The 144,179-nt window shown below is 42.6% G+C and overlaps 1 protein-coding gene across 1 annotated transcript; it reads right to left on the bottom strand.

Moving 5' to 3' along the window:
• Window positions 1–11,397: 11,397 nt before the first annotated feature.
• LOC126188788 (uncharacterized) lies at window positions 11,398–112,442 on the bottom strand. The gene is made up of 4 exons (XM_049930401.1): window positions 112,320–112,442; window positions 56,028–56,210; window positions 55,122–55,295; window positions 11,398–11,594 (listed from the first exon to the last, which is right to left on the bottom strand). The coding sequence occupies exons 1-4, from the start codon at window positions 112,429–112,431 to the stop codon at window positions 11,398–11,400; spliced, it is 666 nt and encodes a 221-aa protein (XP_049786358.1). The 5' UTR covers window positions 112,432–112,442.
• Window positions 112,443–144,179: the final 31,737 nt, after the last annotated feature.

Here is a 144,179-nt window from a genome sequence, read left to right on the forward strand (position 1 = left end):
ACAGAGAAAACGGCACTTATCAGATCAAACAAAATAAGCAATCGATTCAAACCAGACGAAGCACGTGAAAAAGGAAGGGTACCCGTATAAATACGGACGGAGCGCCTGACGCTTAGCAATGGCTACCTGGTAAAGCTTACGACTCGAACCAAACTACTGTAGGTGTATCGTCATTCATTCGACCTAAATTGTGTCTCGTATTACAATGGACCAACTTTGTTTCGATTGGAGGTGCGGCCTAAAACTTTTCTCTCCCCTTGAATTTCGAGTCTCAAATTTCAAGTGCGGCTTAGATTCGGGAAATCTTTTTTTCCTTTGTTTCGAGTCTCATTTTTCATGTGCAGCTTAGATTCGAGTGCGGCTTAGATTCGGGTAAATACGGTAATTCATTTTTACACATCTTAGTTGCAAATCCATCATTCATTCTGTCTCCTTTATGTGCCATACATGCTGCACTCAACAAGTGCTATGCCACTTTTCAATACATCATTACTGCTCCCTCTTTCAGAAATGCTGCTAGTCAGTTTTGCCCAAGCAAGCAATTACCATACATGATGGTATTAATTAGTTCATCTGCTAGATTTATTTAATGCTCCATATTGGAGACACTAAGCTAAGCTATCAGTAGCAATGAATATTCACAGAAAGAGTACCTATGTCGACAACATGTAGTGTCTGTAGCCAAAATTACACTGAAACATACAGGGTGTCCAGAGAAGGAGCTCCCAATTTAAAAATGAAATATCTCCAAAACTAAGAACAACAGATGAGTGCGCCGGCCGAAGTGGCCGCGCGGTTAAAGGCGCTGCAGTCTGGAACCGCAAGACCGCTACGGTCGCAGGTTCGAATCCTGCCTCGGGCATGGATGTTTGTGATGTCCTTAGGTTAGTTAGGTTTAACTAGTTCTAAGTTCTAGGGGACTAATGACCTCAGAAGTTGAGTCCCATAGTGCTCAGAGCCAGCCAACAGATGAGTGCAAAAAACAGAATGTTGATTGCGAAAGCTGTGAGAATTTTATACAGGTGTTATGCATAAGTTTTGAAATAGTTCATAAGTTACTAACAGTTGGCACTGTAATCACAATATGTAATGCCTGTAAATAGTGTGCTGCAGCTCAGAGCGATCAGTTTCACCATTGAAACATGAAAGGAGATTAGCCCACCAAAGAAGGAGATCAAAAGCATGTATTCCACTGACCAATGTGTTTTTCTGGTGCTGGAATACCACAGAATACAACACAGTCATATGTCGACAAGGCACAGTTTTCAAACATGATTTAATGTTCCAAAAGGATCCAGTGTGAAAACCATTAACAAGCTCTTCGCCAAATTCCAATGACTGATGTTCTAGTGGGGAATGCTGGCCTCAGGCAAACTGTAGTTACTGCTGAAAAGTCACCGCAGTTTGTGGAACTATTCAGCAAAATCCAAGGAAATCCATCTGAAGAATTGCAGCAGAGACTGGTTTTAAGCATTCCAGCCTGCAAAGGATACTGAGGCAGAGCCTACCCATGTTGCCATCCAAAATCCAAAGCCATCAGTCCTTCTCTCTATGAGCTGTGTGACAGAGGGTTGATTTTAAAACCAGATTCTCACGACGATTGATAATGAAAGATTTGATATTGGCTGCATCTGGTTCACAGCTGAGGCACACTTACATCTGAAGTGGGTCATGAATAAACAAAACTGGCAATTTTGGAGCTCTGAAAATGTCTATTTGTGTGAAGTGAAAGCAATGTATTCTTCCAAAGTTATTGTTTTGCCTACGGTATGCAGCAAACACAGTATTGGCCCAATTTTCAAGTGATAAACGATCACTAGTGAACATTATGTTGAAATTCTGGAACAATTTGTCACATTGTAGGATTGACCAGGTGCTAAGTAATTCATGCCAGATGGGGCCAGACCCCATCACATCAAACAGGTGTTGTGCTTTCTTGATGAAAACTTTGGGACTAGAATCATTGCATTGGATTACTGTAAATTTTCCAGTTGGCCCCCATGCTCACCTGCTCTGACCCCTTGGGACTACTACTTGTGTGGCACGTTGAAAGACACTGTCTACGAGAACCATCCCTCAATGAGCTTGGATTAGGATTTTGTGTGGCATCTGAATCAATTTCTGGTGAGACACTACAAGATGTGACAGCAAATATCACTGTTTGTTTGCACCACTTCCATACTGCCATTGGTGGACATTTCAAAAAGATTCTGATGCAATTAAAAAGTCTGTTTGCAGAAGACAAGTTTAATTATGCACACTAATGCTGTTCGAGCTCCTCAGTGCCACCTCTTAGCAGCTTTCTGAGCTATTTCAAAACTTTTGTACAACTTCAGTATAAAATTGTTACAGCTTGCGCAATAAACATACCAGTTGTTGCACTCATCTAATGAGCTTAATTTTCAAGATATTTAATTTTGATATCAGGGACTTCTTCACTAGATCCCCTGTAATAGGATAAACATGTTGCTTTTTTATCTCACAGGTTTAGTTGCACCCTCCCCTGCAGCATCTTTCCAGCACCCTACAAATGATCTTGAGGACAAGTGCTTGTTTCTTCTCCTTCTTCTTCTCCTCTCTTGCTGTGTTATTTCCTTGTCACTCTGTCCACCTAAATGGCATTCACATTTATTTTACTTTTTTGAGTCTGTTATTGCTGACAGTGTGAATATTTGTCCTATCTTGTACATTACATAGTGCTAGAACCTTCATGAACTTCGTGGTGAATGTGCACTTTCAAAGTAGGAAATTGTATTGTATAGTATGTTAACCGGGAACATAGAAACGATGGAGAGACTCCGTCCCCACTGCAGCTGCAGTGGTCCACAACCCCACGACAACTACCGCAGCCCACTTCACCCCTCCGCCGCCCAACACCGAACCCAGGGTTATTGTGCAGTTCGACCCCCGGTGGAACCCCCCAGGGAACATCTCACACCAGACAAGTGTCGTCGTAGTGCCGTGTGCTGTGCAGCGAGCTACCATAATTTAAGTATTAACTGTATTTTTCTTACTTGTCACTTCTTCTTCCGTGTGTATTTGCTTTTAAGAAGCTTTAATTGTCGGGTGCTATTAATAGTGTTCCATAGATTTCATGTTTGTTTTGAATACAGAATCCCTTTAGTCAACCATAGTGCCAGTAGTGCTAGTGTTTGTTTTCAATACAGTCCAGAGACAGGTAGTGCTATTTTCATTGTTTTCTACAAGAAGTGGCAAGCAACCACAGGTTAGTGAATAAACAGCCGCCTTTAGTGAATTAGCAGTCTAGTTAAAGGTTGATTAACTCTCTTCAGTAAATTCATTCCTTAGGATGGATAGGATGTATGACTGCTGTGTACAGACGCAGGAGGAGCTGGCCACTGTTCGCGAACATGAGCGTGTTGATGGCTGCGGTCAGCCGTCTTCAGGCTGCTGCCTCGGAGTGTAGTGGCAGTGGGGAGTCTGGTGCGTCGCAAGGTACACCCCAGGTGTTACATGCTTCACCCACTGTCCCTGCTGTCGAGACATCTTCGCGGGTACCGGGTGCGGTTGGGCCATCCTCTCCCCAAGCGGAGTGGCGGGTTCAGCGGCGTTCGCGGCGCACGAGGCGGAGGGTCAATGTGGAGGCTGGCCGTGTGGCATCGCCCGCTCTGCCTGTGAGTGGACATGTGGCTGCTCCTTCAGCAAGGTCCGAGCAGGCACACGGGGGGAGGGGTTTATTAGTTATTGGGAGCTCCAACGTTAGGCGGGTGATGGAGCCCCTTAGGGAAATAGCGGGATGGTCGGGGAAGAAGGCCAGTGTTCACTCTGTCTGCTTGCCGGGGGGTCTCATCCGAGATGTGGAGGAGGCCCTACCGGCGGCGATAGAGAGCACTGGGTGCACCCGACTGCAAATTGTTGCTCATGTCGGCACCAATCACTCCTGCCGTCTGGGTTCAGAGGTCATCCTCAGTTCGTACAGGCGGTTGGCGGAATTGGTGAAGACGGAAAGCCTCGCTCGCGGGGTAGAATCAGAGATAACTATTTGTAGTATCGTTCCCAGAACCGATCGTGGTCCTCTAGTGTGGAGCTGAGTGGAAGGCTTAAACCAGAGGCTCAGACGATTCTGCGGAGATCTGGGGGTGCAAATTTCTCGACCTCCGCTATCGGGTGGAGAAATGTAGGGTCCCCCTGAATAGGTCAGGCGTGCACTACATGCCGGAAGTGGCTACAAGGGTAGCGGAGTATGTGTGGAGTGCACATGGGGGTTTTTTAGGTTAGAGAATCCCCTCCCTAGGCCCGACAAGACGCCTCCTGAGACGCGGCAAGGTAGGAGTAGGCAAAATGCAACAGGGAATAACAATATTAATGTGCTAATAGTAAACTGCAGGAGCGTCTATAGAAAGGTCCCAGAACTGCTCTCATTAATAAACGGTCACAACGCCCATATAGTACTAGGGACAGAAAGTTGGCTGAAACCAGACGTAAACAGTAATGAAATCCTAAACTCAGATTGGAATGTATACCTCAGAGACAGGCTGGACAGTGAAGGGGGAGGCGTGTTTATAGCGATAAGAAGTGCAATAGTATCAAAGGAAATTGACGGAGATCCGAAATGTGAAATGATTTGGGTGAAGGTCATGGTTAAAGCAGGCTCAGACATGGAAATTGGATGTCTCTATAGGCCCCCTTGCTCAGCAGCTGTTGTGGCTTAGCACCTGAAGGATAATTTGGAAAATATTTCGAGTAGATTTCCCCACCATGTTATAGTTCTGGGTGGAATTTTAATTTGCCGGATATAGACTGGGAGACTCAAACGTTCATAACGGGTGGCAGGGACAAAGAATCCAGTGAAATTTTTTTAAGTGCTTTATCTGAAAACTACCTTGAGCAGTTAAACAGAGAACCAACTCGTGGCGATAACATATTAGACCTTCTGGTGACAAACAGACCCGAACTATTTGAAAAACAGGGAATCAGCGATCATAAAGCGGTTACGGCATCAATGATTTCAGCCGTAAATAGGAATATTAAAAAGGGTAGGAAGATTTTTCTGTTTAGAAAAAGTGACAAAAAGCAGATTTCAGAGTACCTGTTGGGTCAACACAAAAGTTTTGTCTCAAGTACAAATAGTTTTGAGGATCAGTGGACAAAGTTCAAAACCGTCGTATATTATGCGTTAGATGAGTATGTGCCAAGCAAGATCGTAAGAGATGGAAAAGAGCCACCGTGGTACAACAACCGAGTTAGAAAACTGCTGCGGAAGAAAAGGGAACTTCACAGCAAACATAAACATAGCCAAAGCCTTGCAGACAAACAAAAATTATGCGAAGCGAAATGTAGTGTGAGGAGGGCTATGCGAGAGGCGTTCAATGAATTCGAAAGTAAAGTTCTATGTACTGACTTGGCAGAAAATCCTAAGAAATTTTGGTCTTATGTCAAAGCGGTAGGTGGATCAAAACAAAATGTCCAGACACTCTGTGACCAAAATGGTACTGAAACAGAGGATGACAGACTAAAGGCTGAAATACTAAATGTCTTTTTCCAAAGTTGTTTCACAGAGGAAGATTGCACTGTAGTTCCTTCTCTAGATTGTCGCACAGATGACAAAATGGTAGATATCGAAATAGATGACAGAGGGATAGAGAAACAATTAAAATCGCTCAAAAGAGGAAAGGCCTCTGGACCTGATGGGATACCAGTTCAATTTTACACAGAGTATGCGAATGAACTTGCCCCCCTTCTTGCAGCAGTGTACCGTAGGTCTCTAGAAGAGCATAGCATTCCAAAGGATTGGAAAAGGGCACAGGTCATCCCCGTTTTCAAGAAGGGACGTCGAACAGATGTGCAGAACTATAGACCTATATCTCTAACGTCGATCAGTTGTAGAATTTTGGAACACGTATTGTGTTCGAGTATAATGACTTTTCTGGAGACTGCAAATCTACTCTGTAGGAATCAGCATGGGTTTCGGAAAAGACGATCGTGTGAAACCCAGCTCGCGCTATTCGTTCATGAGACTCAGAGGGCCACAGACACGACCCAGGTAGATGCCGTGTTTCTTGACTTCCGCAAGGCGTTAGATACAGTTCCCCACAGTCGTTTAATGAACAAAGTAAGAGCATATGGACTATCAGACCAATTGCGTGATTGGATTGAGGAGTTCCTAGATAACAGGACGCAGCATGTCATTCTCAATGGAGAGAAGTCCTCCGAAGTAAGAGTGATTTCAGGTGTGCCGCAGGGGAGTGTCATAGGACCATTGCTATTCACAATATACATAAATGACCTGGTGGATGACATTGGAAGTTCACTGAGGCTTTTTGCAGATGATGCTGTGGTGTATCGAGAGGTTGTAACAATGGAAAATTGTACTGAAATGCAGGAGCATCTGCAGCGAATTGACGCATGGTGCAGGGAATGTCAATTGAACCTCAATGTAGACAAGTGTAATGTGCTGCGAATACACAGAAAGATAGATCCTTTATCATTTAGCTACAAAATAGCAGGTCAGCAACTGGAAGCAGTTAATACCATAAATTATCTGGGAGTACGCATTAGGAGTGATTTAAAAATGGAATGATCATATAATGTTGATCGTCGATAAAGCAGATGCCAGACTGAGATTCATTGGTTTTATCCTAAGGAAATGCAATCCGAAAACAAAGGAAGTAGGTTACAGTACGCTTGTTTGCCCACTGCTTGAATACTGCTCAGCAGTGTGGGATCCGCACCAGATAGGATTGATAGAAGATATAGAGAAGATCCAACGGAGAGCAGCGCGCTTCGTTACAGGATCATTTAGTAATCGCGAAAGCATTACGGAGATGATAGATAAACTCCAGTGGAAGACTCTACAGGAGAGACGCTCAGTAGCTCGGTACGGGCTTTTGTCAAAGTTTCGAGAACATACCTTCACCGAAGAGTCAAGCAGTATATTGCTCCCTCCTACGTATATCTCGCGAAGAGACCATGAGGATAAAATCAGAGAGATTAGAGCCCACACAGAGGCATACTGACAATCCTTCTTTCCACGAACAATACGAGACTGGAATAGAAGGGAGAACCGATAGAGGTACTCAAGGTACCCTCCGCCACACACTGTCAGGTGGCTTGCGGAGTGTGGATGTAGATGTAGATGTAGACGAGTGTAACCCCTATGTTTGCGTGGTAGAGTAATGGTGGTGTACGCATACGTGGAGAACTTGTTTGCACAGCAATCGTGCAATCGCCAACATAGTGTAGCTGAGGCGGAATAAGGGGAACCAGCCCAAATTCATCGAGGCAGATGGAAAACCACCTAAAAACCATCCACAGACTGGCTGGCTCACTGGACCTTCACACAAGTGCGCCGAGCGGATTCGTGCCAGGAACCAGGTGCTCCTTCCCACTCCGGAAAGAAAGTAGGTAATACTAATAGCAGCTTTTGGAACCTGTACATTCCTCCTTTGAAAAGGTTGGAGGGATTGGTTGTGGAAATTTTGAAAGGTAGGAGGGAAACAAAGATGCAGATCCCTTATGCCTACCGAGCGAGGTGGCGCAGTGGTTAGCACACTGGACTCGCATTCGGGAGGACGACGGTTCAATCCCGTCTCTGGCCATCCTGATTTAGGTTTTCCGTGATTTTCCTAAATAGTTTCAGGCAAATGCCGGGATGGTTCCTTTGAAAGGGCACGGCTGATTTCCTTCCCAATCCTTCCCTAACCCGAGCTTGCGCTCCGTCTCTAATGACCTCGTTGTCGACAGGACGTTAAACACTAACCACCACCACCTTATGACACCAGAGTCCTGAAAACTAAGATTAGTGTTTTTTTAATTATTCTATCAGCACTAATTGAACTTTCTTCTACTCACGGTAAATAGTAGAGTGTAATTTTGTTCCTTGTAATGTTAATAGCTTCCTCAGTAGAATTATGCCTTTTGCCTTTATACAATTAATACTCCCCTGCCGTCTCAATGAATCATGGATCTTGCCATTAGTGGGGAGGCTTGCATGTCTCAGCAATACAGGTAGCCATACCATACGTGGAACCACAATGGATGGGTATCTGTTGAAAGGCCAAACAAATGTGTGGTTCCTGAAGTGGGGCAGCAGCCTTTTCAGTAGTTGCAGGGGCAATAGTCTGGATGATTGACTGATCTGCTTTGTAACATTAAACAAAACTGCCTTGCTATGCTGGTACTGCGAACAGCTGAAAGTGAGTGGAAACTACAGCTGTAATTTTTCCCGAGGGCAAGCAGCTTTACTGTATGGTTAAATGATGATGGCATCCTCTTGGGTAAAATAATCTAGAGGTAAAATAGTCCCCCATTTGGATCTCCATGCAAGGACTATTCAGGAGGATGTCGTTATCTGGAGAAAGAAAACTGGTGTTCTACAGATTGGAGCATGGAATGTCAGATCCCATTTTCGGGCAGGTAGGCTGGAGAATTGAAAAAGGGAAATGGATAGGTTAATGGTAGATATAGTGGGAATTAATGAAGTTTGATGGCAGGAGGAACAAGACTTCTGGTCAGGTGAATAAAGGGTTATAAATACAAAATCAAATAGGGGTAAAGCAGGAGTAGGTTTAATAATGAATAAAAAAATATGAGTGCACATAAGCTACCACAAACAGCATAGTGAATGCATTATTGTTGCCAACATAGACACGAAGCCTATGCCTACCACAGTAGTATGAGTTTATATGCCAACTAGCTCCACAGATGATGAAGAGATTGAAGAAGTGTATGGTGCAATAAAAGAAATTATTCAGGTAGTTAATGGAGATGAAAATTTAATAGTCATGGGGGACTGGCATTCAATAGTAGGGAAAGGAAGAGAAGGAAAAGTAGTAGGTGAATATGGACTCGAAGTAAGGAATGGAAGAGGAAGCTGCCTCGTACAATTTTGTGCAGAGCATAACTTAATTGTAGCTTGGTTTAAGAGTCATGAAAGAAGGTTGTATATGTGGAAGAGTCCTGGAGGCACTGGAAGATTTCAGATGGATTATATAATGGTAAGGTAGAGATTTAGGAACCAGGTTTTAAATTGTAAGACATTTCCAGGGGCAGATGTGGGCTCTGACCACAATTTATTGGTTATGAACTGTAAACTAAAACTGAAGAAACTGCAAAAAGGTAGAAATTTAAGAAGATGGGACCTGGATAAATTGAAAGAACCAGAAGCTGTAGAGAGTTTCAGAGAGAGCATTAGGGAACAATTGACAAATGCAAGGGAAAGAAATACAGTAGAAGAAGAACAGGTAGCTTTGAGAGATGAAGTGGTGAAGCCAGCTGAGGATCAAGTAGGTAAAAAGATGATGGCTAGTAGAAATCCTTGGGTAACAGAAGAGATACTGATTTTAATTGATGAAAGGAGAAATAATAAAAATGCAGTAAATGAAGCAGATGAAAAGGAATACAAACATCTCAAAAATGAGATTGACAGGAAGTGCAAAATGGCTAAGCAAAGGTAGCTAGAGGACAAATGTAAGCATGTAGAGGCATATATCACTAGGGGTAAGACAGATACTGCCTACAGGAAAATTAAAGATACCTTTGGAGAAAAGAGAACCACCTGTATGAATATCAAGAGCACAGATGGAAAACCAGTACTAAACAAAGAAGGGAAACAGGAAGGTGGAAGGAGTATATAGAGTGTCTATACAAGGGCAATGTACTTGAGGACAATATTATGGAATTGGAAGAGGGTGTAGATGAAGATGAAATGGCAGATATGATACAACATGAAGAATTTGACAGAACATTGAAAGACCTAAGTCAGAAAAAGAGCCCAGGAGTAGCCAACATTCCATTAGAACTACTGATAGCCTTGGGAGAGCCAGCCATGACAAAACTCTACCATCTGGTGAGCAAGATGTATGAGACAGGTGAAATACCCTCAGATTTCAAGAAGAATATAATAATTCCAGTCCCAAAGAAAGCAAGTGTCAACAGGTGTGGAAATGACCTTTCAGTTAAATAAGTCATGGCTGCAAAATACTAACACAAATTCTTTACAGACAAATGGAAAAACTGGTAAAATCTGACATTGGGGAAGATCAGTTTGGATTCCATAGAAATGTTGGAACCTGCGAGGCAATACTTACCTTATGACTTATCTTAGAAGATAGATTAAGGAAAGGCAAACCTATGTTTCTATCATTGTAGACTTGGAGAAAGCTTCTGACAATGTTGACTGGAATACTCTCTTTCAAATTCTGAAGGTAGCAGGGGTAAAATACAGGGAGTGAAAGGCTACTTACAACTTGTACAGAAACCAGATGGCAGTTATAAGAGTTGAGGGGTATGAAAGGGAAACAGTGGGTGGGAAGAGAGTAAGACAGAGTTGTGCCATCCCCGATGTTATTCAATCTGTATATTGAGCAAACAGTAAAGGAAACAAAAGAAAAATTTGGAGTAGGAATTAAAATCCATGGAGAAGAAATAAAAACTTTGAGGTTTGCCAATGACATTGTAATTGTGTCAGAGACAGCAAAGGACCTGGAAGTGCAGTTGAACAGAATGGACAGTGCCTTGAAAGGAGGACATAAGATGAACATCAACAAATGCAAAATGAGGATAATGGAATGTAGTCGAATTAAATCAGGTGATGCTGAGGGAGTTAGTTTAGCAAATGAGGCACTCAAGGTACTAGATGAGTATTGCTGTCTGGGGAGCAAAATAACTGACGATGGTCAAAATAGAGAGGATATAAAATGTAGACTGGCTCTGGCAAGGAAAGCATTTCTGAAGAAGAGAAATCTGTTAACATCAAGATTTAAGTGTCAGGAAGTCTTTTCTGAAAGTATTTGTATGGAGTGTGGCCATGTAGGGAAGCAAAACATGGACGAAAAGTAGTTTAATCAAGAAAAGAAGAGAAGCTTTTGAAATGTGGTGCTTCTGAGAAATGCTGAAGATTAGATGGGTATATCATGTAACTAATGAGGAGGTGCTGAAGAGAACTGGGGAAAAGAGGAATTTGTGGCACAACCTGACTAAAAGAAGGGATCAGTTGGTGAGGCATTAAGGGACCACCAATTTAGTACTGGAGGGAAGTGTGGAGGGTAAAAATTGTAGAGGGAGGCCAAGAGATGAATACACTAAGCAGATTCAGAAGGATGTAGGTTGCAGTAGTTACTTGGAGATGAAGAAGCTTGCACAGGATAAAGTAGTATGGAGAGCTGCGTCAAACCAGTCTCTGGACTGAAGACCACAACAACAGCAATTAACTGTCTCTCCTACTTTTAACTTCAAGCAATGACAAGGCATATTTGATGTTTGATATTGCCTGTCCTCCAATATTGTGTATTACTGTCAATTGTTGCTGTTCCTTCAGTGGTTAGTTATTGGATGGGCTTGTCAGTAAGGGGCAAAGTGTATTCTTCATTTACAACCTATTTCTTTTTTATAACTTAGTAGTAATGTATATAGAAATATTATTCATTTTGCAATAATTTACTGTACCTGCATGACTGAAGCAACCAGTGGAAGAATGGACTTTTTAGGCTGACGACATACTTTGGTTCCTCTCTCTTGACAACACAGGTTAGGAAAGCAATCCAGTACAGTCTGACATGGCCTAGGTGGCAGATTAAATAACAGCCGTTGTGGTGGTGGTGAGCATTGCAGGTAGCTCACCATGTTCATTAAAGCTGATGCAAGGAGAAATAAATGATTATTATGTGAACAACTTTAGTTCTTATTTAACAATTCACAGCAGGTATTACAAAAGCAACATACAAAGTTAATGAAGAACATAGAACCATTTATGTTATGACCATAAAAGTGCAGAAAAATAATTATCAATAGCATTAGTCAATGATTTCTACTATTAACAATATTTTAACAAGTTGTAAGTAACACACTTTCGCCTCTAAATTAAAAATCATTATTAATACAACATTTTATTATATCAGCATGTAATCAAACATTTCCAACTACACAGAACACCACATATAATTAGCCACTTATAGGTCTGAAATTACCTTAACATAGACAATAGAAAACAATACATTTTGCAGAAAAAAAAGGAGCTTAAATTTGCTTAGAAAACAGCGATGTGTTGATTAGAGCTTATTGATGTATTGATCACAGCCCAGTTGTTTTCATGGTTCAGCATCTCAGTTTTCCACCAACACTGACCTCAGCTCTCATAGAGCTTAGCTTACATCTGCCCGCCAGGCTTTTAGTTTTGCTACTGTATAACAAATAAGCATCACTATTTTGCACGACTCTTTTGAATGGTGACAGTTCAAATACCTGGCCAGCCATTCAGAATCCAGAGACTGATGGCTCCTTTCAATAGAACCCCCTTCCCTCCCCCAATCCCCATTTCCTTCCCCATCCTGAGCTTGTGCTCCCTCACTAATTACTGTGTCATTGTTGAGACTTTAAAACCTGATCTTCCTTCTCCAAGGCATGTGAATCACAAAAGTGAATTGTTACTACTGAGATGTTTGTCCCTTTGTATCAGAGTACATGGTACTACAGTCTTAAAATAGTATACATGACTATTGCAGATTATCACTTCTATCGTGAATTGTTAGCTGGTTCATGTATGTTCTACGAATTTCATCTGGATTTGGCATCATATCTATTACTATAAATAATGACTATACTTGGGGTGACTGATTTACCATTCACCATTCCACAACAGAACAAACTGTACAAGTGTATCCCATCCACTCACCATACATATAAATAAGAGGTTAGGGTGGCCATTCAATCCACACTATAGCTCCTGTTTCCAAGCAATCATAAGTAGTGGCCATGCAATATAGATATCTCTTGCATGAATTCTAATTTCCCCGCATGACTTAAAAGGCAAACATATTGATTTAAGATGGTATCCTGATATCTTTGAACGCATTGTGCTCTAATTCCAAACTCTAGGGTGGACACTTGTGGATCGAACATCCACTGCCATAAGACAACTATGTCCATAATGGTCCCTTCTGTGATGTTGGTTATCAATAAACAGATTATCTTTGGATTAAAATGTGCAACAGTCACCACAGAAACTATGTCAGGATTCTTCTCGAATAGAAATTAGGCTCAACTGAGCAATCAACTTCTTCTTTGCATGATTTTGTTAGTATTATTAGTAGTAGTTAGCAGAATACATGTTGTAAGCCTCCACTATGTGTCCCCTTATTTACGTAAATATCACACATATTTTTACTATTAATCTTTTTCCTTTGAGTCGTAGCAAAGTCTTATGCTTCCTGTACATCTCTTACATTGCTCCATACATCTTTCAATTAGAAATGCAGACATAAATATTTTACTTGAAAATTAAAGACATTACATGAGAATATAAATTACTTATATTATAACATGTGATCAGAACTTACAAAGAGAAGAATAAAAAAGAAAATAGAAAAAAAGAGTTAAAATGTATGTTAGAAATATTGAGAGGAAATTTTTGTGAACATATACCCTGTGATAATATTAGAAAAGGAAAGCTGCTACTCACTATATAGTAGAGATGCCGAATCGCAGGTATGCATAAAAAAAGACTGTCACAAATAAGCTTTTGTCCAGTGAGGCCTTCATCAAAAATACACACACACACACACACACACACACACACACACACACACACACACACACGACTGCAGTCTCTGGCACCAAGTTGTCAGAGACAGGTACTTGGCATCTGTAATATCCATTTTGGCTGGTGTAAAGTATACACATTAAATATTACACTAACAAGTGACTGTGAGAGTTTTTCTGAGTACATAATTTTTCTATGGAATACCATAAGCAGAAACTGTGGCTCAGTGTGGTGTCTACACCAATGTTGTCAGTTATTGAAGTAAGCAATGGCTGCAGTGTGTGGCATGGGACAAATGCAAGGAACACACTAGCAATGCTGCAAAGCATCCCCCATCTCTCTACCCCCTAAATACATCATGTACCCATCTTCTTACTCGCTCGTAACCATAAAAATGAGTAACTAAAACAAAATCAGCCCACCTTCAGGTTGTATGTAGCCAGTAGAGATCTCTTTATATATGCCAGAACAATCTATTATACGAACAAAAAATTCTCTTCAGTGCATTGCCAGATAAGATCAAAAGAATACCAAACTTTAATACATTTAAAAACTCTACTGCTATTCCACAGCTTTTGTAGCTATAATTGATATTTGGAATACTGCTAGGATCTGTAGTTTCTGTCTCATAATCTCTCTACTTGGCAATTTATAATTATCAAAATATTTTTAGATAAAACTAGAGACCTTTTACAAATATTCTCTTGTTAATGTGTGTAGTTATGTGTATTTTGTGACCTTTTATGTGGATGTGAAATTCTATTTTCTTATATATATTTAACTAGAATATTGCAATACGAGAGAAGGAAAGTTGCTACTCACCATATAGTGGAGGTGCTGAGTCACGATAGGCAAAAGATTCACACGTGTAGTTTCAGCTCTCTGAGACTGCTTTTGTGTGTGTGTGTGTGTGTGTGTGTGTGTGTGTGTGTGTGTGTGTGTGTGTGCGCGCGCGCGTCTGTGCGTAAGCTCTGATTGTGTGAATCTTTTTATTGTGCCTATCACGACTCAGCACCTGCGCTATATGGTGAGTAGCAACTTTCCTTCTCTTGTATTGTTATATTTCATCCTGGATTTTCCATTGTTTGATTAACTAGAATATTGCTTTCTTTAGTACAGCCAGCTAAGATGTGTCAATAACTTTTCAGCTGTATGTCTTTTGTGTCTATATGTGTGTACACAAATTTCTGTTTTCTTATATGTAATAAAGTACAATATTGATTATTATTATGATGAACCAAAATGTGTTAATAAGAAAGCTACCAGTCCAGATGTTAAATTATGACTTATATTTGCCTATATTTTGTACATACATATACCTAAAGTTTTTTACTGTCTTGTATTTTGATAAGTCCTGTATCATGAATGTGATAAAATGGGCCTTAAATAAGTAAGGGATAATGTGATCATTTTTGGTAAAATACTTCACATAGGAATTTATGATAAGGTCAAGGTGCTGGCAGCTATTCCTGTTTCAATCTTCTTGTATGTCATTACAATTACAGATGTGGGCAAAACAAGAAACAAGAACCATTTTCTTTTTGATGCATCTGGAGAAAAGTTTCAAATGAGTGAACATTCTCTGTTCCAATTATGTTACTGTTTTGTTAATTCCAGTTACAAATTTCACATGCTTAGTGCATCACCACACTGAACAATAAGGAAATAATTAACAGCTCAAACACATAAACCTAACAAGCAGCGCCATCTAATATGCTAAAAGAAGAGTAAATCTGAAAAAAAATTAGACCTTACTTGGTTAAAATGCTGAAAGTGTTAGGTATGGGCCCAGTCATCATATAAAAGGGTTGTGAATAACACCCTTGGTATTAACTAAAAGTTAACACAGGGGAAACTTGAAAAGAGGTAAAAAAGATAAACAGCAAAAACACTGTTAATATCAAATTAGGAAGGAGGGGGGGGGGGGAGGAAGGGGGATGAATAAAATGTGAAAGTAATAAAAAGAGAAGAGGTAATGTAATTAAAACTCAGCATAACAGAAGGAAGAGCTGGTGCAGTGGTAGGTACATGTTTCCAACCACCAAATTGAATGGGGTGGAACCCCACCATCTGTAAACATGGAAGTTGTACACCAAGGCTAAGGACAGGGAACTTCTCAAGTTGCGGAACAACCATAGGGTGACACTGGAGTAACAATAATGTAAATGATATACGTGGGAATGGGGAGGGGGTGGGGGGAGGGAAAAGGAGAGGAGGTTGAATATATGGGAAACCTTATATATTTACGTGAAAGAATAGGAAACAAAGGGGGATAAAAGAGGAAATAGTGTGACATGAGGTTCATGTAGGATGGAGCATAATGTTGTGATAACTCTTCTGTGTTTACAGTCAGCGAGGGCACTGCAGTTCCACCTCATTCAGTTTAACGGTTGTAAAAGTATATATACCACTGCACCAGAACTTTCTTTTACTATGGTGAATTTTAATTACATGGCATCCTCTCTTTTTTATTACTTTTATATTTTATTTGTCCTTTCCCACCACTCTCCTTCCCTACTTTGCTATCCACAATGTTTTTGCTGTTTATCTTTTTTACATTTTCATAGGGTTCCCTTACATTAACTTTTAGTTTATGACAAGGGTATTTTCTACTATCCTTTTACATGACAGCTAGACCCCATACCGAATGCCTTCAGCATTTTAACCAAGTAAGTTCTAAAGTTTTCCACATTTACTCTCATTTTAGAAATATTAGATGGTGCTGCTCATCTGTAATTATTTACTTATTGTTCTAGTCTGATGATCTAACCACATAAAATGTGTAACTGGAATTAAAGAATATGTAATTGCAGTGCAGACTGTTCACTCATTTGAATCATTTATCTGCTATTGCTGCACCTGCAATTATGGAATGGAATGGAATATACAGAAGAAAGATTTTTGCACTTTTGTAAAACATAGAATGATACATCTACCTCCCAAGAACAGATCTCAAACTGAGTAACAGAAAGGGATATCTATATTATTTGTTTACTTGTTTGTTTGCAAGATGCTCCATGCTCCATTCCGGTAATTATAGTACTATATGTATGTACTCTGTGTGTGTGTGTGTGTGTGTGTGAGAGAGAGAGAGAGAGAGAGAGAGAGAGAGAGAGAGAGAGAGAGCGCACCAAGGGAAATGTCATGCTCAATGTCCCCATCTGTTGGACAGATCACTGTCAACAGTGTCACATGCCCTCAATTCATGACATGCTGTGGAGAGGTTTTGTATTTAAACCAAGACATTGGAGCAAAGTCTGGTGATCAGGAACTTTACAACACCACCTCTCCTCCCCCTGTGGCCAAACACTAGCAGTGAAAAGTTTTTCCACCATCAGGATTTGAACCCCGGCTTACCACTGGGTCGAGTGCCATTACACGAGTTTGTGTTAGTGACCTCAGTCATGGAGGCAGGTATTTATGTCATTTAGAAAGGATTCACTCATAACTGGACTGGTGAGCTGCTGAACTGTGAGTATTTCTTGCTGTTGAATAAATTTCAGCTTAGTTCCTGTTTTCTGTAGCCCTCTTGAAGAGCTTTGTTGATGGAGTTTATAGCTGCCATTAGATTTTATAGTGGGGCATTCAGAAACAATTACAGATTGTTCACATATTAATAGTAGTTACAGTGTGTCCCCTTGTAAGAGATTTCAATAATATATAGGAAACATAACAGTGCTCATAACACACAGAAACAAATGATCTTTGCTTTGCACATGCTGTGTTCTTTTCATTAAGCACTTTAGCATCCTGTACATACAATTCAAATCATTTCTGAGCCATGACAAAGAACCACAAGTGACTCATTTTTGTGATTACTTTGTCAAAATGTACTGGATATAAAAACCACTGAATACATTTAGTTTTTCAATAGACATGCATTATCTACTGTGAGCAAACACTTTTCTTTTCCAAGTACATCTTTTTTCCCAGACAACTCCCAATATAACATTGTTTATGGAGTTTCAACAAATGTACCAAAGCCTGACATTTCACATTGTCTAAAGTGGCCCTTGTGTCAATATGTTTCACCTAAGGATGGCCCAACTGCATAGTGCAATATTTACATCTGGGAAGTAACAGTTAGAACTCTGCATTCGTAGAGGACATGTTTCACTCGACAATACGGAACTCACACATATTGCAATCTAGTTTCTTGCCTTGAAAACACAATCAGAAATTGTGCAGGATGGACAAAATAAATCTGAAAATTTTCCAGTTCAAAGGACCACAAGATCACTCACAGCAGAATAGATTAGCAAACCACAATGAAAACTAATCACAAATTAAACAAGTGAACTGTGTAATTTATCGTGTACATATGCTGTTTTCTATGTATTTCACTAATGTACTGTTGCAAACCAAATAAAATAATTAAGCTTACATGATGATAAGTCTGTGCTGAGGCAACTAGTGCAAGAAGAATTATGCTGATTGGAAGCTTACATGATGTTAAGTCTGTGCTCTGGCAACTAATGCAAGAGGAATAAACACATACACTCACTGGACAGCCAACCTGACCTCACTTGTCACTTCTGGGAAGTGCTACAAGCAACATGAACACTGTCTTGACAGTACAATCATGTTTCCTCTGCTATTGTACAGAAGGAGATATCTGGCATCTCCTGATCAATGAGGAATGTTATTTCTCAAAGTGTAACGAACGATGTGTTCATGCACACCTTCTGGCCCTCTTCCTTTTTCATTTACTTTTTCAGTAATTTGCACAAATTTTTTTACAGAGAACTGAGCTTCTCTTTGTCTCAGCAACAACTGCCATTGTGTAATACTAACCTAACATGGTACAACGTATTGCAGAATATACTGGGCGTACGTCAAAATTTTCAAAGCTCTGCAGTCTTCTTCAGTATACTGTGCGAATCATCATTACCAATCTGAGATGGTCAGTATTATTGCTTGGTACTCAGTAATGTACAGTAAACAATGTGTGTGTGAGGACCCCTTGAATCAATTTTATAAAAGTCAATATAAGTTTAAATTTTTGGAGTAATCATTCATCTGTAGTTGAAAAAATTATATTGTTATCAAACAGACTAAATGTAAAGATCTCTTCTCCTCATATAACCACTTCTGGATCAAAATCATCAATCAGTATTTGTCTGTTCGGTTTGTGATGCAATGGTTCAGGATGACATAAACAGCCTAAGAACTCCACTATAGTGACATTCTGGTTCCTGCAATCCAAGTCATCCTTGTATTTTGCATAGTGCCACTTTCTACTCTAGGAAAAAGAGAGAGCTTCAGTTGGACCAGGGTTCACTGCCTTCAAAAATCACAGAAAATCTAAAGCTGGACAGCCATAAGGAGAATCGCACTAGAGTCTTCCCAAAAATGAGTCAGTTGTCTTACCATTGCCTTAGCGACTTCACCAGCAGCAACACTAGGACAGTCCATAGTGGGTGTGGCATTTAGCATGTCTGAGAGCCTATTTGTTCAATTCTCCACTTTTCAGTGCTTTCTGTTCGGAAAGTGAGGCCATCACCAACTATGCTATGTGAACGAATCAGTCAATCCATCAAAGTGATTCTAAGTTCATTTGCCACCTGTGCAATTGGTATGTGCACCCTATCAGCCAACATCCATTATTTACCATATAAGTGTGTACAAATTTACAGCTATTATCAGATGCCTAGTTTATTTGTTTATTTATTTAGCATCCAATAGATCACACATGTGATATAGGATTTGTCATTTGATTACACGTAACACATAACAACACATACACATAATAAATGGGCAAACATATACAAATGATTGAAGCGATTTCATAAATTCACTGTAGCTCCATTCATTGACATATGGTCATGACACACTACAGATACGTAGAAAAACTCATAAAGTTTTGTTCGGCCGCAGCCGCACTTCAGGTTTCTGCCATCAGAGCGCTCGAGAGCGCAGTGAGACAAAATGGCGACAGGAGCCGAAAAAGCGTATGTCGTGCTTGAAATGCACTCACATCAGTCAGTCATAACAGTGCAACGACACTTCAGGATGAAGTTCAACAAAGAGCCACCAACTGCTAACTCCATTCGGCAATGGTATGCGCAGTTTAAAGATTCTGGATGCCTCTGTAAGGGGAAATCAATGGGTCGGCCTGCAGTGAGCGAAGAAACGGTTGAAGGCGTGCGGGCAAGTTTCACGCGTAGCCCGCGGAAAATTGGCTCATGCCACAACTGGAGACTGACAGCGCCGACTTCATCTTTCAACAGGATGGTGCTCCACCGCACTTCCATCATGATGTTCGGCATTTCTTAAACAGGAGATTGGAAAACCGATGGATCGGTTGTGGTGGAGATCATGATCAGCAATTCATGTCATGGCCTCCATGCTCTCCCTACTTAACCCCATGTGATTTCTTTCTGTGGAGTTATGTGAAAGATTCAGTGTTTAAACCTCCTCTACCAAGAAACATGCCAGAACTGCGAGCTCGCATCAACGATGCTTTCGAACTCATTGATGGGGACATGCTGCGCCGAGTGTGGGAGAAACTTGATTATCGGCTTGATGTCTGCCGAATCACTAAAGGGGCACATATCGAACATTTGTGAATGCCTAAAAAAACTTTTTGAGTTTTTGTATGTGTGTGCAAAGGATTTTGAAAATATCTCAAATAATAAAGTTATTGTAGAGCTGTGAAATCGCTTCAATCATTTCTAATAACCCTGTACAAACAGCAAAACAAATTACATACACATAGAACATAAGTAGTGTACAAGATTGGTTGGTTGGTTTGGGGAAGGAGACCAGACAGCGTGGTCATCGGTCTCATCAGATTAGGGAAGGACTGGGAAGGAAGTCGGCCGTGCCCTTTCAGAGGAACCATCCTGGCATTTGCCTGGAATGATTTAGGGAAATCACGGAAAACCTAAATCAGGATGGCCGGACGCGGGATTGAACTGTCGTCCGTCGTCCTCCCAAATGCGAGTCCAGTGTCTAACCACTGCACCACCCCACTCGGTAGTGTACAAGAACTTATTACACAAAAAGAAAAGTATGTGCTCATGATAAACAATTATAGATCATGAACTACGCCTTATACACAAAACGTATTACAGATATTTAACAGATTTTTCATATGTACCATAATTACGAAGTTGAGAACATAATTAAATTAGTTGAATTTAAAAAAAAAATAAGTACAGGTTTCAATCCACAGTCTGAGACAGGTATTCATTTACACTGTAGTAGCATTTTTCCATCAAGTATTTTTTTACTTCACGCTTGAAATTATTTTTGCCTTTCAATTCTTCAATTTGAGATTGAAGTGCATTTAAAAGCTTTATTCCTAAGTGGCTTACATGTTTCTGACTTCTAGTTTTTGCTACATAGGGAATGTGGAAGTCTTTACAATGCCTTGTATTGTGATCATGGTAGCTTGAGTTGGTTTGGAGATAGCAGTTATTTTTACTGATCATTTCCGGGCATTTAAAAATATGTATTGATGGTATTGTCAGTATCTTTAGTTGTCTGAATAAGGGTCTACAGTGAGTTTGTGGTGGGCTGTGTGTCATGATATGAATAGCTCTTTTTTGCATAATAAAAGTAGCATTTAGTCTTGACCTGGTTTTTCCCCAAAACTTATGCCATAGCTTGCAACTGATTTAAAATAACTAAAGTACACTGCTCTAATACATTCCTTGCTACATACCTTGTATATTATTCTTAAGGCAAAACATGCTGAGCTAAGTTTCTGAGTAAGATATACACTGTGCTCATTCCAGTTTAAATCTTAGTAAATTCGCATTCCCAGAAACTTTGTGGTGCACACTTTTTCTATTTGTTTGCTATCCAGCATAAGGCACACATTTTACCCTTGACACTTGCTTCCATACTGTATAAAGTTTGTTTTCTTTGAATTTAATGTCAGCTTATTTGAATAAAACCATAACTACATGTATGAGAGCATTTTTTCTGCTGTAGTACACAATGATTGTTTTATATCACTAAATATGATACTCCTGTCATCTGCAAATAGTAGAATTTTGGCTGAGCTGTCTGGAGCCTGTATATCATTGATATAAATTAGAAATAACAATTGGCCCAGAATGCTGCCCTGTGGAACATCTATTTCAATTTGTTTTGGTTCAGATATGAGTTTAAAATTGTGAAGATTGTTGGATGACCTCAGCTCAACAATTTGTGACCTGTAATTTGCTTCTCTTAGTATAGTACATTCCTCAGACCTTGTCAGACCAGATAACCATACCTGCAAACCATTCACTCTTGCAAAGCATGTCTTCAAATGACTTGCAGTACTCCAGCCTTTGATCCACATCATTTCCATTCATAGTGTGTAGAGATCTTGGCGTGTACACTTCCACTTTGTAACCTTCAGAATTCGTCACACACTTGACTGGCTTATGCCACTTTCAGGTACACCCTGCTTCACAGATTTTTGAGGTGATCTAGTAAATGGTTGCAACACAGCAGCACTGAAAGCTAGACTTATTAATGTTTTTGGTCAGCCACACCTTTCCTTATCCACATCCTGAACAGTACCATTGATTTATAATTTACCCCAATATGATAAATTGTCATACATGTTGGTGGCTGAGTTCTGTAGACATTACACTGTTGCTGTTGTACTTCCATCATGTTTTCATACTTCCAGTACCACTTCAATATGTCTTGCATTGCTCAAACAACAACTTTACTTTGTTTGTTGCTACACTGTCATCAGATAGACAATGCACACTGAGATCTGTTGAGGAAACAATAGACTATGCTACCACACAAATTTGCAGTGATATGTCATTTTGTTTCAAATATATTAACTGGATTCCTCTGTATATAACCAAATTTCTGAGAATAGACTTTTAAAAGCAACACAGATTCGCTTTCATAAAGGCAATATTTGATCTCATGAAATCAGTTCTTGTACACTCTGTTGACATTTTCTCTGGGCTTCCCAAGTCCTTCCACTCCGTATACAACAAAATTGTACAAGGCAATTAGAAAAGGTATAGCCTTAGAGGCATTCCTATTGCATAAATGGAGTACTAGCTTATCAACAGAAAAAAAGAGGGTTACAGCTGGTTCACAGCACACAGTTTAACCCTTAATCTTACAAAGACTCATAGTATGCACTTCAGTAACATGATTTGCAGGTGACAGAAGCAGACATGAATGGGCACACACTCGACAAGACTTCATGTGTGAATTTAATAGTTATACAGATGGATAATAAACCAAGAATGGACCAACATGTGGAAAAGTCAGCAAAAAAAAGCTAAGTTCTGCCTCTTTGCACTTAGAAATCTCTCCCACTGTGTTTATCAGCAGAAGAGATAGCTAGTATACTTTACACATTTTCACTTAATACTGTACTGTGGCATAATATTTTGGGGAAGTGCAGCTACGGTCAAAAAACTGTTTATTGCACAGCAGTATGCAGTTAAAGGGCTGTGTCAAGTTGATAACCAAACATGTGGATAGTGGTCTGTGTAAAATTAAATTAATATGTTGTTTGTAGTATCAGATTAAAATGACAGCTGATTGTACAAAAGGAAGAGCAGTGGTTTTATTTCAACTCAGCAATTTTCTGTCTGTGGTTTTGGGGAGTTTTTGGCACAGATTGACATGATGGACATATTTGGAAGTGTTGTGTGGCTTGCAAAATGGAAGCAATTCATATAGCAGATGTAGATGTGACTTTTTATTGTTCATTTTGTGTATCAAGCTGAGCAAATTACTTTCAAATATATCATCTATAAATGACTCCTTGTAAAAATCTACAACTTATTAGGTAATATACAAAAAATTAATGGTGCACTGTTTCAGTGACTTATATTTCTAACACCGCTATGCATTGTTATGATCATTCTATCATCTTCAGGTGGATTATGAGACATTTACAATGCCTAATTTTGCTGCCATAGAACGTCACAAGTTTCTCACTACACCCTTTTCAGTGTTACAATATTGTGCAAATCTTGCCAAGGCAGCCCACTGACATAACACAGATGTGCAGTGTATGACAGTACTCCATTTCTAAGACTACTGACATAACACAGATGTGTAGAGGATGACAGTACACCATTTCTAAGACTACTGGAGTGCATGCTGTCACAGCCTCCCCTCCATGTTTCAGGGATAAACATGATGGTGCTGCCATCTGTCCAGGTCATCAATTCACATAGCTAGGTAATAACCATTATTCTGTGATTAAACAATCATGAAGTCATAGACCCACCTCTTTACTGTCATCATTCTCAAAAGTAGTAGAAACCATAAAGAAAAACAGACTCATGGGGTACTTAACAAAGTATGGTCTTCTGTGTAAAGAACAGTCTGTCGCAGGTCTGGTAAAAGCACAGGATCAGCCATAACTCAGTTTACAAATATTGTTCTGAAAGTACTAGACAAAGGAGGTTGTATAACAGGAATCTTGCTTGGCCTTACCAAAGCCTTCAATACAGAAGGCTACAAAATTCTGCTAAATAAATTGGATGCACTAGGTATAAGGAGGGTAGCAAGTAAGTGGTTTCATTCATGTCTGAAAAATGGAGCACAGTACATGAAGGTCTCTCAAACTAACTTCAGTTGTACCATAAACACCTTTTAAACCCAGAATACAGCACAACACTATTGGAGCCCCCAAGGAAGTGAGCTTGGTGCAATACTGTTCTTGATATATACCAAAAATTTTGTCAGTGTGGTAAGAAAGGATTACCAACTGATGACAGTAACATTTTAATCAGTGAAGAGTTGCAAAGTGTACAGAAACAAAAAAGGCAAAAAACCCTTCAGTAATTCTATAAAACTGAAAGATAAGTCAATTGCATGTGTACTGAGAACAAAACTTTTAGGGATGCATGTTGACACCAAACTAAAATGTACTGATCACATAATTGCCTTCAGGGAGTGAATCGGTTCAGCATTCTATGCACTTAGAATAACAAATTCAGTGTGTAGTAACTCAGGCACTAGAATAATGTACAGGATGAGCACAAAGTCTTACCCTGATTATAAAAATTTATAACAGAATAACCGTTTGGCATAATAAGTTACATTTGGTTCCATTACATAGGTTAGTGTTACTAGCTGTTGTGACCAATAGTTGGTGCTAGTGCTCCACAACACCAACGCAATCTGTTAGGTCACGTTAGTTGCTGGCGAAATGGGATTGAAGCAGGAGAAAGCGCAATGTGTGCTTTGGTTTCACAAAACGAAATCAACCATCAGTGTTCAGCGTAAATTTTGGGCTTCTTATGGACGCAGCCCTTGTGATGTTAAATCAATAAAGCAATGGTATGCAAAGTTTAACAAAACAGAGAGTGTTGAAGATCATCCTTGAAGTGCCAGGCCTCATGTGAGTGATGCAACTGTTGATTGTATTCGGCAATCATTTCAACAGAGTCCATCTAAATCAACTCGTCAAGCATCATGTGAATTTCAAATACCGCAAGCAAGTGTGGTGATGATTCTTCATGAAAGGCTTAGGTTGCATGCTTACAAGGTGCCAATTGTGCAGGTCTTGCAACCCAATGATTTGCTGACACATGCTGAATTTGCAACTGAGATTCTCAACAGGATTGATGGCGCTATTGATTACTTAAATTGCATATGCTTTACCAATGAATCCACCACCCATGTTATTGGAATGGTAAATAGGCATAATGTCTGCATATGGGGTTCACAGTCTCCACATGCTACAATACAGTTACAGCGGGGCAGTGAAAAAGTGAATGTTTGGTGTGGTCTCATGCATAACAAGGTTTTTGGACCATTTTTCTGTGTGGAAAAATCCATTACTGCTAACATTTACTTATACGTTTTGCAACAGTTCATTGCCCCACAGTTAGAAGAATATCAACCATGGATAATTTTCCGGAGCACCCCTCCCACTCCTGCTCCCCCCACTGGGCTTTGATAGTGCGGCGTGATTTCCTGGATGGAACATTTCCAAATCGGTGGATTGGAAGGAATGGTCCAACACCCTGGCCACCCCGCTCTCAGACATTACGCCCCTTGACTTTTTTTTTCTGGGACTGGGACTATATGAAGGACTGTGTCTTCATCACATCAGCTGATGATGTCAATGAACTGAAGGCTAGGATACAAGCTGCTGTGGGTACTGTGACAGAACACATGTTACGAAACACCGGGGGGAACTGGAATGCTGCCTCGACATTCTCCAAGTTACCAAGGGAGCACATGGTGAGGTTTACTAATGTAAGTGGGCTTAAAAAAAAAAAAAAAAAAAAAAAAAAAAAAAAAAAAAAAAAAAAAAAAAAACTAGCAGCACTAACATATGTATCATAATCAAATGTAAATTATTATGTCAAGCGGTTATTTTGTAATAAATTGTTATAATCAAGGCAAGACTTTGTGCTCACCCTGTATTTAATCTGTTCATTAAATAATTAGTTATGCTATAACTTTCTGAGGGAAAAAATGAACAGAATATGTAAACAATCTTTTAGTTTTGTTGAAGAGGGTTGGGTTGGGTTGGGTTATGGAGGAGACCAAACAATGAGGTCATCGGTCTCACCAGATTAGGGAAGGAAGTCAGCTGTGCCCTTTTAAAGGAACCATCCCTGTATTTGCCTGGAGTGATTTAGGGAAATATCATGGAAAACCTAAATCAGGATGGCCGGACACGGGATTGAACCATTGTCCTCCCGAAGAGGGGTATATAAAGTATAACAAAAGCAGCAAGAGAATTCTCTGCATCGAGATGTTTAAATTTGTGGGAAGCTTGTCTGTTCTGTGTGAATACATTTTGTGAACAGTAATTTACATAAAGACCTGTACCCAAACAGCAGGTCTCTACATGAACATGAGACCAGATGCAGCAATTACTTACAGCTCAACACAAAAAATAAAACAGAAACCGAAATTAGTGTACTATGTAATGGAAATAAATGATATAACAAACTTCACAAGTGATCAAAGACAAAACTAAAATACAGGCCCTCAGGAATATCCTACAAAATTATTTAATAGAAAAGCATTTAACCTGTTGATAAGTGGGTTGCATTCGGCATTTTTTCAGCTTAAATTACACATCACATCATTTTCACAGTGAGTTAAACACATCTCACTCCACTGACTGGGCTGGGGTAGGCTTCTGTCTAGCAAGGTGATGCTCGTGTAGGCATCCTGTGATGCTGACAACATGCCAGAGGTTGCCCAGGAGCCTTGGTAGTCCACAGCCGCAATGCCAGTGGCGCTGCTCATAGTGCTGTGATGGCATTACTCTGGGAGGGGGGTCTTTCTTCATGACTCGGCCCTGGTCACATTTACTGCAGCAGCGCACAGAGACTGCTATGTGCAGGACACAGCTTGCCACCTTCCTGTGGGAGTCAGACTGTGGGCAGCTTGGATGGCAGGCCAGTGGTGTGAGGCACAGAGTCCCACGAGGAACTGGGTGTTTGCTGCTACTGGTGACACACAGTCTTCTCGTCATCCAGTGTGGCCCTGGTACTGTGGTGGTACTGTCAGACTCCCAAATTCTCTGCTCCTAAGTACAGATCTATTTTTATGGCTCTGGCATGCATTTGTTACACAAAAACCTGGCACCCAGTCATGTAGCCTGTAACAAAAGTATTCCCCCAGTGTGGTGACATTGATCCATTGTAAGGGATCCGTGATCCCACAAACATAGATATTAGTATCCGACACCCAGGTCGATAGCAGACAGGAGTTGATTGTCGAGCACTGCAGGAGGCAGTGAGATTAGTGTCGAGTGAAAGCAGTACTGGGAAGACATGCAAAAAAGAAAAAATGGCAGTTGAGCTGGGTACGGTGTCAATGGCAGATGTGCCAAGTGAGGAGTAAATTGTAATTCACTGGAGTGTGACAAATGAGCACTTCCCATTATCATCGTGGGGTTGATCCTCATCAATACTGATTCACAAGTGATATAAAACTAAAATTGACAAGTACCGAATTATGTGTTTCATGTCAACTGCATCGGCTAGCAACAACCATGGAGTGCCGTGAGGATTGTTGTGAATGTTAACCATCATCATTGCATGTAACAAAGTACTTAAAATCAGCAACGAATAAAAGATATAACCATAATTAAACATGTAAGGCGAAGGTAGCAACTGCCTCAGAATTTGTGTGTTAATAGAAAATACATATCAGTTTGTATATCGCAACCTTTGTGGTCTTTAATAATAGAAAAATTTTCAATCATTAACTATTCTGTCTCAGAACAGCTGCACTCTGTTAAAATACCTTCAAAACCACAGCAGAAAAACTGATGGCCTTTCATCCGTTAAGTACATGGTCATATATTCATAATAATTAACTGTTTTGCAGCTTCAGTAAATCACACAAAACCCTATAAAGGACATAATGTGGGTGTTTCACCATTCACTATGGCTATTACTGCTGTGCAGTGCAGTTTTTCACTGAGTGCAGCTAGCCCATCCCGCCAACCTTCTACAAGCATGTTATACTGACCCATGTGTCACTGCAATGTTGCTGTCAGCCTGTGGCTGCCACAAGAGTAGTTCATGATGGCTTTCTTACCACTTCATATTAATTTTACTTGAAGCTTGGTAGTGACACCACACTGTGCCCCTCCATGGAGAAGACCCGGCCCCCTCAGGCCTTGTTCTCTATTGTAACTACTTCTATTGTTAATCTGTAGGACAAATAATCACTAATTGACTGGCTATTCTTAAACGCTACACAGTTACTACCCTAACCTTAAAAACTCCAGAATCTTCTTTGTCATCTCTTGCCCATACTTTTCAATATTGTAACATCTCTCAAGAGTCCTTTGCCCTAACCATTAACTTGAATATTACAAAGGTATTTCACTGCTAGGTCTCTAGCCATTCTTATGCACACAACTTTTAACTCTCCATTCCACACTTAGAAAAAAATGATACTCTTTCTTTATTTATGTATTACCCTTAACATATCAGCTTCAGCAAAACATGATGTGGTTCTATTAAACTCTTATGCTTGGTATCCCATCTGTCTATCCATTCGTTTTTTAACACTTTCATTTTAGAACAACACTTGGAATTTTGTCCTTGTAACAACAATTCTCCCTATGCATTCCCATAAAACATACTCCCAAAACTATCCACACAAGGAAACCACTTACAGCACTACCATTCACCAAAATTTGACAGGTAGTCCCACTTAGTCCTCCGACTGAATTTCCCTGAAATGTTTGGTTTTCTGGTCCTCCTCCTCACTCAAAACACCTTCCTGGTGCCCAGTGGCACTATGCCGTGTGAATTACTCCTTAATGTGTTTGTCCACAGTTTAACTGGTTTATATTGCAAAACAGATGCATTTTGTGACAGCTCTACACTGGCAACAGTTTTCTGTGGCCAAAGGTTAACTTTGGAATGAAGTTTGTATTTGTATATTTATTGATCCACCCAGTCATTCAATGTAGAGAAGTGTACAACATGAATGGAACAAGTCAAACAAATGATATGAGAACATATATAGACATAGCACTGTTTCTTATTGTGTACATCTCACTGAAGATCTATTAAGCATTCATTAATAATAATACCAGAGTAAGAAGATGTTAAAATAATAATGCTGGTCATAATCAAACAGCAAACGTTCATTAATGGACGATAGGTTATTTCTAATGAAACAGTTTTATTTTGAAACATGATGAAAATATATAATTTAATTTATGATAGATCAGATTCAAGAAAGTCTTGTATGCTGTAAAAGGAATGCTTTGTTAGGAAGGTCTTAAGGTTTTTCTTTCTTTTTTTTTTTTTAATGTTGTTGATTCTTGAATACTTTCTACTCCTTTCAGGACATGGTTGTAGAGTTGGTTCTCATAAACTTAACGCTATTGATATACAGTTTAGTAAAATGAGGAACTACTCTTAACAATTTTTTGAGCTTATGTCATAATAGTGACTGTCCAGACTCCTGTGCAATCTATTGATGTTTTGTTTAATAAAACAGATGAGTTCAAATATATATTGGCTAGGGAAAGGCAGTATGTTTAATTTTTTAAACAGCATTTTACATGTTTCTCTTTGCTTTTTGTTCAGGATTATGATGATTGCTTTTAAGTAAACAATTGCTTTTTTGCAGTATAAATAATTTCCTTGATTCAGTACTGTGACACAAAAAATAATTCCATAGCATAGTACTGAATGGAAAAGAGCATAATACATGCTGAGCCATGCTGTGGCTCGCATTGGTGCTGTTTGTAGGTTTCTGCCCTCTCTTGAAGGCCAGACAGTATCGTTTAGTTGGCATGGTTGTGGTTGTTTGTCTTGTCTCATGTTGACTGGTGCCACTCGGTTTTGCAAGCGTGTCCTGTCCACTAGTGGCTGCAGTGGCAGTTATCGGTATGTTGTAACTGTTGCCCTATCTTTGGGCTGACGTAATCATTTTTCTGGGTTGTGTGATTGGGCCAGTTCGGTTGGGGACTCAGGAGGAGCCAGGTCTGCACAGTGCCAGAACACGCTGGGACCACTGGCGGCACACATGGACTGCCGGATGGAAGGGCTGTGGTCACGAGGGTGTACGACCTCATTGTAAACCGGATCCAGCAAGCTTTAAGATGAGTGCATTTCAATCCAAGTAGAGAAATCTCCACCATTGTGATGTTTTGCGATTCTCCAGTGATTTGGGTTCGAGTTGCTGCTCGTAGAGTCACCGAGGCAAAGAGCAGCGAGTGGAGTTCTTGGGGAAGGTGGATCTGATTAGCTTTCCTTGACTTCTTATTACTGTTTACAGCGTTCAACTTGTTACAATTTGTTAAGTTCAACCAGCTGTAATTTTTCTTGCCTCATGGCTGGTAATGCCCCACTTTACCTTCTCTGGGGGTTAGTGTATGTAACGGCAGTGTACGTTTCCCCGCCTTGCCGCTGCTGTCCAGTAAGGCATGTAGCTTTTTAAATTAAACTTTGATATTGTATTTTCTGTTTTATAGCAGGTTTCTAAATTTTTTATATTATTACTGTTCCTAGTGTGTAAGGCCTTCAGCCATGATTGTGGTCATTTGTCTTAAAATTCCAACTTGGTATTTGTATTTTAGCAGTAAGCCCTAAAACCTTGTATACTGTTATTCCTGGTGTCTGATGCCTTCTACTGTGTTTGTGGTGACTTGCATTAATATTTCAATACCTGTAATTTGCAAGTTGCAGCGAGTTTTAAACAATTCTTAATTTATTACCATTCCTGGCATGTAAGGCCTTCTGCCCAGATCACAATGGCTTGCTTGTAAGACATTATCTGCTGTATCTGTACTTAATGGTGATTTGCTAAATTATAACTCACTGAAAACACTATTATTTACACAGTTGTCTATTCCTTCATTAATGATGTGTGATATTTTTATTTATTGTTGAGTCTGGAATTACTGGTTTAAAATAAATTGTGTGTAACTGTAAAAGGCAACCAATAGTAACTGATTACGGCCCTGTCCACAATTGTACCGAATCCTGTCTTTCCTTGACTACCAGGTTTCACATGCATGTCAATGTGCTGGCATTTAGCTTGTCCCTCACTAAGTGGAGCATAAAACAAATTTTGCTTAGTCTGGAACTAATCATGTCAGTGTGGCTTTTCCATGTGAATGTGATCATTGTGATTTCAATCCCTAAGAATTTTGTTTCATTGACAAATTTTTCATTGCTGTCACTTAATGTTACTGTTGGGATGTGAGGAATTCTGTTCTGAATGGTGTGGAAGGTTAGGTATACTGTCTTTTTTGGATTTAGGACTAGTCTATTTGATGCAAGCCATGAGTCTAGCTGGGTTGTATTTCTATTAACTGCTGACTGAAGAGATTCACCTGCATTTGCTATAAGGATATTAGTATCATCAGCAAAGAGAAATGCCTTGCTAGTGGGTAGGGTGGGAGGGGGGTCGTTTACACAAAGTAGAAATAACAAGGGACCTAGAATAGAGCCCTATAGCACATCATTTTTTTTATAACTTGTGTAGATGAGTGCATTCCATTTAGGATCCCTGATTGATTGACCCTATTTATATGAACATTCTATGCTTGGTCTTTCACATAGCTGCTGATCCAGCCATGGGTAGTTCCCCTTATCCCGTAAGAATCCAAATTGTGATTTACCATGTCAAAAACCTTTGTGAGGTCAAGACAGACACCTATAGCTGGGAATTTCTTGTCAACTAGATGTAGAGTAGCATCAAGAAATTCACATATGGCATCAGTAGTGGTTTTATTTTCTTGGAAACCATACTGAGCAGAAGAAAGAATTCCCCCCCACCCCCTCCTCCCAAGGAGGCATTGTGGTTCGCTGAACACTGACATGGGAGGTGGGGCACTTCTTCGTCCACTGTTGTCAACCGTTGTGTGGGTGACACTGGTCATTCATGTTCTGTTGTCATGTGCAGCGATGACGAAAATGGTGTGGAGTTGGTAGAGAGACCTTCCAGCATCCACACAGGCTTCAGATGGCTGATGGCCACCATTGTCAGTTTGCTGGTAACGTCAATTCAGGAGGTGTTGTTGCTGCAGCTGATGACTTGGTATGGGCCCTTTTAAGGGGGTGAGAGTGCAGGTTGAACTGTGTCATCATAATGCTTCAGCGAGGCCTCAGACTGTCGTCCTTGGTCCATCTTTATTGTAATTGGGCAGCTGAATTGGGCAATCTATGTATGCACAAATGCCATAGTTTTGGCTTCCACCATCATGTGAGTCTTCAGTCTCACTTCAACCATTGTGTCACACAAACAATCACAGAGAGGATCTACTTTTGTCCTGATGATTCTGGTAAAGGGCTGATGAGGTACAAATGAATGTGACAAAATTGTCCACACAGAATTGCAAAATGGTCTAGTGGCAGTTGCGTGCCATGACCAACTTTGCTTTGTTGACAGGCAGTGCATGTGTGTCTCGATACTTTGCAGTGTCTTTTAACATTTGGTCATACACGAAATGGTCAGTGATCAGCTTCATTGAGGGTCATATTCCTAGATGGGAGAGATTGTGCAACAACTGAAAAATGGCTTCATGAAAGGGTGCTGAAACCATTGGCTGTCATCCTCCAAGCAAAGTATCACAGAGTAGAACTGTGTCCATCTCTGGTAGCTGACATTGTTCAATCTTCAGATGGGTGGCTGGATCAGAAGAGAGTGTAATTGATGGATCCAACATCTGTTCCCATGCCATTTGGTGATGCTCCAGTTGAAGTGATATGGTATTGATCCCTGAAAGGTAGTCCGCCAGAGTGTCATCCATTCCCCATAAGTAGTGGATGTCCATAGTAAATTGAGAAATATGATCCAAGTATCTAAATTGTCAGATGTCAAATCATGTCCATGACTGGTTTATGGTCTGTATAAATCACAACCGCTTGTCCATCAATATCTTCATTGAAATAGTGGACAGCTTGTAGAGTGCTGAAAGTTCCAGTCACATGTGGAACACTGCAACGGGGCTTTTGACAGCTTTTTGGAGAAAAACCAGGGTGGTTGAACTTGCTCATTGATGATTTGTTGGAGTACTGCCCCTCTTCCTACCTCACTGGCGTCAGTGACGAGATACTGCCGGAGGACGTGGAATGTTTTTGGTCATGGAAGATCTCATACGAGTACCAACTGGTCATCCAGCAGATGTATTCCTGAAGCAGAGATGGTGTATCCTAGAAATGTGATTTGTTTCTGGTGAAGCTGTAATTTGTCCTTGTTGATTTTGACCCCTGCTTCGTCTAACGCACCAAGAACTTGTTTTCGCATGGCGTTTTTGAGTCCGTATGGCATTACCTAGAACTTGAATGAATCAAAAGGCATGATGATGGATGGTTTTTGAATAATGTCATGGTGCATGAGCATCTGTTAGTATGCTTTCTTGCAATTAACAATGGAGTAGGTCCTGCTAGTTTGTGGGTAGTCTTGAATTTTTAGTCCTGGTTAGGAATCATTCACAGTTCTAGAATTCAGTGTAAAATAATCACCACACATGCAGACTGATCTGTCTTTCTTTGGAACCAATTTTACCTGCAAGGGCCCTGGGCTGTCAGGTTGTCGAAGCACACCACACAACATTGACTGCTTCTTTTGCAGCATTGAGTTTTTGAGGATCTAGACTATGTGCCTTGCGTCGTGCTACGGATCCTGGTATAGCAATAATCCTATGGGCCATTATGTTCTGTATGACACACAAATACAGTGTTGATGGGACACTGACATGGGCTGGGCAGGCAGACAAGGTAGAGCACAAAAGTACATACCAATGTTGACTTGTCTGCCCAGGTTGGCTGTGAGCGTGGTTCTGGTAGGGCTGAGGCACAACCAGTAGTTTTCTTTGCATGCATCCAGAAGCTGTGTGTGGTATGCTTAGTGAACTTGTTCAGTGCAGCGAAGGTTTGTTGCATTAGGTGTTGCATTAGGCATAGGACCATTGGTGGCACATCCCGATGTTATAGTATTGGTGTGTGTGTGTGTGTGTGGTCTTTTTTTTTTTTTTTTTTTTTTTTTTTTTTTTTTTTTTTTTTTTTTTTTTGTGGGTATGTAGAAAATCCACACGTGTTGTGCACTGTTGGTGAAAGTCACTGTTCTGCTTGTGGTGCTGCAGACCCATATGGGAATGTCATTGGTGGCCAGGAGTTGCAGATGTTCTGAGGTGGACTGCACTGAGGCATGGTGCTGCAGGCCTATACAGACTTTGGACCCTGTGTCAATCAGGAAGTGGGTGTTGTCTATAAAGTCTGAGATGAAAATGCATTCACCTCCTGTCGGCGTCATCATGGATGGAAGGCAACTTGCAGCATGGTGGGCAAATGTGCCTATTCCTGCCGCCACTGGCGTTTGGGTGCAGGCACGAAGGTCAGCATTTTTGTGTCTTATCACTGACAGTTCAGTGGTACCAATGCACAGTGTCAGAATTGTACAATTTGGCTATGGTTGTTCGTTGTGGCAGCTGAATGTCAACAGCACTGGGGCAATTCACACATTGTGCTGTAGTGGGTTGTGGTGCACAGTCGCTGCGGAGTGGCATGTTGTCATGCAGTGGTCTGTCTGGGAGGCAGTTGTCCTTACACATGTGGGTGTATATTCTATTGGCCAGTGTGAGTCTGGCTTCCATTGGTTGCTGCTTGTGGGCTATCAGTGCAGTCTGGACCGCAGTTGGCAACTTTGCAACTCAGACAGTCCACAATGTGTGATTGTTGATGACCTTTGTGTCAGTCAAGTGCTGGGGGCAGCACCACAGCTGTGGAATTCTTCATACAGCACTTAATGTGGTTGTTGTTCCGGAGGGTATGCAAGTCTTCTAAGAATCATTCGTTTTGCTGCCTCATGTTTATTGGAGGGCAGTGGTGACAGGATGATGTCACTTGCTAGTTTGATGTGCTTGCTTAAGTGATCCAGTAAAATGATGAATCATTTTTATGAATCATTCGTAACGTCTCGGTGTGCAAAAAAGCATTCCACTGTAGCAAACCATAATATCACCTCATCCATGCAGAATGGCTGGAGCTTAATGTTCGACATGGCAGAGTGCATAGCATGCTGACAGCATGTGTGCATGTTGCATGTTGTAGTATATAGTTGCTGTGATGTCTGCTGGACGGTGACTGTGGTAGAGATGACAACATGGCACCATGACTGTTTGCCAATTGCTGTTGTTCTGTCTTGATACAGAATGCCACCTGAGGTGAGTTCATGTAAACTTGAAATGCAGGATAACCACCACAGTCAACTGGTGAAATTATGCTGCTGAGGTCAGCACCAGTGGTAGTCGCTGTTGGAAGGAGACCAGTTGACAATGTGAGTTTCGAAGCCCATTTCTGTCATTGAGTGGCCTGCATTGGTGACATGGTCAAGGTGAGGTATGTTGTATGGCTTTTCTGTACAGCGAGGGCACTACATTGATGCATACATTGAGCATTGGTGTAATGTTCCTATTGTCGGACCTGTAGAGTAACTATTGTTGCAAGTTGTCACTGTCAACACCCAAGATACATTGGTAATTTGATGTTGATCAAAACTTTCACTCTGTTCATTATGTTAATAATCAATCTCACTTCACACATCCATGGTCCTCACACCTGTGTACAGTGATTGTTCGACAAGATGAAGTTTTAATAAGCTCAGCGCAGACACGAGTGATCACGATCGCAAATGCAAATCACATATTCATGACTTGGTGTCATCAATGTGGAAGGATTTTCACATTATAGGCGATACTAGTCAATTATTACTAACTTCACTGCATTCTGTACACAGTGTCTTATTTCCACTTGGTACAATACATAGTGTCTGTTCGATACGAAAGCACAGAGCTTACTAACTACGGCTCCAGAAGAGAGTGTGTACATTGTCTGTCAGTAATATTATTGATCAGAGTCCCCACAAATTCTTCCACACTCAAATTGGTGTACACACTGCTGCCATAAGGGCGATTGAGGCTAAACAATGGAAGTTAAAGATGACAGCACTCTCCTGTCGACTTTGGTTGACATGAAACAACTGCATGTGTCTCTCATCAGCAAGTTACGAAACACCTGTCTTCATAACATTCCTAATGCACTGGGACCACCAACTGATTTTCAGCCACCTAAGTTGGCACCTAAAAGTATAATTAAGTGAAGAAAAGAAAAGAATTATATGGCATTCACCCCAATAGGCAAGAAAAGAATTACATGACATTGCAACACCGCATAGGCATTACCCTTACTTCTTGTACAGAAGAAAGACAGTTCCTGGCATTGTTGTGAGGCCTATCACATTGTGAACACACAGATATCTCCAGAATGTTACCCTATTCCACACCAGCAACAGGACCACCCACCTCTAGGTCCTCCCTTCTTATTAAAACAACACAATAATGGCAAAACTGCCAAGGATTCCATTGAATATTTGCTCCAAACAGATGATACTGTTGGTCAGGCAACCCATCAGTGACCAACGCTTATGTTGTATCAAGCACATGCCCACCACCCTGTGCCATCAACAGGTAGCGCATACATCCAGCACCAACACTGACTGATGCAAATGCAGACGAGAACACTCTGTCACTGTACCAGCCTTCACACAGCAGTTCCACAGTTTCTCCTGTTTTACGACCAGTCTGCAAGAAGGCTGGCAGGAGTGTACAGCACGAATAATAATTCATCCCGGGAGCTTTGCTATCCTTGAGGAGGCCTGGGTCCTGACACAGTTAGTTGAAGACAAAGACTGAGAATGGAAGAGTGGAATATCACTCATTGTTGAACTCATCTTGCTTTGTATCATTGTTTTTCCCAGTAGTGTGGCTTATGTTTCAATGTAACATGTATCCTCATTGTGTGTTGCATGTATTCTTGCAGTGCATTAATGAAGTGTGGGCAACTAACATTGTTCTTGCTTTATTGTGGATTGATGTACTCCCAAGTTCAATGACACAGATATTGCGGACTTTCGTTTTCAGTCTCAGTTTTGACTAACTGCGTCGCCACACTGTCCAGGGTTTCTTGAAATTATTCAGGGTTTTTTGAAATGATATGAAAATTTTGCTGACAATTATGCTACTGATTGACTTACTTGATTAAGAGGTGTTTCATGATATGTTCAGCAGAACAGTAGCATATGATGTACAAACATGTAACAATGTAAAGCAAATAATGTATCTATTTATTTGTCCATAATTGTATACATTTATATATTTATGTGACTGTATTGACATGTAATAGTTATTTAATATAACTGAGAAGACAGCAACTTTTTTCTAAGTACTTGTAGCAGCATTGCTGTATTAAGTTTTTCCTGAGTAAGCACAAATTGGTGCTTCCAGAGTTAGAGAAGAGAAACCCACAATTCATCAAGAAACTGCAATTCATAGGAGTTTAGTGACAATGAGGTATATAACAGCTATTTCACTATATTAATGTATGCCTTCACTCCTCACATCCTTGAACACTTTCCTTCATGCTAAGATCATCAGAAGAAGAGCAGTGTGGATGGTTATCACTCACAGGAGAGTATCATGGATATGCTCAACAATGTGAACTGGCAGACATGATGACGAAAAACATGTTTACAAAATTTGAAGGACCAATATTACGAGAAGATTCTGGGAATATACTAACTGCAATGACCAAGAAGGTATTTAGGCAGTTCTTCCCATGATCCATATGTGCATAGAACATGAGGAAACTCTAATATGTATATCAATGAAAATTATCTTTTGCCATGCTGTTCACATTGCTCTGTAGAGTATGTACGCTCCTGGAAATGGAAAAAAGAACACATTGACACCGGTGTGTCAGACCCACCATACTTGCTCCGGACACTGCGAGAGGGCTGTACAAGCAATGATCACACGCACGGCACAGCGGACACACCAGGAACCGCGGTGTTGGCCGTCGAATGGCGCTAGCTGCGCAGCATTTGTGCACCGCCGCCGTCAGTGTCAGCCAGTTTGCCGTGGCATACGGACCTCCATTGCAGTCTTTAACATTGGTAGCATGCCGCGACAGCGTGGACGTGAACCGTATGTGCAGTTGACGGACTTTGAGCGAGGGCGTATAGTGGGCATGCGGGAGGCCGGGTGGACGTACTGCCGAATTGCTCAACATGTGGGGCGTGAGGTCTCCACAGTACATCGATGTTGTCGCCAGTGGTCGGCGGAAGGTGCACGTGCCCGTCGACCTGGGACCGGACCGCAGCGACGCACGGATGCATGCCAAGACCGCAGGATCCTACGCAGTGCCGTAGGGGACCGCACCGCCACTTCCCAGCAAATTAGGGACACTGTTGCTCCTGGGGTATCGGCGAGGACCATTCGCGACCATCTCCATGAAGCTGGGCTATGGTCCCGCACACCGTTAGGCCATCTTCCGCTCACGCCCCAACATCGTGCAGCCCGCCTCCAGTGGTGTCGCGACAGGCGTGAATGGAAGGACGAATGGAGATGTGTCGTCTTCAGCGATAAGAGTCGCTTCTGCCTTGGTGCCAATGATGGTCGTATGCATGTTTGGCGCCGTGCAGGTGAGCGCCACAATCAGGACTGCATACGACCGAGGCACACAGGGCCAACACCCGGCATCATGGTGTGGGGAGTGATCTCCTACACTGGCCGTACACCACTGGTGATCGTCGAGGGGACACTGAATAGTGCACGGTACATCCAAACCGTCATCGAACCCATCGTTCTACCATTCCTAGACCGGCAAGGGAACTTGCTGTTCCAACAGGACAATGCACGTCCGCATGTATCCCGTGCCACCCAACGTGCTCTAGAAGGTGTAAGTCAACTACCCTGGCCAGCAAGATCTCCGGATCTGTCCCCCATTGAGCATGTTTGGGACTGGATGAAGTGTCGTCTAACGTGGTCTGCACGTCCAGCACGAACGCTGGTCCAACTGAGGCGCCAGGTGGAAATGGCATGGCAAGCCGTTCCACAGGACTACATCCAGCATCTCTACGATCGTCTCCATGGGAGAATAGCAGCCTGCATTGCTGCGAAAGGTAGATATACACTGTACTAGTGCCGACATTGTGCATGCTCTGTTGCCTGTGTCTATGTGCCTGTGGTTCTGTCAGTGTGATCATGTGATGTATCTGACCCCAGGAATGTGTCAATAAAGTTTCCCCTTCCTGGGACAATGAATTCACGGTGTTCTTATTTCAATTTCCAGGAATGTATGTAGGTACAGATGATCAATGAATGATAGAATGAGTAAGTTTACTTATCAGCTAAAATTTTTACACCAAATGTGAAAGTACTTTTGTTTGTTAGGTGTCAGGAACGACTTTTCACCTAATGTGATCAGTATGCTATTTTTTTAACCTCTTCCGGGACGAATTTTTTTTAATAATTTCAATTTTGACAATTATTTTTAACACTATATTTGAGATGTAAGGAAGTCATTACAAATATATTTTTTCAACAAATGCTTCAATTTACTGTACAACAATGAAAATAGGAAATGGCCACATTTGTGCACATGGTACATAGCAGGTAACATGATAGCAAACATGGTGAAAACATAAAGAAACCAAAAAATGTGATAAATAATGGCAGAATTCAAGCAACAAAAAATTGTTCACATCATGTATTGTGGAAGAACTCCATACATTCTAGACAAACAGGAACCTTGCTTTTTTTGCAAATGTATCTTGTTCTTCTTTTGCTGTTTTTATCTCTGCACCTAGAAGGATTCTTACATTCCTTTCTTTTCAGGGTAATGGGCTTTCCCATCCAGTTTATATCTGCAGAACATCCAGGGTGTTGCCTTTTCTTCAAGTAAGCGTGGTCAGGGGTGTTTGACGGTTTGCCACACTCCCTTTGCAGGCTTTCAAGCTCTGTAACTGTTGTAGCAACTGATGCCTTGAGTTCCACAACAGAAATATTTCTTTCAGTGTCTCTTTTGTAAAGAATCCATGCATTTACTAGTGTGACATTATAAAAGGGGAAAAATATTCTCAAATAAAACTTCTTGCTCTTCATTGTGTGAGGGCAGTGTGCACCCCATGAACCATGGACCTTGCCATTGGTGGGGAGGGGCTTGCATGCCTCAGTGATACAGATGGCCGAACCGTAGGTGCTACCACAACGGAGGGGTATCTGTTGAGAGGCCAGACAAACGTGTGGTTCCTGAAGAGGGGCAGCAGCCTTTTCAGTAGTTGCAGGGGCAACAGTTTGGATGATTGACTGATCTGGCCTTGCAACACTAACCAAAATGATCTTGCTGTGCTGGTACTGCAAACGGCTGAAAGCAAGGGGAAACTACAGCCATAATTTTTCCCGAGGGCATGCAGCTTTACTGTATGGTTAAATCATGATGGCGTCCTCTTGGGTAAAATATTTCGGAGGTAAAATAGTCCCCCATTCGCATCTCCGGGCGGGGACTACTCAAGAGAATGTCATTATCAGCAGAAAGAAAACTGGTGTTCTACGGATTGGAGCGTGGAATGTCAGATCCCTTAATCGGGCAGGTAGGTTAGAAAATTTAAAAAGGGAAATGGATAGGTTGAAGTTAAATATAGTGGGAATTAGTGAAGTTCGGTGGCAGGAGGAACAAGACTTTTGGTCAGATGAAAACAGGGTTATAAATACAAAATCAAATAGGGGTAATGCAGGAGTAGGTTTAATAATGAATAAAAAATAGGAGTGCGGGTAAGCTACTACCAACAGCATAGTGAACGCATTATTGTGGCCAAGATAGACATGAAGCCCATGCCTACTACAGTAGTACAAGTTTATATGCCAACTAGCTCTGCAGATGATGAAGAAATTGATGAAATGTATGATGAGATAAAAGAAATTATTCAGGTAGTGAAGGGAGACGAAAATTTAATAGTCATGGGTGACTGGAATTCAATAGTAAGAAAAGGGAGAGAAGGAAACATAGTGGGTGAATATGGATTGGGGGAAAGAAATGAAAGAGGAAGCCGCCTCGTAGAATTTTGCACAGAGCATAACTTAACCATAGCTAACACTTGGTTCAAGAATCATAAAAGAAGGTTGTATACATGGAAGAATCCTGGAGATACTAGAAGGTATCAGATAGATTATATAATGGTAAGACAGAGATTTAGGAACCAGGTTTTAAATTGTAAGACATTTCCAGGGGCAGATGTGGACTCTGACCACAATCTATTGGTTATGAACTGTAGATTAAAACTGAAGAAACTGCAAAAAGGAGGGAATTTAAGGAGATGGGACCTGGATAAAATGACTAAACCAGAGGTTGTACAGAGTTTCAGGGAGAGCATAAGGAAACAATTGACAGGAATGGGGGAAAGAGATACAGTAGAAGAAGAATGGGTAGCTTTGAGGGATGAAATAGAGAAGACAGCAGAGGATCAAGTAGGTAAAAAGATGAAGGCTAGTAGAAATCTTTGGGTAACAGAAGAAATATTGAATTTAATTGATGAGAGCAGAAAATATAAAAATGCAGTAAATGAAGCAGGCAAAAGGGAATACAAACGTCTCAAAAATGAGATCCACAGGAAGTGCAAAATGGCTAAGCAGGGATGGCTAGAGGACAAATGTAAGGATGTACAGGATTATCTCACTAGGGGTAAGATAGATACTTCCTACAGGAAAATTAAAGAGACCTTTGGAGAAAAGAGGGCCACTTGTATCAATATCAGAGCTCAGATGGAAACCCAGTTCTAAGCAAAGAAGGGAAAGCAGAAAGGTGGAAGGAGTATATAGAGGGTCTATACAAGGGTGATGTACTTGAGGAAAATATTATGGAAATGGAAGAGGATGTAGATGAAGATGAAATGAGAGATACGATACTGCAAGAAGAGTTTGACAGAGCACTGAATGACCTGAGTCGAAACAAGGCCCCAAGAGTAGACAACATTCCATTGGAACTACTGACGGCCTTGGGAGAGCCAGTCCTGACAAATTTCTACCATCTGGTGAGCAAGATATATGAGACAGGCGAAATACCATGAGACTTCAAGAAGAATATAATAATTCCAATCCCAAAGAAAGCAGGTGTTGACAGATGTGAAAATTACCGAACAATCAGTTTAATAAGTCACAGCCGCAAAATACTTACGCGAATTCTTTACAGACAAATGGAAAAAGCCGACCTCAGTGAAGATCAGTTTGGATTCCGCAGAAATGTTGGAACACATGAGGCAATACTGACCCTACAACTTATCTTAGAAAGTAGATTAAGGAAAGGCAAACCTACATTTCTAGCATTTGTGGACTTGCAGAAAGCTTTTGACAATGTTGACTGGAATACTCTCTTTCAAATTCTAAAGGTGGCAGGGGTAAAATACAGGGAGCGAAAGGCTATTTACAATTTGTACAGAAACCAGATGGCAGTTATAAGAGTCGAGGGACATGAAAGGGAAGCAGCGGTTGGGTAGGGAGTGGGACAGGGTTGTAGCCTGTCCCCGATGTTATTCAATCTGTATATTGAGCAAGCAGTAAAGGAAACAAAAGAAAAATTCTGAGTAGGTATTGAAGTCCATGTAGAAGAAATAAAAACGTTGAGGTTTGCCGATGACATTGTAATTCTGTCAGAGACAGCAAAGGAGCTGGAAGAGCAGCTGAATGGAATGGACCGTGTCTTGAAAGGAGGATATAAGATGAACATCAACAAAAGCAAAACAAGGATAATGGAATGTAGTTGAATTAAGTCGGGTGATGCTGAGGGAATTAGATTAGGAAATGAGACACTTAAAGTAGTAAAGGAGTTTTGCTATTTTGGGAGCAAAATAACTGATGATGGTCGAAGTAGAGAGGATATAAAATTTAAACTGGCAATGGCAAGGAAATTAGATTAGGAAATGAGACACTTAAAGTAGTAAAGGAGTTTTGCTATTTGGGGAGCAAAATAACTGATGATGGTTGAAGTAGAGAGGATATAAAATGTAAACTGGCAATGGCAAGGAAAGTGTTTCTGTAGAAGAGAAATTTGTTAACATCGAGTATAGATTTAAGTGTCACGAAGTCGATTCTGAAAGTATTTGTATGGAGTGTAGCCATGTATGGAAGTGAAACATGGACGATAAATAGTTTGGACAAGAAGAGAATAGAAGCTTTCGAAATGTGGTGCTACAGAAGAATGCTGAAGATTAGATGGGTAGATCACATAACTAATGAGGAGGTATTGAATAGAATTGGGGAGAAGAGGAGTTTGTGGCACAACTTGACAAAAAGAAGGGACAGGTTGGTAGGACATGTTCTGAGGCATCAAAGGAATCACAAATTTAGCATTGGAGGGCAGCGTGGAGGGTAAAAATCATAGAGGGAGACCAAGAGATGAATGCACTAAGCAGATTCAGAAGGATGTAGGTTGCAGTAAGTACTGGTAGATGAAGAAGCTTGCACAGGATAGAGTAGCATGGAGAGCTGCATCAAACCAGTCTCAGGACTGAAGACAACAACAACAGCAACAACAACAACAACAGTGTGCAACCATCCAGTGAGGCATGTCTACTGTGCCCTCAAATTTGTTGTAGCATGCTACAGCATATGGCATCTCTATATCTATGCAAGCATGGTTCTTCACGCCCCATCTTTTGACAGTATCAGTTAGTGTCCCTCCAGCAAAGGTAGATACCATGTGGACAATGTTACTATCCATCCATCGCACATTCGTAATATTGTCATTAGAAGTAGCAATACACATTGAACTTTGACCTGTTTTCATTAGAGCTTTTCTGTTGGTCAGTTTACTCTCTGCACCATTCAGTCTGTTCGACCTTATGGTTGCCAATACATGAATTTTCTTTTGCTTAAGATATGAAAGCAATGGGATTGTTGTGAATAAATTGTTGTCAAGAATGATCTTGTGATTCTTTCCTTCTAGCCTCTGGCACAATCTTATGACAGTGTTCCCAATAGGACCAAAGTTAGAGCTCAGTGTGTTATTCTGTTCCTGCCTTTTCCCTTGGTACATCTCAAAAAACATCATGTATCCATCTGAGCTAGTGTGTACCCATGCTCTGAATCCCCACTTTTTCGGTTTAGACTTTATATACTGTTTTACCCTGCTTCTACCTTTGACTGGGATAATCATTTCATATATAGTTTGATGTTCAGTAGGAGTTATTGTCCCTGACAATGTCTCTTTCAGTACGTCCAAAATGGGTTTCACCTTCACAAACATGCTAGTGTTGTTTTCAGTGATTTCATCATTGTCCACAAAATGAATTTTCTCAAATCTCTCTAGTGACATAATGTCAGCAACAAGATCCATTCTCAAAGCTAGGTTACTTGACCAGTATATACAATAGTTTGGGTACTTTATATATGCCATAATCAAATTAATCACTAAGAAGCAAGAATTTCGCTTACTGAGCAAGAGAAATTGCATTCACCATTTGAAAAAGCATACCGTGTTGTCTCTCTACCTATCATATCCAGTGCTTCAGGAGTGAACATGTTGCAGTAGTAAAAATATGGTGTCTTTTCTATTGAAGGATTAATGTTACTTTTGTAAATGCCACAGAATGCTGGAATGTTACCAACAAAGTTATTGTCCTTGTTTGGATACCATATAATACGGGAAGATGTTGGAGAATTCGAAACTGTGGAACTTGTACTTGTAGTTGCACTATTGGTCTGCACTGTTATTGACTGAATTGCACTATCAACAGCTAAATCACTACTAGCAACAATGTCATCACCAACAACACTATCATCATCAGAATCGTCATCAGGAATATCACTGTTTTCATCACTTGTAATTATGTCCAAATCAGAACAATTGGCATCATCAACAGAATCTAAAATAAGTAAAATTTCCTCTGGGCTCAATGTTTTCCTTCAATTCATTTTTAATAATGTTGTAAGAGAAACTGTAAAATAAATGAAAGTAACAAAATGACAAAAACGATGTTTTATAATTGAGGCACTGGTGGTTACGTTGTATTTCAGGTTATGTTACCTATTGCACTGTGTCCACAAATGTGTAAATATGTAATCAGTCGATTTATACAAAATAGTTCCCAGATATCACTGTTTCATCAGTAACATTATAACAATATATGTTCAAAGCATGCAATAAAAAATTGTAGACGAAAAATTCTTTTGCAAAAAAGTGTAAATTATGATTTCAAATGCATGTACTGAACAACAGGCAGCTGCTGACTATCCACAGATATAAAAACATCTCTCTCCATAACAGTCAAAGTTTATCAACTAGGGACAGGGTAGCCAACTTATGTGAACACAATGGCAACAAATGTACCCACTGACCATTACAAGACCTCATTTTCTTCAATATATTCAGCATAAGGTTAATGGTCACATATTTGCCAATATCCCTGAAGAGATTAAAAATAAATTTCACTGATACTCAGTACTGTTTACTTTAAAAATTTACATATATCTATCTATTTATCTAGAACTGATTACTGGACTATGAAGCATTACATAATATAGTGTTATTGTTTTGTATTTTAAATTATTAATTCCATTATTATTGCAAATCTGTAATTTGAAACTGCAATGTGTTCAATTTTTCATATTGCTTTTACGGATCATGTTGTGTGGTAACCATTCACTTTAAATTTGTTCCTAAGACATTGCTTCCCACTGCTGTCAGGCACTGTTGTAGCTTGTGTGTGAATCTGAAAATTTCACTTTCACCAAATATTGGCATAAAATTTTATGTTGGGTCTAATTGATTCACCATATATCAAAACGAAAATTCACTCATAACACTAACAGAATAATTCACCATATCTCATGTAAGGTGCTAAAATCCTGTTCTTAACATGTGCACAATGTTTGAAACATGTCACTATACATGGGATATGCTATTGTTATATTGCTTACTGAGAAAAATAGTAAGAAAGATACTGCTTACCTTCTTGTTAAAGATACTGGGAAAAATTATGTATGCATGAATGATAATACACCACATTCAAAATGAGATGCTTGTCTCAATTTGGATTTCAAAAGGGCCATTGCACTGGACATGCTATTTTTTAATTCGTAAATAAAATTATACAAAATTCAAATGACAAAATATTGCCAGCTGACTTTTCTCTGACTTGTCTAAAGCATTTGACTGTTCAGTTAGCAGTACCTTACAACAGAATCTCCAATATTAAGACACTAAAGATCTTGGGTAACTGCTTTTCATCCCGTCTAGCTAAAAGGGTGCAGAAGGTTGCATTAAGAATCTAAAGGAGTGTGTGCAATGAAACAGTATCTTTGGAGTGTATGATGTAATTAAAATAAAAGTGTAATTCAGCTGGAGAAATAAACTATAAATTTCAAATTTTAACAAAGTTGTGGAACTTTTCATAACAATTATATCACCATACTTTGTACTTTTGAGAAGCAGAAAAGGTTCCCTTTGCTAATGATCCAAGTATTTGAATCAAGCCTAAGGGAGCAACTTCAGCACTTGAAAATGCAAATAATATTTTCTTCAAAATAAATAACTGGTTCTCTGCAAACAAGCTGTCACTGAATTTAGATAAAAAACAGTACATGTGTGGCATAGAGCGCCATAAATATTGATAATTGTTCTGTGCGTAAGTGTGCTATCTTTGAGGAGAGGGCTTTGGGCAGGATGTTGGATGCTAACGGCAGTTAGCCTTCAGACTTGTATCTGTGTAGAAGCTAAATGTGAGTAAATCTGTATCTGAGAGAATCCTAGTTGTTTACCTACAACTATTCTATATTCCCTCACTGGTGACCCCATTTTTGTGTAATACACATCCGAGTTACTGCCCGAAGGTTATTTATGCGCCTACCACATCGGGTTTCTCGGCGATCGCGAGGGCCTTGGTTCAGCTCCAGACAATGGCTTTTCAGCATTCACCGCCGCCCGGATTCCAGCAACTTCTCTCCAGCACTTCTGCCGTTGTAGTGGACATGCCACAAGAATCTTCGGAATCCTTCAGCCAGAACATGCAGTGGAATTCATCGAGTGCCGCCAGTTTCTTCCAACCGCCAACGGCCGTGGACTCTGGCTTTCTTAGCCTGGACCATCCCACGTGTTCTCCACAGAGTGTTGGTCAGAACATTCCTACTCCTGTGTCGAACACACAATTCAATACAGTCCGTGGCGTCGAGCGATGTTTTGCTACTTTGGAAAATCCAGTAGTAAATTCAAATTCGAATCAGTTCCCGCCACGTGTGTATTCTTCCGCGCCGGCTAGTCAACAGGTGTTCAATGCTCGCCAAACAGCAAATATCACACTGAGTGTGCATCCTAGTGGACGTGTGTGGGATCCTTGTGTTGCTTCTAATCAAGTCAACAATTCTGTGCTGGACAGTAATTACTCTAACATCTACAACCAGCCCCAACACTCACGGTCGAGTGAATACTGTGTGCATAAGGGACATTCATTGGCATACTTAAGCACTTGTGGCTTCTCTCCGAGCTACCACGTCAATGAGAATGCACATTTTGACTACGATCCTCACACCGTTCAAGTGTCCGTCGCTTCTCAGCTGCCCCCCCCCCCGGCGTCAAGTGAATTTCGCGATTCCTGCATTACGGGACACCAATAATTTGGACTCGCAGTCTTCTGCATGCTCTACTTCCGTCTGAAGTAATAGGCGCACCTCCGCAGTGACTGCGGTGCCAAATCTGCCGAAATTACCAGACTTCAAACCCGCTCACCCGGAGTTCTGGTTTAACCTGGTTGAGCAAACATTCAATGTCTGTGCTTTGGACGACGACGCACGCTTCACCTGTCTCATGAACCATCTTCACGACCGCGTCGATTTAATTTACGATCTGGTCAAAGCACCCCCCCCCAGCAGGGAAGTATGCTGTGGCGAAACAGATGATACTGGAGCGCATATCTAAAAACCAGGAGAGAAAATGTGCGACAGCTCATCTACAAAGAGCGTCTCGGCGACAGGTCTCCGTTCCAGCTGTGGCAGTGCATCCATCTTCTCATCGATGAGCAAGTTATGCCTGATGACACGCTCGCAGAAATCTGGACTGAAAAGCTGCCTTTGCCTGTCCAGACTGCAATCTCTGCATATGAAGATGGGCCAGTAAATGAACATTTATGCGCCGCCGACAGAGCATACTCCGCCAGGCAATGTGAGCTCCGTGCACTGCATTCTGGACGTGACCGCACTAAGACGCTTTCTGACGCCACACCCTTGTCTGGTGCTGCTAATAACAAGTTTGTTAAGCTACTAGCCCTGCCTGCACCTTCAACTCCCCACAACAACAATGCGTCGGCCTCTGTGGAAGACTCAGGGGCACATACTTCGTCACCTAGCAACTACCCACAGGAACACAGGCCCGCCCAACCTTACTGTTTCTTCCACGCGAGATTCAGGGAGCAAGCTCGCAAATGCCAGTCACTGTGTTCTTACACAAACTCCAACCGCAGGTAGGCTACTATGCCAGCTCCTGCGATGTAAACAACGGGCACCATCCCACATTGCACTCCGTTTCGGACAATAACAGTAAGTGTGGTCGAGTCTATGTTTGCGATTTACGATCAGGTGTATGTTTTCTGGTAGACACTGGCACAGACGTCTCTTTGCTGCCGGTTCGCCTAGCAACCAATAAAGTGCAACCACACAAAACAGCACTTCGTGCAGTGAACTTGTCTACCCTACAGTGTTCGGGTTCCACTTTGTATACAGTGAAACTTTCGCCTGAGTGCAAGCTGGAGTGGACGTTTCTAGTGTCAACAATTGAAGAACCTATTCTCAGAATTGATTTCCTCAAGCACTATCAGTTGTCACTAGATTTTGTGCAAAATACTGTGTTTTACTCCCCCCTTAACAAACATATTCCTTTCGCTTCGCCGAGTGACAGTTCGGCTAACACCAAACATGTGTGCTGTGCTAAGAAGTGTGTAAACCTATCCTTGGAGCTGCAATCTTGGACAAACAAGTGGCTAGTGGAGTGCGCCAAGTCTTTGAAGTTGCGGATGGAACGTATGGAAATGCTGCTGCATCTCCGCAACATACACCACGAGTTGGCCTCCACACAACAACGCCTCGCGGCACTACAAGCAGACGACTCATCGGCTACAGACAAGGTCAGTCCGTGCCAATCTGGTGTTCCTGTGCCCGCGCACGTTAACGACAATGTTGTGAACTCTGTAAACTGTGTCAGCACCCCCTTTTGTAATGATAGGGTATGCTTGAGTGCTCATGCTCCTTGCGTTCCGAATGGGCAATTAACTTGCCAAGCTCGTGGCAATGAACTACGGCCATCTGCTGTTTGGCCATGCCCACTCGTGCCTACAGCGCTTGTAGCGGCACGGCCCGCTACCAAGAACTGGTGTACCAACATCGCCCATGTTAACACGTGTGCAGCCTTTACGCAGCCTACGAGCGGGTGGCACACCTGTACTTCCGTGCCCTCAGCACCACAGCTTGGCCCGTCCGCCACTGCCTGCTCCACTTCACGGACATCTGACTGTCGTGCCACGCCACGTATTGCAGTAGTCACTAACGGCACAGTTCATTGGTTACGTCTAACCGATGGGCTGCCCATATCGCAACGCCCATGCCGCCTCAAGCCGGAATTTATGAAAATTGCAAAATAACAATTGGACGATCTGTTACAAAAGGGAATAATTGAACCTTCTTCCGGTTGTTGGGCTAGTCCTATCCTGTTTGACCAAAAGAAAGACGGTACTTGGCGTATGGTCGGAGACTATAGGCGTTTAAATGCCCGCACCATCATTGATAAATATCCGGTCCCACACATCGCAGACTTCAATCATGCGCTCGCAGGTGCAAAGTACTTCTCTGTTTTGGACTGTAAGAATGCATTTCATCAGATTCCTATGGCTCTGGAGGACATTGAAAAGACTGCCATAACCACTCCCTTTGGGCTGTTCCAATACAAATTTATGATGTTTGGGTTGAAAAACGCCCCCCAAACGTGGCAGCGTTTCATCAATCAAACTTTATCCCATCTAGACTTTTGTTTCGTATACATGGACGACATATTGGTTTTTGCTTCTACTTTGGAACAGAGTGAGGAGCGTGTTCAAGTTGTGACAGATATTTTAGCAGCTGCTGGTATTGAACTGAACAATAAAAAGACTCAATTGCACCAGTCATCCGTCACATTCCTAAGTTATGTTGTGTCATCGGATGGTCTGACACCACCACAGGACAAGATCAAGCCTGTTCTCAAGATGCTACGCCCTCAGACCTATAGGATATTACGCAGGTTCATCGGAGCAGTTAATTATTACTGGAAACATTTGCCAGCCGCTTCTGCGGTGCAGGCTACTCTCACAGATGCTCTCGCTGGCCCACAAACTTCTGGCACCTGCCAGGTACCATGGACACCAGACATGGACAAGGCATTTAATGAACTCAAACAGCTGTTGGCCTCTGCTGTCACTATTGCTCACCCACGGGCAGACGCCACAATGTTTATCACTACTGACGCTAGTGACAATGCTATCAGCGCAGTACTGAGTCAGACATACAATGATGTTACGGTCCCCCTGCAGTTTTTCTCAAAAAAGCTAAACAACGCGCAGAAGAAATACTCAGCATTCGACAGAGAATTACTTGCAGTTTACAAGGCCATAAGACACTTCATAACTGATGTTGAGGGACGGGATTTCTATGTGCTCACTGATCACAAGCCGTTGGTTCCTGCCATAAAAAATCCTGCGGCTGATCTGCCCCCACGACACTTTTGTCACATCGATTACATCTTGCAATTTACAAATGACATTCGCTACATCCAAGGAGCAGACAATGTGGTCGCTGATTTTCTCTCACGTGTTGGTGCTGTCACAACCTTAATTGACTTATTGGACCTACCTCGGTTGCAATCAGCAGACCCCGATAACATGCAGTTAATTTCAGACCACAGCTCCTCTCCCCAACCGGTACGCTCTACTTTCCCTGCCATATCTGACATAGTGTGGTGTGATGAATCGACTGGTATGTTGCGGCCATTCATTCCTAAGCCCCTTCAACGCCAAGTCTTTGACAAACTACACACATTAGCACTCCCCGGTGTCAAAGCCTCCACCCGTCTGGTAGCTGAACGGTTTGTCTGGAGAGACATGCGCCATGACTGTCAGTATTGGGCAAGGGCATGCATGGTGTGTCAACAGAACAAAGTTTCCAGGCACACTTCTCCACCCCTTGGCTGTTTTGCCCAACCGCCAGGCCGGTTTCACCATGTTCATGTCGACCTCATAGGCCCTTTGCCCCCCTCCGAGGGTTTCCGTTACTTGTTTACAGCTATTGACAGGATGACTCGGTGGGCTGACGCTGTGCCTATTCTGAACATTACCTCTGAGACAGTAAGTCGAGCATTCTTAGATTCGTGGATCTCTAGATTTGGCTCACCTGTTTACCTCACCACTGCCCAGGGGCGACAATTCGAGTCTTCAGTTTTCTCTGACTTATGTAAAATGTGTGGTATTGTCAAAATTCATACTTCTGCATACAACCCCCAAAGCAATGGGCTTGTTGAGCGATAGCATCACACCTTAAAGTCTGCCCTGTGTTGCCATGACTCACTATGGACAGAGGCACTGCCCTTCATGCTTCTTGGCCTTCGTGCGACTTTCAAGGAAGACCTCAAGGGTTCCGTAGCCAAGTTTGTGTATGGCCAACCTCTGGTTTTGCCTGGAGAATTAGTCACTCTACAGCCCTCTGAACTCCCTTCACTTCTCGAGCGGGTGCGCTTGCACTGCAGCAAAATTCAGCCGCCACCTCCAGGTGCTCATACACCTCCGCGTGTGTACGTACCGCGCACGCTAGACTCTTGTGAGTACGTGTTTCTCAGAGAATACTCAGTCAAAGCCCCGCTTCAGTCGCCCTACACAGGTCCTTACAAGGTCATCAAACGCTCTGAGAATAACATGGATCTCCTCATAAAAGACTCTGTAACCACGGTCTCACTAAACCGAGTGAAACCAGCTTTCATTGAGCCTCAGGTGAACCTCCCTGTTTCTGCCTCTATTTCTCCCACTCCTGCTTCGAGCGGCCATCCATCTTTCCACACCATGCATTTGGTTATTGATTCTCCACAGTGTGTTTCTCTGCCGAGCACTGCTCCTTCTCCGCGTTCATCTAATTCGAGTGGCCAATCTTTTCGGGGGTTCACTCCTCACAGCCCTCGCAGTCGAGCTGCCAACCACTCGGATTCAACCATTGTGTTACCATCTTCGTGTGACAGCTCTTTGTCACGCCGTTCAATCCATGCTGGCTCCTCGTTGCCTTCGGTCACGCTCCCTCGTCTGTCAGCTGATCGCCCGAGGTTGTCTCCTGCGCAGTCCAGTGCACCTGCCACCCCCCTCTTAGCAGATGCTTCCCCCTGCCATGGCTTTCCCACACCTCCCTGCCTCCCTACCATTGCTCGTACAGGTGCCATCTAAGAATTCACAACACATGTGCACCCTGATGACATACATAAATTATCTGTTGTCGTAGATGGCGATACGGTGTGTGTGGTACTCGTGTGTGACAATATTGAGGGAGGAAGTGCAGAATCTCGTGTGGTGTGCCACTTTAAATTGAGCAGAAGTGCTGCGTGTGGCAATTTGCGTGCCTTTGTTAGGGCCTCTGGCAAGGTGATTCTCTGCCTGCCGGCTGACGAAGTGCTACACCTTCACTCCAGGATGGGACGTTGTCTTCAGCCGCCGGCGTTGCTTGCTGACTTCACCGTTGATGTACCGGGTTTCACCCCCCGGTCTCCTACCAGTCGACCGCTTCCACCTGACGCAGAAGAACTGTGCGTTACCTTCCTAACTTCTCACCCCCACATTCACAGGGACGTACTCCATACTGTGCAGGGGGGTGGGGGGGGCTATGTGGCGTAGAGCGCCATAAATATCGATAATTGTTTTGTGCGTAAGTGTGCTATCTTTGAGGAGAGGGCTTTGGGCAGGATGTTGGATGTTAACGGCAGTTAGCCTCCGGACTTGTATCTGTGTAGAAGCTAAATGTGAGTAAATCTGTATCTGAGAGAATCCTAGTTGTTTACCTACAACTATTCTATATTCCCTCACATGCAATTCAGCACTGCATGAAGTTTGACCACACCATTCGAAATAATGCATGAGAGTAAATCAATAAGTGAAACAGAATGTTGTAGATTCTTAAGTGCTTACATTAATAAAAAACCAGTACTGGAAGTCACATATTACAGATATTCTTAAAGATTTAAACTCTGTAATTTTTATGTTATAGATAACATTAGATTTTAGAGATGAAAATGTCTAAAAGTATACTTATTTTTGCTACGTATTTCACTAATGTCTTATGATGTCTTTTGGCATCATACTCTAAGGCAATTTGTCATTGTTTTTTGTATAGAAATGTGTAATAAGGATAATATGCGATTTGACTCTAGAACTTCTTGTAGACAGCTCTTTAAAGAGTTGGACTTACTGGCAACAGTCTCACTATACATTAACTCCCTTATGAAAAAAAATGACAACAATCAATCATGTTGGGAAATAACTGTAACATTCAAAAATATACTGCCTGACAAAAATGTGAAGCACCCAGAAAGGGAGGAGAGAATTAAATGAAACCTTACGGGTTGAGATGATGCGCAAAGTTATTTCAGTGATTGTAAAATATGTCAAATTTAGAAAGAACTTAGCAGTATGAGCTAACTTAAGAGTATGATGTTCATAAAGCTATTGTATTCTCTGCCAGGGTGAACTTTCCCACAACTGTTATAAATGATGCTTCATATCCTGGTTACTAGCACTTGGATGGAGTTGACATCCAAGATGGTCCCACACATGTTCTATTGGGCACTGGTCTGGGGAACTCACTGGCCATGGGAGTACCCAGACATCATGCAGGCAGTTGAAAGAGACCAGTGCTATGGGTGAATGAACAGTGTTCTGTTGGGAAATGGTCACTGGCTGCTACTATTCTCCTACTAATGGTGTGCAATGACACAGAATGTTGCTGGGAGTCCATTGCACATGCAAATGCGAAGGGGTTTTGATGTGCTCAGTGTACAATATGGCCATCCTCCCTTGTGGCGGTGAGACAGGTTCCACCAGAACATTGACAACAAATATGCTTGCTAGCACATTCCTGTGCAGTCCAACATCAGGCCACTGTTACATCCAAATGCCCCAAATACTGGATATTGCACAATTCTGTTCATGATTACAGAATAATCAGCCAGTTTTCCATAAGGTCAGTGTGGTATGAACTGTGTGACTTTTAAGCTTGGTTATCACAAATTTTGTGCATGCTGGATCTTAAAGATTTTGGCTGATCTCTACAAAGTGAAGATGTTGGGAGCTGCATTAACATTTCTGATGTGGTACAGAGCACATGAAGATGAATTCTTCTATCACATCATGGCAGTGGATGAAAAATGGGTTACATAGCGGTATGTCAAAAACCAGTCAATGAAGTGTGGTCACACAAGCTTGCCACCCAGGCCTCTACTAAAGTGTAGCCAAACATTTTCTGCGCAAAAACCAGTGATGACAATCTTTTGAGAGATTTTAGGGGAAGAGCCACTACAGAAAACTCTAACATTTATTGCAAAATTGTGAACAATCTCAGAAGAGCTGTCCAGAATGAAAGATGTTAGATGCTGAATACTGACATTATTTTTGTGCAGAATACTGCTAGATGCACACACATAAACATTGCTTAACAGTTTCAACTTGGAATAGTTTGATCATGCTACATGTTGCCCTGATTTGTAACTGAGTTATTTTCACATGTTTCCAAAGATATAAAAATGGCCAGGGTCACACTTTCTTGAAAGTGATGAGGAGTTAAAGGAGAGTGTCAGAACATGGGCTAGCTCACAGGTGGCAAAATTCTATAATGAAAACATGGAAAACTCATGCCTTAATGTAGGAGGCATCTATGTAGAATAAAAAATTATATATTACTTTCTGAATAACCATTGTAGTATTATTATTTTTCATTTTAACTTATATTAATCTATTTATGATTGCAGATCTGTAATTTCCAATTGCAGTTTGTTTAATTTTTATATTACCTTTATCAACCAATTTACATGATTGCCTTTCCTCTTAAATCTGTTCCTAAGACATTGTTTCAGTAGTTTTAATAATATTTTAATCTTCTCACTGTTGTCAGGCACTAGTTTAGCTTGTGTGTGCATCTCAAACAGTTTTAACTTTTCAAAATTTCAATTGCCATTTCAATCAAATAATACCATAAGTATTTATGTATGTTGAGTCTCATTACTTCATCATATATCAAAAGGAAAATTCACTGGAGAGAATTAAAAATTCACTATGCACGTAATTTATATTGCTTTTACTGTTATGCTATTACCTGATAGTTGAGGAACTTGGCTCCAATCAGGTAAAGGAATACGGCAGTAATTGACCTGTCCATCTGGGCAACATATGCGGGGCCAGCAGTCTTCATCAGTGGTACAGTTTTTAATCGGAAAAGGCTCAACCATTTGTTCTTTGGGGCAATTTCGTGGCACACCATTACGAAAAGCTGAAATACGATACATTCAGATCTTGAATCATGTTTCTTGTTTGGTGCCTGAGCATCATACAGTTTGTGGGGGTTAAGGATTAATATAACATGCAATTGAAACTTATTAAATGAGTATTTGTTAAAACTGTGACTCTTTTTTACTTTGTGTCTCTTATTTATGCACACCTAAATACAAGGTAATGTGATTGATACTATAGGTAACCTTACTGGCATTAGAAACTCAAAGAAACATTTGCAATCAAATGATAGGACCTGCTGCCTTTTTTGATTACTGTGACCAGTTTCTGTGACCAAGGCAATTTTCCTTTCATTATATCATTGAGAGAGTACATGTTTGTATCTACATATACTTCTACAACAATAAATAAAATAGATCTATAACCACTGGAAAATGCCCTTGGTGGTCAAGATTGATTTTGGTAATCTAAAACAAAAATAAAAGTGCAAGTGGTGCCATTATTTGGTTCCAAGTAATACTACAGTCATGGAAATTGCAACACCATGTTCCATATGCTGGACAAAAAACAAAGAAACATACTTTAGCACACAACTATTCGGAACCATAGAGCAGAACAGTTTTTGGTGACTGTGATATTAGTATTTGAATGATGAAAACCTAAAACAACTGAAGTAAATAATACAAAATATAAGACAATGAGCATCTTACATAAAATGTTCAAAAGTTTTTTTCCTAAAATGTTTGTGAGTAAGAGGTTTAAAACCACTTACGTTTATGAATAGGCTCTGGCTTTGGTCTAGGAATTCCCTTCAGACATCGTCTTTTACCTTGTGCCTCACAGCATTGCAGTTTGAATGCTTTACAGTCACCATCATTTTTGCATGGAAGACTGAATAGAGGGATATTGGTTGTTGCAGAGGGACATATTAGACTGGCAGTGTTGTTGGTCTGTTCTGAAACATAAGAGGAGAATATTTCCATTGGTAAGCACAAGACAGCCCCTGACAAGGCGATCATTTTATTAACATTTGTAAAATGATTTTATAACTAAACTAAGTCCTCTAGTTGTTAAGTAACACTAAAATGTACAGAAATGTTGTTGTGCAGCTATGTAAAAAGAAGCCTTATTGAAAGTGAGAGACACTTTCATCTTGGCGATGGCAAAGAAGAAGGAAGCTGTATAAATTTGATATTTTTACATTAAAGATGCCACCTTAATACTCAAATTAGTTTATTCAATACTTTACTGAGTACTAGAAATTGATAGAAGAAACACTGAAAGGAAGACCACAGTAAGACATATGTACACCAATAAGGAGAATGTAGATATTAGGAGAATGTAGATATCATACATGCATCAGAGATCTAACATGATCCCCAGCACTAATCCCAAACAAAAAGAAAAGTAATTGGTAGAAAATTGGCAAAAAATTCAGAGCATCTAGTGAGAATGTGAGAAAAGGGATGAAATCATTAGACACTTGCATCTAGCTGGAACAGAGTGAATAAGTACAAGCTTAGTAATCATTTTTATTAAAAAGAAAAAGCACAATAAATTTGAAAGTAAATATGTGTGAACATGCTTCTATTACCCTGATTAAACACATATACAGATCTTATCATTCCCACAGTTCATGTTCACAGTGTCTATAATTTCATAGCAGATGCATCACTGTTATGTTACATATTTTTGATGATAAATAAAAGTGGTTTAACCATATCGTGCCATCTGTCCCTTAGGAAACTATATACCACAGAAGATTTTATCATTTAACCTGTGTGACAGCTCATATGTGTATGCCACATTTCTTTAATAATATTTTAATGACATTATCTTCCTTATAAATGATCCGGTCACGTTAAGGTGATCATTGCCTATTTTCAGCATCAAAATGCAATAATAATAATAATAATAATAATAATGGCGTGTGACGAGGGCCTCCCCTCAGGCAGACCGCTCGCCTGGTGCAAGTCTTTCGATTTGATGCCACTTCGGCAACTTGCACGTCGATGGGGATGAAATGATGATGATTAGGACAACACAACACCCAGTCGTGAGCGGAGAAAATCTCTGCCCCAGCTGGGAATTGAACCTGGGCCCTTAGGATTGACAGTCTGTCACACTGACCACTCAGCTACCGGGGGCGGACATCAACATGCAATAACCACTCACAGATGGCAGGTGGCAGCACAATCTGTGTAGGACATATAAAGCATGTCAGGGGATGAGGAACACAGTGCAGTCATTGCCTTATTGCGGAAATGGAGCAATTTATGTGACATCCAAAGGAGCGTAATCATTGACTTTTGGGCCAAGGATGGAAGCATTTCCAAAATGGCTCAGTTTTTAAACCTTTTCTTGTGCTGCCATGCATAAAGTATACTGTGCACGGCAAAATTGCACTATCCGAAACTGGTGCAAGGCAACTGCAGAAAACCATGGGCCACAGATGACAAGGGTAAATGACAGCTGTGGAGATGTCTAAGGTGAACAGATGTGCAACTGTAGAGTAACTGATCACCCGCATGAAACAAGGGCTACCAACAGCATCTCCTCAACAACAGTTCAGCGAACTTTGCTGTGTATGGGCATCCACAGTAGGTGACTGGTTCTTGCACACATGCTGACTACTATACATTGGTGATGAAGGTTGGAATTTGCACACCAATATAGAAACTGAATGTCTGCTGAATGGTGACAGGTGGCATTTTCAGATGAGTCATGTTTTATGTTCCATAGGACGGAAAGCAAACACACTACAACAACTATTGAAAGGGTTGAGCCTGGAGGAGACAGCATTATGGTCTGGGGAATATTTTTGTGGCATTCCATGGTTAATCTTGTCATTCTGGAAGACACAGTGTATCAACACAAGTATGCATCTGTCCTTGGGAACAGTGTACATCCCTACATTCAGTTTATTTTTCTTCAGCATGATGGCAATTACCAACAGGACACTGCAATGTGTTACATAGCTCACAGTGTATGTGCATGGTCTGAAGAGCACCAGGATGAGTTTACCATAGTCCCATGGCCACCATACCCCCCCCCCCCCCCGATTTAAACTGAATCAAGAATCTGCGGGACCACCTCAATTGCTCAATTGGGTTATATGTGCCACAGATGCTCAACTGAGTAACACAGTGCATCTGGCCATGGAACTGGAGCTCAACATCCCTTTTGGTACCTTCTGGAAACTCACTGACACTCTTCCTGCACATCTTGCTGCAGTCTGTGCTGCAAAAGGTAGTTGTTCAGGCTTTTGACAGGGGAGCACATTAATGTGATAGGGCAAAATGTGACCGGATAGTGTGTGTACTTTAATAAAATCTGTGAAGCACTTTGCACATGTCACTGCAAAATCAGAAATTATCTGATATATAGCAACTATTAAAAGGTAAAACAATCACTAATGTAAATTTCTCCAATTGCTAATAACCAGAGTGTAAATGCTAGTCTTTCTTCACATTATGTTAGTCACTGGAAATTGGTGTTCTACTTTTAAATTTCATTAGCTGTAGTGAGAAGCCAGCAAAAATTGCCAATCAATATCTGTACAAAGTTATGGCCTAATGGTAAGGAAAATGGGTTAAGTGTACCTCAATGAAATTCACATATACATAGAAACTGATATACATAGAAACTGAGACACCTAAATCCTTCCTTTCCGACACCAAATTGTATGTTTCTGTTCGTCATGTCAACTGGAGGAAAAAGTTTGTGTAGTGGCAGTGGTAATGAACAATGTACCAAAAATCCTGACTGGCTAGGTATGAGTGCGGAGGGGTTTTGATGGGGGGTGGGAGGTTTGGGAATGGGAGGGGGGAGATGGGCATTTAAAAGTCATTTTTTACATGTTTTTCTTGACTATCTAAAAGACTGCAGCTTCTAGCAAAAATCTTAACCAATACAAAATAAAACTACATTACATTTCCTGCAAAAAGGTCCTAATCATAATTTTTCTAGAATTAATAATTTCCACACTGCAGGGGATGGAAAAATTGCAGATTGTTAAAAATTATGTCTTAATCATATAAAATTAATGTATATTATTAAATGAAGTGGGTTAAGAACAAATTTTAAATGTTTGTACCACATCTAAGTGCACTAGAACTGTAATAAGGGATAAACTGTGTTCTGGGGGTGTCATAGGGTGGAAAGGTTCAGGGTGGAGGTTAGCAACCAATTACGACCAGTGCTAATACACTCAGACTGATAATTAAGATAATTACTTTATATATGTAAACTACGAGAAAAACAGCTATTCTGAAAACAAAGCCACTGTTGCTTCTTCTATACTATGCAGTTTCCATTATTATCTGATAGTCTGCTGCAAATAAACCATTTTAACTTTATACAGACCACTACCAGCAGTCTACATACTGGTAAAATGTAGATCTATCCGACACAAACATTAGAGTCAGGCAGAACTTACATTCTTAACTCCCAAGTATTCAGACACATTCTAGATGGAGTGGCTGATGATGCACTCTTTCATGTTGTGTTTATATCTTTGGGGATTATTAGTTTCCTCCATGATGGCCACTAGGAATCTGATAAAACTCTATTGTGAACTCTAGAGAGGGGTGCATAGTTTACATGGAAAGTATTTCTTTATGTACTGCAGTTGTGAATTACTGAGTTCATCCTAAATTTACTCTAGTTCATACAATGTAAGCTTCTGTGGCTGGTACTGACATCACTAAAAACTTCTGGGCTAATACTTGTCAACCACAAACACCGATAGGGAGTATATGCATTGGTATGTAATTTTAAGAACATGTCAGTCCATGAATAGACTTCAGCACGATGTCTGATTATTAACTTTACACAATGTCATTATCACATGCTTCTGCAAATGAACATTTTTTTTTTCTCCTTAGGTGTAACGTCTCAGGAGATTATGCCATAGGGAACAACTATGTTAAAGTTTGCAAAGTACACTGGCCACAATATCTGCAGGTGAACAAAGTGATAGAGACTTGAGAGTGCAAAGCAGGCAGAACTGAGCTTTTTCATTAACTTTTTCATGTATATGAGGACACTACTATAAAAAGAGTTACAAGACAGTAGTAAATGCAAAAAGACACAACTTGAGAGTGTGTTTCCTTCCACAACTGGCATCAATCTTAAATGTTTTTGCATACGTGCCTATCCATTCAACAAACCCACTACACTTTGAGTGGTGTCTTCACTCATCCAGTTATTTGATCTCCATCTATACCTACATCTACATCCATACTCCACAGTCCACCTTACGGCGCATAGCAGAGGGTACCCCATACCACTGCTAGTCATTTGCTTTCCTGTCCCACTTTCAAATAGAACGAGAGAAAAATGACTATCTATACACCTCCATATGAGCCCTAATTTCTTATATCTTATCTTCATGCTCCTTACATGTAATGTATGTTTGAGACAACAGAATCGATCTGCAGTCAGCTTCAAATGCCAGTATTCTAAATTTTCTCAATAATGTTTCTCAAAATGAACGTCACTTTCCATCCAGGGAGTTTCATTTGAGCTCCTGAAGTATCTCTATAACACTTGAGAGTTGTCTGAACCTGCTAGTAACAAATACAGAAAAACCACAAGGAGGGGGCGCTAAAGATATCTTCAGCTACCTTTACTTTTACCGTAATATAAAATAATCAAGTCACATGTAAAGTTTAAGAGAGTTTTATTTAAACTGATTATACACTTACAGAAGACAATGCCATCTTATGATATAAAAAACCTACAATTGTGATTCTCTTCCTTAAATTATGAATTCTATGCACCTATTCCTCCTGGAAAATTGGTTAATTACATTGTCAATAGGACAATCAATGTCAGGGTTAGTGTTCAACAGACCTAAGCCATTAAGTCGATTCTCCTTCATTGTTGACATGGGCCATATCTTTGTACGCTGCAATGTTGAAAAACTTCTTTCTGCTGTAGTAGTAGATGCAGGCAGGCATGAAAATATTTTGTATGGCATGTACAAAGTAGGATAGTCAGATCTAGGACAAACAGACAATGCTTGCATAACAGAAACACAATCATTAAAGGCATTTATGCGTGTTTGCTTGTGTTGAAGAATCTCTCCCATTAGTCTCTCTTTAATCACAAAACAGTAGAACATTCATGACTTTTCTCGAACAAATTCCAGACAGAATAATGTATTGAGCATACTATAATGGCCGCGACTTTTCTCGTAGTTATGTGTTAGCTATCTATGTGCAAGACAGAAACGTTTAAAATACTATGATGCGGACGTATGTGCTACAAGTTGACTGACGAAAGAAATGAACGAATACCGTACGGGCTGACTGGTGGGGGTAATGTGGGTGGCAATGCGGGTGACCCCGCAAGGGGGGGGGGGGAGGGGTGCGAGTCTTGCACGCCTCCCATATTTATCTGCCACTGCAGGGCACACACGTTTATCCATTGCTGTATAGTCCGCAGCTCGTGGTCTATGGGCTAGCATTGCTGCCTCTGGATCACAGGGTCCCGGGTTCGATTCCTGGCTGGGTTGGGGTTTTTATCTGCCAGGAGACTGGGTATTTGTGTTGTCCTCATCATTTCATCATCATCATCATCGTCATCGTCATCATCATCATCGTTTGTGAGAGTGACTAGATTGGAATGTGAAACGAAAATGGACTGTGTAAAAATTGGGACTTTGTACAGGCGCTGATGATGGTGCAGTTGAGTGCCCCACAAACGAAACATCATCATCGCTGTATTACATATGATGTACCAGTGTGTTAAAGGCTTGGTCATGCATAACTAAACATACTACTGTTTCTCTTTTTAAACAAAGTTATTGTCATTTATGACATACAAAAAGTAGTGACTGGCGTATTGTGACGAGCCAGTTGCTCGGCCACCATTGACCACATATTTTCAGTTGGTGAGAGATCTGAAGAATGTGCTGAGCAGGACAGCAGACAAACATTTTCTGTATCCAGAAAGGCCCGTACAGGACCTGCAACATGTGGTCGTGCATTATCCTGCTGAAATGTAGGGTTTCGCAGGGATCAAATGAAGGGTAGAGCCACGGGTCGTAACACATCTGAAATGTAACGTCCACTGTTAAAAGTGCCATCAATGCGAACAAGAGGTGACCGAGACATGTAACCAATGGCACCCCATACCATCACGCCAGGTGATACGCCAGTATGGCGATGACGAATACTCGCTTCCAATGTGCATTCACCACGGTGTCACCAAACACGGATGTGTCCATCATGATGCTGTAAACAGAACCTGGATTCATCTGAAAAAATGACGTTTTCCCAATCGTGCACCCAGGTTCATCATTGAGTACTCCATTGCAGGCGCTCCTGTCTGTGATGCAGCGTCAAGGATAACCGCAGCCATGGTCTCCGAGCTGATAGTCCATGCTGCTGCAAACGTTGTCGAACTGTTCGTGCAGATGGTTGTTGTCTTGCAGACGTTCCCATCTCTTGTCTCAGGGATCGAGGCGTGGCTGCACGATCTGTTACAGCCATGCAGATAAGATGCCTGTCATCTCGACTGCTAGTGATACGAGGTCGTTGGGATCCAGCACGGTGATGTGTATTACCTTCCTGAACCCACCGATTCCATATTCTGCTAACAGTCATTGGATCTCGACCAACACGAGTAGCAATGTCGCGATACGATAAACGGCACTCGCATTAGGCTACATCCGACCTTTATCAAAGTCGGAATCATGGTTGTACGCATTTCTCCTCCTTACACAAGGCATCACAACAACATTTCACCAGGCAACGCCGGTCAACTGCTGTTTGTGCACGAGAAATCGGTTGGTAACTTTCCTCATGTCAGCACGTTGTAGGTGTCGCCACCGGCGCCAACTTGTGTGACTGCTCTGAAAAGCTAATCATTTGCATATCACAGTATCTTCTCCCTGTCGGTTAAATTTCGCGTCTGTAGCACGTCATCTTCATGGTGTAGCAATTTTAATGGCCAGTAGTGTAATTTTACTTGTGTTCGAAACAGGCTTATGTCTGTTGAAGTTATTTTACTGGTCTTCACGCAGCCACTGGGCTAAGACATTTTTCATGTATTAGTGTGTATGTAAGTAGTATGTTATCACTTACGTTATTTTGAAGTTTATGTGTAGATTGTATCTCTGGTCTAGATGTTATTTTGATCATTTTTAGGACTTTCTGAAGAAGGCTATATTATTATTGCAGAAACCATGGTCAAAGTTTAAAATAAACATAATTTAGTGGAGCTGTGGGCTGTTTTTCATTCGAGTCATCTGGGATGAGATTGAACGTGGCGTCAAAGCTCATGGGCCCCCTTCCTGGAATTTACGGGAGCTGACTTACGCATGCAGATATGGTGTCAGCTCCTTCCAGCGACCAACCAAGGCCTCATTGAAACTTCCTGGCAGATTAAAACTGTGTGCCGGACCGAGACTCGAACTCGGGACCTTTGCCTTTCGCGGGCAAGTGCTCTACCAACTGAGCTACCCAAGCACGACTCACACCCCTTCCTCACAGCTTTACTTCTGCCAGTATCTCGTCACCCACCTTCCAAACTTTACAGAAGCTCTCCTGCGAACCTTGTAGAACTAAGCTGTGAGGACGAGGCATGAGTCGTGCTTGGGTAGCTCAGTTGGTAGAGCGCTTGCCCGCGAAACGCAAAGGTCACGAGATCGAGTCTTGGTCCGGCACACAGTTTTAATCTGCCAAGAAGTTTCATATCAGCGAACACTCCGCTGCAGAGTAAAAATCTCATTCAAGGCCTCATTGCTTCCATACCACGACGCATCGCATCTGTTATCTTTGCCAGAGTTGGACATACCGGCTATTAGATAGGTGGTGATATGTTCTGGCAGATCTGTTCAAATGGTTCAAATGGCTCTGAGCACTATGGGACTTAACATCTGAGGTCATCAGTCCTCTACAACTTAGAACTACATAAACCTAACTAACCTAAGGACATCACATGCATCCATGCCCGAGGCAGGATTCGGACTGTAGCGGTCACGCGATTCCAGACTGAAGTGCCTAGAACTGCTCGGCCGCAACGGCCGGCGGCAGATCTGTGTACAGACGCCATTATATGGGTTGCCCAAATAGTATCTTTTCTTCAGATAATCGGATAAGTCGATTGCTATCCTGAAAGAATTAAACCATTTTATCGTTCAAGTAATAGTATGCTTAAAAGGAAAAAAATCGAGTCAGGCCATACCGACTGGCCACTGTGCCATGACGTCATTCTGATGCAGTATGGAGGGCCAAGGAGCAAGCTCGCCGTCGCCCATGGAGCCTGGCATCTGAGCGTCCCCCTCCCCACCCCCCCCTCCCACCACCACTACTATTCTGCAGTCGTCTCACCTTGGCTGAACCCAAGTACACTACACAGAAACTGAGCGCACTGAGCACTTTGCAATAGCATGTTTAGTACTGCATTTAGAATGAAAGTACGTTTGCAGCATCGTTTTTATTTTATTGATCTTTGCGTCGATATTGTCTGTTGGATCTCGCCTTGAATCTTTAGCAACGTTCGTTTAATGATTTTTCTGACGCTTCGTCAGTATGTATGCCGCCTGCAATGGGGGATGAACCCTTGACAATATCAGCCATTTGTACCAGCAAAGCGTCAGACAAAGGTCCTGGGAAGAAAGCCAACAAGCAGTTGAGTCCGCGCAGAATAACGTGACCGGTACATGCGCAACCGGCAGGACATGCGCGGGGAGAACTGGTAGTCATGGGTGCTACAGTCCGGCGCTGCAGGGGAAACGCCGAGTGCAGTAGGTGCCATTCCAAACTCAAGCCTATACTAGCATTTTTTGTAAATATTAAGTGGGTCCCCTCCACACTCACACTTGCATGGTGACCATTCAAAAAGGTCTGTCACCTCTGCTTCGATTAGTAAATAAAAAGAATTCCACTGAAAATGAAACGAAACCAGCATTTTATTTTCTCTTGGTCTGTTGACCATCTTCATCTACATCCTCTTCCATTTCCATAATACTGTCCTCAAGTACGTCGCCCTTGTATAGATCCTCTCTATACTCCTTCCATCTTTCTGCTTTTCCATCTTTGCTTAGAACTGGGTTTCCATTAAAGCTCTTGATATTCATGCAAGTGGTTCTCCTATCTCCAAAGGTCTCTTTAATTTTCCTGAGGACAATGTTATGGAAATGGAAGAGGATGTAGATGAAGACGAAATGGGAGATATGATAATGTGTAAAGAGTTTGACAGAGCACCGAAAGACCTGAGTCGAAACTAGGCCCCAGGAGTAGACAACATTCCGTTAGAACTACTGACAGCCTTGGGAGAGCCAGTCCTGACAAAACTCTACCATCTGGTGAGCAAGATGTATGAGACAGGCAAAATACCCTCAGACTTCAAGAAGAATATAATAATTCCAATCCCAAAGAAAGCAGGTGTTGACAAATGTGAAAATTGCCGAACTATCAGTTTAATAAGTCACAGCTGCAAAATACTAACGTGAATTCTTTACAGACGAATGGAAAAACTGATAGAAGCCGACCTCGTGGAAGATCTGTTTGGATTCTGTAGAAATATTGGAACACGTGAGGCAATACTGACCCTACGACTTATATTAGAAGAAAGATTAAGGAAAGGCGAACCTACGTTTCTAGGATTTGTTGACTTAGAGAAAGCTTTTAACAATGTTGATTGGAATACTCTCTTTCAAATTCTGAAGGTGGCAGGGGTAAAACACAGGGAGCGAAAGGCTATTTACAATTTGTACAGAAACCAGATGGAAGTTATAACAGTAGAGAGGCAGGAATGGGAAGCAGTGGTTGGGAAGGGAGCGAGACAGTGTTGTAGCCTATCCCCGATGATATTCAATCTGTATATTGAGCAGTCAGTAAAGGAAACAAAAGAAAAATTCGGAGTAGGTATTAAAATCCATAGAGAAGAAATAAAAATTTTGAGGTTCGCCGATGACATTGTAATTCTGTCAGAGACAGCAAATGACTCGGAAGAGCAGCTGAACGGAATGGACAGTGTCTTGAAAGGATGATATAAGATGAACACCAACAAAAGCAAAACGAGGATAATGGAATGTAGTCGAATCAAGTCGGGTGGTGCTGAGGGAATTAGATTAGGAAATGAGACACCTAAAGTAGTTAAGGAGTTTTGCTATTTGGGGAGCAAAATAACTGACGATGGTCGAAGTAGAGAGGATATAAAATGTAGACTGGCAATGGCAAGGAACGCGTTTCTGAAGAAGAAAAATTTGTTAACATCGAGTATAGATTTAAATGTCAGGAAGTGGTTTCTGAAAGTATTTGTATGGAGTGTAACCATGTATGGAAGTGAAACGTGGATGATAAATAGTTTAGACAAGAAGAGAATAGAAGTTTTCGAAATGTGGTGCTACAGAAGAATGCTGAAGATTAGATGGGTAGATCACATAACTAATGAGGAGGTGCTGAATAGAATTGGGGAGAAGAGAAGTTTGTGGCACAACTTGACCAGAAGAAGGGATCGGTTGATAGGACATGTTCTGAGGCATCAAGGGATCACCAATTTAGTATTGGAGGGCAGCGTGGAGGGTAAAAATCGTAGAGGGAGACCAAGAGATGAATACACTAAGCAGATTCAGAAGGATGTAGGCTGCAGTAGGTACTGGGAGATGAAGAAGCTTGCACAGGATAGAGTAGCATGGAGAGCTGCATCAAACCAGTCTCTGGATTGAAGACCGCAACAACAACAACTGTTAACCATTTGTAACCTTCCAGAGAAGCGTCATGAGTGGCGAATTTTCAGTAAAACCTACTAGTTTTTCTTGTGGTCATGCTAAAATTTGCTTCTTTGGCCAAAACACAGCGGAGTTTACATAGTATCACCTCACTAAAGCCGTTGGCACGTGGAACGAGGTACGAGAGCGAGTCAAATGAAAACCTTAAATATTTTTTAATGTGTAGAAATGGTACAAACCTGTATCACTTTTCAACGTAATCTCCCCCACGCTCAATGAAAGTCCTCCAGCGCTTACAAAGTGCATAAATTCCTTTAGAAAAAAATTCTTTTGGTAGTCTGCACAACAATTCATGCACCGCGTGGCATACCTCTTCATCAGAACAGAACTTCTTTCCTCGCATTGCGTCTTTGAGTGGTCCAAACATATGGAAATCACTTGGGGAAAGGTCTGGTGAGTATGGTGGATGAGGAAGACACTCAAAATGCAGGTCTGTGATTGTTGCAACTGTTGTATGGGCAGTGTGGGGTCTTGGATTATCATGTTGCAAAAGGACACCTGCTGACAGCAATCCACATTGCTTTGATTTGATTGCAGGCCGCAGATGATTTTTTAGGAGATCTGTGTATGATGCACTGGTGACAATGGTCCCTCTAGGCAAATGACGCCTTTTTTCGTCCCAAAAGAGAGTCTGCTGATGGTTGTGTTCGAAACTTCTTTGATTTTGGTGATGAGGAATGGCGCCATTCCTTGCTCGTTCTCTTCGTTTGCAGTTGGTGGAAGTGAACCCAGGTTTCGTCCCCAGTAACGATTCTTGCAAGGAAGCCATCACCTTCTTGTTCAAAGCTCCGAAGAAGTTCTTCACAAGCATCAACACGTCGTTCTCTCATTTCAGGAGTCAGTTACCGTGACACCCATCTTGCAGACACTGTGTGAAACTGGAGCACATCATACACAATGTGGTGTGCTGACCCATGACTAATCTGTAAACACGCTGCAATGTCATTCAGTGTCACTTGGTGGTTATCCTTCTCTATGGCTTCAACTGCTGATATGTTCTGTGGACTCACAACTCGTTGTGCTTGAGATGGATTAGGAGCATCTTCCACTGAAGTCACACCATTTGCTAACTTCATACTCCATTTATAGACTTGCTGCTGTGACAAACATGCATCACCATACTGAACCTTCATTCGTCAATGTATTTCAATAGGTTTCACACCTTCACAACGTAAAAACCAAATAACAGAACGCTGTTCCTCGCTGGTGCAAGTCGCAAGTGGGGCGGCCATCTGATACTGATACTGCGACGGTATGTGTCATCTGCACTATGCTGCCACCTACAGGCCATTCTGCACGGTGTTTGTAGCACGCTTACCAACTTACAGGATAACGGCGCGAAATTTCGATTTGTTGTTACAAATTTAAGTTTTTCATTTGACTCACCATCGTAGCTAACGGTGACGTCACGCCCTACGAGTTTTGTGACGTCACTTCCTGCTATTTCTCGTTGAGAAGCCATTTCATCACGTGAAACACAAAATACGTCCCGCAATATTCCGGCAACGTACCACGTAAAGTAGAACTAATAGGAAGCAAGAACGCTCCCTACGTCACAAGCCGAAAGCAAGACGCCATACTGTAGTGTTATGTTCAGCAGATGCCCATATTCGATTGGTTTTATGTTGTATGTTACATGCCATGATTAGAGGCTGTTTCTAAGCACGAGCGAGTTGAATGTCTGGAGAACGAATCGTTATTCATACGATTTGTTATAATGACAGGAAACGTCATGTTGGTGGTTAAAGAATTTACGTATTTAGTTATTTTCGCTTTAAAACTGGCGTGCAATGGGAGCAAGCCGTTTTAAGACAACGACTCATTTAAGATTCATGAAAATGTTTCTATCTCAGTAGGATTTGTTATTTAATTAAATGTGAATAACATTTTACAGATCAAGTGCAGAAAATGCAGCCACTGAACTTCGTGGATCGGCATGGTGTAGTTTGTTGAGGCACGGTGATATGAGATCGTGCGTATGTTGGGAATTGTTTCGCGCCGCAGTGTCACCATTTTTTTTCACTTTCGAGGTTTCTAAAAGGTTTTGTGAGTTTCGTACGGAATTAATTTCTGTAATATTTGATGTTATGTAAATGTAAGGGTGGTCTCTGTCAGGAGCGAGTTTGATTTGGTGAACTGTTATAAGTTGTCTTTCCTGAGTGGACATGTGACTTTCATTTTTGTCACATTACACGATCACGGATCTTGAAGTTTTTAAATATACCACAGACAGAACAACTTGACAAGCATGTGGCTAAGGAAGGATATGTTCGTTTTGTTAGAGCTAACGTAGGAATTCTAGGCGCATCCATCTTTGTGAACAAACTGTATAGTTTCCGAGCCAAAAAACTCACGTCAACCAGCGCGCCCCTTGCCGACGGCGCTATGTCTCTTGACTCCGGATATCGCGTCCTCCTGCACGTCAACGTTAGCTGGCTCGTCCCGTATGGCGACGGATTAACACATTGTGCAGATATAACTGCGAGAGAATTCTGAAACAGTGAAACTTAAAAACGTTAAAACACATCCTGCGGACAAAAATAAACGTCTTCACTTATGTTGTTACAAAACCCACATCATTTCTTGTTTCACCAGCTGTTGATGGCCCTTAAAATAACATTCTTTCGTCGAAAAAGTCTGTAGTTGCTGGACTAACACGATCGATAACGAAGTTTTGCATGGTAACCATATGGAAAAATGTGAGGAATAGTGTGGAAATTTCATTCTGGCTTTATCGCTGGGGCGCGCGATCGCAAATGAGCGTGCTACCTCAGTTTTCTAGAGATTGGTGACAGAGGACCTGCACCCAAGTCTAAAGAAAAATTCGATATGTTAGCAAAATTTCATACACAGCAGCATATTACGCAATATGCACCAAATGCAAAATCATGGCGACCGCTAATTTTCATGTAAACTTTTTAGACTTTCGCACAGTTCTTACTTCCATGCAAATATCGTAATATTTGTGACCATTAACGAAATGATGGGCACGTCGTTATGAAACTGACATATAAAGCTACAAGTAAAGCAAAAATGATTTTTTTTACTCAATAGTTTCTGTAAAAACGTTTGAGAAAGATTTCAAGGCGTGCGCCTCGATTTCGTCATTGTGCGGCATGTTGAAAAAGACAGTGAGGGAGAAGTGTTGTATACGTGTGTATGATAAATCCCTTCCCTCAAAAGTATTTCTCTTCTTCATACCTCCTCTGTGTTACCACAGATGACGTGTCTCTGATCTCATTTGTACTAAGATTGCAGTACACGCAAGCTGCCTATTTGCTTCCACCGGCGAGAGTGGAATGCAGAAGTTCTAATAAATGTTCACCAACCTGCAGTCTTCTGTAGTTGTTGTCCACTGCGCAGAAAACAACACGTAGGTCGTCAATCCGTAATCTTGAGGATGTAAGAAACTCTTAGCGAGGAACTTTTGTCTTAGAAATGATTAAATTTCCGATCAGTTTGTTTATACGGGCTGCCACTCGACTTTTTAATTGGCAGAACATGATAAATTGCAAAATTACATTCCACTTTGAGTAACAAATACTTTCAATTCCTCAACAAAATAATTAACTGCCTATTTCTGTAATTACAAACACACTATTCTCATCTAGATGTTGCAAGTTAATTAAGTCTTAACTGATACCACGGCCGACATGTCCGTTCTCCGAGACTGCCGAACGAGCTATAATATTACAGCCGAACAACTTCGCTCGCCATCCAAGTTAGGCGAGATCCGAAGATCACCGAAGTGCTTCGTCTGCCTTTTCGTTTTGCATTTTATTATTCTGCTGGTTATTACACTACTGACCATTAAAATTGCTACACCACGAAGATGACGTGCTACAGACGCGAAATTTAACCGACAGGAAGAAGATGCTGTGATATGCAAATGATTAGCTTTCCAGAGCATTCACACAAGGTTGGCGCCGGTGGCGACGCCTACAACGTACTCATACACAAACAGCACTTGAGCGGCGTTGCATGGTGAAACGTTGTTGTGATGCCTCGTGTAAGGAGGAAAAATGCGTACTATCACGTTTCCGACTTTGATAAAGGTTGGATTGTAGCCTATCGCGATTGCGGTTTATCGTATCGCGACATTGCTGCTCGCGTTGGTCGAGATCCAATGTCAATGGTATCGGTGGGTTCAGGAGGGTAATACGGAACGCCGTGCTGGATCCCAACGGCCTCGTGTCACTAGCAGTCGAGATGACAGGCATCTTATCCGCATGGCTGTAACGGATTGTGCAGCCACGTCTCGATCCCTGAGTCAACATATGGGGACGTTTGCAAGACAACAACCATCTGGCACGAACAGTTCGACGACGTTTGCAGAAGCATGGACTATCAGCTCGGAGTCCATGGCTGCGGTTACCCTTGACGCTGCATCACAGACAGGAGCACCTGCGATGGTGTAGTCAACGTCGAACCTGCGTGCACGAATGGGAAAACGTTATTTTTTCAGATGAATCCAGGTTCTGTTTACAGCATCATGATGGTCGCATCCGTGTTTGGCGACATCGTGGTGAACGCACATTGGAAGCGTGTATTCGTCATCGCCATACTGGCGTATCACCCGGCGTGGGGATGCTTGTTCGCATTGACGGCACTTTGGAAACTGGACGTTACATTTCAGATGTGTTACGACCCTTGGCTCTACCCTACATTTCAGCAGAATAATGCACGACAGGATGTAGCAGGTCCTGTACAGGCCTTTCTCGACACAGAAAATGTTCGAATGCTGCCCTGGCCAGCACATTCTCCAGATCTCTCACCAATTGAAAAGTCTGGTCAATGGTGGCCGAGCAACTGGCTCAGCACAATACGCCAGTCGCTAATCTTGATGAACTGTGGTATCATCTTGAGGCTGCATGGGCAGCTGTACCTGTACACGCCATCCAGTTCTGATTCAATGCCCAGGCGTATCAAGGCCGTTATTACAGCCAGAAGTGGTTGTTCTGGGTACTGATTTCTCAGGATCTATGCGTGAAAATATAATCACATGTCAGTTCTAGTATAATATATTTGTCGAGTGAATACCCGTTTGTCATCTGCATTTCTTCTTGGTGTAGCACTTTTAATGGCCAGTAGTGTAATACTTGTGAAATAACGGAATAGTAACACACAGTGATCATAAGGCCGTTGCAGCATCCCTGAATATGGAAGTAAATAGGAATATAAAAAAAGGGAGGAAGGTTTATCTGTTTAGCAAGAGTAATAGAAGGCAGATTTCAGACTACCTAACAGATCAAAACGAAAATTTCTGTTCCGACACTGACAATGTTGAGTGTTTGTTTACGGAAAAAGTTCAAGGCAACCGTAAAATGCATTTTAGACAGGTACGTGCGGAGTAAAACTGTGAGGGACGGGAAAAACTCACCGTGGTACAACAACAAAGTTAGGAAACTACTGCGAAAGCAAAGATAGCTTCACTCCAAGTTTAAACGCAGCCAAAACCTCTCAGACAAACAGAAGCTAAACGATGTCAAAGTTAGCGTAAGGAGGGCTATGCGTGAAGCGTTCAGTGAATTCGAAAGTAAAATTCTATGTACCGACTTGACAGAAAATCCTAGGAAGTTCTGGTCTTACGTTAAATCAGTAAGTGGATCGAAACAGCATATCCAGACACTCCTGGATGATGAAGGCATTGAAACAGAGGATGACACGCGTAAAGCTGAAATACTAAACACCTTTTTCCAAAGCTGTTTCACAGAGGAAGACCGCACTGCAGTTCCTTCTCTAAATCCTCGCACAAACGAAAAAATGGCTGACATTGAAATAAGTGTCCAAGGAATAGAAAAGGAACTGGAATCACTCAACAGAGGAAAGTCCACTGGACCTGACGGGATACCAATTCGATTCTACACAGAGTACGCGAAAGAACTTGCCCCCCTTCTAACAGCCGTGTACCGCAAGTCTCTAGAGGAACGGAAGGTTCCAAATGATTGGAAAAGAGCACAGGTAGTCCCAGTCTTCAAGAAGGGTCGTCGAGCAGATGCGCAAAACTATAGACCTATATCCCTGACGTCGATCTGTTGTAGAATTTTAGAACACGTTTTTTGCTCGAGTATCATGTCGTTTTTGGAAACCCAGAATCTACTATGTAGGAATCAACATGGATTCCGGAAACAGCGATCGTGTGAGACCCAACTCGCTTTATTTGTTCATGAGACCCAGAAAATATTAGATACAGGCTCCCAGGTATACGCTATTTTCCTTGACTTCCGGAAGGCGTTCGATACAGTTCCGCACTGTCGCCTGATAAACAAAGTAAGATCCTACGGAATATCAGACCAGCTGTGTGGCTGGATTGAAGAGTTTTTAGCAAACAGAACACAGCATGTTGTTATCAATGGAGAGACGTCTACAGACGTTAAAGTAACCTCTGGCGTGCCACAGGGGAGTGTTATGGGACCATTGCTTTTCACAATATATATAAATGACCTAGTAGATAGTGTCGGAAGCTCCATGCGGCTTTTCGCGGATGATGCTGTAATATACAGAGAAGTTGCAGCATTAGAAAATTGTAGCGAAATGCAGGAAGATCTGCAGCGGATAGGCACTTGGTGCAGGGAGTGGCAACTGACCCTTAACATAGACAAATGTAATGTATTGCGAATACATAGAAAGAAGGATCCTTTATTGTATGATTATATGATAGCAGAACAAACACTGGTAGCAGTTACTTCTGTAAAATATCTGGGAGTATGCGTGCGGAACGATTTGAAGTGGAATGATCATATAAAATTAATTGTTGGTAAGGCGGGTACCAGGTTGAGATTCATTGGGAGAGTCCTTAGAAAATGTAGTCTATCAACAAAGGAGGTGGCTTACAAAACACTCGTTCGACCTATACTTGAGTATTGCGCATCAGTGTGGGATCCGTACCAGATCGGGTTGACGGAGGAGATAGAGAAGATCCAAAGAAGAGCGGCGCGTTTCGTCACAGGGTCATTTGGTAACCGTGATAGCGTTATGGAGATGTTTAACAAACGCAAGTGGCAGACTCTGCAAGAGAGGCGCTCTGCATCGCGGTGTAGTTTGCTCGCCAGGTTTCGAGAGGGTGCGTTTCTGGATGAGGTATCGAATATATTGCTTCCCCCTACTTATATCTCCCGAGGAGATCACGAATGTAAAATTAGAGAGATTGGAGCGCGCACGGAGGCTTTCAGACAGTCGTTCTACCCGCGAACCATACGCGACTGGAACAGGAAAGGGAGGTAATGACAGTGGCACGTAAAGTGCCCTCCGCCACACACCGTTGGGTGGCTTGCGGAGTATAAATGTAGATGTAGATGTAGCACTTTTAATGGCCAGTAGTGTAATACTTGTGAAATAACGGAATAATAACACGCTATTTAGAGATGCTTTAATTTGAAATTCATGTAAATAAGTGTTTTAATTATTCAAATATTAATTAATCCGAACTTAGCAGACAATCGCCAAGGACCAAAATTTAGGCAGTCTTTCTCACGATACCAGTAGCGAACAAATCACCTGTCATCGGTAGCTCACACCACATTACGTCATCTTGCCACAGCCTCCTTCTCAACTGCTCTTGTAGCCGAATATGATGACTGCAAAGCCAGAAATATTACAATTGTCGACTACCCGAAGGAGGGCAGAACTGCCGGACCCCCCTTCCGAACAAACGAATAAACTCGCCCAGCGCCTTGGACGAACATTTTGGTCACTGCGCATTCAGTGTACGTAGTCAACAGCTGGTCACGAGAGCCTCAACAATTGCGCACTGCAACAAGAGTTCTGTGAGATACGGCAGTGAAAGAAATGAATGCGCAAACACGCAAAGAGTCGCTGTTATTCAGTAGCAATTAACTGTTGACGCTGCCCGTTAAGAGACCGCGTAATAACCTCGTTTCTTGAGCGCCTCGCGGCTCGTTAAGGCGAGGCCGTAGCGACGTGACGCAACGAATCGCGTCTCGGAATTCCCTCCGCAGCCGCGTGCCGCACCACGGGTCAGCTTTCTCCGTCGACGGCGAACCTCGTCCTTCGGCTGTTACTGTAAACGCTAACGCTTTAGTCACTGAGTGTCAAGCCGCATGCAGTTTTCGCACGCCTCTATCTACGTTCTTCCAGAGAAACCTGTAATTACTGCTACTGTAGCTTCGTAGCTGAGCCTGTCGAGTGGCTGAGTCCACGGCGGAGGGTACCTTGTACCACTAATACACTCCGTTCCGCATAAGAACAAACCTGATGTAAACAAACACAAACGCGGTGACTGGTCAGTAAACGTAACTCTCGTACACTGGTGTTGTTGCGCTCTTGGAAGTAGGTTCAACTTCGTATTAGATATCTTATTACTATGCCATTGTAAATGAAACGTTAAGACATTCTGATGTATTGTTATTGTTGTTGTGGTCTTCAGTCCTGAGACTGGTTTGATGCAGCTCTCTATGCTACTCTATCCTGTGCAAGCTGCTTCATCTCCCAGTACGTACTGCAGCCTACATCCTTCTGAATCTGCTTAGTGTATTCATCTCTTGGTCTCCCTCTACGATTTTTACCCTCCACGCTGCCCTCCAATACTAAATTCGTGATCCCTTGATGCCTCAGAACATGTCCTACCAACCGATCTCTTCTAGTCAAGTTGTGCCACAAACTCCTCTTCTCACCAATTCTATTCAAAACCTCCTCAATAATGTGATCTACCCACCTAATCTTCAGCATTCTTCTGTAGCACCACATTTCGAAAGCTTCTATTCTCTTCTTGTCCAAACTATTTATCGTCCATGTTTCATTTTCTGATGTATTAACAGCCATCAACTTTTTCCTTAATCATACATTAGCTACGTAATTTTTTAATTGAAAAATCGTGTACAGTCACAGTCTCCGTAAGCGCTACTTTTCCTTTGATTGTCCTATTGATAATATGTACCACGAAAATGAATGACACTGCTTTCTGCTTCGTAGTGACGCACGCACGCGGAACACCGTAAATGGCTAGAAACAAGTTGTTCTTAATGTTTTTTAAACATTACAGAGAAAAATCATCAGATTTGACGTTTTATGAGAAACATTATGTAACGTAGAAGACGGAACTTCGACACCAGTAGGCCGCTGGGCGGCAGTTGGAAGCCCGTTGTCATCTACAACTTTTTTTTTTTGTACGTTTTGATTACCTGAGTCATTTAAATACGAAATTTATCAAATATATTATAATTAACTCATACTTAACCATCAGTTTTTCAAAAAAATGTACGTCTTCTATATTTTATTACATATCACACGGAGAATTCTAGTTTTCATTGCGAATACACATTCTTAATTATCGATATATTATAAAAGACTGTTAAAGATTTTGAAATTAAGGAACATTACACAATTAAATTTTTTGGAGAAAAATGAAAATCCAAATACTCCTCGTTTGAATACACCGATTGTTTTATAGCACAGATGTCTCACACGAGCTACAGTGATAAGCATTGTAGAAACATTGAAAACAATAATTTTTACGTAGCCGAGCACACGGTACAAATGTTGCATTTTTCAGATGTCACCTTAACACTGTAATATGAATCCAAGAGAGTTGATCTGGAGCCAAGTTAAGGGATATGTCACCAGAAATAACAAAACATGTCAGCTGCCATCACCAGAAATAACAACACATTTAAGCTGACAAACTTAGTGAAAATAATGCACGAAGCTTGATACGTCAGTGCCAAGCGATGGCGAAGTGCAGAACGTCATGAAAGAGGAGGAGAAAATGTGGACTTTTAATTCTCTCGAGGTTCTATTGCTGATCGCCTCGTTGTCAACGTAGCAGTATTGAAATGTCCTGAATGCCCGGAGTCCGATATGGAAGAAGTTCGGAGGTTAACAGACGACTGGCTGTAATACTTCAGTGGTTCAAAATGGTTCAAATGGCTCTGAGCACTATGGGACTTAACTTCTGAGGTCATCAGTTCCCTAGAACGTAGACCTACTTAAACCTAACTAACCTAAGGACATCACACACATCCATGACCGAGGCAGGATTCGAACCTGCGACCGTAGCGGTCGCGCGGTTCCAGACTGTAGCGTCTAGAACCCCTTGCCACCCTGGCCGGCATACTTCAGTGGCTTCAATATTTAAGTACATGTTGAAATTCCAGCAGCGCAGTTTTACGCCACACATAGCTCATGCAGAAAAATTACCCTTGTTAAAGTCAGGAATTTTCATCATTTTGCGCATACAGTCACATACTACCGGAAGTGGAATGAAATAAGGAAATCGAAGTTCTCCGGTTCTTCCACGGACGATGCGGGCTACACGTTCCTATACTGTGATATTTTAATGAAGTGTCTTACAGGAATAAGTAGAAGAGAATAAATTTTCGCATACTTGTGTCTTCCCTTTCAGTCTGCGGGCGAAGTAATGCTAAACAAGTTATTTTTCACTGCCCATCTGCAGGAAGTTGACTTAATCATCAGGTTCTGAATGTAACATTTGCATTAATAGGTTTTCAGTTGTATATTTCTCTCTCATTTTAAACCGTTTCCCGGACCATCGTTTCGCTTTCTTCTTCTTTAAACACCATGTTAGAATCAGTGTTGTTTGGCTCTCCATGCTGCTAAAAATGCTTGATCTGCATTTGTGGCCATTCCCACTAGTGCCAAAATATAGCATACACGAAAAGCTTCTCCTTCAAAAGTATTGTTAAATCGACAAGCTTTCTTGGTACGCGTACGGGCTTGTTAGACACATCCGTGGGTAGATAACAGCACACTCGACAGACAAGTTTGCTCCTATAGGCGGGCCTTCTCAAGTTTCAAAAAAGTTCATAAGCCATTTGAAGAAAGTTGATGTAATCGTCTGAGGATAATATTTCATTTAGCAGATATTCATGGGCAAATCTCTCACTTTAAGCCGTTCCCTGGACCAGAGTCTTGTTTTCTTCTTCTTTAAACAGAGTGGCAATGTCAATGCAACAACTGGTTTGTCTGCATTTGTGGCCATTCTCACTACTTTCAAAATACTTACGAAGACGCACGCGTCTGCTGCAAAGTGAGGTTAAACTGACAAACGTTGTTTGAACGTGTACTGTCTTGCTTGGCAGTTTTGTCAAACACGATTAGCCTATGTACTATCCGAGCAGACTCACGGTCGGACTCAAACTTCCATATGTCACCAAGCACCTGTCTACAACCTGTGCCGGCCGTTGTCGCCGAGGCGTTCTAGGCGCTTCAGTCTGGAACCGCGCGACCGCTACGGTCGCAGGTTCGAATCCTGCCTTGGGCATGGATGTGTGTGATGTCCTTAGATTAGTTAGGTTTAAGTAGTTCTAAGTTCTAGGGGACTGATGACCTCAGCTGTTCAAAATGGTTCAAATGGCTCTGAGCACTATGGGACTTAACTGCTGTGGTCATCAGTCCCCTAGAACTTAGAACTACTTAAATCTAACTAACCTAAGGACAACACACACATCCATGCCCGAGGCAGGATTCGAACCTGCGACCGTAGCGGTCGCGCGGCTCCAGACTGTAGCGCCTAGAACCGCTCGACCACTCCGGCCGGCACCTCAGCTGTTAAGTCCCATAGTGCTGAGAGCCATTTGAACCATTTTTAACAACCAGTACTCACCTTTTCCTCCGGACATACATCTACAACCTGTACTCGCCTGTTCCTTTGGACATATAGTCAAATGTTCAAACGTGTGTGAAATCTTATGGGACTTAACTGCTAAGGTAATCAGTCCCTAAGCTTACACACTACTTAACCTAAATTATCCTAAGGACAAACACACACACCCATGCCCGAGGGAGGACTCGAACCTCCTCCGGGATCAGCCGCACAGTCCATGACTGCAGCGCCTGAGACCGCTCGGCTAATCCCGCGCGGCTGGACGTATGTATTCGTGTCCGAACGCATGATGGGAATTACTATGAATACACGCACGTACCTTCTTGTCGGACATTTGCACGTAAAAATGTAACGGTACAGCGTGCCTGAGCATATAACGCTTATGAAGGCCTACTGTGCGAGCATTAACAGCCCGACTGAGGCTCAAAGGGCGTTTGAGACAAGAATTCAATCTGAAGACAAGCGCTTCAAGAGTGCTAACAATTAAGAATTTGATTCGGAAGTTAGAGAGAACCGGTGTTCGTGATGAGTGTTGGCAATGTCGGTCATCCAAAAGGGGTGGAAACGCCTGAAAATATCCAGAATACAAGCGCTGTGTTTCAAGCCAACTCCAGGAAATGGATCAGACGATCTGCACAACAGATGGGTCTCAACCAGGAGACACTGCGACAAATTGTTGTTGAAGAACTATTGCATCTCTTCCCACATAAAATTCAAACCCATCAGCCATTAACTTTAGGGCCATGGGACATCGTTTGTGATTCGCCAACACAATTGTCCTTAGAATTGACGAACGGGACTTTGATGTGAATATGGTTTGGTTTAGGGACGAAGCCCGCTTTCATTTGGATGGGTTCGCCAGTAAGCAAAATTCGCGCATTTAGGGGACTGAGAATCCGCATTTAACGATCGAGAAGTCTCTTCACCCGCAACGGCTGCCTGTGTGGTGTGCAATGGCCAGTCACAGATTAATCGGTGCGATATTTCTTGATGGCAAAGTGACTAGCGAACAGTACATGAAGGTTTTGGAATGTGATTTCATCCCCATTATCCGAAGTGGCCCTGATTTCGACAAGATGTGATTCATGCAATACGCAAGTTGACCCCATCGAAGCAGGAGAGTGTTTCATGTCCTGGAGGAGCACTTTTGGGACCGCGTTCTGGCTCAGGGGTACCCAGAGGCCACTGGCACGGCTCTTCTCTGGCCATCATACTAGCCGGATCTGAACGCATGCGACTCCTTTTTGTGGGGTTGTATTAAAGACAAAGTGTACAGCAATGACCCCGCACCATTGCTGAGCCGGCCGTTGTGGCCGAGCGGTTCTAGGCGCTTCAGTCCGGAACCGCGCTGCTGCTATGGTCGTAGATTCGAATCCTGCCTAGGGCATGGATGTGTGTGCTGTCCTTAGGTTAGTTAGGTTTAAGTATTTCTAAGTCTAGCGGACTGATGACCTGAGATGTGTAAGTAGGCTGTTTATGTTTTCTTATTGGCAACGTTACGTAGCGCTCTGTATGAAAATCACTGGCTGTGCTGTGTGCAGTCTGTGGCTAGTTTGTATTGTTGTTTGCCATTGTAGTGTTGGGCAGCTGGATGTGAACAGCGCGTAGCGTTGCGCAGTTGGAGGTGAGCCGCCAGCAGTGGTGGATATGGGCAGAGAGATGGTGGAGTTTTGAAATTTGTAAGACTGGCTGTTATGAACTGCTATATATATTATGACTTTTGAACACTAGTAAGGTAAATACATTGTTTGTTCTCTATTAAAATCTTTCATTTGCTAACTATGCCTATCAGTAGTTAGTGCCTTCAGTAGTTTGAATCTTTTATGTAGCTGGCATTAGTGGCGCTCGCTGTATTGCAGTAGTTCGAGTAACGAAGATTTTTGGTGAGGTAAGTGATTTGTGAAAGGTATAGGTTAATGTTAGTCAGGGCCATTCTTTTGTAGGGATTTTTGGAAGTCAGATTGCGTTGCGCTAAAAATATTGTGTGTCAGTTTAAGCATAGTCTTGTATAATTTTTCAAAGGGGACGTTTCAGATGTTAAGCCCCATAGTGCTCAGAGCCATTTGAACCATTGCTGAGCTGAAAACAGGCATTCACGAGGTTATTGACAGCGTCGATGCTCCGACACTTCAGGGAGTCATGGAGAATTTCGTCATTCGTCTGCGTCAAATCATCGCCATTAACGGCAGGCGCGTCGAACATGTCAAAACCTAAATACTAGTACCTGTAGTGACGTTTAGTGTGTGCACGCCGTAGTGTGTGGACGCATCTATGAACAAGATTCGAGTAGTCTAAACAGCGTATTTGAGTGGGGAGGTACCTGGATGGACGTGTGCGGGACAGGACGGAGCCCATTTCCGTTGCGTGTACCCTTCTTCACGCTGCAACTGTCACAAACGGGTAGCATGTTACGGCGGCAAACAGAAAACTATAGGGTGGGTCTTCCCGTTCTGATGTTGCGAGTGTGCGGCAGTTGTGAAATGACGTCGGCGACATTACCGCAGAGCCTGGCTGCCGCTTGCACAACGCGGCCGCATCTGGAGACAGCAGCAGCAGCAGCAGCAGCAAGAGCAGGATGACAGGATGGGTGGCTGAGGGGGGCCCTGCGCCGCTGTCGTGACACTTTCGACACACTACGTGAACGCGGCTGGGACTTAGACAAAGATGTTACTGAGCCGCCTCTGTGAGGACGAATCGCGTTCCGAACAGTGGCCTCTACTTCATATGGTTCAAATGGCTCTGAGCACTATGGGACTTAACATCTGAGGTCATCAGTCCCCTGGACTTACAACTACTTAAACCTAACTAACCTAAGGACATCACACACATCCATGGCCGAGGCAGGACTCGAACCTGCGACCGTAGCAGCAGCGCGGTTCCGGACTGAAGCGCCTAGAACCGCTCGGCCACAGCGGCCGGCACCTCTACTGTAACTGGGTCTCGAATTACAGCTGTCTAACCATATCGGCCAAAGATCTTTTTACTTACACATTGTTACCAGACAAGAAACAGTGTCAAACGGCGACATATCAGAACTTGAGTGTAATAGCGTGACATTGGACGCCTCCTGAGCGTTGACGATCACCACGATAAAATAAGGGAAGGCAGAGCTCCTACGGAAAGATATAGGTGTTCATTCTTTTCCGCAGCCGGCCGCAGTGGCCGTGCGGTTAAAGGCGCTGCAGCCTGGAACCGCAAGACCGCTACGGTCGCAGGTTCGAATCCTGCCTCGGGCATGGATGTTTGTGATGTCCTTAGGTTAGTTAGGTTTAACTAGTTCTAAGTTTCTAGGGGACTAATGACCTCAGCAGTTGAGTCCCATAGTGCTCAGAGCCATTTGAACCATTTTTTTTTCATTCTTTCCGCGCGCTATACGAGAATGGAATAATAGAGAATTGTAGGAAGGTGGTTAGATGAACCCTCTTCCAGGCACTTAATAGTGATTTGCAGAGTACCCGTGTACATGTAGATGTAGATGCTCAGACATGCTGCTTCCGATGATGAAAAATTAATAATGAACTGAGGTAACACTTCTTAGCGGACTCACAAAGGGAGACCGCAACGTTTGGAACTCAGATTTACTGCATACTTCGTACAGTCTTAGTACTCCACGAGGACAACAAAATGTGTAAGCAGTAGCGCGTACTTCTCAAGCGTTATTGAGAAAATTGCAAGATAATTTCGGTCGGCAAATATATACCTTTGGGTGGCCATTTTTACCATGAAGCGGCGGCAGCCGAGTGGTTAGCGTTCAAGCCCCCGTGACCACTGGACCGATGGATCGAGTCCCGTTCGTCAGTTTTTTTTTTCATTTCTAACACAGTCATTTTCTTTACTATTTATATTACAGTTCATATAATGGGAAAAATACGTGTCATCGGATGAACTTTTATTAAATTTACAATGTTATTTCGCAGTCTACAAATTCTTACTATCGCAAATAATATAATATTCGTAACTATCGACTAGTCAACGACCAAACGCATAAAGTGATACTGAATATGTATGCTTGTCCGTGTCTTCAAAGCTGTTCGTATTTAATCGAAAGAGAACGATAAATTGCTTCTCGTGAAGACGATATTAAAATACACTCGATACTGCATGACCAATTATCAGCGCCGATATTCAAGGAAATGCTGTGTTATGCCTGGCTTGCTTCCAAATTATCGGCTGAAAGAGAGGTTGTTGAAGATGTTAACGAGGTTTGTTTTCCCACGGAAAACCTCAAAAGACATTGCGTATGCGGAAACATAGCGTTCGTCGAATGCAGCTGGTGCCGTTTAACTTTGTTTCCCAACTTGTAATGTCGAAGGCGACGATTAATTGGACATCTTTTGAAAGCCGTCTGAGCTGGTCAAAACTTGGAGGTAACATGTCGTTTCGGGTTGCTTCCAGGTATAAGGGATTTCTTAAAATCACGGACAAGCATACATTTTCAGTATCACTTTACGCGTGTGGTCGTTTACTAGTCGATAGTTATGAATATCGTACTATTTGTGATAATAAAAATTTGTAGACTGCCAAATAACGTTGTAAATTTAATAAAAGTTCATCCGATTACACGTATTTTTCCCATTATATCAACTGTAATATAAACAGTAAAGAAAATGACTGTGTTAGAAAAAAAATGACGAACGGGACTCAATCCATCGGGCCGGCGATTACGGGGCTTGGACGCTAACCACTCGGCTGCCGCAGCTTCTTACAAGGGAACCTCCCCATCGCACCCCTCTCAGATATAGTTATAAGTTGGCACAGTGGATAGGACTTGAAAAACTGAACACAGATGAATCGAGAAAACAGAAAGAAGTTGTGTGGAACTATGAAAAAAATAAGCAAAATATACAAACTGAGTAGTCAATGCGCAAGACAGGCAACGTCAAGGATAACGTGAGCGCAGGAGCGCCGTGGTCCCGTGGTTAGCATGAGCAGTTGCGGAACGAGAGGTCCTTGGTTCAAGTCTTCCCTCGAGTGAAAATGTTACTTTCTTTATTTTCGCAAAGTTATGATCTGTCCGTTCGTTCATTGACGTCTCTGTTCACCGTAATAAGTTGTGTCTGTGTTTTGCTGGATTCATATTTCTCACGGAATACATCTAACGTATTTAATGCACACTCGTCCAAAGTAGCGAACAGTCAACTGCCAGCCAGGGAGCCTCGTTAGCAGGAATACTCTCTCTTCCGTGCGCTGTAGTCGACTGACCTCGTGTGTTTCGATGTTTGTTTAGGTGTAGCGTCCCCATACTACGGCGCAGTTACCTCGCATCGGGCGGACGGACGGAGAGATAATAATTGTCTGAAAATAAAAAAAAGTTATCTTTTCTCGCTGGGGAAGACTTGAACCAAGGACTTCTCATTCCGCAGCTGCTTACGCTAACCACGGGACCACGACGCTGCTGAGCTAACACGCTCCTTGATGTTGCCTATCTTGCGCATAGACTACTCAGTTTGTATATTTTGCTTATATTTTTTCATAGTTCCACACAACTTCTTCCCGTTTTCTCGATTGATCTGTGTTCAGTTTCCCAAGGCCTATCCACTGTGCCAACTTATAACTAAATCTGAGGGGGGTGCGATGGGGAGGTACCCTTGTTAGTAAAAGTGGCCACGCAGAGGTATATATATTTGACGACCGAAATTATCTTGCGATTTTCTCAATAACGCTTGAGAAGGTACGCGCTACTGCTTACACATTTTGTTGTCCTCGTGGAGTACTACGAGTGTACGAAGTTTGCAGTAAATCCGCGTTCCAAACGTCGTGGCTTCCCCTTGTCAGATATTACGATAAAGCTCCGTGGAAGATTAAAACTGTGTGGTCGACCGAGACGGGGAATCAGACCCTTTGCTTTCTGTGGGCTGCTTCACCGTCTGGGCTACACGAGAACGACTCACACCCCGTGCTCAGAGCTTTACTTCCGGCAGTACCTCGTCTCCTAACTCCAAAACCTCACCGATCATCTCCTGCGAAACTTTCACGCAGAATGATATGAATGCGTGGTGTCTGTCCTTTCGGACGTGTCCACGCAAAGAACAGATACCACGCGTTCATATAATTAATTCGCCTCGATGCTCGAGGATCTATGTTCTTCAGTGCGGATGAACAAATTATGTGGAGAAATGAAAATATTGTTCCTAAAGGATGTATCTACACACTGTAAAACTTTCAAACATGTAGAATTGAAGATGGATTAAAAAAAAAATAGTGTGCATTTTGAAACGTCCCCTTAGAACAATTTATACACGACTGTGCTTAAACTGACATACAATATTTTTAGCGCAACGCAATCTGACTTTCAAAAATCCCTACAAAAGAATGGCCCTGACTAACATTAACCTATACCTTTCATAAATCACTTACCTCACAAAAATCTTCGTTACTGGAACTATTACAATACAGCGAGCGCCACTACTGCCAGCTAAATAAAAGATTCAAACTACTGAAGGCACTAACTACTGATAGGGATAGTTAGCAAATGAAAGATATTAATAGAGAACAAACAATGTATTTACCTTATGGCAGACAACAATGCAAACTAGCCACAGGCTGCACACAGCACAGCCAGTGATTTTCATACAGAGCGCTACGTAACGTTGCCAATAAGAAAATATAAACAGCCTACTTACAATTTCTTTTGGATTGACCCTCGTATCAGCAAGTTTCATATCAGCGCGCACTCCACCGCAGAGTGAAAAATTCATCCTAGACATTAACGTGTGCAACAGCGCCCACCTCGCAATTTAAAGCGACGTACATTTTACATTCTATGATTTCCGAGTAATGTGCTGCTTGCTAGTATTCGTGTTACCACTCAGTATCACAGAGAAACGCACTGCAAAATGACAACGTATTTTATCTTAACACGAAGTTATATGTCCAGGCTTGAAGTAAACGATCTGCACTCATGCGCACTACGCGTGGTCTGTTTTGACAACACAGAGACTTATACAACACGATTTCGGGAAGAGTGTTGCAAATACTTGCGAATTTCCTTCTGTATATACGAACTGTTCAAAAAGTAAGGTGACTTTTCAAATTTCGTGGGCAACGTACATTCGATTATCGATCTTTTTTTGTTATGTTGGTACACAGGTCCGGATCATATGTTCACAGTTTCAAGTGTACAGCATACTTCGTTTATTTTTGACAGATAGAAAGGTTGGACGTATTTTAGTGTGCTCGGCGATTTTCGATTATTATAAAAAATGGACCAAAGAATTTGCATCAAATTTGCTGTATAATACTTGAAATGTTCACAGTGGCATACGGTGAGCCCGCGTTAAGTAAACAAATTTTAACAAGTGGTTCAAGATCTTCCAAGACGGCCGATGGCCAATGACGAACCTCGCTCTGTGCGGCCCAGCATATCAACAGATGGTGACATCGAAGATGTGAAGAAAATTGTTTTGCAAAATCGTCGAATTACCGTAAGAGAAGTTGCTGAGGATGTTGGAATATCTGTCGGCCCGTGTCATGCAATTTTTTTCAGCTGTTTTGAGCATGAGACGTGTGTCAGAGAAGTTTGTTCCAAAACTTCTAAATTTTGATCAGAAGAACCGTCGCATGAGCATCGCTCAGGAGTTCTTGAATGACGTCAACGATGATCCTGATTTGCTCAAAAGGGTCATAACTGGTGACGAAACATGGGTTTACAGTTATGACGTCGAAACCAAAGCTCAATCGTCCCAGTGGACGCATCCCGGAGAGCCAAGACCCAAAAAAGCACGCCAAGTTCCATTAAATATCAAAGTTTTGCTCACAGTTTTTTTTTTCAATTACCGTGGCGTAGCGCATCAGCAATTTTAGCCTCAAGGTCGTACGGTCAATAAGGAGTATTACCTAGACGTTATGCGCCGTATGCGAGAAGCAATACTCAAAAAACGTCCGGAATTGTAGAGAAACAGTTCATGACTTTTGCTCATTCATTGTTGTTTGTTAGATAGTTTTTGGCCAAATTCGACAATTATGCCTCAGTCACTATATTCACCGGATTTTCCCCCCTGCGACTTTTTCCTGTTCTCAAAACTGAAGAGACCTATGAAAGGACGAAGATTTTCAACGAGTGAGAAAATAAAAACTGCATCGCTGGAAGTACTCAAGTCTGTACCAAACAGTGCTTATGAGAAGTGCTTCGAGGATTGGTAGAAGCATTGGCACAAGTGTATTGTATCTAAGGGGGATTACTTTGAAGGGACGTACATGAATATTAATGAATAAATAAATATTTTTTCATAAAATATGAAGTCACAAAATTTTCTGAGCACACCTCGTACATACTAAAGTGGCTTCACACTTTTAATTTAATAATTTAGTCGCGATTTTTGCTACCATTTGCAGGAACGAAATCATGACAGGAAAGGTAAAATTCTTAGCTTATAAACAGAAAGGAATTACTCTACTTATTATTTTGTGGCCTCTCAGGCCCCTAGTGGTACAGTGTTTCGGAAACGGCGGCATGTACCGTGACGCCAGGAAGGTTACTGGGCTTCTTTACAGGTGACGCAGGCGCACTGGTAACGAGGGTGCACTGTTTACCTTGAACTCTGTAGTACTGCAATGAGCGCTGTGAAATACAAAAGACGAAAATCCCCGTTCATTCTTGTACAGATGAAGTAAAGTAATAACAACGCCGTCTGGTTCAGAGACTTGGCACAGGTCTTTCAATTGGGCGTCACTTCGGCGATATGTGTTATTGTTATGAGGAAAGTGGAACTGCAGGTTGATGTCCAACGCGAACCATGTGTCGTTCGTGGCGAAACCCCATCCCAATGAGACGGGAAGGTTTGTTTAAAGGCAGACTGAAAAACCCGTGGCCCACTGGGATTCGTCAGGCACTTTCTTTACCACTATGCTACCGCGCCCGATTACGTTAAGAACCGACAAATGTAAATATGGCTCGACACGGTGACGTTGTTCTTCCCACAGTAAAGCTCGTTATGTCAACTTATAACCTGAGAATGGTACACACGTCGAAATACCGATTGTGAGATAAATAAATTCAGTAACGTTTGTCGAATCTGAACAGTTGCATTTGTAGTCAATAACGTGAAGTTTACACTAGAAATTAGTAAATTATCCTTAATTTCAAACAGACCGACAGAGACTTTTTGTCCTGGTGAAATGGTGACAAATATTTTGAAACATTGTACTGACACTTTTTTTCCTTTTACAGACGCCATAATTACAGTCCCCTACTGAATTCGTGTTTCTGTCTCTCTGTAAGTCATTTAGCTCACTGTTTCCACAGTAGAAGAAAACGAAATACCAGTGAGACAAGAAAGGCTGAATTTTCCGACGATTCCTCAAGAATACGTGTGAAATTTATAGTTCGCTTCTGTAAGAAATGATATCCATTTCTGTGCGCAATGCCTAGTTTTACTCAAAACAAGTACTTAAATTTCATGACTTTTGTTCAGTAAAGATGTTGTTGTTGTGGTCTTCAGTCCTGAGACTGGTTTGATGCAGCTCTCCATGCTACTCTATCCTGCGCAAACCTCTTCATCTCCCAGTACCTACTGCAGCCTACATCCTTCTGAATCTGCTTAGCGTATTCATCTCTTGGTCTCCCTCTACGAGTTTTACCCTCCACGCTGCCCTCCAGTACTAAATTGGTGATCCCTTGATGCCTCAGAACATGTCCTACCAACCGATCCCTTCTTCTTGTCAAGTTGTGCCACAAACTCCTCTTCTCCCCAATTCTATTCAATACCTCCTCATTAGTTTTGTGATCTACCCATCTAATCTTCAGCATTCTTCTGTAGCACCACATTTCGAAAGCTTCTATTCTATTCTTGTCTAAACTATTTATCGTCCATGTTTCACTTCCATACAAATACTTTCGGAAATCACTTCCTGACACTTAAATCAATACTCGATGTTAACAAATTTCTCTTCTTTAGAAACGCTTTCCTTGCCATTGCCAGTCTACATTTTATATCCTCTCTACTTTGGATCATCAGCTATTTTGCTCCCCAAATAGTAAAACTCATTTACTACTTCAAGTGTCTCATTTCCTAATCTAATTCTCGCAGCATCACCCGACTTAATTCGACTACATTCCATTATCCTCGTTTTGCTTTTGTTGATGTTCATCTTATACCCTCCTTTCAAGACACTGTCCATTCCGTTCAAGTGCTCTTCCAAGTCCTTTGCTGTCTCTGACAGAATTACAATGACATCGGCGAACCGCAAAGTTTTTATTTCTTCTCCGTGGATTTTAATACCTACTTCGAACTTTTCTTTTGTTTCCTTTACTGCTTGCTCAATATACAGATTGAATAGCATCGGGGAGAGGCTACAACCCTGTCTCACTCCCTTCCCAACCGCTGCTTCCCTTTCATGTCCCTCGACTCTTATAACTGCCATCTGGTCTCTGTACAAATTGTAAAACCCCTGTCACCTTCAGAATTTGAAAGAGAGTAAAGATACCGAAACAATATTGACATAAGATGCATAATACACTGAAGGAAAAGAATCGCAACACCAGAGAGTACAAGAGTGCGGCTAGCAGCGCCGTTATGAGGATGCAGATCAGGTTTGCTTTAAATACACGCTGCATCGGTCGGGAGCGTTAGTAGCCTTTGAGATTGGACGCGGCGAGTTGTTAGTCAACAAGACTTTTAAGGCGACAAAGGCGCCATTATTAACACCTCACTGAGTTTGAACGAGGTCGTTAGGCTTCGAGAAGCTGGACGTTCCTTCTACTGTACTGCAGAAAGAGATAGCAGGAATGTATCTTCTGTACAAGACTGCTGGCAGCAGTGGTCACGGGAGTGTATGGTCGCAAGAAGACCGGACTGCGAACGGCCACGTAGCGCTACCGAGAGGGAAGACCCTCGTGTTCAGCGTATGGCTCTGGCATCTGCAGCGAGGGATTAGCCGAGCGGTATAGGGCGCTGCAGTCATGGACTGTGCGGCTGTTCCCGGCGGAGGTTCGAGTCCTCCCTCGGGCTTGGTTGTGTGTGATTGTGCTTAGGATGGTTTAGGTTAAGTAATGTGTAGGCTTAGGGACTGATGACCTCAGCAGTTAAGTCTACATCTACATCTACATCTACATTTATACTCCGCAAGCCACCCAACGGTGTGTGGCGGAGGGCACTTTACGTGCCACTGTCAATACCTCCCTTTCCTGTTCCAGTCGCGTACGGTTCGCGGGAAGAGCGAGTGTCTGAAAGCCTCCGTGCGCGCTCTAATCTCTCTAATTTTACATTCGTGATCTCCTCGGGAGATATAAGTAGGGGGAAGCAATATATTCGATACCTTATCCAGAAACGCACCCTCTCGAAACCTGGCGAGCAAACTACACCGCGATGCAGAGCGCCTCTCTTGCAGAGTCTGCCACTTGCGTTTGTTAAACATCTCCGTAACGCTATCACGGTTACCAAATAACCCTGTGACGAAACGCGCCGCTCTTCTTTGGATCTTCTCTATCTTCTCCGTCAACCCGATCTGGTACGGATCCCACACTGATGAGCAATACTCAAGTATAGGTCGAACGAGTGTTTTGTAAGCCACCTCCTTTGTTGATGGACTACATTTTCTAAGGACTCTCCCAATGAATCTCAACCTGGTACCCGCCTTACCAACAATTAATTTTATATGATCATTCCACTTCAAATCGTTCCGCACGCATACTCTCAGATATTTTACAGAAGTAACTGCTACCAGTGTTTGTTCCGCTATCATATAATCATACAATAAAGGATCCTTCTTTCTATGTATTCGCAATACATTGCATTTGTCTATGTTAAGGGTCAGTTGCCACTCCCTGCACCAAGTGCCTATCCGCTGCAGATCTTCCTGCATTTCGCTACAATTTTCTAATGCTGCAACTTCTCTGTATACTACAGCATCATCCGCGAAAAGCCGCATGGAACTTCCGACACTATCTACTAGGTCATTTATATATATTGTGAAAAGCAATGGTCCCATAACACTCCCCTGTGGCGCGCCAGAGGTTACTTTAACGTCTGTAGACGTCTCTCCATTGATAACGACATGCTGTGTTCTGTTTGCTAAAAACTCTTCAATCCAGCCACACAGCTGGTCTGATATTCCGTAGGCTCTTACTTTGTTTATCAGGTGACAGTGCGGAACTGTATCGAACGCCTTCCGGAAGTCAAGAAAAATAGCATCTACCTGGGAGCCTGTATCTAATATTTTCTGGGTCTCATGAACAAATAGAGCGAGTTGGGTCTCACACGATCGGTGTTTCCGGAATCCATGTTGATTCCTACATCGTAGATTCTGGGTTTCCAAAAACGACATGATACTCGAGCAAAAAACATGTTCTAAAATTCTATAAGTCCTTTAAGATTTCACACACATTTGAACATTTTTGAAAATCTGCAGCAGCAATTTGAGCAGCAGTTGGCAACACAGTGACACGACGAAATGTTACAAATCGAGTACTTCAAAGACTGCTCCGAGCCAGCCGCCATGCAGCGTGCATTTCACTGACCCAAACCACCACCATTTGCTTTTACAGTGGTGTCAAGCGAGATCTCATTGGTTGGCACGGTGGAGGTTTGTTGTGTTTTCTCATGAAAGATGGTCCTGCCTCGGTGCCAGTGATGGCCGTGTGTTGGCTGGGAGCAGGCCATTCGAGGGCTTGCAACCAACCTGTCTGCGAGCTAGACACACTCGACCTACATCTGGAGTTACGGTCTGGGATGCGATTTCGTATGACAGCAGAAGCACTCTCGTGGTTAGGCCACGCACCCTGACTACAAACTTGGACGTCAGTCTGGTGATTCGATCTGTTGTGCTGCCTTTCGTGAACACCATTCCACGGGGTATTTTGCAACAGGACAACGATCATTCACATACTGCTGTTGTTCCTCTGCATGCTTTAAAGAGTGTCGACATGTTGCCTTGGGCTGCAGGATCACCACATCTGTTCAAAATGGTGCAAATGGCTCTGAGCACTATGGGACTTAACATCTGAGGTCATCAGTCCCCTAGAACTTAGAACTACACTCCTGGAAATGGAAAAAAGAACACATTGACACCGGTGTGTCAGACCCACCATACTTGCTCCGGACACTGCGAGAGGGCTGTACAAGCAATGATCACACGCACGGCACAGCGGACACACCAGGAACCGCGCTAGCTGCGCAGCATTTCTGCACCGCCGCCGTCAGTGTCAGCCAGTTTGCCGTGGCATACGGAGCTCCATCGCAGTCTTTAACACTGGTAGCATGCCGCGACAGCGTGGACGTGAACCGTATGTGCAGTTGACGGACTTTGAGCGAGGGCGTATAGTGGGCATGCGGGAGGCCGGGTGGACGTACCGCCGAATTGCTCAACACGTGGGGCGTGAGGTCTCCACAGTACATCGATGTTGTCGCCAGTGGTCGGCGGAAGGTGCACGTGCCCGTCGACCTGGGACCGGACCGCAGCGACGCACGGATGCACGCCAAGACCGTAGGATCCTACGCAGTGCCGTAGGGGACCGCACCGCCACTTCCCAGCAAATTAGGGACACTGTTGCTCCTGGGGTATCGGCGAGGACCATTCGCAACCGTCTCCATGAAGCTGGGCTACGGTCCCGCACACCGTTAGGCCGTCTTCCGCTCACGCCCCAACATCGTGCAGCCCGCCTCCAGTGGTGTCGCGACAGGCGTGAATGGAGGGACGAATGGAGACGTGTCGTCTTCAGCGATGAGAGTCGCTTCTGCCTTGGTGCCAATGATGGTCGTATGCGTGTTTGGCGCCGTGCAGGTGAGCGCCACAATCAGGACTGCATACGACCGAGGCACACAGGGCCAATACCCGGCATCATGGTGTGGGGAGCGATCTCCTACACTGGCCGTACACCACTGGTGATCGTCGAGGGGACACTGAATAGTGCACGGTACATCCAAACCGTCATCGAACCCATCGTTCTACCATTCCTAGACCGGCAAGGGAACTTGCTGTTCCAACAGGAAAATGCACGTCCGCATGTATCCCGTGCCACCCGACGTGCTCTAGAAGGTGTAAGTCAACTACCCTGGCCAGCAAGATCTCCGGATCTGTCCCCCATTGAGCATGTTTGGGACTGGATGAAGCGTCGTCTCACGCGGTCTGCACGTCCAGCACGAACGCTGGTCCAACTGAGGCCCCAGGTGGAAATGGCATGGCAAGCCGTTCCACAGGACTACATCCAGCATCTCTACGATCGTCTCCATGGAAGAATAGCAGCCTGCATTGCTGCGAAAGGTGGATATACACTGTACTAGTGCCGACATTGTGCATGCTCTGTTGCCTGTGTCTATGTGCCTGTGGTTCTGTCAGTGTGATCATGTGATGTATCTGACCCCAGGAATGTGTCAATAAAGTTTCCCCTTCCTGGGACAATGAATTCACGGTGTTCTTATTTCAATTTCCAGGAGTGTACTTAAACCTAACTAAACTAAGGACATCACACACGTCCATGCCCGAGGCAGGATTCGAGCCTGCGACCGTAGCGGTCGCGCGGTTCCGGACTGAAGCGCCTAGAACCGTTCGGCCACACCGGCCGGCCACCACATCTGTCTCCAATCGAATACATATGGGGCACCATCGCCTGAAAACTTTAGCGTCATACACAAACAGCACTGACCGTCCCTGTGTATTGACGGATCACCTGCAACAGGCATGGAACTCCATCCTACAAACTGATATCCGGCACTTGTACAACGTAATGCATGCACGTTTGCATGCTTGTATTCAACATAATGGCGGTTACACCCGTTAGAAGTACCAGCATTTCACGTTTGCAATGGCTTTTCTGGCGCTTACACAAACCTGTGATCTTGGAATGTTAATCATTTATGAATATTACCTATACAAATGTATTCCCGAAATGTCAATGCTCTACATTAAACATTTTGTATCGTCGCGGTTTTCTTCCGTCAGTGCATATTAGGAAAAGTTTCTTATAGAGAAAACTCTCGATTACAGAGAAAAGACAGTGGACAGTCTTCGTGGCATGGTTATGGGGACATCAAAACACGACAGCTTCCTTCCGCCATTTCGTCACGCCTCCAGGTCACGGTGCTGCGCTGACTGCATACGAGGGGCTGGGACGCACTCACCGGTTTGCTGCCACGACTTACTTGTGGATCGTGACGTCACTGACTGAAACCATTTCTGCACCATCTATGGGACACCTGTTTGCTCTTTTAAGGGCGTATCTCCACTGAGCTTATATTGTTCGTCACAATAAAAGTAAACACGCTACACTTTTTACAGTGATTCGCAGAGCAAGTGTAGCTATAGTTTGTGTTTGAAATCACGGTTATTCACATTATATTTATTGCCGTCGGAGTCTGCTGTAAATAATCCGCTGCAGTAATACAACGAACAGTGATGTTCATAATTATAGTACCAGAAGAAAAAAAGACGTTCATTGCTGTACATTGAGGTTGTCTTTAGCACAAAAAGGGTTGTCCGCAGCTCGTGGTCGTGCGGTAGCGTTCTCACTTCCCACGCCCGGGTTCCCGGGTTCGATTCCCGGCGGGGTCAGGGATTTTCTCTGCCTCGTGATGACTGGGTCTTGTGTGATGTCCTTAGGTTAATTAGGTTTAAGTAGTTCTAAGTTCTAGGGGACTGATGACCATAGATGTTAAGTCCCATAGTGCTCAGAGCCATTTGAGCCAGCCAAAAAGGGTTGGACAATGCTACCACTAAAATTTTTGGTCACCTATCCAGTGATATAAAATGTCCGACAGACAGCGAAGTTTATTTTCAACAAATTGAAAAAGTTCTGTTCTGTAGAACAACTTAAATTTTTATAATGTAGAAAAGATAGTGGGTAGGGACTACTATGTCACATCAGTAACTTTTTTTTTTAAGAAAAGAAAACCTACAAACGGTCAGCATGTAGCTCTATATATGCGTGTAAATGTGTAATGTGAAAATGAAATGACTCGTTTCGTATCGTTACGCTTAATAGTACAAATGACCCATGGAACATTAGTGGAATAAATTGCTGCGGAATAAATACTTCATCGATTTCCAATGCGTCGTTACAGAAAAATATCTTGTAAGATGACACAAAGTGAAAGAGATAGACATCTACAGCGAAAGCAAGCAGAATTGATTTCTTCACTAGAGACTTATCCGCAACAAAATTTCCCCTTTATTACATCAAGTACAGACATATTTATTCTTGCCAAGGAATTAGGAACATGCTATTAGAAGTACGATTCAGACTGCAGCACCGATCGCACTGCCTCTCGGCTTCTTGCGCCATATCACGTTTCTTACCAAACCAGGCGCGCTCACTTTCTTCCCAGGTTACTCCGAGACCGTTGGCCACACTACTTTACGCGGCCAGTTTGCCTGCCCGCAATGGTTGTGCGCGGTCGGACGTCGCGACAGTGGAACTCAGCACTTCCGTCTGCTGCGGAAAAAAAAAAAAAACGAGAAAGCAGCGAAAGGCAAGTGACGAGGAAGGTGAGCCCAAGGGGAATGTTGGTGCAGCCATCGTGTACGGTAGATTAGCTCCCATCGACGACAAAGCAAAACGGAAGCGAGTTTCCGCGCGCTATACCAGATAGGAATATCTGAGAATTGTGGAGGTGGTTCGATGAACCCTCTGCCAAGCACTTAAATGTGATTTGCAGAGTATCCATGTAGATGTAGATAGTCACGTATAAAAATAAATTTGGGTTTGATGAAACAAAAGTCTTGTAGGGCGATTCAGCATATGGCCACATTTTGAGGCCTTAGAGATCACAACGGGCAGCAGTTATGTTTGCCGCGAAAGGAGCTTTACTAACCTCACCGGTACATGTGAACGGTCTCGCAGCTAGTAGAGTACAGTACGATATACTGCGCGGCGAATGTTCTCCAGGAACAAAATTAATTGATCAGCAGGTCGCTAACGATGCTGCTGTCAGCCGAGAACTGGCGTCGTCGGCCGACCTTAAGGAAATGCAGAAAAGCCTTGCGTAAAAGTCTCATCGGTGGTATTAATGACAGCTTTCTTTAAGCCTGGATAGATGCTGAGTAATGACAACAGCAAAAGTGCCCGACACTATCCTATTAAGAGACTGCTGGTGAGCATTTTGAGCACGTCACATATTTTAAGTACACTACTGGCCATTAAAACTGCTGCACCACGAAGATGACGTGCTACAGACGCGAAATTTAACCGACAGGACACAGATGCTGTGATACGGAAATGATTAGCTTTTCAGAGCATTCACACAAGGTTGGCGCCGGTGGCGACACCTACAAAGTGCTGACATGAGGAAAGTTTCCAACCGATTTCTCATACACAAACAGCAGTTGACCGGCGTTGCTTGGTGAAACGTTGTTGTGATGCCTCGTGTAAGGAGGAGAAAAGCGTACCATCACGTCTCCGACTTTGATAAAGGTCGGATTGTAGCCTATCGCGATTGCGGTTTATCGTATCGCGACATTGCTGATCGCGTTGGTCGAGATCCAATGACTGTTAGCAGAATATGGAATCGGTGGGTTCAAGAGGGTAATACGGAACGCCTCGTTCAAAAAATGGTTCAAATGGGTCTGAGCACTATGGGACTTATCTTATGAGGTCATCAGTCTGCACGAACAGTTCGACGACGTTTGCAGTAGCATGGACTATCAGCTCGGAGACCATGATTGCGGTTACCCTTGACGCTGCATTACAGACAGGAGCGCCTGCGATGGTGTACTCAACGACGAACCCGGGCACACGAATGACAAAACGTCATTTTTTCGAATGAATCCAGGTTCTGTTTACAGCATCATGATGGTCGCATCTGTGTTTGGCGACATCGCTGTGAACGCACATTGGAAGCGTGTATTCGTCATCGCCATACTGGCGTATCACCCGGCGTGATGGTATGGGGTGCCATTGGTTACACGTCTCGGTCACCTCTTGTTCACATTGACTGCACTTTGAACAGTGGACGTTACATTTCAGATGTGTTACGACCCGTGGCTCTACCCTTCATTCGATCCCTGCGAAACCCTACATTTCAGCGGGATAATGCACGACCGCATGTTGATGGTCCTGTACGGGCCTTTCTGGATACAGAAAATGTTCGACTGCTGCCCTGGCTAGCACATTCTCCAAATCTCTCACCAATTGAAAACGTCTGGTCAACGGTGGCCGAGCAACTGGCTCTCTCAATACGCCAGTCACTACTCTTGATGAACTGTGGTATCGTGTAGAAGCTGCATGGGCAGCTGTACCTGTACACGCCATCCAAGCTCTGTTTGACTCAATGCCCAGGCGTATGAAGTGCGTTATTAACGCCATAGGTGGTTGTTCTGGGTACTGATTTCTCAGGATCTATGCACCCAAATTGCGTGAAAATGTAATCACATGTCAGTTCTAGTATATTTGTCCAATGAAGACCCGGTAATCATCTGCATTTCTTCTTGGTGTAGCAATTTTAATGGCCAGTAGTTTATATAGGGATAATACCAACTAGCGAAACAAAGTTGGATGACGAAGTAAATTGAGTATTTGGTAACGCGAACAGAAGAACTAGTTTTTTTTTGGAAGGGTTATGTGAAAGAGAAGACGTTCTGCAACAGGAACTACGTTCATAACAGTCGTACGACCAGTTTCAGAGTATGGTTGCAACGCTTGTAGTCCTGCCAAGTGCATTTTAACTTGGACGTGAAGTCACGCATATGCCCGGCGACCATCATACTAAGAATACCGAGTACCTCTCTATCGCTGTCTTTTGGGAGCTAATAACAAAGAGTTCACTTGTTGCTCAAACTTTTTTCTGCTCGTTTCCAGTCCATTTTCAGAATATCACAGTAAATGACTTAAAACAATTCACGTCAAATGTTTTCAGTCTTAATATTAGTGCTGAACTGATAAGATTGAAATTATTTGACACGATACTTTGCGACAAGTTCTCTTATCTGCTGTTCTGATGACGGACTGTACCCGAAAATCACAAAAAAAAGTATCAACTACTAGACTGTTTACTATCGGCCAAAAAGCGGTGATAAAGATGTACTATACTTACGAAGCAAACCTGACGACAGGCATCGAACGAATTTGGAAACACTCTGCTAGGATCGTAACGGGTCGGCATGGCCCGTATCAAATTTTAACAGATGTGGTCGGGGAACGTGTGTGGGAATCGGTGGAAGGAAGGTGGCGTAAATTTGACAGAGTTCTGTATTACACCATCGAATTTCTTTGGTATAAATATTTGACATACGACCTTTGACACCACACAAAGTGGCGCACAGCGATGATCGAGTCCCGTTCTTCGGACGTGACGAAATCAAAAACCTGGCGCCTGTGCTGCGCGCTTGCAAACCACTCGCAGGTCACTCGCCCTCGTGTAGGTCAGACTTCGAGCCGTTTGTGTGATCCGCTCAACAGGTTGTCCCACCATTATAGGTGCAAGTGAAATGGGTACGGCACAATGAAACCAGCGGGTGGGTAGTCGTAATGTTCTGGCTGATCAATCTATCTGCAGTTTCGATCCTCGAGGACTCTGCTATAAGTTTTTCATGCATTCCATTGTAATACGTCGTAACGGGGTGACCATTTCTTGCACAATCTGTTTATCGGGTCTGTTTACTTGTTTAATTGCTCTCTACTCGCACCCCTTTCGTTTGCACGTACAGTATAATGACGTAACGATTATCATTGTTCTGCAAGGATTGGATTGACTAAGGAACACAACAAGGACGCGCAATTGCTCACACACAGAATAATTGGAAGTAAAATTCAGCATCTTTCAACTAAAAATTGAATCGTTAGAGCTGGCTTGTGACTCACACCAAACAGAATCACGAAAGTTAGTTGGACACATGATGCATTAAGTGGATCGTGACGGATTGAGGAACAAATTCTGTTCCATCTGAATCTAACCAAAACGGTAGCAGAAATATTACTCTCGAGAATCCTGCCTTGCTTCCAACGACAGATGTTACTCGTTATAGAGAATCCTACTTTAAAACTGAACTAACTCCCATGCAATAACACCGTTCAAGTGTGTACAGAAGCAGCACATAATATTTAAGTGACCCCAGAACAGCGACTGCCTAACTCTGTATAAATTCCAACTTGTCTCGCCTCTGCGCACAGATATGGAAATTGAAGGAGGCGACATGACCTATCACCAAGAAGAATTTACCAGAAGAATTTAGCATTGGTTGCAGGCATCTCCTACAGTCAGAAGGCAGGAACGACAATGCCTGGTTCCTTCACCTCAAAATTTTCCTCTCGGTTCAACAACCAGAATTCGAACAGGGCATCTCCTGCGAGTGGGTGCTGAGGAAGCGAACACGTCGCCGCATGTTTAAAAGCGTGTACGCACTAGGCTAACGACAGCCAGTAGATTGGGCGGAACGTCGATCACCAACGTGTTGGCGTTCGGCCTCTCATCCTCACCAACCCCAGGGGGCTCGTGGTTCTTTCGTGACTTCGTGCGTGGCGCACACAGGGCCCCAAGCTATTGCAGACCATTCTTCCTTCCCTGGCTGCATTTCCTTCACTCTGCCCTCTCTCCCTATCCTCGCTCCTTCCCCGTTGCCCCCTCCTTCCCCTCTCTGTGTTCTGATTTATATCAACCTGGCTATCCACCTGGTTCCCTGTCTCACTTGCAATTTCATTCCTTCTGTCCGTTCTTTCATCCTTTGTGCCGTTTAGGTCCCCACTTGAGGTTTATACATCTACATCTACGTGGATACTCTGCAAATCACATTCAAGTACCTGCCAGAGCGTTCATCGAACCACCTTCACAATTCTCTGTTATTCCAGTCAGTCAATCAGGCGGAAAGAATGATCACCTATATCTTTCCGTACGAGCTCTGATTTCCCTTATTTTATCGTGGTGATCGTTTCTCCCTATGTAGGTCGGTGTCAACAAAATATTTTCGCATTTGGAGGAGAAAGGTGGTGATCGGAATTTCGTGAGAAGATTCCGTCGCAACGAAAAACGCATTTCTTTTAATGATTTCCAGCCCAAACCCTGTATCATTTCTGTGACACTCTGTCCAATATTTCGCGATAATATAAACCGTGCTGCCTTTCTTTGAACTTTTTCAATGTACTCCGTCAGTCCTATCTGGTAAAGATCCCACACCGTGCAGCAGTATTCTAAAACAGGACGGACAAGCGTAGTGTAGGCAGTCTCCTTAGTAGGTCTGTTGCATTTTCTAAGTGTCCTGCCTATAAAACGCAGTCTTTGTTTAGCCTTCCCCACAACATTTTTTGTGTGTTCCTTCCTTATTTTAAGTTGTCCGTAATTGTAATACCTAGGTATTTAAATGAATTTACGGCTTTTAGATTAGACTGATTTATCGTGTAACCGAAGTTTAATGAGTTCCTTTTAGCACTCGTGTGGATGACCTCACACTTTTCGTTATTTAGGGTCAACTTCCACTTTTCGCGCCATTCAGATATCTTTTCTATCTCGTTTTGCAATTTGTTTTGATCTTCAGATGACATTATTAGTCGATAAACGACAGCGTCATCTGCAAACAACCGAAGACGGCTGCTCATATTGTCTCCAAAATCGTTTATATAGATAAGGAACAGCAAAGGGCCTATAACACTACCTTGGGGAACGCCAGAAATCGCTTCTGTTTTACTCAATGACTTTCCGTCAGTTACTACGAACTGAGACCTCTCTGACAGGAAATCACAAATCCAGTCACATAACTGAGACGATATTCCATAAGCATGCAATTTCACTACGAGCCGCTTGTGTGGTACAGTGTCAAAAGCCTTCAGAAAATCCAGAAATACAGAATCGATTTGAAATCCCTTGTCAACAGCATTCAACACTTAGTGTGAATAAAGAGCTAGTTGTGTTTCACAGGAACGATGTTTTCTGAACCCACGTTGACTGTGTGTCAATAGACCATTTTCTTCGAGGTAATTCATAATGTTCGAACACAATATACGTTCCAAAATCCTGCTGCACATCGACGTTAACGATATGGGCCTGTAATTTAGTGGATTACTCCTACTACCTTTCTTGAATATTGGTGTGACCTGTGCAACTTTCCATTCTCTGGGTACGGATCTTTCGTCGAGCGAACGGTTGTATATGATTGTTAAGTATGGAGCTAATGCATCAGCTAAAGGAACCTAATTGGTATACAGTCTGGACCAGAAGACTTGCTTTTATTAAGTGATTTAAGTTGCTTATTTACTCCGAGGATATTCTCCGTTACTCATGTTGGCAGGTGTTCTTGATTCGAATTCTGGAATATTTACTTCGTCTTCTTTTGTGAAGGTACGAGGGCTGTCCAGAAAGTAAGTTACGATTGATCGCGAAATGAAAATCACAGTGAAAATCAGAAATGTTTCGTTTGTAACAGTTAGCTACACCTTTCAGCTACTTCTCTACGTAGTCGCCGTTCTGACTCAGACATTCGTCGTAGCGTTGTACCTACTTTCCAATACCCTCATCATAGAAGGCAGCCGCCAGTGCTTTCCGCCAATTCTCTACGCTGGCCTAAAGCTCGTTGTCTGTGCCAAAATGTTGTCTTCATAGCCAGCGGTTCGTTTGTGCAGAGATGAAACTCAGTGGGGGAAAATTACGGGATGTATTGTGGGTAACCAAACATTTCCAATTGAAACGACGCAGGAACATCATCATTGCCCCTGCAGAATGAGGCTGAGAATTGTCTCGAAGAAGAAACCGCAGGACAGTTATGTAATGTTGGTTGCACAGCTTCAGGGGAAAATTCTCACCAGGCCCTCGTACTTGGCGGGAGATACTATTTTCTATAACATCTTTAGGCGCTCACTAAGAGCTCAGGAATGAAAAGAGCGACATAATTCTACCCAGAGTCATACTAAAGACACTGCCCAACACAAATTTGCAAAGCTTTATCGGATTTTCATAGTCGTTTCCATTTCGCGACCGATCGTAACTTACGTTCTGGACAGCCCTCGTATTTCGGAAGGCTGTGTTAAGTAACTCTGCTTTGGCAGCACTTTTTTCGATTGTATCTCCATTGCTATCGCGCAGAGAAGGCAGTGATCTTTTCTTGCCGCTAACATACTTCACATACGATCAGAATCTCTTTGGCTTTTCTGTCAGGTTTCGAGACAAACTTTCGTTGTGGAAACTGTAATAGGCATCTCGCATTAAAGTTCGCTCTAAGTTTCGAGCTTCTGTAAAAGATCGCCAATCTTGAGGATTTTGCGTCTGTTTAAATTTGGCATATTTGTTTCGTTGTTTCTGCAACAGTGTTCTAACCCGATCTGTGTACTAATGAGGATCAGCTCCGTCGTTTGTTAATTTATTTGGTATAAATCTATCAATTGCTGCCGATACTATTTCTTTGAATTTAAGCCACATCTGGCCTACACTTATATTATTAATTTGGAATGACTGGAGATTGTCTCTTAGGAAGGCGTCAAGTGAATTTTTATCTGCTTTTTTGAATAGCACTTCCACTTCTAAATTTTCTGTTTTTAATGTGAGTCATTTGGGAAAGAACTCCCTCTCTTGCATCTACGGTGTGGATTCCTCTCTCCACTCCCCCCTTCCCTCTCAATTCTTAACGTTGTTCGACGAGCGTGTTTCACTAAAGTGTCAGTCGTTTTCCGAGTACACCTTAAGAGCGCGACAACCAGTGCACAACACTACAGAGACTGAGACTGTACACGATTTTTGAAATAAGAAATAGATAGCTAAAGTATAATTAAGAAAAACTTGATCGCTGTTAATACATTACAATATCTTAGCTTCATCTACTGTAATATGGTAATAAGATGTCTAATGCGCAGGTAGGACCTACTTCCAAGTGCGTTACAATACCGGCCCAGAACTAGCGGGAGCGTGGGAGGGGGGGGGGGGAGTAGGAGGGGGACGGAAAACTGGGGTATCTGTCCTGGTCGGCAATTACAGGGGGCGCCGAAATCATATTCTTGAAGAAAAAAAAAAAACATTGTTTCACAAAGCGCCAAGCATCCGGCGCACTTTAGTCTACAGATTTTTGATATGTTTTTGAAACGTGTCCCTGTTGGTTTTTGAACACATTCTAAGTAGATTTCTGAGCGAATCATATGCTGATTTTTGAATGCGTACGTAGTGTACGTGATGTGTCTGCCAGGGCAATCCCCGTCGCATCTACAAATAAAAAAATTTGCCGCAGACAAAAGGGGACGGGACTATACGAGCTGAGCCAAATAAACCCGAACAAGTGAATGTCAAACTTTGTATGTTTATGTGGCTCATTCGGTGTGCGAACGGTAAGTGTTGTTATAATTATTAGCGAAATCCATAGATTCAGAACACCAGCGTGAAACTAAACGATTAAAGAGAATAACAGCTAAGAAAAGTTACATATTATCTTCTCAGTGTATCGAAGGAAATGAAATTTTGACACAAAGTTTTTCCCAGATTGCTACATTATTAGCGGCCAGCTGTACCGTCTCGAGTTAGCAGCCGCTTAAGTTCTGTTCTCTGAATAGCGCGGGAAACGCGTTGTATGAACACGCAACAACGCCTAACTGGCATATAAACGGATGATAATAACTGAGCCGGTGATTCTGGCAGGGTGAGTGAAGCTAAGCAGAGAATAAGTCTTGACAATGGCGGGAACTGTTACAGAATTAATGATAAAAAGATTGTTTTTTAGAACGAGAAAGGAGAAGGAACGGGGACATCGCATAAATTATATGAGCGAATATGACGATTCCAAATTTGTGTAAAGATTTCATACTACTACCACTTTTGAATCTCATGACTGAGAAATTGGGTCATATGAATGAAATATGAAACTATTTCCTAAGAAAACTTTTTGCTTATGGTACACCGAATAGGCATTTGATATTAGTGATTCGTGAATTATATTCTGTTGTATTATTTATATAAATAAGGTAAATAAAAGTGATCATTTGTGCCAGAACACCATTTCTGCCAAAACAGACTCGCTTATTTGGCCTGTGTTATAATTGCTGCAATATTAGAAAGGCCTATTTCGTTTTATGTAGCAGACAGTGACAAAATAGACGTAATCAAATCGAGAAACAACACCAGTCTTGGGTACTAATCACATTAGTGAACGACATTTTGAATTTTCATGTAGCAAAACGTTTGACGAACTTTGATGAGGTGATAGATTCTTTCACAGAAACGAATGTACACCGAGTAAAGCTGTAGCAAGATTAGAAAGATTTAAATGAAACAACAGGTTTTCTGTTACCAGTCGCTGCTTATTTATCTCCACGACGAGTTTCAAAGGTGTAAACCACCAGCAGGTAGATTTACATTTGTTAGTATGACAAGTGTCTGTATGTTGTTACGATTTTTTTAGGGGAAACGCACGACGCCATATTTGTTTACAAAATATGACAGTATATATGTGATGTGTTACGGTACTGAAAGGAGCCTGTAACCACTGGAGACAGTACCACAAATTCCTCCAAAAAATCGGAACGCAGCACACACACACACACACACACACACACACACAAATGTCATACTAACAAATGTAAATCCACCTGATGATGGAGGTTTAAACCTTTGAAAGGCGTCGTGGAGATAAATAAACAGTGACTGGTAACAGTAAACTTGTTGTTTCATTTAATGTCAATAACAGAAACGGTAAAGCCTAACCAAAAATGTTCGCGTTTAAAGATTAGAGAGAAAAATATGCTGGAACCTAAGGACTGAAGAAATTGTATTGCCTTGCTTGCGTCTTGCCGTTGCTGGTTTCATGTTTCCTATGTTTAATTTTATGTCACACAAAAGAGAAAGTTGCTAGCTAATACGCTATAAGGAATAGAAATTTTCTGATTTTTAATCTCCAGGCCGCAGATAATCCAATCCAGTACTAGTTTTTTTAAGAGGGGTAGGATGTCAAACTGGCCGACTGGGAGCAGCAGAGGCACCACAGGACATTTGTATTTCCACTGTCCTGAATATAGATTTGGTGGCTTCCACCACAAAACATACACGACTGAATTCCACAGAACGAAACACAGTGACGTGCGGTAGAAGAATGCTGTGTGAAGATGAACGGTACAGCCCTATGGCACACATAAAACCAAATAAAATGTCTCACATTTCCTCGAACATATATGTTTTATCTTTCAGACTCTTCAGAAAGATGTGCGCTACAAATGAATATTTTTTGAAAAACATCATAGTCACCGTTGACTGTATGAAATATTTATTGATGTTGTTGTTGTTGTTGTTGTTGCTGTGGTCTCCTGTCCTGAGACTGGTTTGATGAAGCTCTCCATGCTACTCTATCCTGTGCAAACTTCTTCATCTCCCAATACCTACTACTTAGTGTATTGATCTCTTGGTCTCCCTCTACGATTTTTACCCTCCGCGCTGCCCTCCAATACTAAACTGGTGATCCCTTGATGCCTCAGAACATGTCCTACCAACCGATTCCTTCTTCTAGTCAACTTGTGCCACAAACTTCTCTTCTCCCCAATTCTATTCAACACCTCCTCGTTAGTTATGTGACCTACCCATCTAATCTTCAGCATTCTTCTGTAGCACCACATTTGGAAAGCTGGTATTCTTTTCTTGTTCAAACTATTTATCGTCCATGTTTCACTTCCATACATGGCTACACTCCATACAAATACTTTCAGAATCGACTTCCTCACACTTAAATCTATACTCGATGTTAACAAATTTCTCTTCTTCAGAAACGCTTTCCTTGCCATTGCCAGTCTACATTTTATATCCTCTCTACTTCGACCATCATCCGTTATTTTGCTCCCCAAATAGCAAAACTCCTTTACTACTTTAAGTGTCTCATTTTCTAATCTAATTTCCTCAGCGTCACCCGAGTTAACTCGTCTACATATCATTATCCTCGTTTTGCTTTTTTTGATGTTCATCTTATATCTTCCTTTCAAGACACTGTCCATTCTGTTCAAGTGCTCTTCCAAGACCTTTGCTGTCTCTGACAGAATTACAATGTCATCGGCGAACCTAAAAGTTTTTATTTCTTCTCCATGGATTTTAATACCTGCTCCGAATTTTTCTTTTGTTTCCTTTACTGCTTGCTCAATATACAGATTGAATAACATCGGGGAAAGGCTACAACCCTGTCTCACTCCCTTCCCAACCACTCTTTCCCTTTCATGTCCTTCGACTCTTACAACTGCCACCTGGTTTCTGTCCAAATTGTAAATAGCCTTTCGCTCCCTGTATTTTACCCCTGCCACCTTCAGAAATAAATAAATAATAATAAATATTTCATACAGTCAACGGCGACTATGATGTCTTTTAAGAAATATTGTATGACTGTGAATCCCAACCATGAGAAGTTAATCCACGAGAAGTTAATTTTTTTGAAAAATCGACATCTTTAAAATTTTTGACGTTCTATCTCAAACCTTCGAGAGGAGCGTCGCCACTGTTAACTTTTTGCCCCGGTAGATCCGGGGTTGACACTAGTGTACACGTTTTACGGCTGCTGCCAATCATAGCGTTTATCGTAAGAATAAACCTGATGTAAGCACATCAGGTTTATTCTTACGATAAACGAAGGATAGGAGTGGTGTCCGAAGTGCAACCAACCGCCAACGCGTTGAAGCGCCGGCTGTCCGAACCGCAACTGCGGCCAAGCGCTTCGTCCGCCGGCTCTGATTTGCCGCCCATGCTCGATGAGCAGGTCACGGCGTGGTTGGTGCCTTCCGCTTGGGCGGGCGAGGGCAGCGACTAACCGGCTTCCGAGGCTACACCCAAACAGCTTCCCCAAGCTTCTGCTGCACGTCTTTGTAGTCACACCCACATTCATTCAGTCTAGCAATCGCGCATGCTTCAGACAGGTGGTTACAGGTACATGGTGTGCTGAATATCAAACGTCGTAAAAAAGAGAATAAAACGCACTCAATTTCGTTTCCCAGCGTCGTCTTCCTATCTGGCACGTAAAAATGTGAGAGAACGCAGGCAGAGGAAAGACGCCCTGCCGACCTGATAAAACCACGAAATTACACTACTGACCATTAAAATTACTACACCAAGAAGAAAAGCAGATGATAAACGAGCATTCATTGGACAAATATATTATACTAGAATTGACATGTGATTACATTTTCACGCAATTTGGGTGCATAGATCCTGAGAAGTTAGTACCCAGAACAACCAGCCTTGAAACGCCTGGGCATTGAGTCAAACAGAGTTTGGATGGCGTGTACAGGTACAGCTGCCCATGCAGCTTCAACACGATACCACAGTTCATCAAGAGTAGTGACTGGCGTGACGAGCCAGTTGCTGGGCCACCATTGACCAGACGTTTCAGTTGATGAGAGATCTGGAGAATGTGCTGGCCAGGGCAGCAGTCGAACATTTTCTGTATCCAGAAGGGCCCGTACAGGACCTGCAACATGCGGTCGTGCGTTATCCTCCTGAAAAGTAGGGTTTCGCAGGGATCGAATGAAGGGTAGAACCACTGGTCCTAAGACATCTGAAATGTAACGTCCACGGGTCAAAGTGCCTTCAATGCGAACAAGAGGTGACCGAGACGTGTAACCAATGGCACCCCTTACCATCACGCCGGGTGATACGCCAGTATGGCGATGACGAATACACGCTTCCAATGTGCGTTCACAGCGATGTCGCCAAACACAGATGCGACCATCATGATGCTGTAAACAGAACCTGGATTCATCCGAAAAAAATTAGGTTTTGCCACTCGTGCACCCAGGTTCGTCGTTGAGTACACCATCGCAGGCGTTCCTGTCTGTGATGCAGCGTCAAGGGCAACCGCAGCCATTGTCTCGAGCAGATAGTCCATGCTGCTGCAAACGTCGTCGAACTGTTCGTGCAGATGGTTGTTGTCTTGCTCACGTCCCCATCTGTTAACTCAGGGGATCGAGACGTGGTTGCACCATCCGTTACAGCCATGCGGATAAGATGCCTGTCATCTCGACTGCTAGTGATACGAGGCCGTTGGGATCCAGCACGGCGTTCCGTATTACCCTCCTGAACCCGCCGATTCCATATTCTGCCAACAGTCAACGCGAGCAGCAATGTCGCGATACGATAAATCGCAATCGCGATAGGCTACAATCTGACCTTTATCAAAGTGAGAAACGTGATGGTACACATTTCTCCTCCTTACACGAGGCATCACAACGACATTTCACCAGGCAACGCCGGTCAACTGCTGTTTGTGTATGAGAAATCGGTTGGAAACTTTCCTCATGTCAGCACGTTGTTGGTGTCGCCACCGGCGCCAACCTTGTGTGAACGCTCTGAAAAGGTAATCATTTGCATAATACAGCATCTTCTTCCTGTCGGTTAAATTTCGCGTCTGTAGCACGTCATCTTCGTGGCGTAACAATTTTAATGGCCAGTAGTGTATATAAAAATTATATGAAAGGTAGATTGATTACTGCCTTTCGAAAGCACCACCAAGGATGAACTGAAGTGGTCTGGGAAAATCACGGAGCTCTTGGGCCAGGAGGTGTGGAAACTATCCTCCCTCAAACTAGGCCAGTGTCTTAATGATTGCGTCACTTAGCTCGGTATTGTCATATCACGACTTATGCTCAGGCCAAAGACTGGGATATACCAGATGGCTTGCGACATATAATTTTAATGTACTGATACAATGAGAAATTTCGGAGTAGTTAGAATTTTAATCAAGTAATTGCGTTTAATTGAAACTTCCTGGCAGATTAAAACTGTGTGCCCGACCGACACTCGAACCCGAGTTCGAGTCTCGGTCGGGCACACAGTTTTAATCTGCCACGAAGTTTCATATCAGCGCACACTCCGCTGCAGAGTGAAAATCTCATTCTGGATTGCGTTTAATTGTTATCTCTGATTTATATATGCTCCCAGAGCAAAGTGAGTTAGTAACGTTAGCATTGTTACGGCGTTAAGTCAAGAGGCGGTACGCCAGTCGGAAACAACAGAGAAGAGAGGGCTGTGAGAAGACGTCAGCCAATCGCACGCTGACCTACCCCTCTCCAGGACGACAACGCGACAGCAGCGGCCCCTATGTGAAGAGGACATAAGCGCCGCCACTGACTAGCGACGCCCCAGTTCAGTAGTAGCTTCAAGACTAGCGACTTTGACATAAGTGTCAACCCTCGTCACTTCGCTTCTACTGTCTATGTAGCACAGACTTGTGATTATTTAGACTGAAAACGATTGGTTATTTTGTACGTCGCCCTTTGCTTGCGACAAAAATGGTTCAAATGGCTCTGAGCACTATGAGACTTAATTTCTGAGGTCATAAGTCCCCTAGAACTTAGAACTACTTAAACCTAACTAACCTAAGGACATCACACACATCCATGCCCGAGGCAGGATTCGAACCTGCGACCGCAGCGGTCGCGCGGTTCCAGACTGTAGCGCCTAGAACCGCTCGGCCATCCCGGCCGGCTTGCTTGCGACACATCTGTGTAATTGTCAAAGTGAAGTATTGTCATTTACTTTTTGTAATAAAGCCCATTAACGATTTGTTTGATTTGATTGCCTAGTCAACCAAGTACGAAGGGAACCTGGACACTCCATATTTGACAAGGCTGGACGCAATATTTGACGACGGGCATGTAGACGTAATAATCACAGACACCAATCACCATCAACTAAAAGTTACAACGAACATTTCATTCAAGACAGCCTTCTTGTCCAGTTTTCACGTTGGTATGGATCAACTGATTTAACCGAGGAGCACTTCTTGAAGGAAGGAAGACTGGTTTTAACGTCCCTTCGATATCGAGGTGATTAGAGACGGAGGATAAGTTCGATTTGTGTCAAGGGTGGGAAAGGAAATCGGCAGAGCCCTTTCATAGGATCCATCCCGGCATTTGCCTGGAGAGATTTAGGGAAATCACGAAAAATCTAAATCAGGATGAGCAGACCCGGGTTTGAACCGTCGTCCCGCCGTATGAGAGTCCAGCGTGCTATCCACTGCGCCACCTCCCCCGGTGAGAACGTCTTACGAAATTCCCTGAGAGAGTTGGCGACGAAACACAGTGCTTCTTTCACGTTGCGAACGCTACCTTCCTTTTGGAGTGCCGGACATCAATGGTCCAGCTCCCTGGTGTGCGGTGTTTGGAAGAAGCGACTTGTAACTCGATACCGATTAGCGAAGACCGCACCGCGTAGTGAGGCGCCGTCGAAAAGGAGCCGGACAAGTTATAGCTAAACGTTCCCCAACCCCTTCACCCTCCGCTAGGTCATCCCAAGCTTCATCTCTTACTGGAGCCTAGGATCCCCAGTTGAATCTACAGGGTGGTCTGAAATTCCCTTTACAAACTTCTAGGACTTGTAATGGGGAGTGAGTACATACGAGGGCAGTTCAATAAGTAATGCAACACATTTTTTTTCTCGGCCAATTTTGGTTGAAAAAACCGGAAATTTCTTGTGGAATATTTTCAAACATTCCCGCTTCGTCTCGTATAGTTTCATTGACTTCCGACAGGTGGCGGCGCTGTACGGAGCTGTTAAAATGGCGTCTGTAACGGATGTGCGTTGCAAACAACGGGCAGTGATCGAGTTTCTTTTGGCGGAAAACCAGGGCATCTCAGATATTCATAGGCGCTTGCAGAATGTCTACGGTGATCTGGCAGTGGACAAAAGCACGGTGAGTCGTTGGGCAAAGCGTGTGTCATCATCGCCACAAGGTCAAGCAAGACTGTCTGATCTCCCGCGTGCGGGCCGGCCGTGCACAGCTGTGACTCCTGCAATGGCGAAGCGTGCGAACGTGGTCAAACGATCAACTCTGAAGTGTATTGTGCTACTCTTCAGAAATCGAAGAAACGACTTCAGCGTGTTCGTAGGCACAAAAATCTGAACGAACTTCTCCTTCTTCATGACAACGCAAGACCTCAGACAAGTCTTCGCACCCGAGAGGAGCTCACAAAACTTCAGTGGACTGTTCTTCGTCATGCACCCTACAGCCCCGATCTCGCACCGTCGGATTTCCATATGTTTGGCCCAATGAAGGATGCAATCCGTGGGAGGCACTACGCGGATGATGAAGAAGTTATTGATGCAGTACGACGTTGGCTCCGACATCGACCAGTGGAATGGTACCGTGCAGGCATACAGGCCCTCATTTCAAGGTGGCGTAAGGCTGTAGCATTGAATGGAGATTACGTTGAAAAATAGTGTTGTGTAGCTAAAAGATTGGGGAATAACCTGGTGTATTTCAATGCTGAATAAAACAACCCCTGTTTCAGAAAAAAAATGTGTTGCATTACTTATTGAACTGCCCTCGTAATATTTTGAATAGGAAGCCATGTTCAGAAACGTACTATTTCCGCGGTACAACCATTTGAAAACGTGTTGCTTATGCGATCGTTTTTACAGGTAACTGACTGGGCGTGATCCAGAAAATCACTTTTTTTACAGTTCCACTCATTAATGGACAATGAGACTGCTCTTGTACTTGCTGACGGGTTCTCATCAACGTGATGCGCTAACGCCTCTTCCACTTCGGGCGTGTGGGGCCTCCCTGGAGGGCCACAGTCACGCCTGCTGCTGGTGAAGATACCCTGTCTCGAAACCGCTGCGTGATTGTGATGAAAAGAGTGCGCGATGCAGTCTGAAGTAGTGGAGAACCATCTTGATAAAGGCGACGAGCAGCCTTTCCATTGCCGTGAGCTTCGCCATTCAGCAAAATCATGTCGGTGTTTTCTGCAAACTTGTACTCAACCATGTTGCTCCAACACTGACAGACTCGTGAATGAGGCTCAACCAGGTCAGTAAGGTAGGATAGGATGTCAAATGACATCAGCCGATCTGACATAAGCACCCATCACTATGACTATCCTGTTGCAAACCTACCTAGCAAACATATTTTCAAACGGCTGTAGCACGAAAATGGTACGTTTCCGGACATGTATTCCTATTCAAAATATTATGTACTCACTCCCCACTACAAGTCCTAGAAGTTTGTAACGGGAATGTCCGACCACCCTGTATATTAACATCTGGTTCACTATCACGTAAGCAGTTTTAGAGAACATCATTGTCACCACAGAAAGTAAAAGTATGTACTCGTAACATTTTGTTTTATGAATAAATATTTTTACAACCAATGGGGACCATGATTACCTTTAAAGAATCTCTGTTACTTCGGATTCAGTTTCGTAATCTGACCACGAGGCTAATTATGCTTCCTTTATGACTGTTCGTGATACCATTGTTTGGAAGTTTCTAAATCTCATTTATCTGTTGTCTGACATATTTATTTCATGTACATAATAATCTATATCTCTCGTTTGTTTGTTTTTAATGTTGCTGATCCGTACTGTGCTTGAGTTATTAACTCATGTATCTGGAATAAACACATCCGTCAGCAGGAGATGTATTCTGAGGCCTTTACTATGAGATTCACGATGCTCATTAATTTGTCTACAACTGCCACAGGGTAAGATGTCCATAAATATTAAAACTCGTACCGACTGTTTGAATGAAGAATCGACAACACTCCAGAGTAATTGAAGGACATCTTCTACACAGCAGGAGCTGCACTTGAAATATTTATTAGCCAAACCAGTCAGCGGCGTTATAGAGAAACAAACAACTGCGTGTACATCAGTTTCTACAACGTAGCAACTGTGTACAATAGCAGAGACGTAAGTCTACTTACAGTAGATATGATATTCAGGTTGATGTGCATCTAGAAAGCAAACAACCGTGTGTAGCCCAACTACAACCATGCCTACGTTGATACGATAGCATACGAAAATCCGTAGTACAAAAGTGCAGGAGGTGATGATGTCTTTCAATAAATATCTAGAAGTTGCAGAACTCCAAACATTCAAGATTTTTGCTCCAGAGCACCCTATATCGCAGGTTGCAAGCTGGCATACGTATCGCACATACCTGCAGCAGCGGCAGCAGTTAGCACGGAGGCGGCGACGGTGAAGACGGCGAGCGATGGCAGCAGCAGCTGTTGCGGGCGGGCTGCCCACCTGCTGGGTTTAGGGGTGACCATCTCGCACGGGCCAGCTGTTGCGAGTGCCTGAGACGGCAGCGACGGCGGCGGAGGCGGTCACCGTGCCGCGCACCACTTTCACTTACACCGAATTGCCCCCCTCCTGCCCCCCCCCCCCTCTTTCCCACACTGCGCAGCGCGATGTGCACCACTCTCGTCCTGGAGCCGGACCTTCTCCGGAACTTCGCGGATACTGAGTCAGTGGTTCCACACGGTGGGGCAGCATCCTGCTGCCGGGAGACTTCAGCGAATGGGCAGGACGGCAACTTCCGCGATTTATGATCGTTTCGTCGTACTAGCCGCTCTCTCCTACGTTACTTAAGCACACAGTGAGAAGATAGTTACATATTCAGTAGACCTCTTATACACAATTTCTGTCAAAGTGATGGAGAACGAGACAGTTGAAAGCTTTGTATTTTTGAACAGTTTGTGATGTTCTGATGTACGCTGGCTATCAACAGGGCACTAAACTGCACAGTCACTTGAATTAACTACCCATGTTACAAGTTAAATGTAGGCTTCTCAAGCAAATTAATATATTTTTCTACTACAGTACTTTTGACATCGGTTTAATTAATGGAGTGGAGCGTGTTGTCCTGAAGACATGATGTCACTAAGGATTTAAAATTTTGCTTTACAACCCATCAGACATTTTATATTATTGGGAATATCAGTAGAGAATTTTGTGCCTTCATAATGCACGCATTTCTGAACCACTCATAGCTACTCACAGCTTTAAATGTTTGATACTAAAATAGTGAAGCCATAGTCACAATAGATAAAATTCTTCTTAAAAAAGGGATTATATTACCGATTTCAACGAATTACGTCGTCATTTTCAAATGCAAAACATCGGTTGGAGAATATATTATGGGAATTGTGACCATACGTGTGACAACAATTACGAAAAATGAGACCAGGCAACCGAGGCAAAGATGGCACTACCAGCCACCATTGCCTCGGTTGCCTGGTCTCATTATTTTTCGTAATTGTTGTCACATGTATGGTCACAATTCCCATAATATATTCTCCAACCGATGTTTTAAATTTGAAAATGACGACGTAGTTCGTTGAAACCGGTAATGTAATCCCGTCCTTAAAGAAAAATTTCATGTACTGTGACTATGGCTTCACCATTGTGGTGTCAAACATTTCACTTATATTATAGTCACACTCTTTTACGACAATTATGTCGGAATATAGACCCACAGCTTTGATAGTGAGTAACCAATGTCTATAAAGAGATATGAGCATTTATCTTCGATACTGCGAAACACATCACTTATCCTGAAAGCCTTATGCTTTCCGTATTTTGGAAGGAGGTTGTACAGATCAAAGAAAGAAAGCATTTTAGAGACCGTGTTTACTAGACGTTATTCTCTTGTTTTCGCCATACTACAACCTCTGAAACTTTGTCGGTGGAGTTCTGGTCCACCCTGTATGTAGTGTGTAAAAGATACCTCTTTACAACGTACTACAGTAGTATAGAGGAAGTCGAAACTCTTGCGGTTTATCACGTCGGAAAACTACCTCAAACTGGCCTAGAAAAACCATATAAGCTACAGCGCAAGCGTTTCTCGTCAGATTTTCTATATTCTCTCACTCTCTTCGCACAGATTATTAGTTCTAGAGAAAAAAAAGACGAGGACCATTTTTGTAGAACATTTAATGAAGATTAATACTGTACTGGGATACGTTTTTGCTAGAGATCGTGGTGTTCAAGAAGAACGTGAGAAACTGACCTCCAAGCGCACCCCTAACTCCACACTCACCTCCGTCGGTTACTATTGTTAGTATGTTGTTGTTCATGGCACAGTGTATAAAAATTTGCAGCTACACCAATTGCTTCCCATAGTCGACTTTTTTTCGTCTGCATTGACAGGGCTATTACGCCACCAGCTTAGTTGCGCAATTGCAAAATTTACGGTTGACGTTTGTGTAAATTTTATCTTACAATTTTATGGATTATAGCAGCACAAAATTAAAAGTTAAGGTCTGAAGGTCGCTCTTTCCTTTCTTCTTGAATAACTCGAAAACCGCGGCCTCGAGCAAAAACGCATCCACAAAATTAAACTCCATTAAATGTCCTACACAGAAGGTCGTGTTCATTTCTTTTTCTCTAGGAGTAATAGTTCACTCGGGGAGAGTGAGAGAATATTGAAAATTTCGCCCAACGTGCACGCGCTGTAACTTGGATGGTTTTTGCAGGCCAGTATGAATTTCAGTTATCGGGTGGTTGCAATTAAACTGAGAGTTTTCGCTGCAGTGAAGGCTGTATTGTATACATCATAGGACGTTGAAATGTTGGAGGTATGTTTATTAATAGGTGCATTCACGGAGTACGCTAAAAAGAAAAGAACAGTTCCACTTTTCACCACAAGATGAAAATATGGCGCTCTAAGCAAACAGAATGTGGCGTGGGTGCATGAAAAGGGGAAGAATGATCACACACATGACTAACGATGGCTCTGGCTTGTTTATTAGGATATGGTCATAAGTTACATGTGTTCAGTATGGTCTACAAACTCAAAAACATGCTGTATCCGTAATACGGCATGGTCGACAGTTGGTTGTAGCACATCCGATGTAATCACAGAGATATGTCGTCGTTAGCTATCCTTCAGATCAGGAAGAGTCTGAAAACACCCCTAATAGACACAATTTTTCAGGTACCCTACAAGCAGAAGAGGCATGGCTTTAAGTCGGGGGATAAGGTGGGACACACATCTTGAAATTGCCTCGAGATGATGCCGTCGTTACCGAAGGTTTCTCGAAGCAAATCATTCACCTTGCACCCGACACATGTGGTATAGCCCCGTCTTGCACGTAAATAGTAGTCTGGACACAGCTGCGTTCTTGCAAAGCTGCAATCACGTGTTGCATGAGGAGGTCCTTATAAAGTGCAGATCTCTCACTGGACGCGTAAGAGGTCCACGAGGTGTCACCTCCTCAAAAGAAAAATAGACCGAGAACGAAGGAACTTTATAAGCCGCAGCACACAGTCACGTAAGCTTATTGCAGTGGATGTTCCTGCGACAGTGCTGTGCATTCGCGGCACCGTGCAGAGTAAAATGTGCCTCGTCCGTTCAAAGAATACTCAACAGCCACACGTGATCCATTTCCATTGGTGCCAAAAACGAAGGCCAAAGTCACGGCTTTGTAGCATATTTAGGAATTTCATTTGGTGCATCTTCTGGATTTTATAAGTACACCACTGTAGAATGCGACGGAAAATCTTTTGAACTGTTGGCTAGGGGAGAGACTATTCTCATGACATAGCTCGAGTGCATGGGCACAGAATTTGAGACATGTGTTGTGTATTATAATAATGGAAAATATATAAAATTGAGTAAATTGTAGTACAATTGCATTATTAGTAATTGTTCTGCGTGTACGAAACTGTGCTATTCGGACGTCCTCTCTTACATTTCAATTGTAGATGCAGGCTGCCGACTACAAGGACACCAGTGCGTCTCAAAAAATGAAGGAAAATCCTCCCAACTTGACTCCACTTCATTTCAATAAAAATACTTAAAACTGCTGTTAAGTCTTCTCTTATTCAGAATCACATATAATACAAAACACTCGTAGTATGTCATACTTCGAGCAATACGTCTTAACCATCCTTCTACATACGAGAGAGTAAAACAAAATAGTGTACAAAGCAAAGTGAATGACGTTCTTTGCTCATTTGTCTGCGCCTTACCGCGCATTCATAATGAATGTCTTTGCCGACGCTTATGGTCGATCGCTGTTTCATATTTTTAAATAAATTTTAACTTTACCATATCCGTGGGGGCGGGGGGGGGGTGGCTTTCACCATGTACCTACACACCTACACAACTGCCCCCATACTATACGTTGACACGGTATGACGACGTACAGTGTTTTTGCATGTACATATTTATGTTTAGATTAGCGGTCGATGCTCTTTATTTGTAGGATTCCCTTTTATGTAATGGAATGGATATGTCCTTTTATCCTATGTATGTTGAAGTTCTACAAGAAATTGAAAGATTATATACATAAAATGATAGTTCATTATATATTTGAGTTTAGCGCGCTGACAATAATGTTCAGTTTGGTTCGGCCTCGCTGCCGGGTTTTGATCTCGAGCGCTAGTAGGTTTGGCGGCTAAGTATGAGCTGCTAAGTCTCAACATGCTAGTTGCTACCATCGCACGTGCGTTCACTCGTTTTTTTAGTGTGACACTCTATGTAAAATCAACAATTTCACCTGAGTATCACATATTAAAGGAAAGAAGACAAACGCCACGGCAATCTTGGTGCAGTGGGTGTGCGCGCTTGTTGTTCAAAATCCGATTCTGTGGGAGAAGATCTCCATTCTTACGGCCCGGGCGTTGTTATTACCCGTCGTATTCGCATTGCAACGGAGAGTACCCTGGCCAATGGCATCCGTCGACGAGGTAAGTATTGTCTCGAACATCTACAGTTCACTTATTGTGAGACACAATACTCACAAATTATATTGTTGCACACATACGCTAATGTCATCACACTTCACCGTTCCCATGTTGAAAGACACATATAGCCGTCCAAAACATTGTATAAATTGCTTGTCTTTAAAGTTCATTCCTTCACACGGAGTTTGGTTTCCAATGAAAATTCATATAAGTATTGAGTTACAACAATATACATAACATGCTAGCTTATACCTATGGCTGACATTCCATCCATCGGTTATATTACGAACATAAATTTCTGAAATTTTAAAACGTCACAAATTTTCATTAACTGGGTTCTGTTACTACAGTTGTTTGTTACTTTCTGACTTATCTTCGTTCACATCACATATACAAATTAATTACATAACACATTATTATGATACAATAGAAGCATATGATACATTTATACTTCATTTTATAGATAGGCTTTTATCACTTATGGGAACTCATTTCTTCCTTAGTTAGAGGTAGGAAAAAAAACCATTCAAAATGAGACTAAAGCATTAGGCATTGCTGGCCTAACTATGTTTGGCGCTGCCTCCTTTGTTTAGGAGGGAAGAAAGGAAATACTCATCTGCTGGTTCAAGGACTTACAAGGAAATGTTGTAAGTAGAACGTTTAGGTTTTCTTATTGGTAACGCCACGTAGCGCTCTGTATGAAAATCATTGGCTGTGCTGTGTGCAGTCTGTGGCTGCTTTGCATTGTTGTAATACTCGCCATTGTAGCCTTGGGGAGCTGGATGTGAACAGCGCATAGCGTTGGGCAGTTGGAGGTGAGCCTCCAGCAGTGGTGGATGTGGTGAGAGAGCTGGCGGAGTTTTGAAATTTGTAACACTGGATGTCATGAACTACTATATATATTTTGACTGTTAAGGTAAATACATTGTTTGTTCTCTATTAACATCTTTCAATTGCTAGCTATGCCTATCAGTAGTTAGTGCCTTCTGTAGTTTGAATCTTTTATTTAGCTGGCAATAGTGGCGCTCGCTGTATTGCAGTAGCTTGAGTAACGAAGATTTTTGTGAGGTAAGTGATTTGTGAAAGGTACAGGTTAATGTTAGTCAGGGCCATTCCTTTGTAGGGATTTCTCAAAGTCAGATTGCGTTGCGCTAAAAAAAATATTGTGTGTCAGTTTAAGCACAGTCATGTATAATTGTTGAAAGGGGACGTTTCATATGTCGACCCTTAGCCATGGATACCTCACTGGAATATTCTGATTTTTTCTTGTAGTTTGTGTACTTACTGTAGATTTTGTTTATTGCTAGGAGCGTAATTGTAGAGAGAATCTCCTTTGTAGTTGCAGCCTTTTTAATTGTTGTACAGTAAAACAGTTGTGGCATGCATGTAGATTTGCAACAAGTATTTCGCAGCTGCGTTAGCAATTAACGAGATGTTATTTTCAGTGCTATGTTAATGTGTTCTCTTATTTTTGCTCTTCAAATTGTTCTTTTCTGTGTAATCGTGTGAAATATTGTGACAATAATGGCGTGTGAAAAACGTAACACTAGGCTTCAAAGTAAACTGAGAAATAATAGTGATGACGAGCGTAGCTTATCAGCACCACTGTGTAGTGAATTAACAGACATTCGAAGTAGTAATTTGGTAATTGTGCTTAGGGAAATGGAGCGGGCGGCAAATAATGGTGTAGACAGTGAAACAGGTAGTGAACAAGGAAGCATTATCGATCGATCGGTCGGCAACAGCTCGCTTCAGGAATCGGGAATGACAGAACACAATATTGCAAATACTGTAGACTCAGGTTTTGGGTCCTCACCGTTTTCTCAAATGAGTCAAGACACATTTTCTGCTTGTCAAAATGTGAATGTTGCCGGTGAAAATGCACTGCCAAAAAGCATAGAGAAACAGATTCCAGACACTAATACATTATTATTGCAATTAATGCAACAAATGGAACAAAATCAGAGACAAATGGGACAAAGGCTTCAAAAGTTAGACACAATGGAACAACACCAGAAACAAATACAGCAACAGTTAGACACAATGGAACAAAATCTTCAAAAGTTAGACACAATGGAACAAAATCTTCAAAAGTGAGACACAATGGAACAACACCAGAGACAAACACAGCAACAGTTAGACACAATGGAACAAAATCTTCAAAAGTTAGACACAGTGGAACAAAATCTTAAAAAGTTAGACACAATGGAACAAAATCTTCAAAAGTTAGACACCACACTTGAACAAACACGTGAAGATTTAACTACTGAGTTACATAACATTGAATCGAAGTGTCAAAAAGTCTCTAATGACATAAAAACACAAATTTGTGAGCATTTTCAACCTATTTTTTCGCGGCATGAAAATGCATTACAGAATCACGAAGCAGCCATAAAAGAACTGCAAACCATTGTTCATGAAAATCATGAGACTTTGTGGGCTAAAATTGACTCAGTTGCATCTACCGATTCGGTTACGCAACTTGCAACAATTCAAGAAAACTTAAAGGACACAGTAGATACGATTTCAATACAAATGGACACTCTGAAACTTGGTTCAGAAAAACACACTGAGGAAATAAGTACACTATCGGAGAAAGTAGCCGAACTTTCGGATCAGTTCACTAACTTATCTACGAAGGTATATAATAATCTGAATGACACAAAACCGGTAGTCTTTAATGACACAGAAGAGTATGAACAAATTAAGAAATTCAAACAAAATCAGAATCAAATTAATACGCAATACAAAAGAGAAATCCGGGAAGTACAATATCAGCTGACACAGGTAATACAAGAATTACGTATTTCAGAGGACACTCGCGCCCCAATACGGGAAGAGGGACATAGAAATACGGAAAAGCCACAAATTAATAACACAGGGCATTTCGGAAATTATGAAAGAAATTGGCAATGTGCACCGAATTTTGAGATGGAACCGCCGACACGACGTAACAATGACCGACATGTGACTCGCCGACATGATGATTTTGACTATAAGCTGTTCATTACTAAATTCAAAACGTTTAAGAATTATGGCAACGACATTCATCCACAAGCGTGGCTCCATCAATTCTCTCATTGTTTTCCTCCCAACTGGTCATTAGAGCACAGATTAGAATTTAAGTGTGGCTACTTGGAGAATGAACCAGCTGAAAGGATGCGATCGGTCATTCACGATTGCCACAGTGAAGGAGAATTTTACCATGCCTTCCTCTCAGCATATTGGTCTCAAGCTACACAAGACCGAGTAAAACATAGCATCATAATGATGAAACATTTCGAACAATCTGAATTTTCCAGTCTTGTGAAATATTTTGAAGACATGCTGCACAAGAATCAGTACCTGTCATACCCATAGAACCCCTCAGAGCTCATCTGCATTTGCTTAATGAAATTGCCTGAACATTTACGACATATTATTTTGGCAGGGCGTTGGAAAGACGACATTGAAGCTTTTCAGGGACTCTTACAAGAATTAGAAATTGACACAGACAGTCGTGGGATGCGAAAACAGGAAAACAATCACTACAGGTCACATCCGTCACAATTCTGTGACGTCAGAAACAATAACTGGACATGACAAGGCTATTCTCACAACACAAATCGTGACCAAAACAGACACCACCCATATGACAACCACTGGCAGAGTAATAATAGTTACAGAGAAAGATCGCATTTCCGTAGTAATGAATAGGACAGAGATTACCATAGAAACAGACAATATGGGAACAAAAACAATTATTATCAAGGGAGACAGAATAACTTCAGACGCAACAGTTCAGCACGCAGTTACGATTCAGGAAGAAATTCTCCACCACGTGACCGACAAGAAATTTATTACAGAAACTACCGACATGACGACAGATGATATAATCATACCGACAGACCTGAATTTCATCAGAACTGGCGGGATTTAAACAGGGCAGGGCCTTCTCGTCAAGGTGAATTTGTAGAAGTTAGACCTCCAAATCCCAGTAACGACGCGCGCCAACAAAGAAACAGACAATGACTCGCACCGCAGGCAGCCGCGTGCGCCGGCTGGCTCAGAGAAAAATGACATAGACGCTAACCTTGAGAAAAATTCCAGTATTCTTTACCAACATATACCACATGATAATTGCGTTAAAGTTGAAACTCTGCCTACTAGGAAGAGCAAAGGATTACACCACATTTCACATGTAAAACCGTTTATTGAAAGATAATCTGCTCTTTAACTTTGTCTTTGCCATAAAACGTTTCACTTCACATTTCTAGTATGCATTGTCAGTCTTTGTTACCATGCAACAATGTTTGAAGTTAAATATCCAGTCAAGAACCAAGAGAACTTATTTAAACAGAAATTACGAATGCATTGTTATTGTGAACAGACGACACAGTGTTATTGTGTGTGTACATTCTCGCTTGTTAGTTGCACGATTACGTAATGACTATAAGGCTCACATACTTAGAACATATACTGGTACTGCTAATGAGATTCTAATGCAACATTTTGGTTTACTAGAAAATACATACTGGATTTAAAGTACTTTCTGTGAGATACCAGATGACACAGTGGTTAGTAATGTAACAGCTACATGATTTTATCACGACACTACTAATGAGTGACAATTTACAATGTTGCTTTTGCGGTGTTTCTGTTTTATATCTGGACAGTTTTTCTGAATTATTCTGGAAACTAAAACATGTTTTAGTAGTAACTTTTATGGTATAGCTACAATGAGACAGCCTCTTTCGTAGCACAACAATACGTTACAGCACAGTACTTTCTTCATCACAACAATAAGCATAATAACTAAGATATCTATACGCAAAGCATTTCACTTTTGTTTATCATGAGGTAAGTACATTGACTTCTGCAGAACTTAGCTTTCGGAGGACAATAACTACGACACTTCTACAGAGATTATCTTACAGCAAGACGCACATTTAGCGCTACAGGACACGTATTTGAGTGATTAATTTTGTACTTAAAACATTTATTTTTATTGATTTTTGAATTACAAAGAAAGTTTTCCATGATACATTTCATTCCATTGCTGTAATCTGTAACACCTGAGGGTATAATTACATTAATCCTCAGGGGGGTACACGCCTACTTTGTGTACCATGTGTTTGGCAAGCACAAGGAGCCCTAGCTAATATGGTATTTGCTTATACAACTTTACACATCGGTACCATATTCCTCTAACACATAAATTACACGGCTATCTGATCATTTAACTGAGAGACACAAACATTTTTTACTATGTCAGTGACACATGTTTAGACAATTACACAGTTGGATAACTTCACACGTATGAAATTGTATTTTGTCTGTACTTTGTGAACTGTTCATATTTTTTCGGAACCATTGTGATACTATGAGAGCTTTGAATGATGTATTTGGTATGAGATCATGATTTTTAAAGTAAGTTTGAGGTAGATGACACTATTGAAATCAGCAGAGAATTTTTTTAGGTTTTGAAATTATTGGAGGAAGCTACGACGATTTTGAGATTTCACTGAGGTGTTATGATGTTATTATTACGATGACTATGTGTATTATGCTGTTGCGGTATGTTTATGATTAATAAGCTGATGCTGTATGAGTTATTTGATTATGCTACATATCTGTTATGATGAAATATTGAAGAAGTGTCGACGAATAAGGTAAGGAATAATGAGTAGTGGTTAGGGACTCTGGTTTGTGAAAAAGGTTGTTGGAAACCAGGAATCGTACTTTAAGAGTTATGAAATGTATGTAAATGAGTGAATGTATTACAATGCCGGCGAAAATTTTTGGACACTGTTATATCAATAGGATTTGGTTTCTACAGCTTTGTAATGCAAATTCTTGACCTGTGAAATATTTTTATATGAGACTGTCCCTGTAGCGGAAACTGCTGTCGTAAATATTTCTGTAAGAAAGTTAAGTGACCAGCTGCACGTAATGCGTCGTGGGCACCCAGCTGCATCAGACGCCTGGAGAAAAAGCCATTAGTGTGTGCGTTTTCAGAAGCACAGGTAGAAAAAAAAGGGAGGCTCTTATCCTCGCTATTGACATTCCTTTGTAGAAAGCATCCCAAATACGACACGCTCAAACTTGAAAACATATGATTACACTGTGGAGCTCTGTATGAAAATCACTGGCTGTGCTGTGTGCAGTCTGTGGCTGCTTTGCATTGTTGTAATACTCGCCATTGTAGCCTTGGGGAGCTGGATGTGAACAGCACATAGCGTTGGGCAGTTGGAGGTGAGCCGCCAGCAGTGGTGGATGTGGGGAGAGAGATCTAAATCCCCTATTCAGTCACTCGTTGACCACGATGGCACCGAAACAGAGGACGACCGAAGAAAGGCAGAAATACTGAATTCAGTGTTCCGAAACTGTTTCACTGCGGAAAATCGTAACACAGTCCCTGACTTCAGCCGTCGCACGGACGCCAAAATGGAAAATATTGAAATAAACGATATCGGAATTGAAAAACAACTGCTATCACTTAGTAGCGGAAAAGCATCCGGACCAGACGAGATACCCTTAAGATTCTACAGTGATTATGCTAAAGAACTTGCCCCCTTTCTATCAGCAATTTATCGTAGATCGCTGGAAGAACGTAAAGTACCTAGCGACTGGAAGAAAGCGCAGGTCGTTCCCATTTTCAAGAAGGGTCATAAATCAGATGCGAATAATTATAGGCCTATTTCGCTTACGTCAATCTGTTGTAGAATAATGGAACATGTTTTGTGTTCTCGTATTATGACGTTCTTAGATAATACAAATCTCCTTCATCATAACCAACATGGATTCCGCAAACAGAGATCATGTGAAACTCAGCTCGCCCTATTTGCCCAAGAGCAGATTGATGCCGTATTCCTGGACTTCAGGAAGGCATTTGATACGGTTCCGCACTTACGTTTAATGAAAAAAATACGAGCTTACGGAATATCGGACCAGGTTTGTGATTGGATTCAGGATTTCCTAGAAGAAAGAACACAACATGTCATTCTTAACGGTTCAAAATCTGCAGATGTAGAGGTAATTTCGGGAGTACCGCAAGGAAGCGTGATAGGACCTTTATTGTTTACAATATACATAAATGACTTAGTTGACAACATCGGTAGCTCCGTGAGGCTATTTGCAGATGACACGGTTGTCTACAAGAAAGTAGCAACATCAGAAGACTCGTACGTACTCCAGGAAGACCTGCAGAGGATTAATGCATGGTGCGACAGCTGGCAGCTTTCCCTAAACGTAGATAAATGTAATATAATGCGCATACATAGGGGCAGAAATCCATTCCAGTACGATTATGCCATAGGTGGTAAATCATTGGAAGCGGTAACGACCGTAAAATACTTAGGAGTTACTATCCGGAGCGATCTGAAGTGGCATGATCACATAAAACAAATAGTGGGAAAAGCAGGCGCAAGGTTGAGATTCATAGGAAGAATTCTAAGAAAATGTGACTCATCGACGAAAGAAGTAGCTTACAAAACGCTTGTTCGTCCGATTCTTGAGTATTGCTCATCAGTATGGGACCCTTACCAGGTTGGATTAATAGAAGAGATAGACATGATCCAGCGAAAAGCAGCGCGATTCGTCATGGGGACATTTAGTCAGCGCGAGAGCATTACGGAGATGCTGAACAAGCTCCAGTGGCGGACACTTCAAGAAAGGCGTTACGCAATACGGAGAGGTTTATTATCGAAATTACGAGAGAGCACATTCCGGGAAGAGATGGGCAACATATTACTACCGCCCACATATATCTCGCGTAATGATCACAACGAAAAGATCCGAGAAATTAGAGCAAATACGGAGACTTACAAGCAGTCGTTCTTCCCACGCACAATTCGTGAATGGAACAGGGAAGGGGGGATCAGATAGTGGTACAATAAGTACCCTCCGCCACACACCGTAAGGTGGCTCGCGGAGTATAGATGTAGATGTAGATGTAGATGTTTCGAAATTTGTAACACTGGATGTCATGAACTACTATATATATTATGACTGTTAAGGTAAATACATTGTTTGTTCTCTATTAACATCTTTCAATTGCTAGCTATGCCTATCAGTAGTTAGTGCCTTCTGTAGTTTGAATCTTTTATTTAGCTGGCAATAGTGGCGCTCGCTGTATTGCAGTAGCTTGAGTAACGAAGATTTTTGTGAGGTAAGTGATTTGTGAAAGGTACAGGTTAATGTTAGTCAGGGCCATTCCTTTGTAGGGATTTCTCAAAGTCAGATTGCGTTGCGCAAAAAAAAATATTGTGTGTCAGTTTAAGCACAGTCATGTATAATTGTTGAAAGGGAACATTTCAATGTTACTCGTATAATCACGGACTAGTTGCTAAGCAACTTTTATTTAAAGTAAATGAGGTGTATTGACTAATCATTCATGTACTATCATGTTGTTTCTTCATGTGCTAGTGCTGTTTACTATTTATGGTTAGTTTACCGTTAAATATGAAGAAGTTTCAACCATTGTAGACTTAACTTTCTCAGATAACTGGAAATGTCATTATTTATGCTTTCATGTGACACGATAAAATTAATTAGTCTTTTAAAATCACATGCTTAAATGTTTATGTGTACTCTGCAGCGAATAGGTAATGGTAAATGTCACGGAGATATACTGCAACGATGCATATTTTCATTTTTAATTTGCTTTATGACCTTTGTACAAATATCCTTATAACTAAATTTTTTAGTCGATGTGTGGCCCATTTCTGCATTTGGTACCTGCTACTCTCAACGTAATTCTCTTCTTCTGCGCCATGACGATACACTGGTCGCTGAAAGAAAAAAAAATTAAAACTAACTTAAAACTAATTGCATTACGTAGCTTGGTGGCCACTGATACGTTTGGTCTTTACATCCATCCCCAGATATTTCCATATTTTGTTTAAATTCATAAACATCCATTTATTCTGTTACCCTTTATGATCATTTACCTGAAAAAATTATTTGACATTTCTTACGGTATTTTGTCATTTCTTCTTAGCTTACACATCACGCATATTTTTTCATTTAGCTTCCTTTTACCTATAAATATGTTGTATATAGCTTGGTATTTAATTAAGTCTCTTTGTACATATATCAATAGGTTCCTTAGTTCTTAGACAGTAGATGTAATTGCTTAGTATTTCCGTATTTAAGTTAGGTACTTGTACACATCGTTTCCCTATTTGGTTGCGTCTTCTGCCAATCTGTCTCGCTTGCGCACAGATCAATGCCTCCTCTCTTACTACTGACATCAGTGCATATTGTTGAGCACGCACAGCTGAGCCATAAGTTAATTTTGTTTATACTTTCACTTCTCATTCCTGTGGATTCTATGCTCACGTGTGCAAATCAAAAGAATTACTTTTTCTTTCTATCATAAGATAACTGTACATAGTGTACATAACTCCAAGTGTAATTTTTTCTTCTGGATTGTGTTTTGGGATAAAGTTCCTACAACACAATCCAGAAGAAAAAATTACACTTGGAGTTATGTACACTATGTACAGTTATCTTGTGATGGAAAGAAAAAAATGCTACCTAAATTCATCATTCTATAAAAGCTTTTGTATCTTTTTGAGGGTGGAGACTCTTATCTCTCCCAATTTTCTCAAAGACTAATCTGTACGTCCCAGGGTATGGTATTTTGGAAATTGTATATGGTTCTGAATAGAGTAATTGCCACTTCTTATTCAATGTGCCAAATTTTGTCGATTTAGGGTGCGCCCGTACTAGGACTCGCTTCTCTTTAAAAAACTGTGTAACACGTTTCAGTTTCTTATTATAAATTTTCTTTCTATACTTGGCCCTGTTTTCGAGTGTAATCATGGATTGTTTGATTTTGTCTTGTAGTTGGTACTTTTGGTATGGGCGACTCCCACTCATTCGTTTGCTTTGTCTGGAACATCAATTCGTTAGGTGTGAAACCTGTTGCAGAATTTGGAAGGTTATTGACAACTTGCATGAAAGGAATTAGGTATTCCACCCATTGGGTGTGTTTGTGAGGGGTATGTGTCCTAATAAACCGATTACATTCTCTAAAGGCTCGTTCTACTGGGCTTGCTTCTGGGCGAAAAAAGCTTACTAATACATATTTTATGCTCTGCGAGGTCTTAAATTGTTTCCACTTTTGCCCAACGAAATATGAAGCGTTATCAATTTGTAGTACCTTTGGTTTACCTGTTCTTCTCAAATAGGTTTCCTCAATTCTTTTTCTTATATTTGTGGCTGTTGTATTCTTAATGGCATACATTTTGATATGTTTCGAGAAAATATCGTATAGTGTTACTATGTGTCTTACTCCTCCTTTACTTCTTGGATATGGACCAGCTACGTCCAGGGATCAGGGATACTACATCTAGAGGTTTTTTTTGGGAGTATGGGTGTATATTTTGTCACATTGGACTGTTTTGATTTTGAAATATTGCACACTTCCTTAATACCTGTAGGACTCGCCTTCTCAAATATGGAAAATAACAAAGTGTTGCAATTTTTTCAGTACATTTGCCTTCTCTGTAATGTCCCCATACTTCCTGTGTGTCTTATAAATTCGTCGATATAATCTTCAGGAATACATAAACACTATTGGTCAGATTTTTCATGTTTTCTATGAAACTAAACGTCATTGTACTCCTGGTAGCATTTAGTTACCTTTCCACCTTCATCTTGCTTAAGGTTTTGCATGACTTTACTCCATCTGCGATCTTGCTATTGTATGATTTACATTTGCTTACAAAACTTATGGTAATCAGACTGTTGTGTTGTACCATGCATTAATAACGTTTTGATTTCTGCATCTTGCTCTGTTAATTCACTAAATTCCTCTAAACTTTGTGGTAACCTAGACAAGGCATCTGCAATAACGTTCTGACTTCCTTTAATACAAATGATCTCGAAATTGAGTCCTTGTAAGTATAGGCACCCCCTAGCTTATCTATGGAGCAATAGTTAACATGTTAAAAGAGATGACAGTGAGTGATGGTCACAGTAAACTTCGGTATTTTTGCAACTTTTTGAATGCCCATATTACCGCTAAACTTTCCAATTCTGATACAGAGTAAGATCTTTCCGCTTCTGATAAGTTCGACTAGCAGAACTGATGACTCTTGGTACTTCCTTACCTTCTTCTCGCATCTGGAACAAGCATGTACCCAGTTCTTGAGATGATGCATTTATTTATTTACACGTCAAGTTCTGTAGGACCAAATTGAGGAGCAAATCTCCAAGATCATGGAACGTGTCAGTACAAGAAATTACAACATAAAAGTAATAACAGATAAAAATAAATGTTTATGAGCTCGAAAAATGTCAGTCCATAAGTTTAAGTAAACGCAATCAACCTGCGTAAACCAAATTGACATTCATGTAGAGGTGGTGTTTGGATGATTTATGGCTGGCAGACCTTATGGATATGAGGCAATATTCACACTTAAATAAAGGCTTCAAGAATGTTTTAATGGTTATAGATACGTATTCAAACTTTTCCTGGGCTCTACCTGTGAGGGTGAAGTCTGGTAAGGAAGTAGCAGATGTGTCTAAGTAACTGTTGCAGACAGGGACGAATCACTGCCCTGACAATATTCAAACTTATCATGGAGGTGAACTCTGCAATCGTTATTTCAGGGTAGTAACAGATAGGTACAAAACACAGCACTACTCTACATTCAGTCAAAATAAAGCGAGTACTGTAGAGCATTTGAACCTGACAGTTTAAACTTCATATCAGTGGCTCAGTATACTCCCACAAATAAGTGAGCAATATAACTGGTCTCAACGTAATACAATCAAGATGTGGCCAGTAATTCTCCTTGATAATGAGCTTCTAAACGTGGTATAAAATCACGTTAAAATGCTGGATCCACACAGGTAGAAATTTAATAAAGGCAAATCGGTGTATATTTCAGAATACAAGACAGCATTAAAGAAACCATACCTATCAAAATGGTCAACAGAGATATCTAGTTGTTTCCCAAGTGCAACGTACATATCCAAGGACTTCCATCTTAAATGATGGTGAAGGAGAAGAATTTGCCTATAGCTTCTCCATAAAGCAGTTATAGATAAGCTCTAAACCTCACGTATTTCTCATAGAGAGCGTTGTAAGATGTCGAGGGAGTAGGGCATTAGTGAAATGGCTTGGCTTTCCTTCGAAGCACAACAGCTGGGTGGATGCTAAAGGCATGGTATATAATGATGTACACAAACTTTCCAATCATACAGTATCATAACACATGTCATAGGATGTACACTGTGCGTGGTAAGGCTAGTACTCTTAATTGTCTTCCAATCGAACTGCATATACTGGGATATATTTACTGTGGACCTGGAAGAAATTTACAAAAGCATCTGGTACTGGTGATAAGGGGATAAATCTACTAGACAAGGCATGTAAGGAACGTAATTTAACCTACTCTGCTAATAAAGGAGTAGCTGAATGTCATTTCTTGGATCTAAGTTTAGCTTGTGAGACTAAACATATACAAGGAAGAAGGGATATAGGCACAGGTCAACGTATTGTGTTATTCAGTTGATAAAGCAATGTGTACCGAACTTAAACTGGGTGCTGGGATAAATTACAGACAGGTTATGAATGCTACTCATCAGCTGCTTAAGAATTTGAAAAAAACCTGTGGGATGTCTAAAAGCCGGCCGCTGTGGCCGAGCGGTTCTAGGCACTTCAGTCTGGAACCTCGCGACCGCTACGGTCACAGGTTCGAATCCTACCTCGGGCATGGATGTGTGTGATGTCCTTAGGTTGATTAGGTTTAAGTAGTTCTAAGTTCTAGGGGACTGATGACCTCAGATGTTACGTCCCATAGTGCTCAGAGCCATTTGAACCATTTGATGTTTAAAAAAAACTGTACGTAGTCGTCGTCGTTGGCAGCTAAACGTTCTCTGAAACAGAAAGGAGTGAGAAAAAGGTGGGTTAAAAACCGTGGATTCCACCAATACCTAAGGCACCAGGTGGGATTTTTTTATTTATTTTTTTATTCTTTTTTAAAATTCCAGCCTCGGTCAGCTTATCAGCCATTGCTCTTTGGCCACTGGTACTGCCGTCATAGTGCGGATGGTGAAGAATGCACAGGGTGCAGAATGACAACAATGGGAATCGGAAAGACATAACAAGCTCATGGAGGCTATTGTTATTGGGAAAGGACTCTACTTAAAACCACACAGGAAAGATCGTGGATTGTTCACTGCGGAAAAAAATTCCTAGCTGTACTATCCTAAAGACCACTTACAAACATAGATCTACTTAACTTCGTCAAATAGTCCACCGATTCCGTGGAGCGTCCGTGAGAGATGCACTCCTGAAGATGTTGTGGAAAAGTGGAAAAGTGGAAAATGTGGCATTGTGAAAAGTGGCTGATGTTATAGGAGGATCAATGACCCACTGGTTCGCATATATTAAGAGAGAAAGAAATAACGTGTTCTATCTTGACTGGTTTGGCGATTTACATGCGCCAGAAGAATTGCGCCATTAGTTTGCCAACAACCATCATGTGTCCTACAATTTTAGACGTTACCAGAACTTTGATTAATATCACTGTGGACATTTCTGTCTAATGTTTCTCCTAACACAGGCATAAAAACAAATTGCATGTAAATCAATGTTTCAGTCGACACCCAGATGTTATGTCATGCACATTAACTTTGAAAGAACGACCCTCGGTATTAAAAGCTAGTTACTTTCCGCCAGCTAATCTAAGACAACAAGTGTTTGGCGCTGTTTTTAGATCGCTTACTGCTGCTACAATGGCATGTTGTCAAGATTTCAGTGAGTTTGAACGTGATATTATAGTCGGTGCACGAGTGATGGGACACAGCATGTCCGATGTAGCGATGAAGTGGGGATTTTCCCATACAACCATTTCACGAGTGTACCGTGAATATCAAGAATCCGATAAAACATCAAATCTCCAACATCGCTAAGGCCGGGAAAACATCCTGAAACAACGGGACCAATGACGAGTGAAGAGAATCGTTCAACGTGACAGGAATGCAACCTTTCCACAAATTGCTGCGGATTTCAATGCTGGGCATCAACAAGTGATAGTATGCGAATCATTCAACGATACATCATCGATATGGGCTTTGGGAGGCGAAGGCCCACTCGTGTACCCTTGAGGACTGCAGGAAACAAAGCTTTACGCTTCGCCTGGCCCCGTTGACACCGACATTGGACTGTCGATGACTGGCAACATGTTGTCTGGTTGGAAGAGTATCGTTTCAAATTACACTCCTGGAAATGGAAAAAAGAACACATTGACACCGGTGTGTCAGACCCACCATACTTGCTCCGGACACTGCGAGAGGGCTGTACAAGCAATGATCACACGCACGGCACAGCGGACACACCAGGAACCGCGGCGTTGGCCGTCGAATGGCGCTAGCTGCGCAGCATTTGTGCACCGCCGCCGTCAGTGTCAGCCACTTTGCCGTGGCATACGGAGCTCCATCGCAGTCTTTAACACTGGTAGCATGCCGCGACAGCGTGGACGTGAACCGTATGTGCAGTTGACGGACTTTGAGCGAGGGCGTATAGTGGGCATGCGGGAGGCCGGGTGGACGTACCGCCGAATTGCTCAACACGTGGGGCGTGAGGTCTCCACAGTACATCGATGTTGTCGCCAGTGGTCGGCGGACGGTGCACGTGCCCGTCGACCTGGGACCGGACCGCAGCGACGCACGGATGCACGCCAAGACCGTAGGATCCTACGCAGTGCCGTAGGGGACCGCACCGCCACTTCCCAGCAAATTAGGGACACTGTTGCTGCTGGGGCATCGGCGAGGACCATTCGCAACCGTCTCCATGAAGCTGGGCTACGGTCCCGCACACCGTTAGGCCGTCTTCCGCTCACGCCCCAACATCGTGCAGCCCGCCTCCAGTGGTGTCGCGACAGGCGTGAATGGAGGGACGAATGGAGACGTGTCGTCTTCAGCGATGAGAGTCGCTTCTGCCTTGGTGCCAATTATGGTCGTATGCGTGTTTGGCGCCGTGCAGGTGAGCGCCACAATCAGGACTGCATACGACCGAGGCACACAGGGCCAACACCCGGCATCATGGTGTGGGGAGCGATCTCCTACACTGGCCGTACACCACTGGTGATCGTCGAGGGGACACTCAATAGTGCACGGTACATCCAAACCGTCATCGAACCCATCGTTCTACCATTCCTAGACCGGCAAGGGAACTTGCTGTTCCAACAGGACAATGCACGTCCGCATGTATCCCGTGCCACCCAACGTGCTCTAGAAGGTGTAAGTCAACTACCCTGGCCAGCCAGATCTCCGGATCTGTCCCCCATTGAGCATGTTTGGGACTGGATGAAGCATCGTCTCACGCGGTCTGCACGTCCAGCACGAACGCTGGTTCAACTGAGGCGCCAGGTGGAAATGGCATGGCAAGCCGTTCCACAGGACTACATCCAGCATCTCTACGATCGTGTCCATGGGAGAATAGCAGCGTACATTGCTGCGAAAGGTGGATATACGCTGTACTAGTGCCGACATTGTGCATGCTCTGTTGCCTGTGTCTATGTGCCTGTGGTTCTGTCAGTGTGATCATGTGATGTATCTGACCCCAGGAATGTGTCAATAAAGTTTCCCCTTCCTGGGACAATGAATTCACGGTGTTCTTATTTCAATTTCCAGGAGTGTATATCGAGCGGATGGAGGCATACTGGTATGGAGACAACCTCGTGTTCAAGTTGGTGGAGGCTCTGTAATGGTGTGGGGCGGGTGCAGTTGGAATGATATGGGACTACTTATACGTCTAGATACGACTCTGAAAGGTGACATGCACGTAAGCGTGCTCCACCGCCTCGGACTCTTAAGGACTTACGGACAGTCCTGTGGGATTCGTGGTATCATTTCCCTCCAGCACTATTTCAGACATTAGTCGAGTCCATGCCACATCATGTTGTGGCACTTATGCATGCTCGCGTGGGCCGTACATATTAGGCAGCTGTACCCATTTGTTTGGCTCTTCGCTGTAGAACCGAGATGAAACCGACGAAGCAGATAACATACTTTACACAGAAAGGTGCAATAGGACCACTACTGGCTTTCGAAAGGGAACAAGTTTTACATAAGAAATCTGATGAATTTTACTATTCAGCAGAACTTATGAATATACACTCCTGGAAATGGAAAAAAGAACACATTGACACCGGTGTGTCAGACCCACCATACTTGCTCCGGACACTGCGAGAGGGCTGTACAAGCAATGATCACACGCACGGCACAGCGGACACACCAGGAACCGCGGTGTTGGCCGTCGAATGGCGCCAGCTGCGCAGCATTTGTGCACCGCCGCCGTCAGTGTCAGCCAGTTTGCCTTGGCATACGGAACTCCATCGCAGTCTTTAACACTGGTAGCATGCCGCGACAGCGTGGACGTGAACTGTATGTGCAGTTGACGGACTTTGAGCGAGGGCGTATAGTGGGCATGCGGGAGGCCGGGTGGACGTACCGCCGAATTGCTCAACACGTGGGGCGTGAAGTCTCCACAGTACATCGATGTTGTCGCCAGTGGTCGGCGGAAGGTGCACGTGCCCGTCGACCTGGGACCGGACCGCAGCGACGCACGGATGCACGCCAAGACCGTAGGATCCTATGCAGTGCCATAGGGGACCGCACCGCCACTTCCCAGCAAATTAGGGGCACTGTTGCTCCTGGGGTATCGGCGAGGACCATTCGCAACCGTCTCCATGAAGCTGGGCTACGGTCCCGCACACCGTTAGGCCGTCTTCCGCTCACTCCCCAACATCGTGCAGCCCGCCTCCAGTGGTGTCGCGACGGGCGTGAATGGAGGGACGAATGGAGACGTGTCGTCTTCAGCGATGAGAGACGCTTCTGCCTTGGTGCCAATGATGGTCGTATGCGTGTTTGGCGCCGTGCAGGTGAGCGCCACAATCAGGACTGCATACGACCGAGGCACACAGGGCCAACACCCGGCATCATGGTGTGGGGAGCGACCTCCTACACTGGCCGTACACCACTGGTGATCGTCGAGGGGACACTGAATAGTGCACGGTACATCCAAACCGTCATCGAACCCATCGTTCTACCATTCCTAGACCGGCAAGGGAACTTGCTGTTCCAACAGGACAATGCACGTCCGCATGTATCCCGTGCCACCCAACGTGCTCTAGAAGGTGTAAGTCAACTACCCTGGCCAGCAAGATCTCCGGATCTGTCCCCCATTGAGCATGTTTGGGACTGGATGAAGCGTCGTCTCACGCGGTCTGCACGTCCAGCACGAACGCTGGTCCAACTGAGGCGCCAGGTGGAAATGGCATGGCAAGCCGTTCCACAGGACTACATCCAGCATCTCTACGATCGTGTCCATGGGAGAATAGCAGCGTACATTGCTGCGAAAGGTGGATATACACTGTACTAGTGCCGACATTGTGCATGCTCTGTTGCCTGTGTCTATGTGCCTGTGGTTCTGTCAGTGTGATCATGTGATGTATCTGACCCCAGGAATATGTCAATAAAGTTTCCCCTTCCTGGGACAATGAATTCACGGTGTTCTTATTTCAATTTCCAGGAGTGTATTACCGTTAAACACAAACTGTGTCGAATGTAACATTTCTATGAATTAATATTTGAACTACTAGCTAATAAATTGTATCTACTGATTCTTCTGTGCAATAGGCCCAGGATACAATGCTGCACAGGTTCCACACAATCCGATGTATCTTCCAGTGGCTGTTAAGACATTAGAGAATCTAGAGATTAATTCCTTAGATCAGGACGAAAGTCTAGGTGGTTTCTGTAGAAAAGAGATCGTTGTGTATAACCACTTGAAACAGTGTGGGTATGAGATAGAAAGGTGATCTCAGAGTACGTGGTAAATCACTTCACAACGGAAGCATAGTGCGTTAACATTGGAGAATTTTAGATTTTTGAAAACGGTGAGTTTGAAACCGTGCAATGACATTGTTCGATGTAAGAGTTTCAGTTTGGTATTATGAATGAATGATCCGTCATCTTTCCCATAAACGGTTGGTATCCGCAACATTTAATATTAATGATGAAATATGTATTTTTGCTTCAATACCATTATACTCGTATGTTGACAGTTCCAAGCAGCAGTTTCTTGTATCTAGAAGGGCGGTTTTTGAAGAACGATGGAGAGGCTACATCGACTACATGACTCACATGTAATGCGTTCGCCTTTGTGTTTCAAGGCAAGATATGAGCTGAATGGAATCGAAATCGACCCCACTCACAATGTGGGTATCACATCAACGCCTGAGACATACGTTTCAACTTCTGCCAAGAATTTTCTGCAGTATCCAAGATGGTTCATAGACGGATCGATAATGAATGCGAGCGCTTTAGTGTGTACTTCTTGCTCGAGGTGCTTATTGAGTTCTTTGAAGTTATGAGACTTGATTCAGCACTGAAAACAGGAACTGATTTTACTGAAAAGTTCAATGGATATCAACTTACGGTCAGGGAGAGCCTCATTCTGAAGAAAATATGGAATTGGAGAAGGTCATCTGGAAAATGCAGCATATTTCTTTATTGCATGTACAGTGTGTGCGATTCCTCGGGATACTGAATTCATCTGCTATGCTACCATTATCTTAACATTCATGGGAACTGTGTGAATACCCATCTCTCGTGACCACTCGATGTCAGTCTTGGGCAGTTGAGACAGCTGTTAAGGTAGAAACTCCGAATCTCACTATACTGGCGCTGCAGATGAAAAGGAAAGGCAACTTCTAGAAAGATTCTGGCGTATTCGACAACTGTTAACTAACTTACAGCTGAACTACAGTAATATAGTTTACAGACTATTAGACAACAGGTATTCGAAATTTTGTCCCTCATACTACGTGTCGGACACCGGATCCAGATGCACACTGAGCTCACAGAAGTTTAAGGAACTACCACTGGTCGTTGTTACAGTCACATCGAAGCGGAATGAGCTCATCGGAGGTGCACCTCTTGATATTCATATCGAAACTGCGTCATCAGACAACATCCTTAGAGAAACTGTCACATTTTCATTGTTGTTACATGATACGGTGATAAATTACTGTCCACTGACTGGAACAGTGTAGCAAATGACATAAATTAACGAGTGAAACACCACATACATACCATTTCGGCATGGAGTCTCAGAGTATGAATGTTATTACTGATGCCTGAGGGTTCTTATATGAATTTGGAGAGTTTGTATATAAAGATGTGACACTTCTAGCTATTAAAAACGGTGGACATGTAATAACATTTTCAGTGACTTCTGAGGCTCCTAAAGGATTCAGATATATTACGTTAAAAAAAACTCCGAGTAAAGTATTATGACTAACGCAGAATACCATTCAAAAGACTAAGATGAACCTGACTTGTCTCTCGAACGTGCTGACGATGTTTCGGAATTTTGATGACATCAGTAGTGTAGTTTACGTCGGAGGCAGTGACAAAGTGTTATGGACGAAGAAACTATTAAAGCGCGCTGCAGTACATGATCTTGAATCGTATGATTATGCAGCGATCTGTCAACTCAAGAAGTAGTACAGTGAAGACGATGAACTGAACAATACTTTTATTTCTGCTTCAAATAACGTGAATTTACTTGTAATGTGGGTAATCAACAGATGATCTTTTAAAACTAAATCATGCATTTGACATATTTCTCTTACCAATAGACTTTCCAGTTGCGGCGGAAACGCCCTGCTAAGCCCCCAGCACAGGACAGGTAGTTGGAATTGTGGAAAGGGGGCCCAAATTTGCGGCTGTCAGTTACACTCGAACATATATAACTTTATTTATGTGACCAAACATTACAGTACAAATTCTTGAACTTAGTTATTGGCTGAATACGCCATACTGTCTTATGCCTTAAGGGCACAACCACTTTAATTTTTTTAAAAAAAGGCTAAAAGCCATTAACTCATAATTCAGACGCCAAAGAGAATATTGAAAAGGCAGAAGGCTTCACGTTAAGTAAGTTCTGTAATTTGGCCAAGGTCCAAAAATCTAACACTTGAAAAGTAACAACCTTAATTTAAAGACAGCTGAAGGCTCATGATTTAAGACTCAAGATAAAATTAAATAAAAAGAACACAAGGCAGAAGGCCTTATCTTCAATTAGGCTGGAGGCCCCAAACAGTCTGATTCTTGAAAGACAAAAGATACTTAATTTAAAAACGGCTGAAGGCCCCATGACTTAAAACTCAAGGTAAAATAAATTTAAACAACAAAGCCTTATCTTAAATTAGACTGAAGGCCCCAAACAATCTAATACTTGACAAGCAAGGAACTTTAATTTTAAAACAGCTGAAGGCCCATGACTTAAAACAACTAAAATAATTTTTAGTAGGCAGAAGGCCCAAGGCTTTATCTTTAAACAATATATTAATCAGGCTGAAGGCCCAAACAATCTAACACTTAACAAGAAGGAACTTTAATTTTAAAGCGGCTGAAGGCCCATGACTTAAAACACCACTAAAAACAAATCAATTTTAATTCAAAACCATTGGCTATTGGCCATACAAAGACACACAACAGAAAATAAGAAAAGGCAGTGCAGCTAATGGCGCTCAGAGGCTTCGGGGGTCGGCCAGCACTTGAACTACTAACGATCACTTAGGTGAGACAGGCAGTCGGCCCAACCATTCTCGATCCGACAACAACCCAACCAACAAACAGTCAATGGACCCACTGACAAGGTAACTTGCGCTCGACTCGACCAGCACGCAACAGGGAGTTCAATGCAAAACGAGAAAAGGCATGACGCCCACAACCAAGCATACATTAAGCTGTCAAACTACACACCATGCTGGTCAGCGACAACACGGTGAGAAAAGGACACTGCCTGAATTTACGTCAACGGCCAGGGCAGGTAACCGGAAAGTTAACGGCCACAAGGTAGGAAATTCCGTTGGTGCACTTCAATTGCAAGTGTCGAAATACAGTTAGTCTCCACCGGACGGTGGCTAAACCTTCGCCAACTCGAACACACATGTTGTTTCTTGCAGGAATGTTCTAACAGCCAACAACGAGAACCAAACGGCACAATGTGAACAGTCTTGACTTGCTGGCAAATGAAATCGAAACTCAACTTTCATGCCCAGGGTCGGTGAGCCACAGACCTCGTAGCAATGGGAACAGCCCCACACATTCGGACACTGCGTAGAGACCGCCAGCGGGCCCAGCCAAACCATGCCCCGCAGAGATTTCCTCGCTGCTCCACGCCAACCGACCGACTCCTCGCACACCAGCACGGAGACAGCACTAAAATAACTGAGCAGTCGACATCACAAGCTACACACAATTTCAGAATCACTAGGATGAAGAACGCAACCAATGCTAAAAGTGGAGACCGAGCAATGACACGGACGAACCACGAGTTGAGACACACACCGCCAACCCATAAGTGACCGGCGTGCAAATACACTCCTGGAAATGGAAAAAAGAACACATTGACACCGGTGTGTCAGACCCACCATACTTGCTCCGGACACTGCGAGAGGGCTGTACAAGCAATGATCACACGCACGGCACAGCGGACACACCAGGAACCGCGGTTTTGGCCGTCGAATGGCGCTAGCTGCGCAGCATTTGTGCACCGCCGCCGTCAGTGTCAGCCAGTTTGCCGTGGCATACGGAGCTCCATCGCAGTCTTTAACACTGGTAGCATGCCGCGACAGCGTGGACGTGAACCGTATGTGCAGTTGACGGACTTTGAGCGAGGGCGTATAGTGGGCATGCGGGAGGCCGGGTGGACGTACCGCCGAATTGCTCAACACGTGGGGCGTGAGGTCTCCACAGTACATCGATGTTGTCGCCAGTGGTCGGCGGAAGGTGCACGTGCCCGTCGACCTGGGACCGGACCGCAGCGACGCACGGATGCACGCCAAGACCGTAGGATCCTACGCAGTGCCGTAGGGGACCGCACCGCCACTTCCCAGCAAATTAGGGACACTGTTGCTCCTGGGGTATCGGCGAGGACCATTCGCAACCGTCTCCATGAAGCTGGGCTACGGTCCCGCACGCCGTTAGGCCGTCTTCCGCTCACGCCCCAACATCGTGCAGCCCGCCTTCAGTGGTGTCGCGACAGGCGTGAATGGAGAGACGAATGGAGACGTGTCGTCTTCAGCGATGAGAGTCGCTTCTGCCTTGGTGCCAATGATGGTCGTATGCGTGTTTGGCGCCGTGCCACCCAACGTGCTCTAGAAGGTGTAAGTCAACTACCCTGGCCAGCAAGATCTCCGGATCTGTCCCACATTGAGCATGTTTGGGACTGGATGAAGCGTCGTCTCACGCGGTCTGCACGTCCAGCACGAACGCTGGTCCAACTGAGGCGCCAGGTGGAAATGGCATGGCAAGCCGTTCCACAGGACTACATCCAGCATCTCTACGATCGTCTGCATGGGAGAATAGCAGCCTGCATTGCTGCGAAAGGTGGATATACACTGTACTAGTGCCGACATTGTGCATGCTCTGTTGCCTGTGTCTATGTGCCTGTGGTTCTGTCAGTGTGATCATGTGATGTATCTGACCCCAGGAATGTGTCAATAAAGTTTCCCCTTCCTGGGACAATGAATTTACGGTGTTCTTATTTCAATTTCCAGGAGTGTATATATCGTCCAGTAAGACGACCAACCGACGATCAACCAAGACTGTTCCCAGTTCAAGTCAAGTGTCCGACAACGGTTGGGCGAGTCAAAGACTGTCCAAGCTTCACTACTGCTCCAACACGAACCAGTTCCGCCGCATCCCAACTCTACAACTGCCAGGTCTGAACTGCACTACAGGCTCGTCCCCACTTCCTGGCAGATCCGAACTCCCTCCCAACACACGACAACTAAGAAGTAATAGCACTCAGCAAAGATAATACGCCAGGGCTTTTATCGATAAGCGTCGCTGCTGCTGCTGCTCACGGGCAGGCAAGGCGGCAACTCAGTGACACCAGTAACTGAAATTAACATAACGAGGTGGTAGAACAGTAAGAACAGGATGTCGAATGAGATATGGTACGAACACGAACCACACACGGCTCAGCTACTATCCACTTTCTCCCACACATTTTCCCTGTATATGCATTCTAGAATTGGAGACAGAATTTCAGACAGTTCTGGAACACATTTTTCAAATCAGTATTGGTCGGCTGGTTTCATCTCCAATTCCCTTACACGAGCATAAGTGTACGGTATGAGTAAGCCCATACAATCATTAGGTGAACTGCGTTACGGATGTTGTAGGTATGCGCACTCTTCTTATTTTCCGCGCCGTCGAGAGCTCGTGTGGCTGTGCGTGGCGCAAGCTCCTTAGGTGGCTGGCAACTCCCTGCGGCAAGTGATCCCACCTGTTTAAAGTATACACACTGCGTCAGCCCCTGTCTGTTTATGCTCCATCGTATGTTCTTTGGTCTGCTGTTGTGCTTACAAGGGACGTGCAGACTGTGAGGCTGTTTGCTAATACACTGGCCGCTACATGGTGGAACATGACTGCGTATCTCCACACACACACACACACACACACAGAGAGAGAGAGAGGAAGAGAGAGAGAGAGAGGGGGAGAGAGAAAAAATGGCTCTGAGCACTATGGGACTCAACTGCTGTGGTCATAAGTCCCCTAGAACTTAGAACTACTTAAACCTAACTAACCTAAGGACATCACACACATCCATGCCCGAGGCAGGATTCGAACCTGCGACCGTAGCGGTCGTGCGGTTCCAGTCTGTAGCGCCTTGAACCGTTCGGCCACTTCGGCCGGCGAGAGAGAGAGAGAGAGAGAGAGGAGAGAGAGATACGTGAGTGTACTACATTTATCAGTCACAGCAAAGCTGTGTAGACAGAGCGCATTCATTAAGAAAAGTGGAGGGCTTGCATTAACACCAAAACGCACAGTCAACTAAATGTGTAGCAGTTCCACACACTGATTGCTCGTTATTTGAGAACCCGTCTCGGCCTGCTTCAATACTGACGCTGTCCGCTGGTTAGAACTGTGGGGAACTGTCTTCACCACATGGCAAAGAAATTTACTGAAGTACTCTGCTCTGGTGGAGGTTCATTATAGTAAAGAACCAAAGAAACTGGTAGACCTCTATATTATCGTGTGGGGACCCTGCGAGCACGCACAAGTGCCGCAACACGACATGGCATGGACTCGACTAATGTCTGAAACAGTGCTGGAGTGAACTGACATCATGAATCCTGCAGACCTGTCCATAAATCCGAAAGAGTGCGGTGGGGTGGAGATCTGTTCTGAATAGCACGTTGCAAAGCATCCCAGATATGCTCTACAATGTCCATATCTGGGGAGTTTGGCGGCCAGCGGAAATGTTTAAGCTCAGAGGAGAGTTCCTGCGTCCACTCTGTAGCTACAAGTATTATGGATGTGTGGAGTGTCGCATTGTCCTGCTGGAATTTCCCAAGTCCGTCGGAATGTGCAATGAACATCAATTGGATGCAGGTGATCAGACAGGATGCTTGCGTACGTGTCACCTGTCAAAGCACACGCCCCACACCATTACAGAGCCTCCTCCAGCGTGAACAGTCGCTGCTGATTGCTGTAACGACCTGATCATCAGCACAGAAAAGTGTGTACATATACTGAATCCCTATTTCAATTCCCACGGCCATGCACTTCCTGCAACACAGATCCACTGCCTTCTGGACATACGTCTTGAAGAGTATGGGAGACAGATAGCATTTTTACTTCGGTTCTTCAGTTATTCTGAAAGCCTCTCTATAAATTTCTTTTCCTATTTTAATGATGCATTAAAGGGAAGCAGTGGTCGGGAAGGGAGTGAGACAGGGTTGTAGCCTATCCCCGATGTTATTCAATCTGTATATTGAGCAAGCAGTAAAGGAAACAAAAGAAAAATTCGGAGTAGGAATTAAAACCCATGGAGAAGAAATAAACACTTTGAGGTTCGCCGATGACATTGTAATTCTGTCAGAGACAGCAAAGGACCTAGAAGAGCAGCTGAACGGAATGGACAGTGTCTTGAAAGGAGGATATAAGATGAACATCAACAAAAGCAAAACGAGGGTAATGGAATGTAGTCGAATTAAATCGGGTGATGCTGCGGGAATTAGATTAGGAAATAAGACGCTTAAAGTAGTAAATGAGTTTTGCTATTTGGGGAGCAAAATAACTCACGATGGTCTAAGTAGAGAGGATATAAAATGTAGACTGGCAATGGCAAGGAAAGCGTTTCTGAAGAAGAAAAATTTGTTAACATCGAGTATAAATTTAAGTGTCAGGAAGTCGTTTCTGAAAGTATTTGTATGGAGATTAGCCATGTATGTAAGTGAAACGTGGACGATAAATAGTTTAGACAAGAAGAGAATAGAAGCTTTCGAAATGTGGTGCTACAGAAGAATGCTGAAGATTAGATGGGTAGATCACATAACTAATGAGGAGGTATTGAACAGAATTGGGGAGAAGAGAAATTTGTGGTACAACTTGACTAGAAGAAGGGATCGGTTGGTAGGACATATTCTGTGGCAACAAGGGATCACCAATTTAGTATTGGAGGGCAGCGTGGAGGGTAAAAATCGTAGAGGGAGACCAAGAGATGAATACACTAAACAGATTCAGAAGGATGTAGGTTGCAGTAGGTACTGGGAGATGAAGAGGCTTGCCCAAGATAGAGTAGCATGGAGAGCTGCATCAAACTAGTCTCAGGACTGAAGACCACAACAATAACAACAACAACATTTTAATGATATATTCTGCTGACTCACAGAGGTTTATGATACTTTTTACATAGTGTTATGGCAGTTCTCCTGACCACAGCACCTCGAACATGTGTGGCATATGTGAGATGCTTTCTCTAGTTTCCTTTTTTCTGAAACGAATTCCTGTGGGAGTGAAATAGCGTTCTCGCAACGCGCTAGTGGTAGGAATATCGAAAATCTTGCGTTGCAGTCTACAGGGGTTTGCTGTTCGTCTTGCCTGCCTTTAAGTGTAGTTTTACCTCCGCTGCAAAACACGTGCCGTCATTCTCGCAAACTGAGTCTCCAGATCTGCTCATATTTCTACACCCCTCCCGCCCCCTTCACACACACACACACACACACACTCACACACACACACACACACACACACACACACACATATATATATATATATATATATATATATATATATATATATATATATATATATATATATATCAAGAGATCACTATGAAATGACTGTTATAATCATTAAGGTGTCAAACTGTTTCTAGTGTTGCACATTGTGGCATAGAAATACAATAGACTTACTTCGGTATCGACAATTATTGTATATTTTCTGCTGAGTGGCATCTTCCTAAGTCGGAAGTTATTTATTTTCTCGCCTTCTTTCGGAGAATTCAGGACACCGCAAACGTGCTTCTGTGACGCGTCGACACCGTCTACGCCTATGCCACATTGTATTTAACCAACAGAGAATAGCGTCACATGCAGATAACTCAATATTGCATTCCAGTTTTAACGTGAACGAGAAACACGTTTGATTGGTTATGCAATTCAATGGGTGCTGTAAGTTAATTTTATCGTGATTACGATCTTCCTCAGTTTGATTTCAGCAGTATATTTTTTTCCATCTAACATTTCTGCATGCTGGAGCGGTTTCTGGGGCTGCGTGACGAGGCCTCTGAAATCGCTTTTCGCATAGTTGGGCCCTGACAGCATCCTTTCGACAGGTGACCACCGGGTGAGACACGAAGAGCCTTCGGCACAACATCGGCGGAGGAACTACATGTTGTGATTGGAATGTGTTCTACCGACATCATCGTCCGTCGAAGAGCAGCAGTGTACTGACTGAGGAAAGCAGACGTGACAATGTATCTGAAATTACAGGAGAAGACATCACAGGCAGGCGCCAACTAGACCACTGGGGGAAGAGACTGATTCCACAGAAAAGGGGCGTCTCGTCAAGGAACAAATTAGGCTAAAACACGTAAGATCCCGCACGTGGCGTTGTCCACTTCCTAACGGGCCATGGTCTCTATCCAGAACACCTCCATCAGTTTGGTCTCAGCTGAACACCCATGTGCACTTGCAGAGAACTAGGAACTCACGAACATGTCCCTTTACACTGTTTCAGGTTCATACACATATGACCTTGAACAGAAGATGACAAAGCAGGACAAATTCTACGACAGTTGGACGACTGGAGCCTACTGAATGACATAACCTATAATGTATCATGTACCTTACACTAATTATATAAATAAGGACAGTCACATACACAAATAAGAGCAAACACACGAACTCTGGAATGGGGTCTTGAAATGACACGCACACACACACACACACACACACACACAGGCACAAACATAGTAACAGATTCGCATGCTGAAACAGATACAAACATTGAGATT

Source organism: Schistocerca cancellata, chromosome 5 (genome assembly GCF_023864275.1).
Source record: "Schistocerca cancellata isolate TAMUIC-IGC-003103 chromosome 5, iqSchCanc2.1, whole genome shotgun sequence".
NCBI classification, from domain to species: Eukaryota; Metazoa; Arthropoda; class Insecta; order Orthoptera; family Acrididae; genus Schistocerca; species Schistocerca cancellata.

Excerpts from the sequence above, each read along its gene's own strand:
- LOC126188788 (XM_049930401.1), bottom strand. The coding sequence starts at position 112,431 with ATGGTCACCCCTAAACCCAGCAGGTGGGCAGCCCGCCCGCAACAGCTG. Across the intron at positions 56,211-112,319 it reads AACTGCTGCCGCTGCTGCAG|AACAGACCAACAACACTGCC; the intron begins GTATGTGCGATA and ends CTTATGTTTCAG. Across the intron at positions 11,595-55,121 it reads CCAAGTTCCTCAACTATCAG|CTTTAATGAACATGGTGAGC; the intron begins GTAATAGCATAA and ends TCCTTGCATCAG.